This window comes from Gadus morhua, chromosome 9 (genome assembly GCF_902167405.1).
Source record: "Gadus morhua chromosome 9, gadMor3.0, whole genome shotgun sequence".
Lineage (NCBI taxonomy): Eukaryota > Metazoa > Chordata > Actinopteri > Gadiformes > Gadidae > Gadus > Gadus morhua.
Genome location: NC_044056.1, coordinates 10838868 through 10948979, shown reverse-complemented (window position 1 = coordinate 10948979; position 110112 = coordinate 10838868). Strand labels below are relative to the sequence as shown.

The 110112-nt window shown below is 45.5% G+C and overlaps 7 protein-coding genes and 2 long non-coding RNA genes across 11 annotated transcripts; 2 read left to right on the top strand and 7 right to left on the bottom strand.

Moving 5' to 3' along the window:
- Positions 1 to 10343: 10343 nt before the first annotated feature.
- LOC115550769 (protein TASOR) lies at positions 10344 to 15984 on the bottom strand. The gene is made up of 6 exons (XM_030366056.1): positions 14664 to 15984; positions 14364 to 14509; positions 13859 to 13954; positions 13683 to 13755; positions 13086 to 13182; positions 10344 to 10404 (listed from the first exon to the last, which is right to left on the bottom strand). The coding sequence occupies exons 1-6, from the start codon at positions 14728 to 14730 to the stop codon at positions 10344 to 10346; spliced, it is 540 nt and encodes a 179-aa protein (XP_030221916.1). The 5' UTR covers positions 14731 to 15984.
- Positions 15985 to 27064: 11080 nt separating this feature from the next.
- Positions 27065 to 27434, bottom strand: LOC115551163 (uncharacterized). Its single transcript, XR_003977985.1, has 2 exons — positions 27278 to 27434; positions 27065 to 27172 (listed from the first exon to the last, which is right to left on the bottom strand). It is a non-coding gene; the product is annotated as an uncharacterized LOC115551163 (long non-coding RNA).
- A 13070-nt stretch (positions 27435 to 40504) lies between these two features.
- LOC115551133 (uncharacterized) lies at positions 40505 to 49667 on the bottom strand. Of its 2 annotated transcripts, none has more exons than XR_003977980.1 (3): positions 49466 to 49667; positions 40931 to 41017; positions 40505 to 40674 (listed from the first exon to the last, which is right to left on the bottom strand). It is a non-coding gene; the product is annotated as an uncharacterized LOC115551133 (long non-coding RNA). The 2 variants fall into 2 exon arrangements; XR_003977979.1 differs by lacking the exon at positions 49466 to 49667 and adding an exon at positions 43272 to 43484.
- On the top strand, positions 49568 to 54691 carry asb13b (ankyrin repeat and SOCS box containing 13b). Its single transcript, XM_030366687.1, has 6 exons — positions 49568 to 49762; positions 50510 to 50709; positions 51431 to 51581; positions 52463 to 52597; positions 53093 to 53284; positions 53611 to 54691. Exons 1-6 carry the CDS (start codon positions 49717 to 49719, stop codon positions 53766 to 53768), a joined length of 882 nt encoding a protein of 293 aa, XP_030222547.1. The 5' UTR covers positions 49568 to 49716; the 3' UTR covers positions 53769 to 54691.
- On the bottom strand, positions 54309 to 61509 carry LOC115551128 (neuroepithelial cell-transforming gene 1 protein). Its single transcript, XM_030366682.1, has 12 exons — positions 61241 to 61509; positions 60243 to 60309; positions 60027 to 60086; positions 59659 to 59766; positions 58948 to 59103; positions 58758 to 58820; positions 58307 to 58403; positions 58139 to 58218; positions 57188 to 57445; positions 56734 to 56904; positions 55988 to 56174; positions 54309 to 55506 (listed from the first exon to the last, which is right to left on the bottom strand). The coding sequence occupies exons 1-12, from the start codon at positions 61375 to 61377 to the stop codon at positions 55184 to 55186; spliced, it is 1707 nt and encodes a 568-aa protein (XP_030222542.1). The 5' UTR covers positions 61378 to 61509; the 3' UTR covers positions 54309 to 55183.
- Positions 61510 to 62651: 1142 nt separating this feature from the next.
- Positions 62652 to 66166, bottom strand: LOC115551129 (ubiquitin-associated protein 1-like). Its single transcript, XM_030366683.1, has 6 exons — positions 65435 to 66166; positions 65146 to 65315; positions 64204 to 64887; positions 63803 to 63973; positions 63190 to 63291; positions 62652 to 63096 (listed from the first exon to the last, which is right to left on the bottom strand). The coding sequence occupies exons 2-6, from the start codon at positions 65275 to 65277 to the stop codon at positions 62962 to 62964; spliced, it is 1224 nt and encodes a 407-aa protein (XP_030222543.1). The 5' UTR covers positions 65278 to 65315; positions 65435 to 66166; the 3' UTR covers positions 62652 to 62961.
- Positions 66167 to 66279: 113 nt separating this feature from the next.
- Positions 66280 to 76962, bottom strand: LOC115551127 (caseinolytic mitochondrial matrix peptidase chaperone subunit X). Of its 2 annotated transcripts, XM_030366680.1 has the most exons (15): positions 76661 to 76962; positions 75982 to 76058; positions 75324 to 75484; positions 74896 to 75010; positions 74386 to 74540; positions 73787 to 73946; positions 73093 to 73134; positions 72292 to 72468; positions 71784 to 71948; positions 70770 to 70858; positions 70033 to 70197; positions 69163 to 69462; positions 68618 to 68710; positions 67905 to 68011; positions 66280 to 67546 (listed from the first exon to the last, which is right to left on the bottom strand). In XM_030366680.1, the coding sequence occupies exons 2-15, from the start codon at positions 76034 to 76036 to the stop codon at positions 67456 to 67458; spliced, it is 1875 nt and encodes a 624-aa protein (XP_030222540.1). In that variant the 5' UTR covers positions 76037 to 76058; positions 76661 to 76962; the 3' UTR covers positions 66280 to 67455. The 2 variants fall into 2 exon arrangements, with proteins under 2 accessions (XP_030222540.1, XP_030222541.1); XM_030366681.1 differs by lacking the exon at positions 73093 to 73134 and having other exon boundaries at positions 67294 to 67546.
- Positions 76963 to 79027: 2065 nt separating this feature from the next.
- tsg101a (tumor susceptibility 101a) lies at positions 79028 to 88926 on the top strand. The gene is made up of 10 exons (XM_030366685.1): positions 79028 to 79511; positions 80615 to 80702; positions 81238 to 81303; positions 81583 to 81746; positions 82196 to 82322; positions 83168 to 83225; positions 84033 to 84127; positions 86097 to 86299; positions 86548 to 86787; positions 87430 to 88926. Exons 1-10 carry the CDS (start codon positions 79470 to 79472, stop codon positions 87517 to 87519), a joined length of 1173 nt encoding a protein of 390 aa, XP_030222545.1. The 5' UTR covers positions 79028 to 79469; the 3' UTR covers positions 87520 to 88926.
- A 403-nt stretch (positions 88927 to 89329) lies between these two features.
- On the bottom strand, positions 89330 to 96794 carry ldha (lactate dehydrogenase A4). The gene is made up of 8 exons (XM_030366686.1): positions 96578 to 96794; positions 95046 to 95171; positions 94095 to 94212; positions 93355 to 93528; positions 92413 to 92586; positions 91934 to 92051; positions 91187 to 91310; positions 89330 to 90582 (listed from the first exon to the last, which is right to left on the bottom strand). The coding sequence occupies exons 2-8, from the start codon at positions 95169 to 95171 to the stop codon at positions 90418 to 90420; spliced, it is 999 nt and encodes a 332-aa protein (XP_030222546.1). The 5' UTR covers positions 96578 to 96794; the 3' UTR covers positions 89330 to 90417.
- Positions 96795 to 110112: the final 13318 nt, after the last annotated feature.

The following is a 110112-nucleotide window of genomic DNA, read 5'->3' as shown; positions in this document are numbered from 1 at the left end:
CACTACTTGTTCCAAAAAGTAACAGTTAGTAACTGAATTAGTCTATAATAAAAGTAACTAGTTACCAGGGAAACTAACTATTTGCGTTATTGTAAAAAAAGAAAGTTGCTATATGTCAAAGAATTTAGATTTTTCTGAGCAGTTTTTACTTGGCCTCGATGTGTTAAATGGTTGAATTGCCCATTCAAGGCCTTGAATTGCCCATTCAAGGAATTTTTTATTTGCTTGGTTGCAAAGGCTGTGGAACATCTGCCGAATACTACAGAAAATGTCAACTTTTCATCGGATTGCTCCGGACTCGCCATTTCTGCTGCTTCATTGAATCTGGTTGGTGTGTGCGTGTGCATGTGTGTGGCGTACGTGTCCTGGCTTGTGTGTAAAAACACTGGCTCCGACTGGCTAGCATGAAACATGACTCTGCCTTAGCCAATCATAATAGCTTATCTCGTTGTTAACCCATCCGGTCTCCTCACTAGCAGTTTGTGTTTGGAGCCAGAGGTGCGTTCGTATTACGCAGTTTATTCAATCAATTCATGGTAACGCACCGCATTTAACGTACAGTAACGGTAACAGTGTTGTAACGACTGAAACAGTAATTAGTTCGGTTACCCCGTTACTGAAAAAATAACGCCGTTACCGTTATTACAAACGCTGATTATGAATCATAAAGACTGTCTGACGTCTCTGGTACTTCCACAACAAGTAAAGACTCGTAGTGGGGAATATCTCGGCCATGGTTGAGAAGAACTGGGGGAGAAGGAACTTTGGTCTTGACTCTCTGAAGTCCATGAAACGCGACAAGGAGGAGAAAGGGATTGTTCTCCGGGAGCTGAGCTACCGGACTTGCCGCCGTGCTCCCTGTGCCGGAGCTGCCGCCGAGACCTACCCCCACCGGACCTGCCAGCTTCGGCGGCCGCCGATGTGTCGGCGGCAGTCCGGCAGCTCCGGCGGGGGGAGCTCGGTGGCAGTCCGGCAGAGAAAGGGATTGTATTCCCGGAGCTGAGCTGCCGCCGAGTTCCCCCCGCCGGAGCTGCTCGTCCGCTGGTCCACAAAATCTTAGCAATGCTCTGATTGGAGGGGAGTGGGGAAATGGGAGGTAATATTCAAGTGTGCCCCCTTCCTACGTAGGAGGGTCGCCGAAACTGACCAACATGTACAGACTTTTTTCAAAGTTTGACACCATAGTGTTTGTGATGTTCTTGACTTGTGTAGTTAATTGGCTAGTCATGTGATTGTATCGGATCGGCGCATTTACTTGCGTACTTGCGATACCATTTTGAGCAGTACTTGAGGAATTTCCGATAGTGGTAACGTATCGGAAAAATTCTACTACAATCTGACATGTTCTGTAATCTTGATTTCTTACAACAGAATTTACACACTGAGTAGAATCACTACTTGCTCAACAGTACCAACCTTTGATTAACAATAAATGATGAGGAATTTACCATATCGAAGAAAATAAACAAAAACTGTGTGCCAAATAGGGCAACAGAATAAATGAAGACAGAAGAATGTTTTAAAGTGTACTTTCACAGCCTACCTTGAATTCTCTTTTAGCCTGCGAATGTCTCTGTAATGCAGTATCCATTTCCACTTCCCGTTTCTGCTCAGCTCTTGCAAAAAGTCCAACAATGCCTTCATTTGGCCTTCAGACAGAAAGTCAGGATTGTAATTGATATTCATAACAGGACCAATGGTAGAAGGCAGTATTTAGAGAAGCGGTCTTACCAAAGCTGAGGGAATCCAGTGAGGCTCCTTCCAACATGATGAACCCTCCCTTCTTGAAGATGTCTTGATGGGTCAGGTTTCCAATGTCCTTTGGATGGTCGATCCCAGCAAACAGCACATTTGCGGATTTCTTCAGTTGCAGCAGATGGGGGACCTATGAAAACAATATATACACATGATACTTGAATTGACATTAGGTTAATAAAATATTGACCATTAATGTAGCGATGCCCTCTTGTTTTACAAGCAGATTGCTTACCTTAATTATGTGCTCTGCGATGTCTTCGTTCTTTAGAATGATGAGGAGCAACGATGAGGAGGAACTTTGCTTACTCAGGAGGAAGTGGTATGGTTGTTCCTCAGTATGGCCAGCACCTTCCAATTGTGCCTTTAAAAAACACAATTGTCATGTATATCTAGACATTTACTTCGTAAGGTAATACATCGCACTAAAACACCTTTACAGGGAACTGGCTTGAGTGTTGGTATTTACACTGTGGAAACACAAGTAAAAAGTACAGAAGAGTATCATGGGCCACAATTTTTATTGAGCCCTATATATTATATATTTTCACCATAAAGCAGGAAGCAACAGTTGCTTGTTTTTGGGTGGTTTACCAAAGTTTCAAATAAATCGTTGTTAACCATTGGGCATTTACTGTCAGATCTTTTACTGCATTGATAATTACATGTTAACAGGCAAATTGGAAGATGTTCCTTTTTTCATTTCAGAAATCGTAACATCAGATTTTGTTGATATATATGGGTCAATCATAGTATTTTTAGTAAAGGACTCACCTTGGTGTCCTTAAAGAAGGCATCCTCTGACGTCGTCAATATGAAGAACTTGAACTTTATTTTAGAAGACTTCCTCACAACCATATTCAGACCTTGGTTCATGCCGCCAAACATCTCGCTTCTCATTTTCTTGATCGGGCCGGAACACTCTCTCAATGCTCCGTCCGTTTCTGTCAGGTAACTCTTCCCTGCACAGACATTGTCCATCATGGTGCGGTACGACCTGGCGGATACTGCCTCAATGTCGCACAGCGCACCGTTAGCCTCTGTGCTGCCTCTTCTAGAAGAGGGATCTTTTCTCTTTTTTCCCATGGGTTCCTCCAGACCACTCTCTGGCATGTCCTCGTCCATGGACCGGTCAATGATGGATGGCGATCGGTCAGAACTAGGGTAAGAATTCATGGACCTGTGGTTTGGATTCTTGCCCGGTCCTCTCTTATTGCCATTAAGAAGCTTTTTCATTTCCTCTGAGAAGATCAGAAAGTCCTGTTCTATTGAAAATTGCGTGAGGTCAGAATTCATGCATTTTTCAGTGATATTCCCAAAAGAGTTTGACACAGTCTTTGTAAACCTATAATTAGTATATTTGAAGGAGCTTGATGAGGGATCTGTGTAATTGGAGGATGATGGACCAAGTCCTTTCTCAACTGGACAGTCTTGGAATGGATCTTGGCAGCTGGAGGAACTGAGATTTTCACCTTCACCGGACTGCATGGAAACGCTGGATGGGACAGTTCTGCTTGGTTTCAAATGGCCCGGTTCTTCCACATGATGAAAGGCATCAATATCATTAGTCTGTTTCGGGACACATTCACCAACACCAAGTACTGAAACCCTATCAGCCCTTGAGCAAATCTCTTGCTCGTTCTCATGTTGGTCGCCCTTAGATGTGTGATTTGAAATGTCTCTTCGGTTGTCCGATAGTTTGTCAATCAGTGGGGTGGGTAGGACAGGGATTAGAGACTGATTATCATCAGAAGTTTTGGAAAGAGATTGGTTATCCATGTCTTTTACTCTGTAGATGTGTGCAGGTCGAACCTCAGTCCTTTCAAGTCCAGTCAGGACTCGTACTGGAGCTTCACAAATCTCCTGAATGATGTTCATTTTCTTCGGGGGACAAGGAACAATATCAGAAAACCTGCTCCTTTTCCTTTTTACAAGCGATTTTTTGGCAGGTGTTATACCTACATTAACAAGTCTTGTTCCATCATTTAGATTGTCCATATCCATTGATTCGCTACAGAGAGCTGGGCCTTGATGTAGAGAGGGAGGGAGTTCAATGGTTTCAAGCAGTCTGTAACTCGGAGTCTGGTTGTCTTCAAGGAGATCTCTTCCAGGGTTTTGATCTCGACCCGCTTTCAATACAGGCCCAGCATCCACTTCTTTTCCCGACAAATGTGAAAGTGCAGAGCTTTTTCCGCATTCTTCCTCAGGTACGATTTTGCAGACTTTGTAAGAAATCCGAGAAGGAAACTCCTCGTATGGGTCTTCATCTACGGTTGGTGTAGGGCATCTCTCGTCAAATTCACTCGTCTCTGAGCCCAATTTGTTCTCATAATTACATTCCTTAAAAGCGGATGGTACATTTTCATCTTTCTGGACCTTTTCACTGTTTTCTAGCAACATATGAAACACATTTGTGTTCATTCCCATTTCATTAGGTTCAATCGCCGTTTCCAAATGTAGGACCTGTGGGCCAGCTTCCACTTCTTGTTTTGAATCTACCCCATACTGGGGGTAATGGGATGGCTGAGGAGAAGCAGCTTTTTGAGCTGAAATGAAAGCAGTTTCTGCATCTTTTGTTCCAATCCCCTCATATGGTTCTCCAACAATGGATAGTGTGAAATAACCCACTGGACCATCCCCCATATTTGGTGGGAGGCATCGCTCGTCCTCTTCACTATCCTCTGAGCCCGATTTATGTGTAGAATCTCTGTCCTCAAAAACTGAAATTAGATTGTTCGCTATTTGGACTTTGTCCCCGTTTTCTAGCGGCGTACGGTACACATCTATGTTCAATGCCATTTCTTTGGGTTCATGAGCTAATTCCACAGGACTGTCTTGCAAAGGTAGGACCTGTGGGCCAGTGTCCACTTCTTGTTTTGAAACGTGTTTACCAATTAACGGCATTTCACTTGAATCCTGGAGCAATTTTGAAACTCCATCTTGAGGGGAATTGGATGGTTGAGGAGAAGCTGCTTTTTGAGATAAAATGGAAGCAGCTTCAACTTCCTTTCCTACCAATTCATCACCCGGTTCTTGATGATTACAAATAACTACACTCACATCTGGCTCCACCTTAGCTTGGCGCTCAACTCCAAAACCATTCTTTATAGGTGTAGAATCGTTATTAGACATGTCCTGTGGAATCACAATTTTAACGTTTGTTTCATCCTTGGAGTCATTGTTATCATGCTCGTCAGGTAATGTTTTATCCAATTCAAGGCTCAGATTTTCTTCTGAAATGGTATCATATCCATTGGTATCATCTTGATCGTCGTCTTTAACATCACCACTTCCACCACCAGCCATTAAGATTTTCGAATTTTCACATTGCATCTGTAGCATGTCATCGCTGGCTGCATCCTTTTTACCATCCCTTTCACAGGATTGTTGAACAAGTGTTGCTTGGCAGTAAACCACTGGACCATCCCACTTGGTGGGTGTCAGGCATCTCTCTTCCAGTTTACCGTCCTCTGTGCTTAATTCATGTTTAGAATCCCTGTCCTGAAAAACTGAAAGTATATTTTGCGCTGGTTGGACTTTTTCCCCGTTTTCAAGCAGCATATGGAACACATCTATGCTCATTGGCATTTCTTTGGGTTTATGAACTAATTCCACAGGACTATCTTGTAAAGGTAGGACCCTTGGGCCAGCTTCAACTGCTTGTTTTGAATCGTCTTTACCATCTAAGGGCCTTTCATTTGAATCCTGGAGCAATTTTGAAACTCCATCTTGGAGGGAATGAGATGGGTGATGAGAAGCTGCTTTTTTAGCTAAAATATAGGCAGATTCTACTTCATTTTCAACCAAGTCTTCATATGAATGAGTGCAACTAACTGCACTCATATCTGTCTCTACTTTAGCTTGGCTCTTGCCTTCAATACCCTCCTGTAACGGAGTAGAATGGTTATCAGAGTTGCTCTGTTGACTCTCAATTTCACTGTCCACGTCATCCATGGAGTCATCATCATGCTCCTCAGGTATCGACTCATCCAAAGTAAGGTTAAAGTTTCCTTCTGAAATGGCATCATCCCCATCATCATAATCACCACTGCCGCCATCAGCCATGAAGGAGTCTGTATTTGCATATTGCATCCATAACATCTCATCACTGGATATCTCTTTTGTTCCATCCCCCTCATAGGGTTCTCCAACAAGGGATAGTGTGAAATAACCTGGACCATCTACCTTAGTTGGTGGGGGGCATCTCTTGTCCAATTCACGATCCTCTGAGCCCAATTTATGTGTAGAATCAAGGAGACATTCAGAAACTGAATGTACATTTTCCTCTATTGGGACTTTCTCCCCATTTTCTAGCAGTTTACGGTACATATATATGCTCAATGGCATTTCTTTGGGTTCATCAGCTAATTCCACAGGACTGTCTTCTGAAGGTAGGACCTGTGGGCCAGCTTCCACTTCTTGTTTTGAATCGTCTTTACCAACTAAGGGCATTTCACTTGGATCTAGGACCAATTTTGAAACCCCATTTAGTGGGGAATGGGCACGCTGATGAGAAGCTGCATTTTGAGCTAAAATGGAAGCAGTTTCAACTTCCTTTCCTACTAATTTATCATCCTGTTTTTGTGGATCACAACTAACTACGCTCACATCGGAACCCCCTGGATCATCCTTGCGATCACTGACGGATTTTGGTTCCAAATTATTGTCTTCCTTTGCAAAGTGAACTTGATCCCTTGCTGATTGACCGTCTTCGTTCTCGTTCCAGTTTTCATTAGAGCCATGTGGGAGTGGGATGGATCTAACTGCGGACTGTGTCTCATCATCTGGTAAACTTACATAAGGCACTGGTGATTTATGCCCATTTGTAGGATCTTCATAATCCATCAATGGTAAACTGTAGTCTGCATTGTTTAGATGATCTTCACCTTTTGAAACAGCCCGGTAATTTTCTTTAATACCATCCTCAACTATGCCCTTCATGAAGTCACATGCAGAGTCAATTTCTATTGGTGGATCACCAGCCACTTCTGCATTTTCTAGATTTTCCTTTCTTTCTTCCATTTCAGAAGTTACTGGATCTATGCTTGCCTGAGCCTCTACAATAAGCTGTGGCTGAATAATTATGTTTGCTATAACTTTGCCTGAGGAGTCACACGTTTTATCCTCACTGAGAGAGTTTACAGCAGAATGTTCCAAGTTTGTGGCAATTTGCTTACTTGTGTCCGACCTCTTACTGTTGCTTTTGATAATGTTAACATCGTTGCCATCATTGTTTTCAAGCTCATTTCCCAGACACTTGTAAACCTTTGGAAAAAATAAAAGTTACATTTTAGATACACCTCTAAAGCATTTGAAGCATTTTGAATTGTTCAAAATGTCTACATAATATATTCATAAATAAAGTTGCTTACCTGATCAACACGCGCAACATCAACATTTTTAGCAGCCATTGGTTGCACTTTGTCATTAGATAGGTTTGGTGCCCATGGTAATTTGGATGGCCTATAAAAAGGTTGAACCTCCAAGGCCCTATGTATGGCTAGACATTGAGCTGGGCCTTCATCTGGTCTTCCAGCATCTCTGGTAATCGCTTCCGAGGCCTCCTTGCCCTTCATCTCGTGATGAGAGACAGAGACGTCACTGCCGTCATTGACATCTAGCTTTTTAATTGACAGGTCTAAGATCTCTTCTCCTTGGTTAAGGAAGTGTTGATCTTCTTGAAAGGGCTCCAAATCTTGTCCGTCTAAATGTCCAGGGGCCGTCTCGGGTATGGTTGGCGCAGACACAATTCCATCAGACTTCTCCGGGCAATCCACCAAGTCTAGAGGACTTGAATGGATGAACCTTGGCGTCGAGCGGCTGTAGAAGAGGCCTATCCACATGTGGATAAGGAGTTGAGCTTCTTCACCACCGTCCTTTCCAGCAGAATTCCAGGCTCTGTTTAAAGTGTAAAAATGAATGAGGAAAAACATTTTTGTTGCATAAATTTCAACAAGTATATACAAACACATACAAGTTGCTCAAATATACAACATACTTGCTTATAAAAGGTGATACACATACCCATGCAAGCCCCTGCAAACCGTTTTCTCCACAGGGTGATTCGTAAACTTGCTGTCCAGATCAAAGTCATAACTTCCTTTCCACTTCCTAGTGACTTGGAGAACTCCCTTCCTTTCAACAAAGGTGCGGGAACGCCTGAAACGTCTACTTCCAATTGCATCCCTGGTCATGTGTCCCACAGCAGCTCTGTGTTCACTTGAGCCTTCTAGAGGCCCTTTCTGGGAATGCTCTGGTATTCCAGCTGGAGAACTTGTATTAGGAATATGCGAGGCAGAGGACCACGAGTAATCATGTTCTTGAGCTATCAAACCAATAACATCCTTGCTCCCCAAAATACCCTCTGGTGAGGGACAATTCGGAGGAAGTAAAGGACTGGACTCAGCAGGATGCTGTAGCGTTGAAGGAAGAACCGACCGGTTATCTGGTTTGGTGCCATCATTAAGACAATTATCTACATCTGACCTTGGGTCTGGCTTTTTCATGGACAAAGGGTCGAGTTGTGGCTGTGCCTGGTTATTGCCATCGCCCAGTGCCAAATCAGCAAGTAAACTTAGAGCGTTGGATTGGCCATTGGCACTCAACAGTTCCTTGAGATTCGTCTCAACCGAGTTGCTCTTTGTAAACTCTTCGTTTTCGGGCGTTTCAGCGTCGGAAGAAGAGGGTGTAGTTAAATCCTTCCCCCCTGCAAGGTCAATGCAAAGTAATACAGTCAGCAATATCAAAGATGAATGGTCAGTGTGCAGAATTTAGTAGCCACTAGCGGCGAAGTAGATTGCAACCAAATACCCTCCTTAACCCCTCTCCCTCCAACTACTACGTTGGCCTGTAATGGACCAGTGTCAGACGGTCTTTCCGTATTGTGAAATATCAACCCTTAATTTTAATCGCACAAGCTATGCTACAGCAGTAGCATGGATATAATTCAGTTTAGCAAATTGCAATCGGTTATCTTCGTCATATCACCATGGTCACTGAACATGATGCACAGTATTCTCATTTTCATGGGATCATACACAATTAAACAAACACTTCTGAAGACTACATTCCATTTCCGCCAAGTCCGTTCCACTGGATGCCACCAAATTCTACACATTTGACCTCCTTGTATTGAATTAGTGCTTTGAACTATACTTTGATATTTGAAACAGATGCTTAATCTATTAAAATTAAAAACAAACTCACATTTTCTTCTCCTTTTTTTCAGCGGTCGTTCCACCTTAGGCTTTTCTTGGATTGGTAATGGGCCCCCGTGTAGGACCTGAGCCGATTCAACCTCTAGAGGTATGAGTTGGGCCTCGGGGCTGAAGGAGACCCCCGGCTGCAAGGAAACCATGGGTCGGATTTCCTCCATCCTACCTGGCACTAACCCTGGCACTATAGGCGTTAGGCCTAATGCCTGTGCAAAAGCTATCAAAACGTCCTTGTTTCTTCCTCTGGAATCCTGGCACTCTGTATTTGACTCAGTGCTCAACGGCTCTCCGTCCATATCAGATTTGCTTTTCTTGAGTGACGGTTCAGTGCTTAGCGTTGCGTCGACTGGCAATACTGAATCGTCCAAACCCAGTTGTGTGTTTTTTTTCCTCAAAAATAATTTCTTCAACTTGAAGAGCAAGCGTTCACTGTTGTTCCTGTACTGCAGAGGTAAGGAATCATCAGCTGCACTGGATTGCACGCCGCCAGTGCTATCAGCTTCTGCAATGAGTACCATGGGCTGGACTCTCGATTCCGCTTGAGAACTGGAGGTCTCACACCGAGGAGAGCCCAACTCTGTATTGGGACACGTGTCTACCGAGTTTACAATGTTCGCGGCCAATCCTCCAGCGACAGGGTCCGTTTTTTCCAGTTGACTAGCTTCCTCAGAGGTTTCGCTCCCCGTCTCCTTAAATTGCTGTTCGAGATCTGTGGACTCACACTCATTCTTCTGAAGCAAGCTATTCAGGGACCCATGTGGGACAAGAGTTCTTCCACATGCAGTGAGGATCGGCCTCAAGTCCCAACGATCCGTTTTCCTTAAAAGAGAACAGGGATCATATCTTGTTGATCTTGTCGATCTCCTCGGTTTTGTTTGCTGTTTTTCATCCTCTTGCAGCTGCAAAGACCTTGGGACCTTCTTGTATTTGTAGGTCAGTTTTCCAGCCTTGCACTGAGACGTTGATAATATAGTCCACTCGGTTTCTGGAGAATCATTGTCCAATCTGCTTTGTGCCAGGTTTGTCTTCTCATCCGGACTCTCAGCTGTAGAGTTCAGAGGTTCATCTGCTGGTGGACTAGACCCTTGGAAACGTTTTCTTTTACCTTTAGGGCGACCCCTGGGTCTTCCCAAAGGTTTCCGCTGGGTCACCCCTGGAGTTGTATTCTCCAATGGGTTCTTATCAACTGAATTTGTTGTGGCCATTGGTGTATTGGAAAGTTGCTTGGTTGCCACCACTGCGTCGCTCCCACGAAGACCTTCGTCCACGACTTTTGAGGTCCCCTCTGCAGAGGTAATGCTGACAACCAACTCCGCTGTGGGGTTACGTAATAACGGATCATTCAAAATGCTATTAGTCTCAGAGTCTTTCTTGTCAAGATCCTTCTGCCAGCTGCTTGAAACATCCAATGCTGTGGATCTTGTCAACAGCTCCTCTGGAACAACACAACAAATGGTCCCTGGAGCTTGTTCTAGAGATGGAAGATCTTCATTGAAGACCTCTTTTTGAAGTTTGTTTCCAGCGGCCAAAAGTTCGGTCACACTGTACACAGGAAGCTGAAAAGAGTGTGGGTGGCTGAGATAGGACCTTAGCCATTGCCATAACCGGTTAGTCCATTTTGGGTTGGAGAAAAGGGAAGTGACAGACTCATCATAATCCTGTGAAAGCGGGCTGATGTCCTTCGACGAGTTTTCTGCAAGGCCAGTTTGTACTAGTGCTGCATAGTTTTTAATTTGTTGCTCAAATTGTCCACGTATGTCCCCACTTGGGCCTATGGGGATTTTCTGCATTTCAGTTTCTGCGTAGTCCAATGCCGGTAGAATCTGAAGAATGTCAGAGGAAATCTGGAAATGTTCCAATTCTCCTCTGGTGTCTGTCATAAAACAGGTAATAAAGCTTTGTCAGTTAGCAATTATACATCCAGAAAATGCAGTTTGTTTATAATCTGTAGCTCTTGCTAATGTTGCTGATGGGGTGGTACAAAGCATGCATGAATCAGTTAATTGACCGGTGACTTCGGAAGCCCTTGTTTCTGTATTCATATACCAATGTTCTGCCTACCCCTCTGTATGGTTCTTGATCCTGGAAACAGAAACATGGCTTGCAGGGCCTCAGTTACGCGGGACTGGTTACCTGGAAGAAAAGGTATTTAAGTGGGACTTTGAAATGGCAATAGAGTATTAAAAGCTGTAAGTCAGTCTGAACTTACCTGTACATGTAGCAAAGTTGGACGAATGTAGCAGTATCAGAAACCCACTTTCATTAAGGTGAACCGTAAGGCCCTGTCAAAAGTATTAAGGGTGTAAGTTAGGTTGTTTCGGGGGTGGGGGTATGGACTCCTAAAAGCTGTCCAAAAAAAAGCTTGTATATGTTGCACACGGACACTGAGACTCACAAGATCTTTGTCCTTGAGTTCTCGGATAAGCAGGGAAAGGGAGGGGTCTTCCAGTTCTTCAGGAATAAACTCATGAACACTGCAGCAGATGCCATCCAGGCACACTAAAAGTTAGAGGAAAACAAAGTTCTGTCATTGGAATTGAAAAAAAGAATTGAGGCTAAAAAAACATAACAGCAAAATACGAAAAATAGAAGGAACACTTTTTAAAAAAAACACACCTTCCCCAGAGAAACGAGTTTCAAAGACAGCCTTTGGGGCAAACTGTCTCAAGGTAACCATGGAAACTGCTTGGTCTACTTTGACTACTGGAGGCCTTGAATTATGACACGGGGGGAAAAGACAAACAGAGAAAAATCCTTGTTACAACATTGTGAGGATTGCCCGTTTGGATGAAAAATGTTGAATGTTTTAGTTACCCTTACAGTTTTACAGGGACCAAGGTCCCCGACCTGGACTTCAGCCGCACATGGAAGATCTGGGAGCTGATATGAAGCTGGCCGCTCCACATAAAGTCATTCAATACTGCAATGACAAAAGGTCACGAGTACTGACCAACTGAGTCCCTTGTGTAGAAGGCCCCAGGTATGGCTGGATGTAGAATACATTTCTAATGACTTTCTTTTGAAACTAGCCAATTTCAACTTACCCTTTCCTTCTGTCTCCCTGAAAGGGTAAATTGGAAAGACATAACCAATGTTACAAACTTGAAATAACAAAACGTTCATGCGTACAGGATGACTATGTATGTATAGTGCTACAATACCTCTGTTCCTGAGAACTTGATATCGTTGCCTTGGTATTTGCATCGTCATATGAGAATGGCACAATGGCAAATGGACAGACGTGGCTTGGAGCTGGGTTTGTATTGCTACATTCACTGGGCAGCGCTTCGTAGAGGTAGTACTGCAAGATGAACAAAACACTCTGAACATCTACTTGACACGGCTATATACCTACACTTGGATATATAGATTTTATGTTTTTTGGTTTGATTGCGTTGTTCTGTCAACACCATCATTTCCCTCCTGGATTAATCGTGTTATTTTACCTGTAAAACGTAGTTTACCCTTCTAGATCTCAACCCTTTCTTGTATTATTTGACATCATGGGGGTCAGACACAGACTACACGTAAACCTAAGAGTGTCAGACCGTACCTGTGTTCTCTCATATGCGAGGAACGAGCTGGTGTTGGCCGATACCATGGGCAGCTCTATGGACTCATGACAGTCAAACCCAACAGACGGTGAAATACAGTTCTGAGTGTAGTTCTCTTTAACCTTGTTGCTTCTTCCCTGTGGACAAATGAAACGGAGATAAGCATTCACCTTTTCAATTGGCTTCACACTCAAATCTACACTACAACTCCCGCATCAGACTTTTAGCTTAAATGGGATGTTTAGAGGGCGCCTGCCATTGTATATGGTATGCATATTTAGATTTTAGGCCTTTTCTGACCAATCATGCAATCTCTCCCCCGATTGGAGAATCCATATTGCCTATCAATCAGAGGTGCCTGAAGTGCAACAATTATTTTATTTCAAAATCTTGTTCCCTTTTTGGGCTCTGGATTCAAGTCTTTTCAATCTTACCCACAGAACCTTTGTGTATACCATAGGAATTGACTTGTTACTGCTACTATATTAATATAGCAAACAGCAATAGGGGATTCTTGCAATGTTGATCTCATGACAATAAATGAACCACATTTCCACATGACCTTACCTTTGTCAGCTTTATGATAACGATAAAACCAGATTTCCCACTATACCAGTGATCAGGAGCCAGGCAGTCGGAGTACCTTGCTATATAAACTCCTAAAAGAGAACCAAGACAATATAATTAAAAAAATATCTGGAGCTATAGTGAGGCAATAATGAAGTTTATTACTTCCCATTTGATTGAATAGAACATTACACCAAACAATTAAGGGATTTTTCATATTACGCAATTATTGCGTAACATGATGAGTCACTTCGTATGTTGCTTCGCTTAACGTGTCTTTCAAGTTGTCCTTTTGAACAGTAGTGTAAACTCTAACTGTCATCCCAATTCTTTGTTGCACACAGAGAAGACACACCTTGCAGTGTGTCATAAAATGTGATTGGGCCACTCCTTTGAGAATAACTATGGATAACCTTGTGGAAACTAACAAACTAATTCAAAGTGGCCTACAACAAGAAAACCTGCAGTAGGAATCTGTTGGATGCTAGTTCGAGGGTGTACAGGGTTCTGAGAGCATTGCGTTCAAATTGAATAGATACATTTTGTTATCCCTGTATAATAATTCAACCTCATCATAAAAAATGATGATTACCCTTCGAAGGATCTCCAAGTGTTTTGCATGTGCTGTTCCCAGTGAGCACACCAGTTTCCCCCAGTTTGGCAGCCTTTAGAAATAAACAGACACACACAGCATAAAAAATGATTAATAATTGTACCCAGGGGTATTTTCTGCTTTAATGATCGACCAACTCGACTAGTTCCTCATACCTTGTCTATGTCATCAAATAACAAGAATCCGTATCCTTCTCTCAACTCCTCCTCAGAGTAGCCAGCCTGTCGTCGGTTGGCCCGAAACGCTTTGTACTGTCAGGGAGGAAACAATGGTGGATTAGCTCACTTATTCCATCGTTTTTTAGGTCAACAAGCACCAAGATGGACCAGGGTGTTTTTGTTCCTTTCTCAAATGTGTTGGTATGAGTTTTTTTGAGCCTAAAGATAATAATCTGCGCCATTCATTTGTTGGGTAGAAAACAGGAAAACCAGGAAAAGCCGTTGGTAGTGGACTTTCCACCCTATCTTGCGACATGAACCGCTCTTGTCTGACTTCCTGCTTGGTTTAACTGACTAGATCGCTACGCAGATACATTTATTAAAAGACAATAAATGGTTTAGCTTGTGTAACAATAAAATTATAATTTTAATCCACCATCACATGAAATCCATGGCCATTTTCGAAGTGTAAAAAAAACAAACAACCATAACAGCCACTGACCTTTTCCTGCAGTATGGAGTTATTGAACAGAAAGGCAGAGGGGTATCTGAAGGCCTCCTTGGACGCTCCATAAAGAAACGACTCCTGAAGAGGAGCCAGAACTTTCTCAAACACGACGGAACTCTTGGACACGGGGATCAACACAGCTTAAGAGAGACAGGAAATAAATCTGAGTCAACACATGAAGTCATCAAAAAGGAAGGACATATTAAAAACACACAATTTCGCCTATAAATTCAAAACTCAACTCTAGAGCCTAAAAATTGAATACAAAAAAGAACTGTCGGCTACATAGCATACATGTTGTTGTGCCGTTTCCTATGGCGTCTGAGGCTCCCCCGTACATGAGGTACACTGATAATGTCATAAGCACAAGATGTACAGTAATAATGTCGGAGAATAAGGACGATCCGACGCGTTCAGTTGGTCGCTGAAAGTGAAACGTTTTTCAACGAACCGCTTAAAGCGAAACTGGTTCTAACATTGACTACCACGTCACCCAAAGTGAAACTTATTCTGACACACGGAGAACCAGCTCACCACATTTGCTCGATAATCCACCATATGTCCGGTCCATGGCTAGAAGGAGCTTTGGAAATCCACCATCAGACCTGTGATGTCGGCCTGAACCATTTCAGCTGGACCCACCCTGGATCCCAGACCGTATATGTGGAGCCCGGACCCGTTTGCGCTGTGTGACCGAGCAGGACTCTACTGTTAACAAGATCGGGAAAACCAGGAAGTTAGAGCCTCGCTGTACAACATTATCCGGTCAGGTCTGAAACGTGACCCTAACCGCTCGGTGTGTCACCTCGTATCGATTAAACTGATCGGAACTGAACGCTGTTTAGTGTTTAGATGAAGCGGCCCGGGACAGGGGGTCCATCGAGATCGAAAAAGAAACAGAAACCTATCTAGGCGAGCGCATCCATCTTGAAAGTGTAACACGGAGGTTGACGAGGAGAGAAACGAAAGCGGTTCACATCCTGGTTCTCAAGAGCGGAACCCTTGAGTCGGTGGAAAGTAAAGACACGTAGTCGCACTTTATTAAGTGTGATAGAATAAAACCATCACGTTAAAACACGTCACTGAAACATGTGCTGGACTAGGTGTGTTTGTCACGTATGTAGATTGTGAAAAGGTTCCCCCGAGGATTGGATGCGGGTAGAATGACTTGACGTTTCGTAACCGCCGCTTTAAACGTGATATTCGGACGAACTGCGACCATCTGACCGCAGTTTGGCAACGCGTATGTGCAGCGGAAAAGGGATCGTGTGTCATTGGGGTTTTTATGGTTTGATCCATATGCCTCGGGACACCAGCCTTCCGAGTTTCACGTCATTTCCGGTCTCGGAGCACTTATAGCGTCCCCTTTCGACTTTGTGACTAGCTGTGTTCGAAATCGTTCCCTATTCATACGGTTCATCTACGTCACGTTTTCTTGAACGCCGCCATTTGCAAGACCGATCTCGGCAAGTATGGCCGCCCACCGTGTTGCCAGATTTGGTTGAGCTAAATCCGCCCAATCACGTTCCAAAACCCGCCCACTTCAGCAAAAAACCGCCCAATGGCGTTTTTCACAGGATTTTTTTTTTTTTTTTGAATAAACATTAAACGCATGTTGTGGTTCTAGTGTTATATCAGGCCCCCAGGATAGGCATATACTTCCGCAATCCACCCGTGCTCAGAGGCCAAACCTGGTATTGCAGCTGTTTTAGCTGGGAGTGGACGGGGGTCCGTCATTTCATGTGGCCCAGAAGTAGATATCGCCGTCCACTCCAATACAAGTGGGGAACATGATTGTGTCTCCGCAAAAAATGTCTGGATATCAATCAAAGGCTCATAATTATCTTTCTACCCTGTTCTAAAAAACTGTAAGTTTTTTCTTTTCAAAACGCCTCCTCAAGCGTTTTATTAGCAGTTGATGTTGGGTGGGCAGCTGAAAGGAGCCGTACTGAAACAAACGGCTCCTTGCTATGGACCTATTTTGAAGTGCACGGCTCCATTAACTTCCGAATTAAATTAAATTCCGAATTAACTTCCATTAACTCAATGTGACAATGTGGTATTGGCATATATATTCCAGAATTTGAAAAAGGATATGGATATAGAGTGGGTGACTTTATCAGTATACTCAATCGAGATGGCCACAATAATAACCGCTCTTAGATGGGTTGTAGATACTAAGTTTTATAACAAATAATTCAATACGTGAAGATTTGGTGATAGAGGTAAAGCATCTTCTTTTAAATATTATAAGCCTTGGTTTAGTTATTCAGTTCTGTTGGATTCCAGCCCACCATGGAATATATGGCAATGAAATTGCTGATAAATTAGCTAAAAGATACTAACCTAATTAGAAGAATTTAACCTTAAGTATATATATTTTTTATTTTTATTTATTCATTTCTTTTGTTAGTTTGTTTTATTTTGTTTATTTTGTTTCGTTAGTTTGGTTTTTTCTTTGAATTTATTTGTATGATTTAAAGTATGATTTGCCAACGTCCTTGTCCTTGTCAACGTCCTTGTCACAAACTCCTGTGTAGTAGTCCAGTAGGTCGCGGTATATGGGGAAAAACTATGATCCGCCACTAAACTAGAAGAAGAAGAAGATCTCTGCATCCGGTACGTCACGGAATAGGTCACGTGTCTTGGCCACATAACGCGGAAGCAAATCGCTCCTGTATGTTGCCATGCGCCACTGAGCAGGTTTGCATAGGAATGAATGGGCGGCCATTTTCCAGTCCGTGGTCCATCCTTTATTATGTCCATGTGTTATATGCGCCAAGAGTTACTTCTAATGGCTGCAATGTTTTAGGCTCCGTCCGGTTGAGGAGTAATAATAAACATCCCTGGGGATTTTACCATATCGACTCGTCCTTCTGATTACGCGGTAACGCTACGGTATTAAACAATTAAGCCCAAATGGCAAGTTCTATTTTATACTAATGTAGCCCTGTGCTATATTTTCCTTTAATTTTCTTTAAGTTAAAAGGTGTTAATAAATGTTTAATGATTTTGCTTGCATTATGCAGAATGTTTTATTTTCCTATGGCCTGTATTTTATTTTCATTTGAGTATGTACGTTTTGGTTGTTTTCTTAATGTGACCTTTGAACCGGAGGGTTAAAAGGTTGGAAGCTCGGCAGCTAAAGGAAGTGTGAACCAGGAAGAGTACGGACGGCTAGTGCGAGCTCGTGAACTATTTATACCGGCTTAGATCTATGCATGCAATAATACTCTGTCTAGGATATAGACTAGAGGTATACTGTTTAGGTTGTCGGATAGATAACCACCAGATCAGGGATCGTGTGTATTGATGTTCTTCTGAGGTATACAGGAGATGCTGAACCTGCATCCAGACGTGGACGCGGCGAAGCCTGAGTGCGGTTAAGTGGGATGTGTGCCCAAATAAGGATCTTGCCGGTCGTTTGGATAAGACGCCAGCATAAGGATCTTGCCGGTCGTTTTGGATAAAACGCCAGCGTGGACCAATCGGCACGAGGACCGCGACTTTCCGCTCGCTTCCACACGCACGCACACACACTCCGCCAAGTGAGGTGAAAGGTACATTTGATTGTTTGTTGTTTGCTCCTGTGAGTGAAGCGGCCGTTCTGTTTTTGGCCTCCACGTACCCAAGCGACGACACAGGCCTGCAACGTGGGGATAAATAGTTCGTGCCGGCATAGGACTGCATTTTGCTTTCAATATTTCCAAAATGCATGTGATTTCATGTGTCAATTGATTTACCTGTCTTCTTGTGTGAATTGATTTACCTGTGGGTCGATGCACTGAATGCTTCTTGTTAACGTGTTAATTCAATGAAACCATCTTTCATAGTAACTTATGTGTGTTTTTATTGTCATTACCATGCAGTGATTCCTATACATTAGGGGTTTAGTTCTACAAGACACTACAACACAACTAAACATAAAATCGGGTAGATTACCACATATAGCGTGTGGTCAGTTTAGTGTGGACTTGGGAGCGTCCCAATTAACTTTTGGGTTAATTAGAATATCATGTTCATAGCCATGGCATCGGGGCGCTACACTAAGAAAACCAAAAAGTTCTCCGAACCCCAGAAGCCCACAGAACAGAGACATAGGTCTGAGACAAGTGACTCTGAAGAGGAGCAGTGTGATACTTCACACAAATGCAGAGGAGCTTCTTCACTGATACATCAGTGCTCTCATCCAGGTAAAGAGAATATGGAGACTCACCAATATCCTCTCTTAACTCCTCTCTGAAGTGCGGTGCCAGAACAGATGTTATAACGGCGGTACACTTTGTCCTGTGCATCTTGAATGCGCCCATCTCATCTTGCAGTATATCAGACAAATCATCCACAGCGTTTATGGAGGTGTGACAGGCGACGTAGGTTGCAACCCTAAGTTCACGTCGTTTTTTGTCATCTTTGATTGTTGCTCCTGCACCAGATCCCGTTGGGACAGCAAAGGATTTGACACTGCGCTGACAGCGGGCCTTGTGTTTTTTCGTGGCACCATGTTCTCTCAAGTCGTTGAGGTGGGCTCTTAATTCAACGTTACAATACCTGCAACGAGCTTTGCTGTCATCTGCTGGGGCAGGCGCGATCCACGATTTTAATTCAGGGTCGGTCTCCCATTCCTTTCTATAAAGTTTTTTATATTTCCCCCACTTCGGCATGATGCTTATTTCGCTAACAGAGTTGAGAGAGAGCGGGCTTTTGCCTCAGACTTCTGCGTCGGCGCACAACGGTTTGTTGATGTGACATCACGACGTGAAGTATATTGAAGTATAGGCCTACTGAGTTTTGTATTTGTACTGTTTTTAAACCATAAAATAACAGTTTGGTGTGCTGTTTTCACATTATTAAAAAACCGCCAGATATTGGCAAAAGCAGCCCAAAATGTATATACCCGCCGAATGCATTTTTTCCCCGCGAGATGAAATCAAAAGTAGCCCAATTGGGCGGGAACCCGCCCAATCTGGCAACACTGCACACCGCTCATCTGAATGTAAGAGAGAGACAGAGATATTATCGAGTTTAGGCTCCGATCCAATCCGTGTATGGTTCGTTCTATGAATATTCCGATTTAAAACAAAATCAGAAAAACCAAATAACAGAGTCTTTCTTCGGTTTTTCTGATTTGGTTTTGAAACGGAAAAAGGGCAAAAGGAATAAACAAATAAACGGCATTTCATTTGTGTTTGTGTTTGTTTGTTGGTTTTTTAAACCCGAAACAGAAAAACAAAAATAGATACATTTGTAGGCTACACCAGAAGGCAGAACGCAGCGAGCGAAGAAAAAAGAGCCTACCACCTAAACCAGCAATAGACTGTCCAATTATATTTAGCCTTAGTTATGGCCGCACTTGAACCATATGGGGATTTTATTCGTGAACTATTTGACAATGGAAAGACACGACGAGATCAGTGCCGCTCTAAAGCAATCTGGTGCACCGAAGTGCTCCGTTATGAGGAGGTTCTGTGTGGAGCACAACCTTCGAAGAAGGAATCTAGTTTCTTTCTTCTTCTATGTAGCCTATTGTACAATATGTAGGCTACTTGTCATTTAGATGTATTTTAATGTTTTATGACCAGCTAGGTTTCTTAGTAAACAGCCACCTGGAATATCATGGCGATCTTCTCCGCGGTCATATCGTCCACTCGCAGACTAAGTCGCCGGCTCCCACGGAAAACAATAAAGCTGGCCATTGTAGAATGCGAGACTCAATGGAAAGTTTGAAACGTCATTATATGTATTTTTTTTAAAACCACGTGCCCTTTTCCCGGCATTCATTGTGGTTTTATCTAAATATCAAACAAACAAAACAATCAACTGGATTATTCAGTATTCCTGTTTTGATTTAAAAAAAAAGAAAAATGCAGTTTATTTGTTTATTCCTTTTGCCTTTTTTCCGTTTCAAAACCAAATCAGAAAAACCAAAAAACTGCTCTGTTATTTGGTTTTTCTGATTTTGTTTTAAATCGGAATATTCAAAGAACGAACCATACACGGATTCGATCCTTATTTGTTATCCCTAGTTTTTTTTTAGTCCATTAGTATGCTTGCCTCAAATCAATCTTCATGACATATATATTTATTTAGTCCACAACCCCTCCCCATACAGTGGAGATATCTTGAAAGCGTTCAAGAGCACTGATGCCTACCCAGTGGCGCAAAAAGTGGGTATGCACTATATGCGGCGCATAGGGGCGCCGCACCAGAGGGGGCGCCAAAGCGATGGAAGTAAAAAAATTTGAGAGGGACGTCACTGATAAGGCGCCCCCCTGCTCCTTCGCCTCCCTCCCCCCTCCTCCCCACACGGCGCTCCAGTGGGCGCCCCCTCAACCACGCCCTGGAGGCGAGCGCCAGAATGTCTTCATTTGAACCGTATTGTCATCTGATGACACGTACCTCAATTTGGAGAGGCAGAGAAGAAAGCCCTCAGGGTCACAACATAGAAAAATAAAGATTGGGATGGAGAAAGGGTGCGCAGGGATGAAAGAAAGCTTTTCAAAGTGGTTGAAAGACAGTCGTTTTTATGTCAGTGTATCAAGAGGAGGCTTGTAAATATTCAGGTTAGCTAAATCTACTACTAGTAAAACAACAGGTTACTGTTGTCTTGCAACTGTGTGCTGATCAGAATGGAGCCTACAATATAACGGATCATAACAAGAAAAATAAAGGAACTTGTTTGTGGTTATTTTGTTTTACTTCAATCTCTATGTAAGTCTTTGTTTTATGTCAATAGACCCAGTAAAAACGGAGTTATAAAGTTGATACTTTATAACTGTTAATAATCCAAAAGTTAATAAATTAATAATCGCAAAAAAAAAAAAAGATTATCGTATCTGAATCGAGACTGAATCGTTCTACACAGTGTTGCGATGCATCGAAGAATCGATTATTTTCCCACCCTTATTGGTTATTGTACATTGTACTCCAACAGTTCTAACAGAGTTTATTGTTTTGCATGTAAGCTTTTTGGTGAAGCTAGAGTTGCTGACACGCGCCTTGTGGTGGGGTATAATAACTCACAGTGTCATTCAAAGATACTGAAGTATGGCGACTCATTAGTGCCATAATTCACTAATGTGATAAAAGACGCATTCGGGCGTATTATATTATTCCACACGCGTAGATATTGACTGCGAGCGCGCAAATTAAGGCCCAATCCCGTTTCTTTGCTCACTGTCTCAACCCTACATCTCAACCCTAACCCTAACCCTTACCCTCATAGCTCATGCTCATTGCTACCCCTAACCGATCCCCTACCAAATGGGACAACCCTACCCTGTGACGTCATCATGGCCTCCCCGTGCCCCCTAGCAGATAACCAGACCCCTGGTAACGTTACAAGAGACAGACTGGCTGCCATTTTCTCAGGCAACGAGCAAGACCCATTGTAAAGATGTTTAACCTGAAATGGTATTTATATTTTGTAATTGGCATGTTTAAATAAAGGATATTTTTAATACTATTTGTCCCTCGTAATATACCTTTATTTTGAATGTCACTTAGCTACATGCTAAAGGTGGTATTAGGGTGCACTCACACTAGGCCATCTGGCCGTGGCCGTTGGCCGTCGCAGCTGTAGCCTGGCCACGGAAGGCTCTTGTACATACGTCATCACGTCGTAACACGTCATCACCAAGCGTCCGCTGCATGGACCATAATAAAGTCTGCCGCCAGTCAGAGTTTTAACAACAATGGACAACAACACAGAGAACACACCAACAGTTAAACCGCTTGAAGCAATGTTTACCGTTTAATGGGAAAGAAGGCTCGTCGCCTTTATTATGTCCGTGGTCGTCGCATTGACTATACGTCATCCAGCTCAGGTTGCGTAGCCGTGCGTGTGCGCGTGTCGGCTCATTAGCATCTGTACCGTAGCGGCCCGTGCCGTAGCAGCACACCTCTCCCAAGTGGCCAAATTGGCCCGGCCTGGCCAGACTGGCCACACTCACACGGGCAGATTTGAGCACGGTTAGGTGCTAAAACGGCCACGGCCACGGCCAGATGGCCTAGTGTGAGTGCACCCTTAGATAATAATCGGTTAAGAACAAGAAACACTTTATTTAAATAAGAAACACTGAACCACACATCTAAAAATACTAGGGCTGTAACGATTCATGCGATGCATCGATGAATCGATTGTCAGTCCTACCGATTCAACTAAATCGATCTGCTAAAATAAATAAATAGAATGAATCACTTTGGCTTCACCAATAATCGATATAAATGCTTTAAATAATATGAATCGATTATGATTAATGTTTTAAGACTTAGTTTACACGTTTATTTTGTGAAGTGCAGCTCGGTAATCCGTAACTCTGTCATCAGCTAGTCAGCTTGCAAGGAAGTCCCACGAGAGTTTTTTTTCTCCCTCACCCTCTACTGGTGCATTTCAAACATGGCAGAGAGCGGCAGCGAGATTGTTAATGCACCAGCAAACTTGAAATCCAAAGTGTGGAAGCATTTTGGCTTCACAAAGAATAATGGTAAAATTGACAGGGGGTGTGTGACGGGGCGCATAGCTTCCGTCAATGTTGCCTGTGTGTGTTTGTCTTGTTTGACTATGTATTCCGTTACCTTCATACTGTTTTAAAATCATTTATCAACCATGTCATTTATCATGCGCGCTACGGCAGTTTAATACAATCTTGCAAGTACCATCATTACAACGTTCTGTTTAATACCATTTACCATTAACGTCACCTGTTCTGTTGCAATAACCATTCAAACAAGTATGTCGTTGTCAAATTCCAGGTTTGTTTATTTAGTTTAAAAGTTACATGTTAAAGGCCCACTATGCAACTTTTTTAGCCAAAATTACATTAAGTATGCAGGTTGAGAGTTATGCTGATGGTTCTGCATCCATTTCTGGGTCGATTGGTGGGTGTGTCATTTACCCATGTCGCCTCTCCAGTGAAAAAGCGCATATGCAACTTGATCTGCTCGGACCGGGACAATCCGGATGTGACGCAACGGAAGTATCCTCGAAAATGTAGTCAGATTGTAGTTTCGAAAATGCTTTACGGCACAGAAACACACCCAAACATGGCACCGGCTAGATTTAAACCGCCGGTTGCGAGGCAATTGTTGCATTCATCATGGATCAATCGACTAATGGTACGGCCACACCAACCGCGTTACTCGCGTTGGATAACGCGAGTAACGAGCCTAACCTGACGCTTGATCATTGTGTGTCACAAAAATGGTTCAACGCGCCCAACGCGCCTGTGGCTGCGCTAGAGTCCGAAGTAGGAAACCCAAACGCTGCCGTGTTTGGGTGCATGATAGAGTTTAGATCGGGTTAGATTAAATAATCTCGGATATAAATAACGATCTCATCTCATCGTCATCCGTTTATCCGGGGTCGGGTCGCGGGGGGAGTGGCTCAAGCAGGGGGCTCCAGACTTCCCTTTCCCGGGCCACATTGACCAGCTCTGACGGGGGGATCCCGAGGCATTCCCAGGCCAGTGTTGAGATATAATCTCTCCACCTAGTCCTGGGTCTTCCCCGAGGTCTCCTCCCCACTGGACGTGCCTGAAACACCTCCCAAGGGAGGCGCCCAGTGGGCATCCTTGCCAGATGCCCGAACCACCTCAGCTGACTCCTTTCTAAGTAAAGGAGCAGCGGCTCTAATCCGAGTTCCTCACGGATGACTGAGCTTCTCACCCTATCCCGAGACGCCAGCCACCCTTCTGAGAAAACTCATCTCGGCCGCTTGTACCCGCGATCTCGTCCTTTCGGCCATCACCCAACCCTCATGACCATAGGTGAGGATAGGAACGAAGATCGACCGGTAGATCGAGAGCTTTGCCTTGCGGCTCAGCTCTCTTTTCGTAACAACGGTGCGGTAAAGCGAACGCAATACCGCCCCGCTGCTCCGATTCTCCGGCCAATCTCACGCTCCATAGTCTCCTCACTCGCGAACAAGACCCCGAGGTACTTGAACTCCTTCACTTGGGCTAAGGACTCATAAATAACGATAATCGGGTTAAATAACTTCACATGGTGTGTCTGGTGTGTTTCCAGCATTCATAGTGTTGATCAGCAGAGAAATAGTCCGCCAAGACGTTGAGGTTGCTTAGCAACCAGAGACTCTGTCCATGCAAGTGAACGGAGCGTTCCCTCTTCGTCATAACTATCAAACCAAACATCCTTCACATTCACCGACCGAACATTATGAAAGTAAAATGCACATTTCTCGCTAATTTTTTTTTCCATAAACGCATTTAATGGCGTAACTATGTTACTATTTCCACCCAGAATAAAGAAAGATGTCGGCCGTATGCTTCTGTGCAAGGGTCACTACTCTCTGCCAGTGACGTCAGGTCAAGCTCCACGCTGATTGGCTATCGTGGTTAAGCGTCACGCGTTGGAGCGTTGAAAGTTCAATTTTCTGAACTCCGGGCGTTGGTGCTTTACGGCACAGACCCCTAAACACGGAACCGGCTCGATATAAACACAAGTAACTAAGGGATCGTTATATTCATCATAGATCAGCCAACTAAAAAGAGACAGAGAAACCCAATGTCGGAGGAACAGAAGAAGAGAAAAGGATACTCGACCGTTTTGTTGTGAGCCCTGTATGTTTCTAGCTTGCTTGGTTGCAACCATATAAACACCTTTGTTTCCATGGGTGTTTTGCTGTTCGTCCGTCTCGTCCCCCAGATACAGACTGAATCCCCGAATCCATGTTCTTGTTTATTTAGATTATTATGTTGGCCAAACCTCTTACTCTGATTGTTCTGTTCAACCTAAGATATAACAATTATAATCTGGGATATAAATTCTCCCCGTCAATTATAAAAAAGGATGAATTTATGTTTGTTGCAATACAAATACACCATTTAAAAAATGTATAACCTTGCCTACACTTTATGAACATCTACTTCGGACATGGCTCCACGCATTCGCCCGCTTCTTTGAAAACAAATGCACATGGCTCGCGTAGAAGTGCATGGGGAAGGGTCGTCAACGAGTTGTTACGACAGTGTTGTGAAATATCTACTACGAAGCTGTAGGGGGCGCTGTGTAGAGAAATGTGCGTGCCAAAACCAAGAAAACAGCCAAGGAATGCCCGAAGTTGCATAGTGGGCCTTTAACACAGCGTAAATGTTCGTCTTACCAGCGCCTCTAGACTGTATTAGGGAATGTGTGCGGCGTCAACGGGGTTTAAATTAACGTCATAACTTCCGGGTAAACCGGAAGTGACCCCGAGTGTTTGTAATTATGTTTATTGCAGTTTTTGTATATTTTGGCTACGCCAAAATCTAGCAATAATATAAAGGTCCAGTATGCTTAAGTTCGAATTGATGTTTTTGTGACTCTCAAGCCCATTCAGTTTGTTTCGTGAAAAGTATTTTTCTTTTTGTTGATTTTCGTTTTATTTTTATTGCCTTATGGGCCTTAAATTGGGAAAATAAAAGATCCCATCTTTTTCCAAACTTCTCGTCGGCTCCTGAGTGATTTTCCACCTAGTTCAATCCGCTCCAACACATCTACCCATGACAGGGTGTCACATTATTGCATGTTTATTTCACAGATATAGAATTTTGGTTCAAAGTTACTGAATCGTTTACATGATGACGGTCTGAACAGAAGACGCAAAAGTGACGTTACGTCTTCACTTTTTATTCCGCGTTTAGATTAGCGTTTTCGGGAGGAAATCTGCGTGCATACGGTGACGCAAAAGTGTGTGGATTTTAATTGGGTATGCATGTCAGGCGGCTAGGTGGTGCTGTGATACACCACCACACAACACCTCAGAATGTCTGAGCGCATGCGTAGAATCTTCCTTCTTCTCTTATCTGCGCTGCAAACACCAAAACAGAATTACGGATCCTTCTCTGTTCAGTAATACTATCTGTGTGTATCCTGTTCATTTCGTGGAAAAACTCCGGTAAGTTTATTAGAGCTGCCAGAGCAGCTTGGCGGTCCGACGCATGGAAATAATCCAACATTTTTGTTTATTTCCCTGTACTGGCGCTGTATGTGACGAAAACGCGTACGCGATGTGAGCAGATCTGAGCAGAGTTTTGCGTCTTGGTAGTGTAGACGGAAACGCTACGGCGGAGCGTATTCAAGTTTTCCACTCCGGAGGGTGGTTTCAGATTTTTGCGTTTTAAAGCCCCGAAAAAGCTGTCACCGTCTAAACGAAAGGCACTTCCGATAAAATATTTGGTTGTTTTTACCCGCAAGAGTCCTGTAAACGGGGCCTTACTGTGCGTTCACACCAAAAGCGAATTGCACTGCAAAGACCCTTTGGTCGCTCATAAAGTATCGCTGCGAATATTTCTGTTCGCTTTTGTCTCTCAAATCGCTCATGACGTTCAATTCAATTTTGCATACGCATTTAAAGGAGCCGTATGCTTTTAGTACAGACAGCCATATCAAAGAGTGAACTCCCATACACTTTGGCCATATTGCAGAGATGGTTTTGCTTGTTGGATAAAGTGTTTCGACAGCAAGTAGGACAGTGATTCCCCTCCAATATATATATATATATATATATTAAAAAAATCCTAAAATGTAATTACAACCGAGAACAAAAAAACGTTGCGTGCTGTAGTAGGCTAGTTAAAATATGTTTCACTGATCTGCATCTGCAAATCATGATCTGCACTCATTCGTCAAACAAATTGACATTGGCGCACATTGTTATGGTTAAACGATGCTGAACCCAAGAGCAGACGGAGACGAAGTTGAGTTGAAGGAAAAAGGGTTTATTGAACGAGGCGAGGAGGCGGGTATTGGATGAGGTTGCCGGGGAAGGAGCGAAGCAGGCGAACTGGATTGAGGGATCCGGATAACTGCAGGCAGAGGAAAACAGAGTTGAGTCGAGGACAAAAAACTACAAAAGACGAGAGAGTGAGAGCGAGGTAACACAAATACTAGAGCCAGGCGTGTATCATTACCACAGTAGTGCCTAGTACGATCTGGCACCGACAGCAGGGAATCCAAGGGTTTATGAAGGGGAGTTGATTGGAGATGAAGACCAGGTGAGCATGATTGCAGAATAGGTCCAGGTGTGAAGTGAGACAGACAGGAGGAGTGGCAGACCCAGGAGGTGGAAAAAACACAGCAAACTGCTGTGAACACAACACACATGGCTAATTTGCATAGGTGGACAGGACTGGCTGGCTCCGCAAGGCAAATAATGGAACATATTTATCTATCTATCTAGGCCTATCTGTCTATCTATCCATCTATCAACGTGTGTAGTTTTAATGTGATGTATTTTGTGTATGTCCAGTCAGACTTGTCTCCCTTGTTCTGTGTGGTCTTGTAGGCTACAGTCCTGTGTGAGCCGAATCACCTGAATGAATTCCCGACGATTTGTGTTGTTTGGTATTAATAAAGACTTGACAAGGCTATCTATCTATCTAGACTATTTAATTAAAAATGATTCACCCCAGGCTCCGTGAATAGTGGGGAATAGCGGGAATAGAGGGATTAAAGACAAGAGGTATATCCCTTGTCATTTATCCCTCGTCTTGTCGATTAGTTTGTGTATGTGACGATTTCAAAATTGTGTTTTGTTTAAAGAGGACCTATTATACTACTTTTCTGGTCTTCATTTCTTATTAATGACTCCTATAGCGCAACCTGACACGAATCACAGCACAAAAAACGATGTCGATTTTCGGGAAACTCTTCCTCTCATCTGGGCGCTTTCAGCATTCTCTGTCAACGCTCGGTTTCGTCCTTCTCCTCGCCCCCCTCCTGCCAACCCCACTCCGTTGTGTTTGGTTACCTTCCTTGAAGCGCGCGCGCAGGCAGATTTGACCAGGCAATTGGGGGTGTGGCAGGAGTGCCTCTACGTAGATGATTTCCCGGAAATGTGAACAAGTGAACCGCAAACGTTGTCCCGACTGTTTAGCTCTCTGCACAGCCACCCCAGACTGTCAGCAGGGAATACGTCGAAATGCATGTACGTCATTATTTGACACTTTAGTATGGTTAAACATGACTATCAATCATTATAACAACGTTTATAGGTCATAAAAGTCGAAAAAGCATAATAGGTCCCCTTTAAAGCATGACTACACGCGATTGGTTTGTTAGATTGGTGGTATGGAGAGCAAATGAAAATGATTCCCGCTTAAATACGAACGTTCTAGATCGCATATATTTGCTATAAATACTCCTGCTTATCATCACTTTGTATCAAAATCACTATGGATGTTGCACTCATTAACTAATGAACACAAAACAGAAAACACAGTTGTCATTATCACTGTCACTGACAACGATATATCGTTTCACTTCTTATGACAAATGTACTTATTGCAAGTCGCTTTTGATAAAGGCATCTGCTAAATGGTCATTTGTTCAGCTATCTATCCTCTATTAAACTGCATTGAAGTGACACGTTTGTTCCGTGCATTATTCATTTGCATTATTATTTCATTATTCCTTTCCACAATGTATTATTCCTTTGCACAACGTATGTATTTTCGATATTAGAAAACGATATCGTCCCATTCAGAGCAAGGAAGATTAGTATGATAGGATCTTGGTTAGCAGGCATGTATCGCGCTTATTTTACAATAATCTCAAACGTTTCATTAACTCACATACAGACCAACCAACCACACGTGACGCCCAGGCCAGACCCTTTTTGTTGCGATCTCTGAAATGAAAAAGGCTCGGATCGTACAACACCCGGTGCCCAGTTACAGCCACGATTAATTTTTCCGTCGACATTTTGTACAGTCAGTAGGAACCAAAACAGTAGATAGGAACCAAAGTGCCGGTGTTCGGTGTTCCCTGGGATCCACACAAGCGAAGAGCGTCTACATTACGATTCGCTGTCAGTGTCTGGCCGCTGAAACGCGTCATAGTAATTTGCATAAAGTTCAGCCGTCTTCAACTTTTTTTGGTCGCACTGGTCGCTCACCTTTTGCCGCTGGTAGCGTTGGACGCTTGTGTCGCTTTGGTCGCTCTTGCCCATAGAAAGTGAATGACTTCCGGTGATTTGGTAGCTCAATTCGCTTTTGGTGTGAACGCACAGTTAGTATGATTCCACGCAGAGGGAAACTCGTTTAGCCAAGGCAGCCATGTGGCAGTTGTATCCAGTTGAGGGATTTGCATACCTTATTTTGCATGGCCTCAAGTTACCAGGTCAACAAAGCGATTTATCAAGAATGGACAGCCATGCAAAATCCAACCACAATATTGGACGAGTACCAAGGTCAATTGGAAAGATATCAGAGTGCTCTGTAAAGCGGGGAGCGAAAGGCCCATTTCAAAATACAGGTTTGAGTTGGCCGTGATTTAGAACTCGATAAGATCGATACTTAATGGATCGACAATTCTTGCCTTATTATTTGGTTGTATGATGTAAGAGGTACGACTTCAGTTCGTTCCACAAGGTATAACACATGAGAAGGGACTGCAGTGCCGGACACCGCTCACTCGCGCCCCTCAGAGGGTGGCCAGGGACTAGGGATGGGCATAATTAATCGATGCTCGATAATTGATCGTTAAGAAATGCGTCGATCAATTTATATTGTTATCGATCAAAAGGACGTTGTGTTGCATACTGTGAGTCTTGAAGCATTTAATTGAATATCACGATGTGGGAGAAATACCACCCTGCCGACTGGTGGAAAGTGAATTGAAGATGGTTCCCCAGGCTGTCAAAGTTAGCGCGACAATACCTCTGCATCCCCGCAACTTCGGTCCCGTCAGAGCGGGTGTTTTCTGCTGCTGGACTGACAGTTACAAGGCTGCGTTCGCGTCTGACCCCCGAGCATGTTAACATGCTTATATTCCTAAACAAAAATATGTAGGCTGGAGTTACTGTATGCTATGAGACAGTAGGGACAGTCACCACCGTATGTGAGTCGCTCTTTTTTTTCTAAATGTGTTGTCTCTCGCTCCGCTATTCTTTCGGCTTGGTGCCTCTTGGAGTCGTTACATTTTGCCAAAACTGTGATATTTTAGCAACAAGTTCAGCCTTGTATATGTTCAATAAGGTATTGCTTTTAGATAGACTAGTTCATGCAATTGTTGGTAAATGGGTGGCTCATCTGTTTGTTGCGAGCCTTTTCCGCGCGCCGGCTGCAGCCTATAGGCATTATATGTCGGCCTTTTCCCCCCCTTTTTTTCAAAACAGTTATACAGTTTAATGCCCACGTTTAGCCTACTGCCTTTGTTTGATTATTGTTGTCCGATAAGTTGGCTACTTATTGTAATTGGAATAGGCTACAGATTTAGTCTTGTTGAATCGTATCCAAACCTTTAAGAGCGACTGTAGGCGCATTGTTCGGACTTTACGAGCGCCGCATAGGCCTATAACCTATAATGCCTGTATTTATTATTTCAAAACTGTTAAACAGTTGTAGGTCTTCAAGTTAACTGTATTGTATTAATGTTGGCCCATACATTATTGTTGGAATAAAGATTTCATTGATAAAAACATGCTGCATTTTGTATTTTCTACCAACGGGAATTTCAATAGAAAAAAGTTAATGATTAATCGATAATTGATCGATAACTCTAGCGATGCTCGATCAAGGAAATTTCTTCAAATGCCCATCCCTACCAGGGACGCACGCCAGCTACAGTGGAGCTGTCACACCAAATTTGTACCGGGTGCCAAATTTGTACCGCCTACGTAATCAGTTGTCCGTTGCCAGACAACGTACAACAGATTACGTAAGGGGTTGTCCGTTGCCAGGCAGGTTTCAAAAAACAATCGCGATCATGTTGTCAAAGACAAAATAATAACACAGATAACGGATCGCTAGATAACACTTGTTTTTACTTCATATTTGTATTGTTATTTAATTGTTTAATCGAATTTAGCTGGCGAACTGAGTGTTTAAAGCAGGTTTCAAAAACATTCACGCTCATGTTGCCAAAGACGAAATAACATAATACAGATAACGGATCGCTAGATAACACTTGTTTTTACTTTATATTTGTATTCTATTTATTTTTTAATCAAATTTAGCTGGTAAACTGAGTGTTCAAAGCAGGTTTCAAAAAACATTCGCGCTCATGTTGCCAAAGACGAAAAATAACATAATACAGATAACGGATCGCTAGATAACACTTGTTTTTACTTTATATTTGTATTCTATTTATTTTTTAATCAAATTTAGCTGGTAAACTGAGTGTTCAAAGCAGGTTTCAAAAAACATTCGCGCTCATGTTGCCAAAGACGAAAAATAACATAATACAGATAACGGATCGCTAGATAACACTTGTTTTTACTTTATATTTGTATTGCATTTAATTGTTTAATCAAATTTAGCTAGTAAACTGAGTGTTTAAAGTGTATCATAGTCTAGCTAGCTTGTATTAATTTAATTTCCTTAATTTAATTTAGATAATAGATTATAGGTAATAGATAGATAGATAGATAATAGATAGATAGATGGGTAGATAGGTGAGAAGGCATTTACTAACTAGTAAATGTTTTTATTATTATTCACATTATCCCCATAACATTTAGCTATTACTGTTTAGGGAAATAGATAAATACAATACAATACAATGCAAATATAAAGTTAGGAACGCTAATAAATGTAATTACTAAAATAAGTTATCTGTCTTGTCACGCTCAATGAACGAGTTCGCAAATGTTCTTGAACCTTCCGACGTCATTCGACGTGATCGTCCGTTGCCAGTAGAGATGTCCGATATTATCGGCCCACCGATATTATCGGCCCGATATTAGCATAAAAATGTAATATCGGTCAATATCGGTATCGGATTTTTTTTGCATTAAAACCGATTTTTTTTTTTTTTTTTTTTTTTTATAGCTCAAATAAATGTTTTCAAAATTGTGCAGTACAGTGCACATTGTAATTGACTCATATTTGTGCATTTATTCAATTAAGGTTATTGAGTTTTAGTTAAAGAAACATACTGCTATGTTGCACATAGTTGTTCAGGTACAATGTTTTATCATTTGTGAAGTCAAGTTTGCCCTATTTGTTGTGGGCATTGTCAAGATTATCTCAGGGAGAGTGTAATCCAAACTGTTGTCTGAGACCATTAAAAAAATAAAAATAAACATGGCACTTTTCCCTTAAATTAAGTTGAAGTATTTTTCTTATTTTGCACAGACAATGTTAACATTTGGAAAGCCTTGTTGCATTCAAGAATGCATCCAGTGGGGCATCACAATAACATTAAGCATGTTGGGTTAATTCCACAACAGGAGATATGTAATGTTACCTAAATTAGGTTTGAGGAAAAATAACCCAAATATCGACATCGGTATCGGCTGATATCGGAATCGAAAATTTAGAGTTGGACAATATCGCATATCGGATATCGGCAAAAAAGCCAATATCGGACATCCCTAGTTGCCAGGCAACGTTCGACTCAATCGTCTGTTGCCAGGCAGGTTTGGAATGGATTACGTATGGATTACGTAGGAGGTACGAATTTGGCACCCGGTACAAATTTGGTGTGACAGAGCCAGTGGACTGATATGTACAGCAGCGTGACATGATGTGCTTGCACAGGCTGGCTGAATACCAGGCGTGTGACTGCATTATGAATCCCATTCACCAGGGACAGCAGGGCCCGTTGGTAGCCCAACCAGAGGAGCGATGTAGTGGTTGAGCAGTGAGAGGGCCAGAGACGGGTCAGGAGCCATCTGATCCTCCAGATGTTGCCCAGAGTGAATCTGAAGGAGCGGGATACCGCTTCGACATGCTCAGCCAAAGTGGCTGATCGTCAGTCGCAATGGAACCATTGGCAGAATTGGTAGGTAGGTACTAAATGATGACGAGAAGCTAATTCTTAAGACAGCTTCGGCTGAAGGTTGGTGTGCCTTCAGTCTGACACCGATGTCTGAGACGCATCTCGAAAAAGTACAGAGACTGTGGTTTTGTCTAGGGGGGAAATACGACATCCATCGGCATAGCAATGGAGAAGCTGGGGGACCCAATTATAGATCAAAATGAGGATGTGGACAGCGATAAGAGGAACAAGGAATAAAACCAGAGGCACGGTGGTTCCCCTCTGATGTGAGTTGGACCACTCCCCCCCGCCATGACACCTCCAATAGTCATATTAATATTCACGTAATATTAATTAGGGCTGCAACTAATTAATATGTTTTTAACTGAAACATGGCTGGAACAAAATAACAGTGCAGCCATTCTGATAGAGACAGCTCCTCCCAACTATTACTTTTTTGATGCATGCATTTTTATTTTATTTTTTTTCGGCATGCGCCGAAATTTCCTTCAACTAAATGAGGACAAAACAGAGATAATTGTATTTGGTTCTAAAACGGAAAGGCTTAAAGTAACCCAACACCTTCACTCTCTGTCCCTGAAAACCTCAATCAAAGCCAGAAATCTAGGGGTTCTCATGGATTCAGATTTACATTTCGACAGTCACATCAAATCAGTTACAAAATCTGCATATTATCACCTTAAACTTGTAGCAAGACTTAGAGGGCTCATGTCCACCGAAGACTTACAAAAACTTGTACATGCCTTTATCACTAGTAAGCTTGATTACTGCAATGGTCTCGTTACAGGTCTCCCAAAACAAACTCTGAGGAAGCTTCAGCTTGTTCAAAATGCTGTTGCTAGAGTTCTAACAAAGACCAAAAAATGTAAACATATTACACCAATTCTGAAATCGTTACATTGGCTTCCTGTAGGTCAAAGAATTGATTTTAAAATCCTGTTGCTAACCTATAAATCCCTACATCAGGGGTTTTTAAAGTGTGAGAGAGTGAGGCCCCCCTCAGAGAAAAAAATGCAGCTGAGCCCCCCCCCCCCCCAATTTTTTTTTTTCTAAATACCTGTGTTTTGAAAGCTATTTTAATTATTTTACACATTTTAAACATCACTGATCAAAATTTTAAAACATTTGAAACATATTTTTGAAACATTTGAAACATATTTTTTAAACCCTTTAAACATTTTTCTGAAACATTACAACATCTTTGTGCGTTTTTAAACACATTTCTTAACACAATTTAACAACTTTATCTAAGAATGTTTTAGCTTAACCTTTTTTAAATACATTTGAACATCTTAATCTGTGTAAACTGCCAGTCGAATCAGATCTGCCTTTTTAGTCCATAGATTCGACTATTCTATTCTGGGCGTAGCTTTAGTGTCACTGTTAACCAAATAAGGTCTGAGTCAGCAGATCTGTTGTGTGGAGTCCCCCAAGGCTCAGTTTTGGGCCCTGTGTTATTTTTGCTGTATTTGATCCCCTTGGGAAAAATCATCCAGGGATTTCCTGATGTTTCTTACCACATGTTTGCTGATGATATCCAGCTTTACTGTTCCTTCAAGCCAACTGAGCTCCAGAGGCTAAGTTCCTTAGTTCAGTGCTTGGTGGAGATAAAGCATTGGCTGAGTGATAACACCCTGCAGCTTAATGAGGACAAAACAGAAACACTGGTTATTGCCCCTGATGATTCCATTCCAGGGATTAACCAGTACCTGGGTGACTTGGGCCAGTCTGTCAAACCGAGCCTAAGAAACCTGGGTGTTGTGTTTGACAAAGACATGTCATTAGTGCAGCACTGTAAACAGCTGACCAAAAATTGCTTTTTTCAACTGAGGAACATTTCGAAACTCAGGAAAATGGTTTCACAAAATGACTTGGAGCTGATCACTCATGCATTTGTGTCTTCGCGTTTAGACTATTGTAATAGTTGGTTTTCTTGTCTAAACAAAAAGGAGCTGTCTCGCCTGCAGTTAGTGCAAAACTCTGCAGCGAGAGTTCTGACTCGCACCAATAGGAGGACTCATATAACCCCTATTCTTAAAGCTCTTCATTGGCTGCCAGTTTCGTCCAGGATCAATTTTAAAATTTTGGTTTTAACGTTCAGAGCTTTGCATGGCCAGGCTCCGCCTTACATCAGTGATCTGATCCAGCCTTACACCCCAACTCGGGCTCTGAGGTCTGTGGATCAGAATCTGTTGACGTTGCCACACACTCGTTTCCGGACCAGAGGAGACAGATCATTCCAGGCTGTTGCTCCCAGGCTCTGGAACGATCTTCCGCTCTCTCTGCGTTCGATGGAGTCTGTTGACTCCTTCAAAAAGCAACTAAAGACCTATTTGTTTGCTCATGCTTTTGCTTAGCTGTCTTGGGGCTGCTATGTTTGTCACCTAGTTGTCTTGGCCTTTTAAACTTAAATTTGTATGTACTTCTTAACTGTGTATTGTTATTGTTTTTGTTTTAACTGTGAAGCGCTTTGTGACCCTGGTCTGTGAAAGGCGCTGTACAAATAAAGCTTACTTACTTACTTACTTACTATTCGGCGGGGTTTGTTTACCGGCGTTGCTATGGTGACCTAAATTATAATAAGCAACTGAAAACGATGCCGGTTTGAAACTAAAACTGTGATTCTGAAAAAAGTATAAATGCTATCAAAATTCCGTTTTGATACAAGTGTGTAGATTTGTTTAATGGTTTGAACGATGGTAAACGGTTGAAAAAGAAATGAGTTACGATGTCTAGAAGTAGGTGTATCAGAATGGGCTGACGTCTTCAATGAAAACAGCTGAAAACGAAGCGGTATGAAACTAAAATTGTGATTCTGAAGAAATTTTAAATAACATCGAAATGTGTGTAGATTTGTTAAATGGTTTGCACGAAGATAAACGGTTGAAAATTGATTTAGTTCTGTTTCTTCTACAGTTCAAGTACGACTGATGATTTGAATCATCGACTTTCAGGTTTTTTTTCGTTTTGTTTTTTTCTCAAGTCGCGCCCCCCTTCAATCAATCAATCAATCAATCCTCGGTATTTATATACCGCTTTTTTTCACATATGGCTTCCATCCCGAAGGGATAAAAACCGAGCTCAAAGCGGTCTGTACCTGAAAGTGTTATTTTTTTTTTTGTCGCGTGTCATCGGTTGCTGGGGTCAAAAAATATAACCAGGTCAAGATCTGCTTTTTTTTCTTTATTTATTTTTTCTTTTCTTATCTGTCACGTGTCATCGGTTGTCATCGTTTTTTTTTTTTTTTTTTTCTGGGTAAAAAATATATAAGAAATAAATATAAAGAAGTTAATAGTTCGAGTTAAATATTAGAAAAAGCTCTCTCGAAAAGATGTCCTTTCTCGAAAAGATGCTCGAAAAGATGCTCTCTCGAAAAGAAGTCTACTTTTAAAAATGTCAGAATTTACAGAGTTTCTTACATTTATAGGTAGATCGTTCCATTTAGAAGTCATTGCGTTAAAGATATCTTTACATTTCTTTTTTTCGTAAACAATATTAAGATCATCCCTTCCAACTCTTAGTTCTCTAGTAGGGCTATGCATAGAAAAGCTTTCCGCAATATAACATGGACTTTTTCCAGAGACAACATTGAACATTAGCAAACTGAGTTTAAAATCTATCCGATCTTCGATGGGGAGAAAGTGGGCTTTCTTGAGAAACTTGGAGGTGGAGCACTTCTTAGGAACGTCATAGATGAGGCGAACAGCTGCAGTTTCAACCTTTTGCAGTTTCTTTAGATGAGATTTAGGAGTCAGTGCAAGGAGACTGTTGCAGTAATCAAGTTTCGACAGTATCATGTTGTGTACAAGCTTGATTCTCATGTCAATACTCAGTGAGCGCTTAATCCTTCCTAGATTACGGAGATGGAAGTAACTAGCTCTGCACTTCTCTTGGATGAACTTGATCATGCTGAGTTTTGAGTCCAGTGAGACGCCAAGGGTCTTAGCAACGTCGCAACTGTCGACATCGGAGTTATCAAAGAGTACAGTGAAGCTTAGGTCTTCTGAGTTCCGCTTGGACTTAACAAGGATCATTTTTGTCTTATCGGTGTTGTTCTTGAGGTAATTTTGTACCATCCACTGTCGTATCTCAAGGAGGCATGCTTCAATATTTTCTTTTGTTTGCTGGCTGCTCTGCATATCAACACTGACATACAGTTGGGTATCGTCTGCGTAGATTTGTATGGAGATGCCATGCTTTTTTGCCAACCTTTCATGTTCCTTGACATAGAGTATGAATAGTAGGGGACCTAGCAGTGACCCTTGGGGGACTCCAAAGATCAGGTTAAAGATAATACTTGATGCATTCTTTATCTTGACTCTATAGGTTCGCTTCGTCAGGTAGGATACAATCCACTTGATAACATCACCTTTGATGCCGAACTCAGACTTTAGCTTGTCAATCAGGATGTTGTGATCAATGGTGTCGAATGCGGCTGACAGGTCGAGGAGTATGAGGACCGCTGCACCCTTCGCCTGAACCATTCCCATCAGGTCATTTACTACTTTAAAGACTGCAGTTTCGCATGAGTGGTTCTTCAGATATCCAGATTGATAATATACATGGAGGCTGTTGTCTTCAATGTGGATGTTAATTTGGCTGAGGGCTGCCTTCTCCAGGACTTTGACAGGAAAGATGTGTTACTTATAGGCCTGTAGTTCTTGAAGGCATCATGGTCGCCGGCTTTTTCCTTGATGACTGGCTTGACAGAAGCTTGTTTTAGATTTTCTGGAAACAGGCTGCTACCGAGAGATTTGTTGATCATCACTCGTAAAATAGGACATAGTTCTGTGTTGCATTTCTTGACAAGCCATGTAGGTATGGGATCCAAGTCACAGCATTTATCGTTCATATCTTTGATGAGTTGACAAACTTGGTCAGAACTGAGACTGTCAAAGGAGTGAAGAGGGTTAGCAACAGGTGCTGGTGGAAGTATAATGTTGTCCTGTACAACATAAGGGCGCTCTAGTTCAATGATATCTCTGATGCTACGTGTTTTGTTGTAGAAGAAATCACCGAAACCGTTTGCCGCTTCAAGGTCGTCTTCGATGTTTGGGAGTACAGCCAGACAATCTGTTAACTATTTTATAGATAGCCAGTGATGTTGATAGGTTTTCAATGTAGTGAGTCCCCGGGACCCACAGGTGGCGAGTTGGGTGGGTCCCTGAGAAATTCAATGGGTCCCGACTCCCCAGTTTAAAAAATGTGTTTCTTTTTTATTATTATTCTATTTCTTAAATTAAATGAATTAAACTATGAAGTTCGTATTTTTAATTGTTGAAATGAAATCAGCGGTGACGAGCTAGTTGTTTTGGTAGCGGCTAAATTAGCATGTCGCGATACTTTGTACAGGGGATCACGTCTGCGCCGAGTAGATGCGCAGAGGGTTGAAACCGCGCTTGTCCGGTCTGCTCACAAGAAGGTTTCTTTGGCCAGTTACTGTGATTAAACACGAGTTGTTTAATGTTCACAATGTATCGTTTTTCATGGGGAAAATGAGATGCGTCCCCGGGACGCATGGATAGTGAGTTTAGTGCGTCCTTTCAGATTTTAATGCGTCAGGGACGCAGGACGCGTACCTAGCAACATCACTGGATAGCCTTGTAGTCATTGCCACAGTTTTCTATTTCTCCTTTATAGTAGTCGCTCCTTGTTATTTTCTGCATCCAGTTGTAGCCATTTTTCTCCCTCTTGTAGTTGGCTAAATCTTCTAGAGACCCACTCTTGTTTTTCTTTCTTTCTGCTGCACGTGTCTTCCTCTTCTTATTCTGAAGCTTCTCGTTGTACCATCTTGAATAAGGGCGTTGATGAAAGGATTTGGTGGCAGGAGGGCAGTGCTTGTCAATGAACAGCTTAAGATTATCATTGTAACACTCAACAAGATCCTTAAGATCCATTCTTGACAGCAAATCTTCATTACAGAGACAGGAGTCAGTAACATCATTCTTGAAGGCATCAAGATCTAATTCCTTATAGTTTCGAGCAGAAATTACCATCTTTGACACTTTGGACGCTGCACTTGTTGCAATCTGGAAGAAGACTGGTTTGTGATCAGAACCAAGTTGATCATGATACACTCCCACGTTGCGAGGTAGATCTTTGTCTGTAGTGATGAGTAGATCGATGAGTCCTCCTTCTTGATGGGTGGCTTCAGTGACATGCTGAAGAACTCTGGCGCCCCCCACAGTTTGAAAACCACTGCCCCACATGGTTTAGGCCCAAAATATTTAACTGATATGCTTCCACTACATAAGCCTTCTAGACCACTAAGATCCTCTGAGACCAATCTGTTAATTATCCCCAGAGTAAACACGAAACATGGGAAAGCAGGATTTAGTTAATATGCAACAAATAGCTGGAATAAACTCCCAGAGGATTTAAGACTTGCCCCAACTTTGAGCACCTTTAAAACAAGACTGAAGACTTTTATGTTTGCTTTAGCTTTCTGCTAAATCTTAAATACATTGCACTTTCTAAAAAGCTTTTTTAACTTTGCCTTTATTTTCTATTTCTATTTTCTGCTATAGTGACGTCAAGTGGCGCTGTCACACCAAAATTGTACCGTGGGCGAAAATTGTACCGTCTACGTACGTTCGACGCAATTGTCCGTTGCCAGGCAGGTTTCAAAAAACATTCGCCCTCATGTTGCCAAAGACGAAATAACATAATACAGATAACAGGACAGACAGGAAGAGACTGCAGAGGGTGGCAAACGTTGCACAAAAAATCATTGGCTGCCCTCTGCCTTCCTTGAGCACCATCTACGGCTCCCGCTGTCTCAGCAGGGCCAGAGGCATCCTGAAGGACATTTATATATTTATATTATACATTGCTTTTGTAATTATTATATATTTATCTTCGATAACATGTGTGCATGTATGGAGCTGCTCATTGCATTTTGTTGTACTTGTACAATGACAATAAAGCTTTCTATTCTATTCTATTCTATAAGACTATAAGACATTCTATAAGCTAGTCGTGTCCTATGAAGATGAGACCAGAGTGCTAGCTCGAGTGCTTCCTAGCGTTCAGACTTCGGAACGACTTGCTAGTGTGGAAGCGCTTCCGCTTTTTAATACAGCGTTTGCGCTTGTAAACACATGTGCGCTTATGAATAAAACATGGCAGCAATCAAGCTGATTGATATTTATTTGACTTTTGTCTGTTATGAATGCGGTCATGTCTCCTTCTCATGGAGCCTCTTTGAGGAAGTCACAAAAGCTTTGTTGCGGTTGATTGAATCCTCTTTATTAAAAAAAAAATCCATTCAATTTTTATAAAACTAAGTGATTGTCTGAGAACTTAATTCATGCATCACATTTACAGTATGGTTGATTACTATTATGCAGGGGAAAAAAGACAAAGAAAATGATGAGAAACATGTATTTATTTGGATATATTATTTAACTGATCTGATTCATTCATTCTACCAGTGCTTTGAACACATAAGTATATTATATAAAATACAATTATATACGTTCATTACAAATTACAAACATTGCAAATGATCGGTGGTGCATTTATTTGACAACATGTTTGTGGGTCACCCTTAGGTGCACAAAATCCTCCGTTTGCTGGGCTGACCCTAAAAAAAACACACAAACATAAATAGGTATACATAAATAACGTAATCTTGTGAGCGAGTAAATTTACATTGTTGACAGTGGTGTTTAACACAATAGCTACGTCCATGCAAAATATAGCAACGTATCATTAAGTTGCAAAAACGTTTGAAAAGTGGCACAAGTCTTTAAGCCTGATTATTAGCATTAACAAGTATGAATCTATAAAAACCAATACGGCACAAATATTTCTGAAAACTTTAATATAACTTCACTTACATTTGAACGTGTACTGCTTTCCCTCTGCCATTTTTTATATCCCGTGCAGCGTGTGAACGCAGTGGATTGTGGGTAGTTTTGGCTCGCCTAGGATGCAGAGATGTATCCTTGAAAAATCTCGGAATTCTCAAAAACAAAGGACGCGAAAATGGCGCAGCTTTCGAGTGTCCTCAACATTGGAACAGTGCTTGTCGGCGTTCTATGACATAGCGTCCTTAAAAGGGCGGCCGTTGAGCATGACATTGAGCATTGACGTTGGGAAACACCCATAGTCTAGCTAGCTAGCTTGTGTTAATACTCAGTTTACTAGCTAAATGCGATTAAACAATTAAATACAATATATAAAGTTAGCAACGCTAATAAATGTCATTTGTAAAACAGGTGTTATTTGTTTAATGTTATTTCGTCTTGTGACGCTCAATGAATGAGCGCGAACGTTCGCGAATGTTCATGAACCTTCCTCCGTCAGCGTTCGACCGTTGCCAGGCAACGTTCGACTCGATCGTCCGTTGCCCGGTAGGTTTGGAATTTCGGTGCAATTTTGGTGTGACTAGCCACGCTTGGCGCCATCTTGTGAGACCAGATTTACAGGAGTAGTGGGAGGATGCAGCAGTTACAGTTACATTAGCATTTTTTGTGGATTAAACCTTTAAACAAACGAATAAGTGCCCCCTAAAACGATAACTTACGTACCTGTACAGAAAGTAGTATTTAAGTCGATAAGAAAAGCTAGGGTCCTATAAATGCCGTCCTGAAACCGCACCCTCCTCTGTCCACTGATGACGCTGTTCTGCCAATTTCTGCTACCCATCAAATTCTGCTTCCTAGTGGTTCTGCGCACGCGCATCTCGAAACTGCGATCCTGCGTGCGCACCCATCAGTTTCCGCTACCTTTTAGGCTGATGGTATTTTCTTTAAAACATGTTTTTAACTGCGCAATTATCTTACAAATATGTTTAACAATGCGCCTTTTGACCTGTAAGCACGTAAATATGTGCACACTTCTGATGAATGTAGAAATAATATGATATATGTTTTGTTATAACAAGATATTTATCGTTTTACATAAATTCTAAATACTTGTGTTTGTAAAGCTATGGAGGAAAGATGTAAGAAATCGTTTGACCTCCTGTCTCTGGGAACAGTCCCGGATGGCTTTGATAAGTCCCAGAAATTAAACCTTAGGAGGTACGCTTCAAAATTCAAGTTAAAGGGTGAGTATCCGAAATACTTGCTTGTTTATAACGTCTTTATTTAAGATAGCAGGGGTAAACTATGTGGATAGACCAATTGCCTCCATCAAATAAGGCTCCCACTGTATAATCACATTATTTTAAACCACAACTCACCCTATGTACACTGTAAGAATATGGGGAGCATATTTGGATGCTTGTTTATAACATCCTCATTGAAGATTTCAGGGGTACAGTATTAGATTAGCGAAAAGACTACTGCCGTGTTCCAATACCCGTACTGTCCGTACTTACTAGCCAAATTTTGAGTACGCAGTACGTTCCAATTCAGATCCGGCGAAAAGAAGTATACTTCAAGGACCCGGATGTCGTACTCTAAACGGGCTAATCGTGAAGTGTGGATCGAAGGGGCGAAGGACACTTTCCGTACTCAACGGCAGCCATCTTAGCTACGTAGCGGAAGAGGCGGAGCCAGGCTGAGCCAAAATCGGCGCATTTTCCACAGAGCCTGCATTAAAAGAGTCATTTTGTAGTTTTCATAGCTGCTAGGCGTAAAGAGTTCACCGTTCAAGCGGGATGTTTATTGCGGGGGAGGAGCCGCGGCGGCAGTCGTGATCGTAATTTCCGGTTAGTGCACCACGGAGTACTCGATTTGGAACAGCACTCACATCTCAAAAATAACGTACTCAAGTGAGTACGGATAGTGCAGATAGTGTACTTCCTTTAAGTATACTCATGGAAGTACGGGTATTGGAACGATTGGAACACGGCATTGGGACAGCACTTGGCGCGTCGCTGTGACGCAATCGGCGTCGACGCATCCTTCGAAGGATGCGTCCTAGGAATTGGGACACAGCCTATATGCGTATAAGTGAAAATATTCTGCATATTGTCTGTAAAATAACTATGCCAAATGCAGAATTGTTCGCCATTAATCCAACTAGAATGATGATGATTTAAAAATGCATAAGCAACGTCCATCCTGCCTTATTCTATAATTTAGGGAATTCACTTTAAAACACCCTATGTAAGAAATCTATCGCATGTTTTCAACCGCTAAGAGGTAGCGGCTGTAGCGTAGTGGATCAGTAGACCCGAACGCCAGCGACCACGGTTCAAATTCGCCGTTCTATCATCATGCATTTTACCTCCATAGATGTGGTGCCAGCACCGCCTTGAAAATATGGGTTCAAGTTCGAAATAAGCACAAAAATATAATTCCATAAGCTTTTGTGAATTTGTATTCCATATGCATAAGAATTGGGACTTTTTAAGCTTCACGTAAATTCGCGTCCCTTGGGAGTCGAACCCCCCGCTCTGTCACGGAGACAAAATGCGCAACAGTAAACATTGTCTACATAAGGTCCAAAAGGACGATCAAATAACAATCATCCTCTGATGAGAATCTGTATCTCTCATGAAGAACCCCAATTTCGTTGTTTGCACAATGACTAAAGTCTGAAATCTGAATATCGTCAGATATTCAGATTTCAGCGCAACCAAGGGATCGGTTCTGTCCCGTAAAACCCTCTGTCTCCGGAGAGACGCCTGTACGAGAAGTGCGCCGAGGTCCACGGGAACACCCGCAAATGGTGACGCCATTGTCAGAGGAGGGGCTAGGAAGCTGCGCACGCCGATTTAAGTAGCCGATCTACGGCTAGACTGCAGAAAAACTGCTCCCGACCAGAGCCCTGTTTCAGGTAGCTGGTTTTGAGGCAACCCCGAGTTTGTTCGCTCTGAGTTAGTGGAAACTCTGGGTTTTCCGTTTCAGGTAGCAGGTTCAGCGCAACCGAGAGTTAGTTGCTGCGGCAACATACGCCGTGGACCTAACCTGCTCGGGAGGTGGTTAGACCTACTATGGGTTTGTTGTCTAGGCTGAAGGCAGCTCTCCGACAGAAGGAAGTGTCAGAAATGGCATGTCCTTTTCTACGAGAGCCTGTGGACGTAGAGGCTGCGATCCTCAGAAGGAATCTCCGTGAGGAACGATTATTAAGACCCCGGTTGGATATACTTTATTTTCCTGATAATTTTCTTCACGAGCGCTATCGTTTTTCAGCGCAATCTATCATTTATTTAGACCACCTTCTCAGCCCCCATGTTAACTGTCAAACACACCGGGGGCATGCTTTAAGTTTATTTTTTTATTTTTTATCGCAATTAACGCGTGTGCAGAATGATCCGCCCCGTGCATCCCACCCGCTCTACAGTCACTTCAACGTTGTGGCTTTCCCATGATCAGAGTAGCTGACTAACCACGGACCTATAACTGCTGCAAGTCAAGAAACTCATTTTAAGAATGCAAGGCAGAAAAGACCCTGGTACTGCTTTTAACCAGATGCTGTTCTTCTCTACATGCACATGCTCAGCATAATCGTCTGCATTGTTCACTGAAGTAAAACCCTTTGAGTAAACTGTTCAACAAAATAACTTGTCCCACCACAGCCCGTGTTCTAATAAAGACAATCTACTTATTATGAGGATTTTTTTATTTCCTGAAAGCACAAAAAAAAAAAAGTCATTTATATTGGGTATGTTTTTAGAGCAGGGAACAGTAGCCTATCCCAGTTTGCACCCCTCACCCACCTATAACTTATGTTCCAAAATGTGGATCTCCAAAGCATCCTTTTGCATCTTTTGAATTGTTACAATTGCATGGAGGTTGGTGAAGGCATCTGGTTCAAGTAGGGCGATGACGCCATCAGTAACTGGAAGAAGATGATTAGACAGTGCAATTATTACTTGAGCCAGAATATTGCCCCATCTAATTTGCAACGCGCTGGGTTGCGTGTACATATTTAATTATTTTGAATAACCAACCTCTTATACTGTAAAGGCACTTCTATCCTGGGGGGTGGGGGGGATCAGAGGAGCTCCCCCCAGGGATGCCCTCAGCCACAGGACGCATACTCTGTTGGCTGAGGGCCATCTCCTCAGCCTCTGTGAGGGCTGCAGGTGGTGGACCCCCTCCAGTCTGCCGGGCCTCTGCATTTTTTCGATTTGCTAACATGGAGGAAAATGTTACCCTAATATTCAGTAAGCGCTATTTTGAAGACACATATATATTTATAATGCATTTTGCCTAGGTGTAGCCTTCTAATATATCTAAATCCTATTAAATATTGGCAGTGTTGGGGTGGCTGGGAAATGTAGGCCTACTAATTACATTTACTGCTTAAATATAGTATACAATATATAATACATGTTGAACATAGCTGTTAAATTAGGTAGAGCAGGCAAAACAGCACAAATGATTTGATTTCAATTAAACATTAGTTTACCTGTTTAAACTATATTTTTGTACTTCATTTGCTGCCAAGTCCTCGTGGGGCAACTCGGGGTTGCGTAAATTGACACACACACACACACACACACACACACACACACACACACACACAATTTACATATTGAATAAGTGGAAGATATTAAACTTTCCTCTTATTTTATTTTATTTTACTAATTTATTTGACTCACGCATTGACTTGTTCAGCTATTTCCTGCCAAGCTCTCTCTTGCGCTCTCGCTGCCGCGGCGGTATTGCTTTTTTTTGTTAAAATGGGTAATTGCTCGGCATACACGTTCATTAGAATTTCCAATTCCGTGGGGGAAAAGTAAGTGGATCTACGCTTTTGGTCCATGTTTGATCATGTTATCAGAGATCCATTGATGATGGCTCTTCATAGTCAACAGGCACGCCCTCAACCCAGAGTGAACATACTCAGAGTTGATTAACCCAAAGCTGATCACCTGTTCTGAAACCGAAAACCCAGAGTTGCTTTTCAACCCTGAACTCTGAGTCAACCAACTCAGAGCGCAGGATTAAACTCAGAGTATGTTAAACCAGCTACCTGAAACAGGCCTCAGGGGGGTATACCACGAACCTCGCTGAACATACCCAGGCTTTCTTGGGGAAACCTGGCTCGACAGAGCGGCAACTCGCAATCAGAGTTAAATGGTACCACGAAGCTCACTTTAGATTCAATTAGTTGAACCAGGTTTTCCGCTTTAGGTTCAGTGCGCGTTCATGTGAAAGGGGCGTTTTTTGCGTCATTTTTCTCACCTTTACGATAGATCAAGCAGTCTATATGCGTATAAGTGAAAAGATTCTGCATATTGTCTATAAAATAACTATGCCAAATGCAGAATTGTTTGGCATTAATCCTAATAGAATGATGATGATTTAAAAATGCATAAGCACCGTCCATCCTGCCTTATTCTATCATTTAGGGAATTCACTTTAAAAACACCCTATGTTAGAAATGTATGGCATGTTATCAACCGCTGAGAGGTAGCGGCTGTAGCGTAGTGGATTAGTATAGGACCCGAACGCCATCGACCGGGGTTCAGATTCGCCGGTCTATCATCATGCATTTTACCCCCATAGATGTGGTGCCAGCACGGCCTTGAAGATATGGGTTCAAGTTCGAAATAAGCACAAAAATATAATTCCATAAGCTTTAGTGAATAAGTATTCCATATGCAAGAGATTTGGGACTTTTTAAGCTTCACATAAATTCGCGTCACTTGGGAGTCAAACCCCCCGCGCAGAAATTCAAGACTGACGCGCTACCTCCACTCTAGCACTCTGTCACGGAGACACAACGCGCAACAGTAAGCATTGTCTACATAAGGTCCAAAGGACGATCAAATAACGAACACCCTCTGATGAGAATCTGTATCTCTCATGAAGAACCCCAATTTCGTTGTTTGCACAATGAAAATAAAGTCTGAAATCTGAATATCGTCAGACAATGCCAAGGGATCGGTTCTCTCCCGTAAAACCCTCTGTCTCCGGAGAGACGCCTGTACGAGAAGTGCGCCGGGGTCCACGGGAACTCCCACAAATGGTGACGCCATTGTCAGAGGAGGGGCTAGGAAGCTGCGCACGCCGATCTCCGGCTAGACTAAGCCGAAAAACTGCTCCCGACCAGGTTTGTTTGCGAGCATAAGTCACCATGGTGATACAGCGACGCTAAAAGAGATCGACTTTCGTGGTACAACTAACCCAGGCTTGGAGCTCAACTTACCTCGCTAACCCTCTAAGCGAGCTTCGTGGTACAGGGCCCAGGTTTGGTTGCGAGCATAAGTCACCATGGTGATACAGCGACGCTAAAAGAGATCGACTTTCGTGGTACAACTAACCCAGGCTTTGAGCTCAACATACCTCGCTAACCCTCTAAGCGAGCTTCGTGGTACAGGCCCCTGGCCTCAGTTCACCCCAGACTATTTGCGTAGCCCTCCGTTTTTTGCAAATGGTAGTTTTATCTATAATGTTGAAGATGCTGAGCACATCTCAGTCTTTTCAGATGACCCATCCACGCCCGGACCAAGATTTTCATCGGCCTCCTATCATACAAAGAGCAATAGGCCTATTGGCTGAGTACTGTGCCGAGAGGCGCTTACAACAGAAAGTATAAAATAATCCGAATGGATTTACATCAACTGGAGAATGTTCGATCGTAGCCGGCGGCTCCATTACAAGCACTAATCCATCTTGATCTGTGAAGTTGATGAATTGTCACTTTTAGGTTTTCTACCCAGTTACCAAAAAAACAACATTTGGAACTTTTGCGCTTAGGCACGCGCACGGTTTGCATGTGTTACTTCGTAGACAAACAAAATCTAAAAAACAAGAAAAACAGAAAGACCTACATTCAACCAGTGGGGTACCCTCACATGACCCCTGACTCTCTGAGGAGGTACCTCCAGGTCCAGGTACCCCCTCCATGCCAGGGCGCCCTGAATTTATGTGTATTGCCACACAGGAAATTGACCACCTTAGGCAAAAGATGCAAAAGGATGCTTTGGAGATCCAAATGTTGGAGCATAAGTTAAAGGTGGGTGAGGTGCAAACTGGGATACTGTTCCCTGCTCTAAAAACATACCCAATATGAATGACTTTCTTTTTTGTGCTTTCAGGAAATAAAGAAATCCTCATAAAAAGTAGATTGTCTTTATTAGAACACGGGCGATGGTGGGACAAGTTATTTTGTTTAACAGTTTACTCAAAGGGTTTTACCTGAGTGAACAATGCAGACGATTATGCTGAGCATGTGCATGTAGAGAAGAACAGCATCTGGTTAAAAGCAGTACCAGGGTCTTTTCTGCCTTGCATTCTTAAAATTAGTTTCTTGACTTGCAGCAGTTATAGGTCCGTGGTTAGTCAGCTACTCTGATCATGGGAAAGCCACAACGTTAAAGTGACTGTAGTACAGAGCGGGTGGGATGCACGGGGCGGATCATTCTGCACATGCGTTAATTGCGTTAAAAATAAAAAACTTAAACTTAAAGCATGCCCCCGGTGCGTTTGACAGTTAACATGGGGGCTGAGAAGGTGGTCTAAATAAATGATAGATTGCGCTGAAAAACGATAGCGCTCGTGAAGAAAATTATCAGGAAAATAAAGTATATCCAACCGGGGTCTTAATAATCGTGCCTCACGGAGATTCCTTCGGAGGATCGCAGCCTCTACGTCCACAGGCTCTCGTAGAAAAGGACATGCCATTTCTAACCCTTCCTTCTGTGGGAGAGCTGCCTTCAGTCTTATAGACAACAAACTCAGAGTAGGTCTAGGTTCTCTTGGAGAGCTATGACGAGGAGAAGGACATTATCACAAGGAAAGGAAACGCTAAAGCCTCTGCAACCCAGAGAACCAAAGCCTGGCAGCGGATCGCTGACCGCGTAAATGCGCTAGTTGCATTTCAAAAGCATGATCGTTAATATTTGGACGATGAATCTGTTAATATCCCAGTAAAGCATTCTTAACGTTCCTTCAAAATAACCATTTTCTTCTAAAAAATATGTAGCCTAGGCCTACTCCGATGGCTCCCAAGCAGTCAGCTGATCAAGTCAAAATGAAGTATGAAAACATACAAACTGGTATTTTCCCAGCATCGTATTGGTATATTTTGTCAGTCCAGCATTTAAATTGTCATACCATATTTGTCACTTCTGCATTTAAATTATGAAATTATTTATAATATGTCCATGGTTTTCATAGGAATGAATGGGCGCCATTTTGGTCCATGCATTTAGCAGACGCATTTATCGAAGGCGACTTACAAAAATAATATTTGAGGAAAGGTTGTTCATATAAACAAGTGCTAAGCACTATAATTTGCTAGTTTAACCCAGTCCCAAATATATATACGGTAACAATAAAGATAGTAAGAATAAGAAACTACACAATGCTAATTTATATTCTTACGTGCCAGGACGTACAAACACACAATAACTGCGTACATTGGGTGTCAGGACGTACACACATACAACATCAACGACAACAACAACAAAAACAACGACGACAACAAGTGCGCAATAATCGCCATGTTGATGTAATTCTCACCGTCACCATGCCGCGGTTCGGAACCATGTGATCCTTCTGGTGACGTAGTTAAACGACTGCCCCGGCAGCCAATGGGCGGCCCAGATACTCTGACGCGCTCTACTCGGTCACAGGTGAAACCTGCTGCCCGTTCACGGGCCACGGCTGGGACAGGGTCTACAGTGGTCCTCCGGGGTCCACTCAGCACACCGCGGGGGTCCTGCCTCGGGGTTGGGGTTCTGTCTCCTGCGAAAGACTAGAGTTATCATGAAATGGATATTAATACGCGTTCCAGACCCTCCTTGTTTGGAGACATAGGTAATCTTATTATGTTTCTATCTCTTAATATGAAATATAACCTGTGTCTCACCATGGTATAGCGGTATAGTAATAGAGTGTGCAGCGGGATGGTGGGGTAGCCTCGAACAGAAGGCGTTGCAGGAGAACCCGGCGGTATTTTAAGTGCATGTTGGATAAGCTCGTTAGTGTGGCTGACATATTAGGAGTTGAACCTGTTCTGTCAAGTGCGTCTCTTGACTCGGTTCTGGCCAGTGCCTTTAAAACCCGAGTTACCTGAATGGTTAATATAACGTTCTGTATTTCTATGAATTAGCGTCTCTGGCGTTATTACCATCTCGTCCCTGCGTGATTGCCACGGGTCTAGATGTGTGGGCCCTCCTGCTCTTGAGGTCATTATGGGGTTAAGAGATGATGTTTGATAGGAGGGTCGGAGGACAGATTAATAGGCTACACACCTACTTTTTGTTAGATCAACACGTAATACATATTTATACTATGTATTATATTCATTCATATACATATTTATTTATATATATAATACATTAAAATGAAAGCATAAGTGACTTCTCGAACACACCTACTATGCACCTACTTATGTTAGATAAACAATGATAATACATGTTTATACTATGTATTGGATGAATATGTATCTAATACATTGAAATTAAAGCCCCGTCTTTCTTGAACTTCAACTTGTTACATCATGTTGATTGATTTCAATGATTCAAACCCGGCGGCCATGTTGGTTGATCCCCCGTTCCTTAGCTCACGGTCTGGGATTCTGGACGGACCGCTCGGCCGTGCACGAGGCCGCGGCCCAGGGCAGGAGCCTCGACCTGCAGCGGCTCATCCAGGGAGGGGCGCCGGTCAACATCGTGGCGGTGGACTCCATAACGCCGCTGCATGAGGCTTGTATCCAGGGACAGACGCAGTGCGTCAGGCTGCTTCTGATCGCCGGCGCACAGGTGAGGCGTCCCACATCCGTCCCCTCATCCCGGTGAAAGGGTCAGAAGCCTCACAGCCCCATGTTGTTTACCTCCTCCCCTCGCTCTAAGCCTTCTCGAGGCTAAGGAGTGGACCCCGAATCCAAAAGGAAGACACCTTGAGAAGGAGCACAGACGAGGGATCCCTCCTTCTAGGGATGGTTGGGAGGGAAATCCCTGAAGAAGACACCTGACATGACACTGTTGAGACACACACACACGATGCTGGGATGACTCCCAGAAGATAGGTACTGGCTACTGATCTCATCACTGAATGCATCCTTTAGCAAGAGGCCTCATCCCAACTGCTCCTTCAAAAATCTTAATCTGAATTGGATGTAGGTTGCTTTTATAAAGGCATTGGCTAAATAACAAAACAAAAAGTATATCAGCAATGGTAAACAGACTGCATTCATGCAGCGCTTTTCTATCCAGTGGCCACTCAAAGTGCACACTCCGACGGCGGTGGCAGCCACGGAAGGCCACAGCCAGCTCGTCAGGAGAAGTCAGGGTGGGGTGTCTTGCTCACGGACACCTCGAGAGTCCGCTAGGAGGAGCCGGGGATTGAACTAGCAACCTTCCGGTTACCAGCCAACCGCTCTACCTCCTGAGCCACATGCCGCTCCTATATTAAAGGAGCGGCATAGAAGGCTCTGTGACGCCGGTGACGGTGAACCTGTTTCTCCCCTGTCTGCACTCCCAGGTGGACGCGAGGAACATCGACAGCAGCACCCCGCTGTGTGACGCGTGTGCTGCCGGGAGCCTGGAGTGTGTGAGGCTGCTGCTGCAGTACGGAGCTACGGTCAACCCGCCGCTGTTCAGCTTCTCCCCGCTCCACGAGGCCTGCATGGGAGGTGGGGTCACCTGACTGGGAGCCCACCTGATGGATATGACCTTGTTCTAAACACACACCAACGCATTAGTATGTGTTTGTAGCGCACTTATTGTATGTTGCAGATCCTGGCACTTAATGTACAGACTTATTGTATGTTTTACGTCCTTGCACCTAACAATAGCACTTAGCATCGTGTAGCATCTTATCGTAGCTATCTTTGTTGTGTACGGGAAATGGGTTAACCTTACAGCTGTTAGTGCTTGGTACTTGCTTCAATTAAAATCCTTACTGTACCGACAGCGATATATAGCTTTTCTTCCTTCTGACGGATGTACGTCGCTTTGGTTAAAAGCATCTTCTAAATACCTTAAATATAAATGTTGTGGCTGTCGAGTGTTTCCAGGATGCTGACAGGCAGACTGCTACCTGTAAGGCAGACATACCATCAGGTAGACTGCTACCTTTAAGACAGACATACTATCAGGTAGACTGCTACCTGTAAGGCAGACATACTATCAGGTAGACTGCTACCTGTAAGACAGACATACTATCAGGTAGACTGCTACCTGTAAGACAGACATACTATCAGGTAGACTGCTACCTGTAAGGCAGACATACTATCAGGTAGACTCCTACCTGTAAGACAGACATACTATCAGGTAGACTGCTACCTGTAAGACAGACATACTATCAGGTAGACTCCTACCTGTAAGGCAGACATACTATCAGGTAGACTGCTACCTGTAAGGCAGACATACTATCAGGTAGACTGCTACATGTAAGGCTGACATACTATCCTGCCCGGCATACTATCCTGCCCCCATTGTGTCCAGAAATCCCAAGACAAACATTGCTGCAGGACATTTTCACCCAGGAGCTCATTGAAGTCCTGTTTGACAGGGAACGCTGACTGCGTTCAGCTCATGATCGATGAAGGGGCCCTCATGGAAGCCCACGACTGCCACTTCGGGACTCCACTGCATGTGGCCTGCGCCAGGCAGCATTATGACTGCGCAGAGGTGCTCCTCAAAGCAGGTGAGTCCGTGCCTTACAGAAAGAAACGATGGTTCAAAGACCGCATTCTAACCATTATTGGGGACCATTAAATCATGTTTCGTTGTAATAAGCAGTGATGCAATATTTCACGTTCAGAAGCATTTGTTTTTTGAATGACGCCACTTCCACAGAGAAAAACCTTTTCTGTTACTTAAAAGGGGTTATATTATGCCACCAGCTGTGAGTGTGATCATACACTACAAGCCGTTTGAAAATCTGCCGTTTCCTGTGTTTTAGTGGGAGAGTCCACCTCGATGTATGATGGATAGATATGCAACATTTGCTACAGTCCACTGGGTAGGCTGGTATCTCGGTGGACTACAGTGGACTACAGACCACTGGGGAGGCACCCACAAGGGATGTCCCTAAGGCACATAGAAAGCCTGATTTCAATAGGCTTGTAATGGCTGATCACAATCACACCTGGTGGCATGATATCAACCCTTTAAGAGTGCTCTGTTGTCGTCCCTCCAGGGGCGAACGTGAACGCGGCCAAGCTGCACGAGACAGCGCTACACCACGCAGCCAAGGTGAAGCACCTGGGCCTCATCGACCTCCTGGTGGAGTTCGGGGGCAACGTTTACGCCACGGACAACCTGGGCAAGAAGCCCATTTATTACGCCGGCACAGGCTCTCCTGCTTACCTCTGCCTCGAGTTCTTTGAAAGTAAGCTGAGTATACACTTAGATAGATATCACACACAGAGATGTCATTTACATCTACATTTAGAGCTTTTAGCAGAGGCTTTTATCCAAAGCGACTTCCAACGGTTCATATACACACATTCACACAGCGACGGCGGTGTCAGCCATGCAAGGTGACAGCTAGCTCGTAGGGAGCAGTGAGGGTGAGATGCACCTCGACGCTCCCGCTAACCCGCTCTACCTCCTGAGCTCCAGAACTGTGTCCCAATCTTAAAGCATACTTTATTTGAAATGTCGTCTCGTAATTTAGTTGAATTCCCTCCTCCCCCCCCCCCCCCCCCTGCTCAGGTACGCCCCTCAGCCTCCAGCAGATAAGTAGGCTGGCGTTCAGGAGAAAGTACGGCTCCAACACTCTGAAGGTGGTCTCCCAGCTGAACCTCCCCGACCGCATCCGGGGGTTCCTCTGTTACGAAGCCCCACCCGAGTCCCAGGTTCCTGCGCTCTAGATTAGGGGTCCCCTGCTTTCATACGGGGGCACAGGGGATTGTTGACTTGTAAGCTATATGAGCAGCTATTTGATGATCCGTTTTTTATAAAAATGTATTTTCGATAAAGGGCCCTTTTATATCAAGTGATTTACACCAACTCATGATTCAAAGCCATAAGCAGACTGCTACTTACTGCACCACTGGGTATGGTCGTATGACGGGGAGATGTTGATAGAGTTAAGAGGCTGGTGGGAAAGCAGGTGCAAAACATGTGTCGAGCTTGGGTTGCAAGAATCTTCAGACTGCAAAATGTGTCATGGGTGCAAAACGTCGTGAACCACAGATCTAGATACAGATTCTGCACAAAGTTTCTGAAATAATATTAGTGGATACATGGCTAACTTCAACAGACTTGAATCTTCTTCTGTTCCAGGTCAATCTGGAAATTGGCTTATTTTATGAAGTTAAAGTGAATGTTGTATATTTTAGGCATTATCTTGGAAATGGTTTGTTTCATCAAACATGAAAGCTCAGAAATGATGGACAGTAATAACGTTATAATTTGTACATATTTAATACCACTTAATGTGAATGTGAATATGTAAATACAATCATCTAAGTTAATGTCATTTGGGTAAACAGACAAATACAGGATATTTTAAGCACTTTTTTTTCCCTGTTCTCATTCTCAGTATGTAACAAGATTCACATTACACAACAACAGATTCCAACAATGTTATGCACAAATTACAACACGGCATCACTACACAAATTTCTATGAAATGTTTCGTTAATGATAAAAAATGAATCCAAGTTCTCAAAAGACCTCAAATCTCTTGGACCACAACATTCGTCTTCCCCGAAACACATCGATTTACATATCAATATTTGAATAGTGGACGTTTTTGTTCTTGCCTTCACAAAGACACTTTTAAAAAAAATAACAAAGAAATCAGTTAGAATTTAGAATAATCAAATTCTTAAGAGCTACAACAGTGGTATGAATGTCAAACGATGTGAAACAAATTCCACAACTATTTAACTGCTGCACGTAAACAAACATCAGAAACATATTTTGTAAACTAAATACACACTTATTTTTTCACCCCTCTAAATCGGAAAAAAGAAAAGTTAAACATAATTTTTGGACGGAAGTGATTGGAGGGGATTTCCCCCTCCCCGTTACCTATATAAAGTCAGCAAGGCCAAGGTAAACAGCCACTGGACTCACACTTACAACACAATGGTTTATCACCTGAAATCATCGTTACGTTCAAAACGCACGGCCGCATTCCAACAGCAACACACACACACACACACACACACACACACACACACACACACACACACACACACACACACACACACACACACACACACACACACACACACACACACACACACAGGAGCGTCTCCAACACTCCCCGGGCCTCCTAGACCCCCGTCTCCTTTCTCCTCAGTGACCCGCGGAACCTCTTCTCCAGCCTCGTTTTGGACTGCGACGGGGCGACGGCGTCGGGGCAGTGGTTCTCGTCCGCCTCCTCGTTGTCCAGGGAGACGGTGGAGGAGCGGCGCCGGGAGGAGACCGGGCCAGCGGTGGTCTCCGTCCGGACCCTGGGGGGCCCGGCGGGCTGCAGGGCCATGGCCCCACGCAGGCAGTTGAGCCACTGCTGCTTGTGGTAGACGTCGTTGACCTGCAGCGTGTGGGACTGGCCGTGGGACGGGTCCAGGGAGCTGACGCGGAACACGTTCTTGGCTGGAGGGACGAGAGAGAGAGAGTGGCGACAAGCGTGAACACGTTGTCATAGGAGGTGGACTACAGGCCACGCATTTTTTTTTTCCACTTATGTTTGATCTTTATAAGCCCACACTAGTGGGATCCTGGTGACATGGAAGACCGGCAAAAGTGTGATCATCTCCCCGGTACCCAGTATGTTTTAACTGACTACCAGCTGCAACTAGTTACTGAGTATAAACTGAACCCCACCAGTGAGTTAGATGATAATGAAAGTCCGCTACTAGTGTGATCATCTGCCCCGGCATCCATTAAGTTTTAACTGACTACCACCAACTTAGAGTAGTTACTATATTACCCGATATTAACTGAACCCCACACCAATGAGTTACCGATAGTGAAAGACTGCTCCCAGTGCGATCATCCGCATGCATTAGGTTGCGACAGACCGCTCACAAGTATCTTCCTATCACACCCAAATAAACACCAAGACTCCGCCCACCTTTCTCCCCATTGGTGAAGGCCCCCCTGAAGGACCCTCCCATGCGGGCATCGCCGTCCTGCAGGTCCTCCAGGGCCAGGTCCCGGACGGGGATGGGCTGCCGGTACACCTGGAAGCAGCTCCTCTCGTTGCGGGTCACGGGCCGCGTCAGCACCAGCAGCTCGGAGAACAGGAACACGTGCAGCTTCTGCAGGGAGACAGCGTCACCATGGTTACTACCACTACCGGAGTCAAGGGTCGCATTGAGACTACATAATGGAGGATGAGGATGATGATAATGAGGGTTTCCGATACCCTTTCCTAATCCTAATACCGATTCCTGAACTTGAATATCAGCCGATATCGATTATATACCGATAGAACATCTATTATTGTAGTACTTGTTCTTATTGAAGGGTTCTCTTACGATGACAGCAATGTACAGTCGGTTCATTAACTGTTTACTCATTCGTTTTTTTCAGCGTAGTGTTTGTGATGTTCTCTGCCTGTATAGTAAATGAGCTAGTCATGTGATGGTATAGACTTGCGCACTCGCCGATACCAGATACTGCACTCAAAGGCAGTAAAGGAGGAATTTCCGATACTGGTATCGGAACAACTCTATTTGAGACAACAGAATGGATGATGAAGATGAAGAGGATGATGCGTGACAGTGATGTCACGGTGAAATACAGCATCCCAGAGTTCATCCCCAGAGTTCCTCCCAGAGTTCAGCCTTCTGAACATCGCTCCGTCTGGATGCTCACCGAGCCGCTCTTGTTCCTCAGCTCGCCGTGGCACGATAAGCTCTTGCAGCTGTCAATCAGCGGGTCTCTCTGCCGGTCGTCCAGGTACTCCAGCTTGTCGATGTAGTATTGGCACTCCGACTCTCCTTTCTGAACGTTGATGTCGGACAGGATCCCCTGGATGATGGCGATCTGGGAAGGGACAGCGTCGTTAGGCTCACTATGCTGGTTGGATCCCCAACGACCCGAGCCTACTCGGAGGCACTCCAGAGCAACATGCCGTACGTCTAGCTGCTGCTGAATGAGTTGTGTCTGCCTGATGAATGGCTCATCATGGTATCCCATGAGGACTCAATACAGCGTGACCAGCGGCCTCAGGGCATCGCTGGTCATCAGCTACTAGAGTACAGATGGGAGGCCAGACGGGGGGGACAGACGGTGGGACAGAAGCAGCATAACGAGGTGATCAACGTACGGCCTTTTCCAGGCTGGCGATGTCCGGGTGCTCGGCGGGCGTGTGGCGGAGGATCTCCCGGAACAGGAGTGGGTACTTGACCAGGCGCGAGCGCGGGATGTCCAGGAAGCTCCAGAGGTCCAGCTTCCTGCTGAAGGGCGACTCCAGGCAGCGTTGCAGGAAGTCCTGCACACGCTTGTCCTGCTTCTTCTGGTCCAGCAGGGCCTTGGCGGCCAGCTGGTGGCTGCAGTACACCTTGTAGGAGTTCAGGCCCGGGAGCTGGGGAGGGGGGGGGGGTGGACAGGGCAGCGGGCTGGTTACCTTCACAGTGTTTAATGGTAAACGGACTGCATTCATACCTCGCTTCTCTGACCTTCACTTTACAATATCGCCTCACATTGACACGTTCGTGCACACATTCACACACCGACGGCGGTGTTAACCACGCAAGGCGACAGCCAGCTCGTCAGGAGCGGTCGGGGTGAGGTGTCTCGCTCAGGGGCACCTCGACACTCTAGGAGGAGGTAGGGGATCGAACTAGAAACCTTCCGGTTACTAGCCAACCCGCTCTACCCCCTGGGCCACATGTCACCCTGCTGACTGGAAACTAGGTCCTGTGTCAATGTTGGCCCCTGAGTGGTATGAAGGGTTGTGTGTGTGCTGTGTCAACAGTGTTTCCATCTGCTTCCATATCATGAGCAAACAATGACCAGCAATGAATGCAACGACCGTTTGAAAAGGAAGGGATATTTGAATGTCAGGTAAGGGACAGTAACTGCAGCTGAAAGATATCATATACCATTTAAAAATATATATTATCCATATACAATATAGGCAAGCCGTAACAAAAGATGACAAAAATGACCAACTATAATATGTATAATAGTCTTGTTACTTTAAAATAAACATGAACCCTCAGTGCAGAGGCAAACACGATGATATCCATGACCTTGCCTCAGTTTAAATACATACCCAATCTATAATGATCTGTCCAATCTGGCCGACGATGCCGCTGGGACCGGCAGCACTCTCTGTGAGCTTTGCGTACAGATCTGCAGACACAGGAAAGGCACAGGCACGGTTTATACACCTGAAATGGGAGGGCGAGGGCATGGGTTGGGAGACTTCACTGAGCCCTACCCTCGTGAAGGGGAATGTAGGTGTCCAGCTCCCCGAAGATGTGGGCCAGCTCCTCCTCGGTCATGATGGACAGCTTCAGCATTGGGTCGTGGTACGCCTGGAGGCATAGAAGCAGGAGGACCAGGGTGAGCAAGCAGCCGCAGGTGTCTTAGTACTCACAGTGTTTATTACAGAGTCTCTGAGCAGGAGCTTTCTTTCAGAGCAGCCTACTACAACCTACAACTTTATATATACATTATAGATCATATTTATTGGTCATTATTGATCATATAAATACATTACTCCAGGATGAATAAAGGTAGACTGCGGACATCAGGGTTTCGAACCTAGAACCTCTGGCCCGGGACATCCAAACTACTATGGACTCTGTGAGGTTCTGCTAGGACTAGGTCCTAGCAGAACCTAGCCAGACCAGGTCCTAGGTCTTAGCTAGGCCCTGAGGTTGCCTGACCTTTCGTGCCATCTGGAGGTCTTCGATGAGATCCTGCTCGCCTCTGTAGAGTTCATGGATGGCCTGAGGAGACAGAGAGCACGTACCAAATAAGACCACAACAAACCGAGCAATATGAACGCATGATCCAAGCAGAAAGTTGTACTCCTTGGTTGTGTCCCGAAGGGGAATTCCCGGCCCGCCGCTCTACCTCTTGTCTCTTGATCTCCTTGGTGGAGAAGGTGCTCTTCTGGTGGACGTCCAGGCTCTCGGACCACAGGGTGCTGTTCCTGCGCTTGGTGGGGGTGGGGCCGGCCCCCTTGCTGCTGGCTCTCAGGGACATCCCTGGAGACTTGCTGGACATGGACTGAAGAGGAAAACGTGAATTGAATACAAGTATACACAGCCGGAAACGGTTAAAGGGTTAAATGATACCACCAAGGGGTGATGTGATCGGCCATTACTTTTAACCTTTAAACTGTTGTTTTGTTTTAGCTTTTTTTTGTTTCTTATGATTTAGCTTATGAAGCGATTGTGAAGCGTCTTTGAGCACTGGGAAAAGCACTACATAAATTTGATCTATTATTACAAGCCATTTTAAAATCAACCCTCTAGTGACATCACACGTGGGGGTGTCCACCCTGATGGAGTATGGGTAAATCAAGCTACCAGAACTCCCAGTCGACTGTACCAAATGGAACGCTGATCCATCCAGCATTCACACATCTGGGTGGGTATTACCACTATAGAGTAGATTATGCAATAACATCTAATGGTCTGCATTTATCTAGCACTCTTCCAACAAGTGACCACTCAAAGCGCTTTACAATATTGCCTCAAGGGTAACGAGCCAACCCGCTTTACCTCCTGAGCTGCATGCCACCCTTACTAATGGCTGTTCAGACTCGTTTTACTCGTTTACCTGGAGGGTTTGTCCAAAGCGCCGGACGGCTCCATTCTTGGACGGTGACATGAGGTTGGCCAAGGAGGTCACCTTGACCAGCGGCCTCACCCGCTTGTTGCTAGGCTCCTGGAGATCAAGGAACACAACGTGTGTGGTCAGAATAGAGGTGTAATGGATCCATTTAACTGTAATTGATGAATCACCATTTAAGAGTAAGAGTAAGAGTGCTTTCTCTCTCCTCTTTTTTTCTGGAATCATTAACGGATAACACTTGAACTCATGGTTACTAGGGGTTGGGTCCTATTCACTTCTGTTGTGATTCATGCATGTTTATTAATCAGTGAAAATAATCAAAGTGCAAAATGGTACAAAATCAAAGCTCTCACCTTGAGATCGAAGCTGGAGAGACTGACTGTGTCGTCGTCCTTTTCTTTGCGTTTTCTTTTCTGTGGACGTAAACGATGAACAGTGAGGGGAAAAAAATGATACACTGGTTGGTCATATCAGTTTTCAATAAATCTAAATATGCCCCCGCACACTAAAATATAGAATGAATGAATTGTTGTCCAACACAGTGCCCTTTATGGTCAGCGGGGGCTTACCAGGCTGAAGTCCCATGGCGTCCCTGGAGTCAGGAAGGTGAAGGAGCTTCCTCTCTGCAGCGGGGGTCTGCGGACAAGCAGGGGAAAGTAGTTACTCAGCTTGACCTAGATCTGATGGCAGATGATTACAGCGACATACACAGTCCTATTCAACATTATGTGGATCATGGGTTGTATCATAGCCGCAATGTAAATCTAAAACCACTTTCTGAAATCTGCCTTAGTGTTTCGGGTAATAATCCACTATGTGGACACACTGAGGATCCATGTTGAATAGAAAGCAGTAGTAGCAGGGAATTACCTTCTTAAAATCAGACCCGTAAACATGGTTACACTGTTATTACTCTTTGGTTATACTTATATTATGACCCTGATGTAACATAGGTGGAATAGAAGTACATAAGTAAAGTAAGATAAAGTTATTCTGATACCACCAGTAGGAAACCCAAGCCACCATGACTGAACCTGTCAGGTCAAAGGTTAATGGTGGGCCAGGCCGGGCTGAAACCACCACACAACACATAGACATTCAACACACACCATACAACACATACCCAAAACACATGTCAACACGCACCGTACAACACATTAATATAACACGTTCACGCACAACACACATCATAAACCCAAGCATAAGTGTGTAATTTCTTTATATGCCAGTCCTGTGACAATATCTGGAGACATCTCCTTCCTATCATTACATATGACTGGGGAGCTACACTTTGTTATACCGTGGCCATGACTAGACCCCCCATAAACATAATTTGAGCTTGCTGTAATGATTCTAAATATTCTGATATTGACCCATTACAGGGTGGTCCTGACATTTGTGTCTCGTTTAGATACACACAACACAACACAACACATCATGATAACAAAAGGAAAACGGGCCCAGGTTTCTAAAACCCGCGCAGCCCTCCGGTCCATGCATGATGAATATAGGACCAATATATAGGAATGTAGGACCATATATAGGACCATAGGTGGAGCGTCCTTACTTCTTCCTATTGTGGCCCTGGGCCTCGGGGGACGCCGAGGGGTCCGCGGGTCCGATGCTGGACGTCCTGGAGGCCATCCTGCGGAGCTGCTTCTTACTCTTCATCCCGGTACGCGTCGCGTCCTCGCTCTCCTCCATGTACGGTGAGGTTCGTCCTATTATAAGGTATTTTTTTATTGATTATCGAACATACAAATGTAAACAAACGAGGACGGAAAATGACGCTCGGTTAAACGAGCCAACGGAGGTTTGAATATGGCGGATCCTCGGGGTCAGCCAATCACAGAGCGGATACGTTGCATGGGCGGGATCAGCCAATCGAGAGCGGCTCGGCTGCGGGAGGGGCGGAGCGGTTTACGACAATAGAGGTAGGATGACGTCTATATGCTCTTATATTTATTATAATGACCAACAAGTTTTGTCGAATGGTTTTAATATTGTTATATCATAACATTGTAACATTGTAATATCATATTCTGCAGAGGAGTCAACAAGTTGGCCATTTACTGACTGCGTGTGTTCACGCATGCGCACACCGTCTACTGCTGCTTGTTCTATGGTGTGATCCAGATACCTCGGTCACAGGCTTCCGATTCGGAAGTCGGGATATCTCCGAACTCTCTTCCGGCATTTCTCTGAGGCACGCCCCCTTTTTGTCTTCATTTCTCGGAATTCTGAGGGTAGTGGTGAGTTCACATCGCTAGAAATTATGTCGGAAGGTTCGCGTGAACGACGCCTCATGACGCTCTTGATTCTACTTCCGTTCGGCAACTCGGGACGTTTGTGGTGCGTTCATATCGCTGAAAATTATGGGGAAAACATTTTCGCGATAATGTATGTTTGTGCTTATCATAAATAAAAGCCAAAGGATGGTAGGTGATAGGCATCAAGGAAACAAAGGCATGCAAACTTGAAACTGATCCTACTAAGTTTTGTTTAGTAGCTGTTTTCTAAGTGCACATGAAACGTCGCTGTCGTGAACACGCGTCGTGAGCGTCATCACTGGCGAGCCGTCTCTTTATAACCAGGAGACTGAACGCGCCTTTAATCACACCATTATAACTTAGATTATAAGCAAAGTCAGACCTTTATTTATCTCCCAGTCATTTTACAATATTTGAATATATCTAATTTCTATCGATTTATATGGCTGGGAAGCTACACTTCTGTAATACTAGACCCCCCATAAACGTATTGTGTGGTTGCTGTTCCCATCCTAAATATTCTGATACTGACCCCATTACAGGGTGGTCCTGACCTATATGTCTGGTAAAGATGTCCTGCAACGTAGAGGGGACCCAGTCAGTGTCTAGTGTTCAGCACAATACACACAATAACATCCCTACACAAAGACATTGTGGTTTATAAAGTGTAAAGTGTGCACGTCAACTGGACATCCATGAAGAATTAAAGCAGGTGTTCATCATTCCCTTTATTTCAAGATGAAACAAAAAGTTTATCGCGATTATCACAAGCTTGGTACACATCAACACCTCTAAAATTTGACTATTAGTCAGGAACAATCAAAATCCCTATTTCTAGTCAAAATGTCTAAACAGTAAGCATTTAACATTCATTAAGAGTTTTACATTTAAATTTACTCACATTCACATTTACATTTAGAGCATTTAGCAACTCGGTATACTCTCAGAATTCCGAGTGGGACCGACCAAAAGGGGTCATTCCTCCGTGAAATGCTGCAAGAAAGCAGGGAGATTTGTGTTAGGCTGTGTGAGTCATGAGCTCCTCCAGAGCCCTCTCACGGTTGTTCTCGTGGACCAGGAGAACCGCTTTGATAGCGCTCTGCTGGAAGCCCATCTCCTGGAACTGGGTCAGGACTCTTAGGAACTCGGAAGCCTGAGGAGCAGAAGCAGAAGTTAAAACTTGGGTTGGGTCAAAACTTGTGCTGGAAGGACATGTTGTCTTTGGCGTGTAGGACCCTGTCCTCACCTTGCTCTCAGAGTTCTGGAACATCTCAAGGGCCTCCTCTACCTGGGACTCCTCGTATCCCAACTCACACAGATGACTGGTGGCCCCCAGGTAACTCAGGATCTGCAGAAGTACAGCAGGAACATAGAATATATGCTGGTAAATGGACTGCATTTATGCAGCGCTTTTCTAACCCGTGACCCGTGGCGCGGCAATTCACCAATTCATGCACAAATTCACAAACCAACGGCGGTGTCAACCATGCAGGGCGACAGCCAGCTTGTCGGGAGCAGTCAGGGTGAGGTGTCTCGCTCAGGGACACCTCGACACTCAGCTAGGAGGAGCCGGTCAACCTGCTCTACCTCCTGTGCCACATGCCGCCCATGTGGCAGATGGAATACATATTCTATATATATATATATATATATATATATATATATATATATATATATATATATATATATATATAGAATATTCTTATATAACCTTTATAAGAATGTAGTATTCTTATATAACCTTTATAAGAATGTAGGGACATGAGGAACATATAAGTTTGAAGTAACGTGAACGATGTAAACATTAGTTTAATGAGTTTAGTTTAGAAGAGAACCAGACCACCGGAGGTGTAGCCTACCTGCTCGGGGTTCCGGTAGGCCGTCTTCTGCAGGGCCAGGATGGCCTTGCGTAGCGGGAAGCCTTTCCTCGTGACGGCCCCCAGCAGCTCTCGCTCGTCCTCGCTGAGGGCCGACAGCAGCTCCTCGGAATGGTCGAAGGAAACCCCGCGAGGTCCCACCACTCTCAGGGTCTGGAGAAGGACAAGGCATCGGGTTGATCAGTAAGATGACGTGAAAGAGAGGGATGATACAACGGAAGGGACATGAGAGGCAGCTGAGCTCATCTTCTGCTTGCGCGCGCGCGTGCGTGTCTCGCTGCGTATGTGTCTGTCTTTGTCTCTGCGTGTGTGTCTTTCTCTGCGTGTGTGTGTGTGTGTGTCCCTGCGCGTGTGTCTCTGCGTGTGTGTGTGTGTGTACTGACCTTCTGCCTGTGGCTCTTGACTGTCGATCCCGCGGAGGACGGCCTCGGCTGCTGGGGCCTGACCTGAGAGCCGCAGACGGACAGCGCTCCGCCGCCGGCTGCGTACTTCTTGTTCACGGAGCCCAGGGAGGCCTGCTTCTTCCTGCAGTGCTTCCCCCCTGGACAGGGGGGGCTGCCGTGCAGGCTCTGCTCCAGCGCCGGCTGTCTGCGGCCGCTGGAGGCAGACAGCGGCCGGGCCTGGCCCTGGTGCTTACAGTGCGGCGCAGAGGAGCCGGCGTGGAGCTCCCTGAATCTGGGGGGCGTGTCCTTTGGGGAACAGCTGCTGGAGCGCTCTCTGACCACAAAGCGGCGGACCCCGTCGTCGGTGGAGGAGCCCTCGTCGTCCTCCGAGTATCCGGCCTCGTCGTCGGGGTTGAGGATGCGGAAGCGGGCCGTGCGGGGGTGCAGGCGCCGGATGTCTGCGGCGTTCAGGCTGTGGCTCCGGGGCCGAGGGCCTTGGTCCCGCTGGTCGCTCCTCCTCGGACCGGCCCAGGAGCCCTCCTGAAGGCCGCTGAACATCATGGAGAACGGAGGGCAGGACGGAGGCTTGGGGAGCCTCTGCACCAGGGAGGCGGGCCATGCTTCTCTTCTTTGATAGCCAGGCTCGTAGCCAATCAGCACCCGGCGTTCAAGGGCAAAGTCGTACTGGGAACAAATCAACCAGCGAGTGAATAGTGGGTTAGTTAATTGACAGTCTAGTCCCTCAAAATCATCACCTTATGAGGTATTGAACTGACAAACATGACCTAAATGCGAAGGCTGTGGGATGAATCCTAAATAAAAGGTCACCCTAGTTAACCCACAGATGAACAAACACTGGTAGACCGTTATCAGACTCCCTTTCTAATGGAAGCGGAGATGAAATGAGGCTAAGCCGGCAGAACCAGTGGGGTCATGTCTGACCTTGGTGTCTCGCAGTATCTGACGGCAATCGGGGACTGGGAAGTCTGGCTTCCCTGCCGGTGCAAGCTGGCCCCGGGTCTCCCCTAGTGAGCCGGCGGGCGTCTGAAACGAAACGCCTTCCAGACTGTTCATCGTTAGGAATACGCTGCCTTAACGAACCGGTCCTCAGTCTGCATGAGAGGAGCAGGACAGCCAAGCTAAAATCACCTCAGCACATCACAGCAAAAGGTCTCATTTTAGCCAGCAACACCAAGCAGCATTTGTGATTATGTGTTGAATGAGCACGCACCTTTGAGTGAGTCCTGAAGTTGTCGTCCGCAGCATGACATGTGGAGACCGAGTAATGCGTAGACATTATCTCATGGGATTAATCTCTCCAATCGCTAAGCCCCTAACCCCTCATGAGCACTTGTTTACCACACCAAGTGTGTTCCTATTCACACCAAAATCAGTGTTGAGCAGCCTTCATATTTACTTTGATATAAAGGGGAATCATAAAAACATTGATTTATTAATTAGAAATGTAAACTTCTTTGGGAATTCTCATGAGTTAATCATCAGCAGGCTCTCTAACATTGGATGCAAGGGAATGCAGAGGGACTCATTGAAACAGACAGCATCCCTGAGATTGTGAAGCTGCAATGGATGCACACCTCCAGGACCATTAACCGAGCACTGGAGATTGCGGCTGACCCCTCCCATCCTGCCAATAGTCTGTTTAATCTTCTCCCCTCTGGAAAGCGGTACAGGGCTATTATGTCCAAAACATCACCTCCACAGTTTTCTCCCCCAAGCAATGGCCCTCCTAAATAACTCTTAAAACTTGGACACCATTGCACTTTAAATTTATTCTCCATCTTCATTCCTATTAATTGATTGCTCATAACGGTACTGTTCGTCCTTGTGTTGTGTTTTTGTCTTTCTGTTTTACTGTGTGTTGCCTGCATGGAGAAGACCAAATCAAATTCCTAGTATCTGTATACATGGCGAATTAAGTTGAATTGAATGACGGCTCTGGAGCAGAACAGCGCCTTTGGTGTCTAATGTTCGACACTATACTCTTGTCTTGAGTGTGTTATTGGGTTTGCACACGAACATATCACTTTGCTTCAACAGAAGGAAACCAGCGTGCTGTACATAGATATACATTTTATTTATATATTTAAACAATCACATCAATTTAGGAGTCACAACCTTGTGTCGTACAGCTTCCGTTGACGACTCTTTAAATGAAATGAGTGAAAGTAACATCGCTAAATCAAACAGGCAAACCTAATTCATCTTACTGTATAGTATGATCGCGGTGCGCTTCGAGGGCATCCCGGTAGAGTGGTGGTGGAGGGGTACTTTTGATTAAAGGCTTTATCACAGGACAGGTAGAAGCACAATTTATAGCATGGCATTACATCGTTAAGATTAGCTGAAATTACTGGAGGGACAAAAATATAACTGCTCCGATTCCGCGACGGTCCGCTCCTCACACAGCCCAGAGAGACTGGAGGGGTATTCTACCAACTAAAAATATCACAGGTGGTCGTTTAAAAAGGGCACCTCGAAATCCACCTGGACTGCTGCTGTGTGCCCGTGAGGACCTGGGAGTGACTGAGTCCTTATGTTCCACAGCTGCTAATCTAAAGTGTGTGCTGCGTCAACACTTTCAGCCAAACATTCTTATAAATTATGTTATTATGAGACACCTTTGAAACGGCGGACGTGAAGAATCATCTACAGTATCATTGTGCTTGTGGAATATGATGACGCGCTTATGAATGATGCGAGCATCACCTGTATTCTGTAACATGACGACAACATGAGCGCTCACAAAGGCCCTGTTCTGAAGAGCACAGTATGACCCAGTGATGTCTGTGTGTTTGATCCCCTTGCCATAACACCAGGATAGTCCTCTAGCTACTAAATCCGTCTCAATAATAATAAAATGTTGTTATCCCCTGGAAAGATAAAAATGTTAAACAACCTGGCAAAGATTGAAAGTGTACTACGAGGGCCACCTCAGCAGTCAAACCTCTTTACCAAAAGAAAAATATAATTAACGTTTAAACGCACAGGACCTGAAAGGGTTGTTACGTTCTCAAGACCATGTTCAATGTGACACTCGGCTCCTCTTCCATGAGTCAGCAGCTTTCCTTTTCAATTCAGTTTCTCCCCACACACACCCACACACACACACACACAAACGCACACGCAGCCCAGCCATTGAAACATGGGGGCCGGCCGGAGATGGTTTCCTTCCATGGGGGGTGGAGGGGGGGGGGCGGGGGCTGGAGGGCGATCAGGTCAGGGGGGAGGGGCTCAGTTGTTAGCCGCGTCGGCCTGCCGGGGCCAGTTCTCCTCCTCAATGCCCGAGTCGTACTCCTCCTCTGTGGACTCCTTCACCGGCGCTCTAATACACACACACAAACACACACGTCAGGCTAGGCACGCGTGTTCACAAAGAGTGTTGTGTGTGTTTGTGATTGTCTCTCTCAGTGTTTGTGTGTGTGAGTATATGTGTGTGTGTGTTTGTCTCTCTCAGTGCGTGTGTGTGTGTGTATGTGTGTGTTTGTCTCTCTCAGTGTGTGTGTGTGTGCGTGTGTGTGTGTGTGTTTGTCTCTCTCAGTGTGTGTGTGTGTGTGTGTGCGTGTGTGCGTGCGTGTGTATCTCAGTCTGTCTGTCTGTGTGTCTCTCTCTCTCAGTCGTCTGTCTGTCTGCCTCTTAGCGTCTGTCTGTCTGCCTCTTAGCGTCTGTCTGTCTGTACTGACCTGGTGTATCTGGGCTCTGTCTTGCCTTGGACCACGTCTCTGCTCAGTTCCACAGCCATGATGTCTGAGCAGGGTACCTCGAACATGGGCTCTAGCAGCAGCTTCTCCTGCAGAACCAGAGGAAACATGTCATGGCGGAGTCAGCCCACTGCCCCCTGAACTAATACAAACCGTGTCTGATGCCTTCTTGGAAAGTCACATCAGATGCTTGATGATAATAAAAAGACAATAGACGGATTTGCCTAGCCAGCTGGCCATACCAACTGGTTGGCTTGTATAGCCATGTTCCCCTCATCCCAATTGAAGCCGTTCTGCCATCAGGTCTAAGAGCAGTGTTGCCAGATTGGGCCAGATTTCACACCCAATCAGGCAACACTGACTTCAGCCAGTGTTGCCAGATTGGGTGGAAAATCTGGCCAAATCTGGCAACACAAATCGCTCTAGGGCAAAACGGAGGCACTTTTTGCATTTCATTCACACACTTTAATATCCTGTTAAGTACTGGCACAGGGCCACTTTATAATTGATCCTGTATACACTGTTACTCCTGTTTGTCCTTACTTTAGCATCTCTTTTTGTTTTCCTTTTTGTTATTTACTGTTTTTATTGCATTGTCTTATATCCTGTGTCTTCCACTGCTGCTGTAACACTTACTCCGACACTGGTGGGATTAATAAAGTTTCATTGTGATGGATCGTTACAGTTCAGCTCACCATGATGGACCTCAGGCCGCGGGCGCCCGTTTTCCTCTCCAGGGCCAGCCGCGCGATGGCCTGCAGAGCGCCTGTGGTCACGTTGAGTTCACACTGCAACACAACAGACACCAACGTCACCCACGGGCCACCAGAGGGCTCACGTCTCGGGATCACACACCGAGCAAAGAGTGTGTGTGTGTGTGTGTGTGTGTGTGTGTGTGTGTGTGTGTGTGTGTGTGTGTGTGTGTGTGTGTGTGTGTGTGTGTGTGTGTGTGTGTGTGTGTGTGTGTGTGTGTGTGTGTGTGTGTGTGTGTGTGTGTGTGACCCCCAATGCACTCCTGATCATCCCTGGAAGGTGGGATTCCCCGCCCTGTGTTTTCTTCCTCGCTAATAAAGGGGGTTTTCTTTAGAGCACGCTCGTCTTGAGTAGTCAGGGTGAAGTGTCTCGCTCAGGGACACCTCGACCCTCAGCTAGGAGGAGCCGGGGATCGAACTAGCAACCTTCCTCCCGATACAAAGGCCCGGTAGGCTCTTGGCTTGGTGGGAGCTGCGGCGGGGCTGACCTTGTCCATGCTGAACAGCGCCTGGTACTGCGGCACCACGGCGTTGCGCGGCTCCGTCAGGATGCGGACCAGCGTCTCCTCGTCCAGGCTGTGCAGCGGCACCACCACGGGCAGCCGGCCCACGAACTCGGGGATCATCCCGAACTCGATGAGGTCGCGGGCCTCCACGATCTTCAGCAGGCGGTCCTTCTCCTCGATCTCCGCCACGGCGTCCGTGTCCCCGCTGGTGTTGGCCAGGTCGGCCGCCGCCGCTGCCCGCCGCCCCTGGGCCATGTTGGAGGGCGTGCCGAAGCCAAGGTACTGTCAAGTTTGGAGGGGTTTAAACTACGTTAGTCTTCAAAACAGGGTTACTCTTTTGATTCAAAGCTTTATAACCGGAGTAGTTAAGGGTATAATAATGGTATCAATACCGTTATCGGTATTATACTGACTAAAATGCAGTATCGGGTATAGGCGATCTGATACCATCACATGACATAGCTCCTTGACATCACAGGCAGCAAACTTCATAAACACTACGGTGTTATGCTGCATTCGTTAACGGTCCGAGGTGGAAAGTCGGAATGGGAAACGCGTCATCAGACTCGGACCTACTTGTGATCGAGCTACCAAGTCGGAGAAACATGGATGCTCAAGCTTATCTACAATAATACACATTTATTAAAAAAAAATTGGATTATAAATGTCAATTAATGATGAGAACCGTTCAATTAGAACAAGTGCTGTTATTAGTTATAATGCTAAATGCTTTATCGATATATTTCCGGTATCGGGCGATACACAAGTTCAGATATCGGAAATGAAAAATGGTATGGGAACATCTCTGAAAGACACCGGGTGGGTCAGCGGCGCCGGTGAGGCGACCCTCACCTTCTCGTTCTTCCTCCTGCTGATGATCCGGTCCAGACCGTTGAAGGCTCCTGAGGCAACAAAGAGGATGTTGGTGGTGTCCACCTGCACCGTCTCGCCCCTCAGCTTCCTGGAGTTCTTCTCCGGCACGTTGACGATGGTCCCTTCCAGCAGTTTCAGCAGGCCCTGGAATGGAGCACAAGACACCAAATTAGTTGAACGTGTAACCTCGACACGGAGCGTTTAAAACGGTTACTAGACTCACGTTCCCAATGTTGGATATCCATTTAAATTTAGCAGACGTGTTTATCCAAAGCAACTTGCGATAAGTACTTTTTGTCAGAAGAAAGAGCAACAATAATATATGGCTGACAGTAAAGTAAGGATGTTCATAGAACCAAGTGCCACGCTCTAACAATCACTGTGTGAGAGTGAGCGGTAGGGCTGCTCGATTATGGAAAAAATCATAATCAGGATTATTTTGGTCAATATTGAAATCACGATTATTCAAACGATTATTTTTGAGTTTGAAAACATAATGTATTTATTCAGCATTGCTCTCCCAAAAACACTTAGTAACTGAAATTTTGCCTTAAAAAAATACACAATGGTCAAAAAGAAAAGGTTCAAATCTAAAATAATGTACAGATATGTATCCAGCTGTTCTGGAATACTTTTGACGCTAAAATCGAAATCGAGATCGAAATTCGATCAATCGCCCAGCCCTAGTGAGGGGTGGTCAAACGTTAAATGCTGACCTGCTGGACCCCCTCTCCGCCCACGTCTCGGAGCTGATGGATCCCGGGAACACTGCCGATCTTATCCACCTCGTCCAGGAACACGATACCTGTCAACAGACCGGTCACAGCAGCCATCGTTAAACATGGTTCGGCCTTCAGTTAAAGGGACGGTAGAATCTTGTCCTGTCCCCAAACTGGTCACACATTTACATTTGGCGGACGCTTTTGTCCAAAGCGACTTACATCGATTAAATACACACATTCACACACCGATGGCGGAGTCAACCATGGAAGGCGACAGCCAGCTCGTTGGGAGCAGTTAGGGTGAGGTGTCTTGCTCAGGGACACCTCGACACACAGCATGGAGGAGCCAGGGATCGAACTAGCAACCTTCCTGAGTTAAGCTGACCCCAGCCTGGGACGGAGTCGTGACTGTGGCCACTTTACATGTTTAATCAGGCGTTCCAAAAAACAACCTGGGCACTGCAGCATTTGTCGGGTTACTCTGTTGAGTTGCTTTGGACTGCCAAAGAGACATACATCTTTATGCACTTGCAACCATTTCTTTCAGCACCTCTCTCAAACCCTAACCCACTTTTATTAATTGGGTTGGATCATGTTAAGCCTGAATCCTCATTTAATCTCACTGCGTCACCATTCACAACCGTTAAGTAGTTTAGCCAAAGTGGGCTACTCATTATATTTGGCATCTTGCCTTTAGGTAGACTGTTAATGTGGTTTGAAATGGGGGCGTGAACCCAGAACACTGGCATGGGAGACTAAATGTTCCCTTCCCTCATCGCCATACCATCCTCATCGCCGTGTGTGTGTGTGTGTGTGTGTGTGTGTGTGTGTGTGTGTGTGTGTGTGTGTGTGTGTGTGTGTGTGTGTGTGTGTGTGTGTGTGTGTGTGTGTGTGTGTGTGTGTGTGTGTGTGTGTGTGTGTGTGTGTGTGTGTGTGTGTGTGTGTGTGTGTGTGTGTGCGCGCAGCTGAGTGATGCGACAAGTGAACCACCCCAGAGTCCAGACCCACCTTGCTGAGCCTTCTCCACAGAATAGTTGGCGTCTTGGAGCAGCTTAGCGATGACGGACTCGATGTCTTCCCCCACATAGCCGGCCTGGGTCAGGGTGGTGCAGTCACAGATTGCAAAGGGGACGTCCAGGCACTTCGCCAGGGTCTGGGCCAGCAATGTTTTCCCTTCAGAAATAATAAAATAGGAAACAACAGGCCAGAGTGTCAATATAAATACATGGTTCATGATAAATGGTAAACGGACTGCATTTTTGTCTTGCTTTTCTAACCAGTGTCCAGTCAAAGTGCTTTACAAATCTGATTCACATTCACACACCGACGGCGTAGTCAACCAGGCAGGGCGACAGCTAGCTCATCGGGAGCAGTCAAGATGAGTCATTGGGAGCATGTCGCTGTAAGGACTTGTTCAAGGAGCTGGCTAAAGAGTGAATACCCACAATCCTCTTTTCAAAGAAAGGGTTCATTGTGCAAGGACCCACGTGTGGCGCAATGTTGACACAACACTGACCTGACCCAGTTGGGCCCAGCAGCACGATGTTGCTCTTCTCCAGTCTGATCTCGGCGTTGGTGGAGTCCAGCACGTCTCCGCCCCTCCTCTCCTGCTGGGTCTGCTGGCTCCCCGGCTGCTGCATGGACGCTCCCAGGGCGTTGCCATGGGGACTGATCCCGGCGATCTGCAGCAGTTCTGAATCCAGAAAATCGTTTTTAGGTTTTCTATGACTGCAAAACAACTTGGGTATTATATTGAATCATTTATACACATCGATCTGAAAGTAAACAGTGACGGAATTAACAGAATATCCGTCATCACATTCTGATTGTTATGTGTTCAAATGCGAACCAAACAAGAAGTGAGTCCCATCTATAAATACACCGTCCCCTTCTCAGAAAAGGGTGGAGTTACTGCGTGAAGTGGGCTGGAGTGGGACCACCGAGGGAAAGAGGGCAATCTAGGTCACCAGGCCAACCTATCTCATTGTCTGGTTTCACGATGAACACACTTTTACCGCATACATGCGGATCGAGCTTTTGTTAATATTGAGGAATTGTTTCCGGGCTGTGAAGGACCAGGCGATAAGAAAATGTCTTCAATTTTGTCTCCGAATAATTTTCGGGAAATAAACGAGAACCGATGGGAGAAAGCGACACAAAAGACGAACTGGAGATATCCACAGCTGGACTCATGTTTGGTTTGATTTGGCATTTGTGCGGCAGGGGATGGGGGAGTCGGGGGGAACATCAACAACACTGACTGTTGCTCTAACAGCTAACAATACCAAGAGAACGGTGAGAAAGACCATGGACTTACTTGTGAATCTGTACTCATCCTCTCGTCTTCTCATCTCTAGCTCTAAGGGGAGACGATGAAAGCTCTCAAAAATCAATATTATCATTACATTTATATCTTATCATATAGTCCCGTGAAAGACTTCAACTCAAATGTATAGGAAATGTCACATGTCCATTGCACAAATGCCAAATCATTGATGCAGTTTTGCAAATATGCAATATTGCATCACTTTTTGCAAGTAATTAAAAGTTCTCACTTATTAAAACATGCTAAATGAATCATCCATCGTTAGGACGGGTGTCCTGTCCTCCCTCATCTTGACTGCTGAGGTGACCCTTAACAACCAAAAAAAACCACCAAGCTAACTTTTTTAAATAGCTCTTGGCATTTGTGTAGCAGAGCGTGGGAGCGAGATTGAACACATATTCACCAGAGTTCCTAACTCTAGAGATGTTCTGATACCTTTTTCCTTCCCGATATCGATTCCGAATGTGTGATGTTCTTTGCCTCTTTAGTAAAGGAGCTAGTCATGTGATGGTATCGGATCTGAGCGAGACGCGTATTCGCCAATACTGCATATTAGGCTGTATCAGAGGAATCCCTGATACTGGTATCGGTATTGGTACATCTCTACCTAACTCCATACAGTGGAAAGCACAAACAGCCACCCAACAAGGTGTACATGTGGACAAAAGTATACAGTGTTACTAACCCCTGGGCGTCAGGGAGGCCTGCTTCTCGACCTCGGCCGGCTGGCGGCTCCCGGCTGGGATGTTGTTGTAGATGCGTTTGTAGTGGTTGTACACAGCCACCGCCAGCACCTTCTTAGCGTAGGACTGGCCCACCACGTATTTGTCCAGGTAGGCATAAATCTGAGGGGAAGACAATGCGATAAAACATTTTTACTTACATCCGCTATATTCAACCTGAGAGGTTGAGTATATATTTACATTTAGGGCATTTAGCAAAGCTTTTATCCAAAGCAAATTACAATAAGTACATTTGTCAGAAGAAAGAGAAACGACAATATATGGCTGTCGGTACGGTATGGATGCTCATAGAACCAAGTGCCAAGCACTAACAATCACTAGGTTAACCCATTCCCTGTATACACCAAAGATATCTAGGATAAGATTCTTAACGATGCTAAGTACTATTTTTAAGGGCAAGGACGACAACATACGATAAGTGCGTACATTAAGGACCAGGATGTACAACATATGATAAGTGTTTATGAGTATTGTGGGGGGATAAGGGAGGATATGCAGAATATAGTGGATGGGTGGTGGCTTTCTGCTGGTCTCCCCGTACCTTCTTAGGGGGAGGGGGTGGTTTCTGGGAGAAGGCCAGTTTGACGGCTTCAGCAGCAGACTCGGGCTCCTTGTTCAGACCCTTCTTGGAGTCCGTCTCAGAGAGAACCACGAAGAAGTGGTGGCATTTCTCACACTTGACGAACCGTGTTGATGCTGTGAACCCAAGGAGAACCACATGATGTCACTCAAATGAGTGGATGGAATCATTCCCCGGTCAAGACATGGAAATGGATCAACCGATTATGTCAGCCTTTCATTTTTATGTGTGTTAAAGTTGGCAGCACGTACCTTAGTCATTGTATTATAAACATTGTCGGTCTGTATCAACGCTATTTTGCACCGAACAAATCATGAAAAAAACTAAATGATTGAATACCATTCACTTAGGCTGGGCCACACGGTCAAATCATACAAAACTATTGTTATTTTTTTTGGTGTCACGGCATGATTTTATCCAATTATTTTCCAATCCAATCACACACACGTACACACACACACAAATACTTACAAACAAAGGTCTCTACATGAGTGCAGGGGTCTCCACACTTGGGGCAACGCAGTTGGCTACCTCCTTTACCGGAGCCTCCAGACCCGGACAGGCGTTTCCCCTCACCGACACTTTTCTGTTTAACCATAGAAAAACACGTATAACAATGCACCTGTAAGTCTGCAAGTGGAAACAGAAGAGTTGTTTCGATACCGATACCAGTGTCGGAAAAGTGCTATCAGTGGTCACAATGCTAGATGCTGTATCGGTAGCTACTTGTTATTGGCCGATATTCAAGTTCAGGAGTCGGTATCGGGAAGATTTTTATTTATTTTTATCTGACATTTCTAGGAAACGGCACCCTGGGCGTGGAAACAGAACCCTGGGTGTGGAATACCGTGGCTGTATACAAACGCCTTCAGCAGGCGCTTTAAGGGTTCTGAATGTACCTTTCCCCCGTCACCGGCTCCATCCTTGCTGGTACCGTCTTTAGCAGCATAGCAGACGGCGGCCTCGGAGAATGACCTCACCAGGACGTTAGGGGCCAGGTGAGTTTCACGGGGGCTGTGTTTACTCAGAGAGAACAGCTGAATGCGGGAACATGACAAACCTGAAACAGAGGCAGTTTGGTCGTCCTTTTAGTTCAAGAAGGGCTGACAGCCATGTTTAATGATTGTATGTCACTGCATATTTTGTTTTCTGGGGGAAGACACTGATTAACAGGTCATAGCTAAAGTTTGTTTGTTTGTTTGTTTACTTGATATGTTATGGCCATGTCTCATTTGTTTGTTTTAAATATAATTAACACAATCATCACAAATGAATCCCCACGTTAAACACACTAAAACCTCGACTGAGTATCTCAGGTGATTTGTTTACATTAATAACATGTTACAGATGGTTACAGAAAACATCCCGTTAACAATGCTAGGCTACAACAACTTTTATCTGATAACCTTCAACTTGTAGTAAATTGGTGCAGCTGATTCCTTTCCCATACGCAATACAAACCACATAATCGCACACTAAACCATCCCATAGAGCTCCAACCCTCTGTCCTGCTGATAGCACAGGACACATAACGTTGTAAACACACACGTCTCTCACCCCGATGCGCAGAATTCAGGAACAGCCTCGCCGCCGAAGCACACGGGCAGGACATCACGCCGCTGGAGACTTTGTACCTGCACCAAAACGCATCACCATTATAAAAAACCTATCATCGTCATGAGGATGATGACATCCAGACAATAGGATCCGTAGGGGCCGATGGGCTGAGGTTGGCCACCAATCAACAGCCTACCGTCTATGTCAACACTGAGGAAATGTGCATTTCCAAACCAACAGAAAGTCTTTTCAGTTTCGGATTAAAATATAAGTGTCCATAGGTCCAGCTTTCTCTTTCATAAAAACAGAGAGAGAGAGAGAGAGAGAGAGAGAGAGAGAGAGAGAGAGAGAGAGAGAGTTTGTGTTCGTGTGTGTGTGTGTGTGTGTGTGTGTGTGTGTGTGTGTGTGTGTGTGTGTGTGTGTGTGTGTGTGTGTGTGTGTGTGTGTGTGTGTGTCAACGAATGGGTATAGGTGTTTGGGGTGGCGCAAGGCCGAGACCAGGGCCAGCAGCTCGGGTACTGGGGGACCCAGTCCCAGTGGACCAGTCCAAGTCCCAGTGGACCCAGCATCCAGCTGTCATTGACCCGTAGAGGACACTACGTTCAGTTGCGGATACGTACGTTATGAAACACGGTTCCATATGCACATCAAAGCCCACAGACCACCCGGCCATACTCACAGGGACGACGAATCCGCACACCTTGACACCGTTCGCCCGATTCCGCAAAGTCACTTTTATCTGTTATTCAACTTGTGCCCGACGCATTAAAAGATCGACATATCACACGAAATGGGGGTACTTCGAGCCTCTCGAGTGGACCAACACACGCTGCCCCCCTCCGGACGACAGTTACAGAGGTGATATAACGAGCTGTTATGAAGTAGGTCAGCTAACGTTACACAAACTAGCGTTATCTGCTGGGCCGTGGGTACGTAGGGAGCCTTGCCTAGCTTAGCCTAGCATCTCAGGGGCCGTACGTTGCGTCATGACGTTGCGTCATGACGCAATGTTGATCTGCTGAGCTAGTGTAGTACGTAGTGAAACTTAGCTAGCTAGCTTTGGCAGCTGGGACATGGATGGGTAGCGAAACATAGCTATATAGCTAGCATTGGCTTCTGGGCTGTGAATACTTGGTGAAACTTCGCTAGCCAGTCTAGCAACCCTGCTAGCTAGATTAGCATCCCGGGGCCGTACGTCATGACGTAGAGAGGGACGTGACCCCCTGCCTCTGTTGTGTGTTCCTGCAATACCGGAGGCTGCAGTTCCAGGATCGGCTTTGGTTTAGACAAGTTTTTTATTTATTTATATATAGAGTTAAGATTTAAGTACTAGTTTAGGTACTTTTTATTTTTTATTAATTATCATTAATTCACCATCTTAGGAAAAATCGCTTCCCGAAAAACAAGGGTCCTAGAACGACGGTCCTGGAACGGCAGCCTACGGGGTTGAAGGGACATGTGAAGAGCTTATGAACAACTGTGTTTTATAGCGTATGCATAGCATCAAAAGCAGGAAGGGCGATGTTCTGCGTGCGTATGCACGCAAAGGAGGTCAGGATCTGGAACCCAACCAACCTGTTGTACCACCCCTGAACACACTGTGCTGAGATTCAGTATCTCAGGCACCAATGGTACTTGAGATATTGAATCTTGGGTAGTAGGTAGCCATCCTGGGTAGTGTTCCTACAAAGCTCTTGCCTTTGGTCATATGCACAGAGATGAAATCAATTTACATTTTTGGTGTGCCAATTTGTTTGAAATGACATGACATTTATTTTGTTGCATGTATGATTAATGAACAATACACACAATGAAGAAATGCTTACACACAATGAAGAAATGCACAATGAAGAAAGAGTACACCTTTCTCTCTCTCATTCACTCACTCCCACACACACACGTTGTCTTTTTCACTGATCCAGGCAGTAATACAAAAATGTGAAGTAACTTGTAATTTGAGTAAATTTGTAACAAAGTACTTTTTTACTCTTACTCAAATAGGTTTTCCAATTGGAATACTGCCCTGCTCAGGACTTGCGGATGGACACACCCCTAGTGGCCTCTGGATCACCAACTAATGTCACAGGTCGGCCACAGTGTGTGAGGCTGCAGAGCGACGTGTCGGACATAATAGTGTGCAGCACCTCTGTCTAACACTAAACCCCGCAGTCTGATACTGCTTAATAGTGCTGCCCCCTGCAGGACAGTTTTCGGATGACTCTACGATTGATGATGCTGAGTACAGAGTGTGATGGACAGTTTTGTGTAGTGGTTTGAACCAAATCATCTGTAACTCAACCTCACATAGACTAAGTAGTCTTTGGTGGATTGTATGAAGCAATGGACCTGTCTGAACCCAGTCAGCATCCGAGGTGGACATTGTTGAGGTATACAAATTCCTGGGCGGCCATATAGACAGAAACGGTGCATGATTGAATATCATGCTGCCAACGACTCACACCCATTCTGCATCAAGCCCATGGTCAAACTACACAACCAAGCCTGTCCACTACACTCCATGACTGCCGAACAAAGTGCTTCTTCCTCAATACTAGGGAACCCCAGAATGTGCTCTACAAAATAATGAGAGTTTGCAGACCGGGCTCCACAGTTTTGGAACAAGCTCAAATCACTGTGTACAGAAATGGGAAACTGTCATATAGCCAACCAGCTTCAAAGACACGAAAAGAAGATCTATTTTATTTGATGTGTTTTACTAAATTTAACCTACTTTATTAAGTATCTACTGGTGTTATAATGTTTCTTTATTAACGTTGTGTATATTGCTCTGTTGCTTTTATTCAAATTTTGTTGGCACTTTAATTTTCTTCGGGATTTACAAAGTTCTGTCTTATCTTTATGATAAATTTGTAATGACACCAATTAATTCAGTTCGGTTTTTATCACCAATATCTCCAAATTAATCCAAAAAAATCAATTTAGTCATAATGACAAAAGCTAAACATCAAGATCACTCGATAATACGATTAAACATGAATATTTAAAGTAAACAATAAGGCTGAGACGTCAGTCATAAACAGGAAGTAGTCAGGTAAAATACCGGAAGTTGCTTTTGTTGACGGGCTGCTAGCCGCATAGCTGCTGTGATCTGGGGTTGTTATTACGTTCTCTCTACAGTTCCAAAACTTGTCATTGAATCTAAGGTCCGTTCACACGGACACAAGGCTCGTCTCGTTTCACCATAAGAGTGTCGTGAGAGTTAAACAGTTTGTATATTCCGGTAAACTAGACCAACGAGCGGTTTGTGATAGCTTAGCTCTGCGGCTAACCCTTAGCCCATCTCGCGATAGCTTAACTTGGATATTGGCTAACCGCTAGCCCCTCTCGCGATAGCTTAGCTTTGCGGCTAACCCTTAGCCCCTCTCGCTGTTGGCTCTAAAGTCAGATCTCATATCGATACTGTCATCGTATATCGACCCTGTCTGATCAGTTTAGTGAGTTAAGATCACCCCAGCCAAGTGTCCGTCATGGCAGTGGTCAACGATGGCGCCCTGAAGAAAATGCTGAAGGTAAGCAGGCCTGTGTGTGTGGGGGGGTGCATTTATTAATTATTATTTATTATAAGGTCTGTTCATGACTTTTATCCACCCCGCCAACCATGAGTATTAGTGCTGCCCTTGCTGTCTTAAGTAGCTGGATAAGAGCCAGGGTGTTTGCACGAACCACATGAAAGTCGTCGGGAAAATAGGTTGGATAGGGGGCGGGCACTTTGAAACAATACCAGCCAGGTTATTTGAAGAACCGTCTGTCTGTCACCCCCTGACGTAGATGAATAGGTCGAAGCATGATGGATGCAGTGTGGGCTCTCAAAAGGCAACCTTAGTGGTTACTCTGACAATACAGTAATTGCACTGCTGAAGATGAGACAAATTATGAATACAGTAAAGAATCGAAAGTTTGAAACAGTAAGGTCAGTTATATAAACAAAACACATAAATACATGATGCCAAGTGGAATACTTAATGTATACATGCACACTGTGTACTATTTACATTGCTATTATTATGTCATTAGAATAACATTATGCATCCTACTTCATAACTGTCTGAGAGGTCCTACAGTTATCTATTTAGCTCTGCTTTCAAACTGCTAAATCATTTCAGCCTCATAGCATCATTGCCTTAATTGTCAAAATTGCCAAATTGTCATATCCAATAACTCTCCTCTCCTCACGCTGCTGATTCCCCGTGCCTCGTTGGCTATATCCACAGCCAATCAGAGTACTTTTTACATTCCTTAATTACTATCTGCCTAAGTCATATTTGACTAAGGTATCTTTTATGCTAAATACAAGATGAACCTTAAAATATGACCCATGCAATTCTGCTGTGAGATTAAGGATAATTTAGTTAAGGCTGTCATTGCATTATGTTGTTTCAATGTCTTGGTTACCTAAGAAACTAAATGGTATTCACAGTATTTCAACTGTAGATTACTTTGTCATTTTGAATACAAATTAATTTACCTCGATGCTACCCAGACTACTGCGACATAAGTCAATGTTATTCAACTTTGTTTTAGTGATGGATCGTTTTAACTGCTGTTCTGCATAATCAGTCCCATTCCGAAGTCACTGTCCTCTCTAACCATGTGTTTGGATGTGTTTTGACAGCAATACCGATACAAGGAGATGACAGTCCGAGAGATCACCAACGTCATCTCCCAGTACAAGGACCTCAAGCCTGTCATGGACTCTTATGGTAAGGTCGTTCCAATTAGATGTTTGTTAGTTAGTTTGTGGAGTGTTGATTTCTTATTTATCTTGTGGAATGAATATTAACGTTTGCTGGAGGCTTCAATGTCGTGGTCTGTGTAGAAAGAAACTCCAAAAAGCTTTGTTGTTCAAGTGATAGAATGATTTGACTGTTTTGGTTCTGAAATGTTACGTAACCTTTTGTTGGGTAATATAGCATGGCGTTATATTGATGTGTATATCGGGTAGTCCATACAATTCTTCTTAATATGGGTTAGGTGATCATGAATGATCTGTGATCAATTCCTTTTTCTTTTCTTGTGAATCAGTGGGATTGGTTTTAAATTGGCTCATTTGGCTTCTTCTACCACACCTTCGCATGCATCTTTTATGTTTAAATACTATCAGTTTGTATTTTAGTTGCGTAAATATAAAAATGATAATAAGATTTAGTACGTCGTCATTCATTGGTTCATAGTATGTTCCTTCATGCAGCAGCACTGTTGCCTTGTCACTTATGGTGTATATCTCCCATCTGCCAGTGTTCAACGATGGCTCCACCAGAGAGCTGATGAGCTTGACGGGGACGGTTCCCGTTAGCTACAGAGGTACTGAGCGGTGATTTGTTCAGCATAAAACAACAGCACACTGTTACAAAGATATTCAGGCACATAGAAATGTGTACTTTCACATTTAATATTATGGATGTTTTTTCATTTTATACCATGAGGTATCATTAAATATGTTATCTTTAATGTAAACGATATGAATTTATATTATTTCTAGTTGAACTCTGACCCGTGTTAATACACGTTGAACAGGTTAAACATGATTTTTGGATACCCATGTGGTTGTTAAATCATCATCCCCCCCTCCCCCCCTCGTAGGAAACGTGTACAACATCCCTGTGTGTCTGTGGCTGTTGGACACCTACCCCTACAACCCCCCCATCTGCTTCGTCAAGCCCACCAGCGCCATGATGATCAAAACGGGTAAACATATCGACGCCAACGGCAAGATCTACCTGCCGTACCTCCACGAGTGGAAACACGTAGGTCTAAGATTTTGTACGCGTTAGAAAAATGCAATGTCTGTGGTATTGCCTTGTTATCTATTTATGCTCATTGTTTTGTTATTGCAAACATTTTTGCATTGACTAATGTTTATATTTATTTTTTGTGTAGTTTGATTTTGACCAGCATTTTCTTTTAGGAATTAAAGTTATATCATCCTATAGACTGACTACAACTATTCCCCTTTGAACCAGGTTATTAAATGTATTCGTATTGAATTGTAATTTCATTTTATTAGTGTAGCCCTTAATAACAGGTGCAGTCTCAAAGGGCTAAGCAGGCTGTGTTTTTATGACAGCCCCCTGACTCTAGCCCCCTAGGGGGAAAGAAAAATAAATAAAAAATACAATAATAAACCCTTCTTGGACTATTGGAACGGTTAGATGTGTAACTGTGGTCCATCCTCACGTCTCCCCGTGTGTTCCAGCCCCAGTCGGACCTGTACGGCCTCATCCAGGTGATGATCGTGGTGTTCGGGGACGAGCCCCCGGTCTTCTCCCGGCCCACCACGCAGGCCCCCCATCAGGCCTTCCAGGCCGCCGGCCCCCCTAACCGTGAGTGCTGCCGTCTGGCCTCTTAAGGTCACACCTGCTGCCCACGGTGGTTGAAGTTTGAGTGTGTAAAAACATGCCTCTTCAGCACGCCGGCGTCTGTGCAAACTGTGCCGGCTGCCTGTTCAGGCGTGTTTGAACGTGAGGTGCGGTCTGACAACGTGCGCCGTGCACGCAGTTGTTTGAGTCGTGACGTGACGTTCGACCAATATTTTTGCAGTACAGTTGAAAAGACAGGGTGTTTGGAGCTGATTTTGTTCCTGGAGAAGAATGCGCCCCAGTGAAGGCCCCTTTAGTAGTCTAACCTGAAAGAGAGGCGCACAGTGGTCTGGCCCTTCGGCGCACATGCTCACACAAACACTAAAGCTCAGTAATGCAAATGGCGGGGATTGCACCGTAGGAAACACACTTACAGAACCTCCTTGAAGCAACAATACACGTTTAAACTTAAAGGCTTACAGTGTTGAATCCCAGTATCTGGGAAGGGGCTCGAACCTTCTCACCTTTCGGGGTACTATTCTGTGATTGATCTAACTGAAGTCTGCGATCAATAAGTCTGGGGTTTTACCCCATACCTACAGGGTTTACACTACAGGAAGAATACATGTTTTATACGGACTACAAGAGATTACAATATAACTACATTTGAGAATTTCTCATATTTTCATATTGACTCGACCACAAGCTATTACCTCCCCAACACATTGTTATTTTTTAGTAATTCACCCTTAAATAAATGTTACATGCTATAATAATAATGCATCGTCTGCAGGTGGTGCTGTTGTATCAGTTTTGTAGAAAAGGTCAGACCCTTAACTGTAATCTATCACTGTTTCTGTGTCCTTCAGCCTCTTACATGCCTGGCCTGCCTGCCGTTTCCCCCTATGGACCGAATGCCAACCCTGGGTAAGCCATGTTCCTCCCCTGTCCTCCCCCACACCCAACCACCCACTCCAAGAGCCTCCGCACTCTGCCCAACCAACCTGTTTGGACACGCTTCACTCGCTCACAAAGAGTCAGTCTTTTGAATGGCCTCACTTGTGCCCTCATTCCCTAAGGCCTATATATTACAATGTTTGGGGACGAGCCAAGAGTGTAGATGGACACAGATTATGCACCGTACATAATATACCGGTGTGATGTGTGGTGGGCGCGTAAACAAGCCCACATATATTTAATGTCAGCTTGGGACAGCTCAGATGCACAGGGTGACCACTTATGTGCAGGAATGCTATTGGACGAATCTGATGACATGAAAAACACTATGAATGAGATCTAGCACAGACGGATAAGTGTGCGTCACTTTTACGCTTGTTAAACGGTGCACTATGGGTTTCATTGACTATTCAACTCTATGCTGATTCACATTTGTCTAAATACCGGATAAAGCATTAGGTGACTAAATAGTGCACTTTAAATCCCTTAAAATGTTGTTCTATTCTCTTGGATTTAACTCCATATAAGTTGTATTATTGTCTAGCTTTTCTGCTTTTAATTGTTTTAATTGTATTTGTTTGTTTTATTACTAGATAGGTGAATCGTACAGCACTTTGGTCAACTGTTGTTGTTTTTAAAGGACTCTTGAATAAACTTGAGCGTGAACTTTAGGACCAACTAGATCGTGGCCCTGCATGCATAGCTATCAGTATCTGCAGGCCCGGCCGCTGCCTCCAGTCTAACCCCGTAACCAGATCTCCCTGTGGTCCTTTGCAGCGGTTACCCTGGTTACCCGTACCCAGGGGGGAGCGCGTACCCGGCGGCGGCGGTACAGGGCCACTACCCGTCTCAGACCCCGGGCTCCGCTGTCGGTATGTTCTGCCCGTGGAGCTATGGGTCGCGTTCTGCAGCGTTCATCGTTCCCTTGGGAACCCATCTCTGTTAACGGACCCTCTTCCTCCCAGCGGCCTTGGTGGTGGGGACTCTTTGGGGACGCAATGACCACCCGATGCATTCTGTTGGTTTCATTTTACATTTACATATAGGGCATTGAGCAGACGCTTTTCCCAAAAAGTGACTTAAAACGGTTAATACACATATTGACACACCGACGGCGGTGTCGGCCATGCAAGGCGACAGCCGGCTCGTCGGTAGCAGTTAGGGAGAGGCGTCTTGCTCAGGGACACCTCGACACTCGGCTAGGAGCAGCCGGGGATCGAACTAGCAACCTTCCGGTGGCCAGTCAACCTGCTCTACCTCCTGAGCTAAGCCGACCCATTTCCTCTGTATGCCGTTCCCTCACCCAGGTGTCATCCAGAATTGAGAGTTGTCATGGTTCCCACGACGATTCTAGAAGGTTTTCCCGACATCCGATTATACCACGTAGCGGTTGGAGGAAACTGTGTATTGTTGGTAGTTCTCCTTTCTGCAGAATGATTAACTGAATGGCATTCACAGGCCTTGGCGGTTTCACAACGGGGAGTCAACACCACCCTTGTGGACCACCACCTTATCCTTTCCCTTAGTGCTGCTTGAATCTGTATCTGAGGTACCACTCAGTCTGCCAGTGTTGCGTTATCGCAGAATTCTCCCGAACAATGTCGTTTTTTCATTTCCTCATGTGAGGTTTACACAGGAAACCGGTTTGGCAATATTTGGCCGGATCTTTCTGCCATTATCATTCTTGCTATTGTGAATGTTTTTATTAACTAAACCAGCTGTCATATTTTGAACGGTGACCTTTAGACAACCTCCGTGACCTTTGAACTTCTGGAAGGGGAACTGAAAGGTCGTCGGTGAAACCAGAGTGGGGCGCATTAAAGGGCAGGGGGGTTGAGACCGGAGTGGGATGGAGCCCCCCCTGTACAGGGCTATATTTAAGACCGGGGAACAGTGGCTCACACCAGCCTGGCCTGCCTCCTATCTGACCGGCCGTCTGGGCTGATGCACAGCTGGTTCTAGACCAGTGTGGGAGGTAGCTTTGATCCAACTATATATAGTGAAGAAGATGGGCGGGGACGAGATGAGCCCTGACTGTAGGAGTTCTCACGGTGTGAGTTTAGAGTCCTCACTGTTAGTGTTTACAGTCCTCCTCTTGTTTAGAGTCCTCTTGTTCGAGTCCTCACTGATCGAGTCCTACAGTCCAATCAGCGCTCCACCGAGCTGACCCGCCTATGGTCAGAACCATGACCCTTTTGTTCCCGCTTAGTTTGGACCAGTCTGTTGCAAGCCTTTGACACCTTATTCCTAAAATGCCACATCGCTCGGGGAAGAATTAGCTCAATGGTGTTGCAATGTTATGCTCAAACACAACCAGACTGTAGATGTGGTGTTAAGGGTTGGAAGATCTAAAATATATATAGAAAATAACTTATTCAACTCGTTTTTTTATGTTGAGCTTATGGAAGTGGTCAACTGTTGACTCTGCCTTTTTTAAGCTTCTCTGTGTTTACACAAGCTGCTTCTTTCAACGGCAGTTGCATCCGATTTATTACACAAAGCAAAGAAAAGGTTATTCAAAGGAAAGCCTTTACTCTGCTTCACCATATTTACAATGTCAAGCGCTTTGCTGGTCTTGTAAAGCACCATTTATATTAAATAACCGGTAGTTATATTATAGATATTATTATGATATATATATAGTTATATTAGTAATGCATCTTGACGCTTTTGCAAAAGGCACTGGGCCCCCTGGGATTGAAACAGTCGTACAGGGTAGTGGACGGTCAAGGTTGTATGCTCTCTGGTCTTGGTTCTTGGTTCCTCTCTCTCCGTGTTCTTCTCTGCGTCCCTCACCTGGTCCCTCACCTGGTTCCTCACCTGGTGCTCCTCCCGCTCCAGGCCCCAGCCGGGACGGCACCATTGGGGAGGACACCATCCGCGCCTCGCTCATCTCGGCGGTCAGCGACAAGCTGCGCTGGAGGATGAAGGAGGAGATGGACCGCGCCCAGGCCGAGCTGGACGCCCTGAAGAGGACCGAGGAGGACCTGAAGAAGGGCCACCAGAAGCTGGAGGAGATGGTCACGCGCCTGGACCAGGAAGTGGTCAGTCAAGTTTTTCTCATCATTTTGTTGTTGTTGTTTTTTTGTCGTTGTTGTTATTGTTGTTTTCGTTGACATCGTTTTGTTGTCGTCGCATCGCCGTCGTTGTTGTTTTTCTTGTCGTGGTTGTTGCCTTCGTCTGCGCTGTCCCCATCGTTTGTCATCATTGTTGTTTTTGTTGTTGTTGTTGTTGTTGTTATTGTCACGTGTCTGACCCCCACGTTTCCCCCCCCCCCCCCCCCGGCCTGCAGAGCGAGGTTGACCGCAACATGGAGCTGCTGAAGAAGAAGGACGAGGAGCTGAGCGAGGCGCTGGAGAAGATGGAGAACCAGTCGGAGAACAACGACATCGACGACGTCATCGTGCCCACGGCGCCGCTCTACAAGCAGATCCTCAACCTGTACGCCGAGGAGAACGCCATCGAGGACACCATCTTTTACCTGGGCGAGGCCCTGCGCCGCGGCACCATCGACCTGGAGGTCTTCCTCAAGGTGAGTCTGGGGTTGGACTCCCAAACGACCTCATTTACATTTATAATTATAATAATAAACTTGTATTTTAGTTCAGCATCTATGCATCCATGTTTTTCCGAACCTGGTACCTCTTAGTTTGGATCATAACACCGCAGTGTTTGTGATGTTCTCTGCCTGTGTAGTAAATGAGTCATGTGATGGTATTGGAGCAGAGCAGAGACTTGCGTACTCGCCGATACCCGATACTGCCTTTTAGCCAGAATCTGAGGAAATTTCTGACGTTCGTTGAATTGGATTCCATCGACGTGCAACGTGTTAGGATGTTAGGCTGCATTGTTCACATTTTCAATGTAGTTATTTAATCATTCATTTCATTCATTTATTATACATTTTAAGTCGTTAAAGTGATCGGCAAAGTCGATTGGAATTCTTACTTACTGATTTATGATGATGATTATTAACACAACATTATTATGAACACTCACGCTCACGAACATACACACTCACACACACTCACACACACACACACACACACTCACACTCACACTCACACTCACACTCTCAAACTCTTGAGCAAGCAACACACGCACTCTTGAGCAATAAAGGATGCGTGTTGTATTTCTGTGCGCCTCTCTGACTCCTCCCCTTCCTGTCCGGCAGCACGTGCGTCTGCTGTCCCGGAAGCAGTTCCAGCTGCGAGCGCTGATGCAGAAGGCCCGCAAGACGGCTGGCCTGAGCGAGCTCTACTGACCGGGACCCCCCCCCCACGAGCTCTACTGACCCCCCAGGGCCGCGTCTCTCCCTCTCTGCGCCTCCTACTCTCAATCAGTTCTCTTCTTGTCTTCTCTGCTCCCTCCTCCATTCGAAGCATCAAACCTGTGTTTGAAGAGCGGCCAATTAATCCCCCGTCTTCAGCGCACTCAACCAGCTCGGTGTCTCTCTTGAAGTCTATGTCGAGCACTGTCCCCCCCTCGAAGCCAAAGGGTTGATAATAGCGGGCGTACTTTTCTACATATCCGGGTCACATTGATACAAATATCCAGCGCTGGTTCTAAACAGGAAGTCAGGATCCGGGCCGTGAGACACGATGAGGCCCCCCCCCCCCCCCCCCCACGCCGGAACCCTGAGGAGTGTGGGAAGAAGTTTACCATTTTTTATAAAAATATAAAGAGACACTCAATCACCGCTCTGCCCCCCCCCCCCCCCCCAACCCCGCCGGCCAAGGCCAACGCTGAACCGCGGGACGTCCAGGGACACGCCGCTTTGCTCCTACATTGTGCTGCAGCAGGGGGTCCTGGGGGGGGGGGGGGGGGGGCATCGCCCAGCAGGGGGTTCTGGGAGGGAGGCGGGCGTGACAGAGCAGGGGCGACATGGCGTCACGGGCGACACGGCCAGCCCGTGGGGAGGTGTGTTCGTGTGGAGTAAGCACAAATAGCTGCGATGTAAGTTAGAGCGGCCCCTGCCCTCCTGACGAGAAGGTTACCCCGTGGTCTGGGGTGTCGATGTCCGGGGCGACCTTTCATGGAAGGGCAGCGGGCAGAAGGGCGGAGCTATAAGTGGGAAAGCCTCCAGTAGGCAGGAAGTGGCTGGAAGCTCCTCGGCCTTGAGTTTGGGTTTTGTACTTCTTTGTGTCCATGCTTTTGTTTCTTGTGATGTTGGTCAGTCCCCCCCCCCCCTTCCCTCCATAACGACTCTCTCCTGTCCTTCCTTCCTCCTTTGCTCTTGTCTGTGTTAAGGATCGTACCAGTGGGTTTTCCATTGGGCTGCTATGGTTTGTTTCCCTGTTGATTCCTTCTTCATTTCAGGTCGTCTCGACACTCTCAAGCCAACGGCTAACTTTAGCTTTTTACTCCATTTACTTATCCTCTTTTTTCGCTTTCCACTCCGAATCGTCGATGTTATTGTTGTGGAGATTCTCTCCGTGAGTTTAGGGAGAACTATACAAAGAATTGTTGTACTAATTAAGTTAACTTATCTATAGTTTCCGGTCCTCTTTAAAATTACTTTTTACTAAATGCACTTTGAATTGTACGATGGTTATTCTAGGTTTGGGTTTCATCTCGTTGGGTTCCAGCCGTAGACGACGTGTCAATTTTTGTTTTATATATATCTGTAGATTTTATGTAACTCAGTTCAATTAAAACAATTCTGACTGGATCTCCATGTGTCCTTTTATTTTACCTGCTGGATAACGATGGACTTCATAACGCACACCCTTTAACGACAACCCATGAACTGCATGGGTTGTCCGACAATACTGCATTGTCGGTCATTGTTGTTTTCTTCTACTGAAACAATCCAAAGTATTCAATGTATTTTTAAAAGCACACACACCACTTTGAACGAGAATAACAAACCAGGCTAATCTGCCTGTTGGGTCAAACCATGGCCTGGCTTTACAGAACAGCTGACTGAGTGGGCTTTATTGAAAACACAGGAAAAACGACATACCCATAATGCTACACTCTGTACACAAATAGATTGCCCATAATGCTACAGTCGGTACACAAACAGAATGGAGCTAATTCAACAATGGGCATGAAAACAAGACAAAAGACCGTCACGTGATTTCTTTGATTTATTTGGTGGGAAAATCTAAACATGTGTGTCCAGCTGTGGGTCCACTGGTGGTGACGGACAGGAGGACTAGAATTTTTAGGAATACATGAATCTTCTGCTGCCTCTGCAGGCATTGAACCTTATGTGTAGAGACATCTGAAATAATATAAATACATTGTAAGGTGCACACTCAAAAAGAACAGTTGTTTTTTGACTCATTAGTTACTCTATTATACTAGGGTTCATTCACTGAAACTTTTGAGTACCACTGTTGTGTTTGTTTTTTTTATATATAAACTTCCTGGTTCTAGTAAATTCTCTTAAAATAAAATAAATATTTATCTTATTCTATATCAGTGCATTTGCAGTCAAATGTTGGTGATACGTTTTTCAGTCGCTGTTGGGGTTGAGTGATGTGAGTTCAGCACTGGTGTGAAGTTTAAGGTGTTTTGGTTTCACAGCAGGGACTGCACGCCGTTATCGTTGTCCTCGGTTTCAAGAAAGGAATGGAAGTCAAGACCAAAACAACAACTTGGATGGAAATACCTGACTGGCAAAAACAGACATATCTGAGCAGTACATCGACAGACGACACGGATGAGTGACGACCAGGAGCCAAGCACACAAACAGACAAACAATAGTGTAATTTGCATTGATTTGCAAAGGTGTTTCCACCGGTGACACCGACTGCACGGTAAAGGCTGAGGTTATGAGGTTCTTCTCAAAGGCTTCAGTCATAGATAGAAGGGGGACATCTAAACCAAACTACTTCCAGTGCGCTACACACTCCCGTGCAAAGCCTTCCTGACGTGGGTCAGTCAGGGTTAAGACTAGCATATGAAGGTCACACGAGAAAGTAACGTGTAATCAGCCATGTAACAATGTAAACGCTACACTGTAAGGTCAGGGATAGGGTCACGGTTAGTTTACACCATGCCATCACGTTAATACAATTGAAGCACTCGCTGCAACACGTAGTTACAATGCTACACTGATGAAAGTGTGACTGGTTTTTGGGGGAGGAGGTGGGGGAGAGACGGAGTAAGGGGGGGAGGTAGGGGTGGGGTATGGGCTCAGAGCAAGGATCTTCACAGGGACAGCTCCTTCTGGACCTCCCACAGTGTCTCGGCGCTCTTCACCAGCTGCTTCTCCTCGTCGGGCTTCAGGGTCATGTGGATGACGTCTGTCAGGCCGCTGTTCCCCAGGACACACGGAACGCTGAGGAACACCTCGTCCTTCACCCCGTGCATGCCCTGCTCGGTGGGGAGGGAGGAAGGAGACAGTCAGAGGTTTGATGGGAACACCAGCCGGGATCACCTGGTCCGGGGGCTGGAGTGGTTGTGTTGGCGTGGGACTTAATGTACTCACTTATTGTACGTTGTACGTCCTGGCACTTAGTACTAAACATAGAGTAGCGTCTTATCCTAGCTGTCTTTGTTGTATAGGGGGGAGGGGTTAACCTAGTGATTGTTAGGGCTTGGCACTTGGTTCTATGAACATCCTTACTGTGCCGACAGCGATATATCGTTCCCTTTCTTCTGACAAATGGATTTATTGTAAGTCGCTTTGGATAAAAGCGTCTGATAAACGCCCTGAATGTGAAAGGACCAGCGCCACACAAACAGGCCCTGTTCGTTTGTTGTTACTTTGGAATAGTATTGATTATTTAAATAATCTTTTTATTATTTACTTTTTTATTATATTATTCATTTGTAAAAAACTATCAATAGATAGCTGGATACTTACTTAGATCTAATGTAGGTTAATAAAGACTTTTTAGTTAACCTTTTAGTATAAAACCTTATTCCCCTCCCAGCAGGGGTCTACCAGGTGGTTGGGTAAAGTGGGGCTGGTTACCTGGACCAGGGTGGACACCGGGTGCACCTTGTGCATGTTCTTCTGGATGCTCTCCACCAGGTCAGCAACGGACATACCGATGGCCCAGGAGGTGTAGCCCTTCAGCTTGATCACCTCGTAGGCACTGAGGGGACACACACACACACACACACACACACACACACACACACACACACACACACACACACACACACACACACACACACACACACACACACACACACACACACACACACACACACGTTTAAGATGATATGTTGAACTGCCCTGCCTTGGTTTAATATATGATCGTACTGCTATGTAGGGCCGAGTTGAGCCAACCTGCCATACACAGGGCTATCATCCGTACCCTGGTAGAAAACGGTACATAGACTCCATGAAATGTGCTCCTCCTGCACAGTATTTCAGTTCAGTCGTAGCACCGAGCTCACTTGACCTCAGTCAGAGGAAGCATTCTCACCACAGAGCTCACTCAAACTCAGTCACATATTTTCACTTTCCGTTTCTTTTACTTCCTGCATTCCCTTGTGACCCTGGTGTGTGTAAAACCCTTTTGTGTCTTATCGCTGATGTTGACACACTGCACTGTGGCTTTGCGTTGTACCGCAGATCAATGTGGCGCGTTTCCTTGCGTCAATGCGTGCATCGGACTGTAACTTTAGTTTCTGCCAGCTGTGAGATAGCAGGCCGGTACGGTGCCTGCTGTGAGATAGCAGACCGGTACGGTGGACCATGCCAGAAACTCACCCCTCCACCACCTCCTTGTGGACCTTCTTCCAGTTCTCAGAGTCGGCCTCTGTGCCCATCTGGGGGTTCAGCCCCTGGAGAGAGACCCCAGCCACGTTCACACCACTCCACACGGGCACTGTGGGGGAGGGGGGGCACACACACACACACACACACACACACTTTTAATACAACAGATTTTACATTTGAAACACACAAGTTGTAGGAAACGTAGACGACCGGAAGGCAATGCTAAATAATTGTGTGATAATGATTGAAACTAGCTTGATTTAACATGACATCTAGATTTAAATGCGATATAGTGCGCTATATTATCATCAGAATCAGACAAACATAACACAGGAGTGTTTTGTGATGTTCTCTGCCTGTGTAGTAAATGAGTCATGTGATCGTTTTGTTCTCGCCGATACCCGATACTGCTTTTTTTTTTGCAGTATCTGCAGTATTTCTCCAGTCAGAACGGGGTGCGGCCCACCCACCACTAGAGTCGCCGTGCTCCCCCACGATCCAGCCGTGGCAGCTGGACGGGTGCAGGTGCAGCTTCTCGCCCATCAGGTGGCGGAAGCGGGCGGAGTCCAGGTTGGTGCCGGAGCCAATCACGCGGTTGCGAGGGAAACCGCTCAGCTTCCACGCCACGTAGGTCAGGATGTCCACTGGGAGGTCGGGACATGAACCACGGTTACCATGGAGATCCCTTCCAGTCCACAGGGAGTGTAGCCTAGAGCCATGGCTGTACAACAAGATATCTGGAGACCACCAGCTGACTAGTCTCTCCCCCTCCATCCTCTCCCCCCCTCCCCTCGCTCTCTCACCACCACCAGAATACAGTCCCTCCCCCCTCACCTGGGTTGGAGACCACCAGCAGGATGCAGTGTCACCCTCCCTCCCCTCACCTGGGTTGGAGACCACCAGCAGGATGCAGTGTCCCCCTCCCTCCCCTCACCTGGGTTGGAGACCACCAGCAGGATGCAGTCTCATCCTCCACCTCCCTCCCCCCTTCTTCTCTTCCTCTTCCCCTCCCCCTCTCACCTTGGTTGGAGACCACCCCTCCCTCCCCCCCCCCCCCCCCCCACCTTGGTTGGAGACCACCCCTCCTCTCCCCCCCCCCTCACCTTGGTCTGAGACCACCCCTCCCTCCCCCCCCCCCTACTCTCCCCCCCCTCACCTGGGTTGGAGACCACCCCTCCCTCCACCCCACTCAAATGGGTTGGAGACCACCCCTCCCTCCCTCCCTCCCCCCCCCTCACCTGGGTTGGAGACCACCCCTCCTCTCCCCCCCCCCCCTCACCTTGGTCTGAGACCACCCCTCCCCCCCCCCCCCCCCCCCTCCTCACCCCCCCCCCTCACCTGGGTTGGAGACCACCCCTCCCTCCACCCCCCTCCCCTGGGTTGGAGACCACCCCTCCCTCCCCCCCCCTCACCTGGGTTGGAGACCACCAACAGGATGCAGTTGGGGCTGTACTTGACGATGTTGGGGATGATGAACTTGAAGATGTTGACGTTGCGCTGCACCAGGTTCAGCCGGCTCTCCCCCTCGTTCTGGCGGGCCCCCGCCGTCACCACGACGATCTTGGAGTTGGCCGTCACGGCGTAGTCTGTGGGGGGAAGACACCGGGTCAGCCACGGCGGGACGAACCGCAGGACAACATCCACAGCTCAAGTGCCCTAGTTACAGTTACAAATATGTTCATTGAGGTCTTTCTGTCTGTCCGTCTGGCCGTTGCGTTTATTGGAAGGACGCGTGGTGGTGGTGTTGAAGCTTTGCTGATAATGATACACAGCCTGGTGCCTCCATGCTGCCATGCAGGAGCTCTCTCACTGAGTGTGTGTGGGGGTGGCTGAGTACTCAATGCACAACAGGTGTGCAGCCTCACCCAGCCCCAGAGTCCAGTCAATCAGACTCGGGCCAGGTGAGGCTGCTTCAACCAGCCGTCATCCACACACCTTGCTCCAGGTGTCCCTGAGCAAGACACCTCATCCTAACTGCTCCCGACAGGCTGGCTGTCGCCTTGGGATTATTTGCATGAATGGGTGAATGTTTGGCAATATTGTAAAGCACTTTGAGTGGCTGTTGGTAAGAAAAGCGCGATATAAATGCAGTCCCTTTTACATAGCACCTGAGCAGTAAGGGAGAGAGAGCGTCTTTGTGGCCTGGACTGACCTTTGTCCGCGACGATCTTGTGCGTCTTGAGGAACAGAGACCCGTGCTGCAGGTCCATGACCTCGCCCTTCAGCTTGTCCTCCATCACGTCCACCAGGGCCAGCTCGTCACACAGGTCCTGCACACACACACACACACACACACACACACACACACACACACACACACACACACACACACACACACACACACACACACACACACACACACACACACACACACACACACACACAGTTTCCCATTGATCAGCATTGAACAGCTCACTTCTGTTATGCGTCGATTTTTGTAGTCCTTTTACGTGCTCTGCCTATCAACCCCCTAGTCGGAGTCACAGGACCCCTCAGAGCTGTTTGCAGTTGTAACGACCTCAGGGTCCTTATGTCTCGACTCTCAGGGTCGTCTGCTGGTCGGTCTGACGGCTAGTTCTCTCTACATCGCCGCGGAGCAACATTCTTCCCGCAGACAGGTCTCCACTTTGAGAAATCAGAGCGGGTCTCTCAGGCGGGCTCGGTTGCCTAGTAACCGGACTTGTGTTTCCTTGGGTTCAGGGGTTCATCTGATTCATGGTGTTTGGCTTTGTGCTTCATTCATGCGGCGCTACCCCTCCCGTTCTGCCCGCGGTTCTGCAGGACTCATCTTGCCTTGCCTGTACGCGGGTACACGACCGGAGCCCCAGACAGACGCCCTCACTCTCCCCCGGGACTTGAGACTGTACTGGCTCGGATCCACATGAACGGACAAACTACACTTCAGTTTGATGTATAACCGATGAGGATAACATAACCAACCATGAAGGTTAATGGCGGACTGACTGACTCAGTCAGTCCGTACAAAACAAATTGAAATGTTAACCTTAGCGTGTTCCTTATCCAAACAAACTGCAGCATCTATGTTTATAGCTCTATGATAACGGGGGTTCAGTGAATCGTTGATCGTCTGCTTCGGTCTTACCTTGAGCAGGATGCTGACGGCTGACGCCATGCCAACCATGCCGACCCCCACCACTGTCACCTTGTTCGTGGAGCCAATTGGCTCCTCCTTCATCACATGACTGATGAGTTTATCCTTGGTGGACATCTGAGGGGGAGGGAGGGGGGGGGAAGGAGGAGAGGGAGACACAACAACAAAGGTGAAGTCGAGACAAGATCGTACAGATAAATATTAAGCTGTGTGTGTTTATTGGCTCACATTCTTATGCATCAATTCCTCTTTTTAAATAGAAACCCCAAACCACAACGATTGGCACCCATTGCATTAGCAAGATGCTAAGCATTCAGATTGGCCACTTCCCTGGTATCCTAGTGTCTGTATATCCAGTCAATATATACATTAAGTTTCGCCAATCGCCATCTCAGCACAAGGCAACCCGGCACTACTCTTACATGACGACGCAACTGTGGTTACATCACCCCCCCCCCCCCCCCCCCCCCCCCCCCCGCCTCTCTCTCTCTGACTCAGAAGCACGTAGCACAGATGAGGGGCGTGGTGGTGTGTTCAGACGCACGTAGCGCAGAGACTAGCGTGGTCTGGACAGAAGCACGTAGCGAAGAGACTAGCTTGGTGTGGACAGACGCACGTAGCGCCGCACAGAGACTAGCATGGTCTGGACAGACGCACGTATCGCAGAGACTAGCGTGGCGTGGACAGACGCACGTAGCGCAGAGAGAGACTAGCATGGTCTGGACAGACGCACGTGGGGCAGAGACTAGCCTGGTCTGGACAGACGCACGAAGTGGGTGTGATGATGATGATTCATGGGACAAAGTGTACCCTCTGTGTAGGCCCATCGCACATCAGTCAACCTGACCCCTAGTGGAGCCTACCGGCTGGTTCATGAGGGTGACGCGCTTTCGTTGCGTAAAACCAATTTTGGTGCCAAGTCATCAGTGTGCCAAGACGCGTTTTTCCGGAGTAAAACCGGACACCAGCACATTGTTTCCTGCTGTGGGCACCGCCCCCCCAAGCAGTCCACCTCTCCAGAGTTATTATTTAAGGATATGGCTTCAAGGGAATTATATACAGCCTTATCCAACCACCCGAGCACACCGAACACAGGCAACCCGTCTGTTCATGTAACCTCATAATAGACACACATGTTGAGTCTTAATACAAACAACGTGTTTATTTATTATTCATTAGGTTAGTTAAAATAAGCCAGAAACGCCTCCCCCCCCTGCATCTCCCAGACACCTATAGTAGGCTCTATCCCACACACTACATAATGTCTGTGTCGCCATCATCAGGGCTATATCACTATCTTTAGGTCTAGCCTATATAACAATCATTGGGTCTATATCACTATAATCAGGTAAATATCAATACATCCGGTCTATATCCCTATAATTAGGTATATTGCACTTGAATTAGTTCTATATCACTATATAATTAGGTCTATATCAGTTTAATTAGTTATATATCCTCATTCACTCGCTGGCCAGAGCTACTCCAAGCTAAAAGGAAAATGACGTCAGAAGGTGTCCTACCTTGAGGCTATAGTGAGGCGATGTAGAAGAAGACTCTGAACTCCTGACTGCTACCGGACGGCTGGTTGCGGCTCTCAGCAGTGGCGGCGCCGGTGGCTGTATTTAAAGAAGCGGACATGCGCAGTAGCGGAGGCGATGGGCGGGTCTCGGCGTATCGTGTTGAGCGGCACGTAACCGAGAGGATGTGGGGAGTCTGTGGAGCGCCTGCGCAGTGCAAGATGTATATCCTTATCATATGAAATGTGTCGTCATATTGGATTTTATTGTATTTTTGTGGTTTCAGATATTGAATTCATGTAACATGACGTTATTATTAGTGTTATTGGTATTAATAGGTATTCACAGAGTATCTGTGGATACCTATGGTTATTCTAGGGATTCTTATTCTTATTATTGTGGGCGTCTAATTTTCCCTTAAACGAAAAGAGACGCTAGTGAAGCAATGAAGAAATGTCTCTTTATAAAGTCCTATGTGCTGAATACATTCCTTTTAATTGTATTACAAGGAAACGGCCACAAAGGAAGAGGATGAATCGCTTGTGTAAAGGCCAGTGTTGTGAGAAGCCAGCGTTGCTGTACTCGCGGCCCGTGGCGCCCCCTGGTATTTAAATCTTGCCACTGCACCTCCGCCTGCAGCTCCAAAACTGTTGCAAAGAAGTTGCGCAGTAGGCCTACTTATATTTTAATCCAGTCAGTGGCGATTTCAAACTATTTTCAGCGGTGCACACCAACGAATTGTATCAGCACACCTACAGAAATATAATAATTATTATTATTTTCCAAAATTTAGGAGGTTAAGATCTAGGTAGTTATTCCCTGGATCCGTTTCAGCAGTCTCAGCAAAGACTTGTCATGGCATTCTAACCAGGGGCCTCTACGAATTCTCTTTTTTGCATAGAAAATTTCCTTTCCTATGGAGATGACCCGGAAGTGCTTGGAGGAAAGGTGGTTCGAATTCTAAAAATGCTTAAGAAAGGAGCCTTTATGCTTCCTTTAACCCTCCTTAAGCATATGTTACTCTTCCTGAGCTTACTTTGCAAAGGAAAGGAGATAGTGGTATCCCATAATCCTTAATGGCGCAATATTTAAAGCAACATGCCACCGACGAAGTTTACCGACTCTACGCGAAGACGCGTGAGAGATAGCAGAGAGACGCGGTAAAGCAGAAGAATATAAGGGAAGAAAATACAATTGATAATAATGGATACCAATTCCAGAAACATAATTATTTGAATACAAATGAATTCATTTATTGCTGGTTAGTAAGCACATACAATACACCATAAGAAAAGAAAATCCCAACTTCGCATTTAAGAAAGACTACTGGGGGCAGTTAATTTCAACATCAACATAAGTTTAGCCTCTTTTTTTTCACATGTGAATTCAAGTGGCCTAAAATATTCCCGTTGGCCAAGTCCAACCTAAGTGATTCTCACTGTTGGCGATAACCTGATTGAAATCAATACGACAAGAAGAACGCATGGATCAAAGAGCACTTGTTTCGTCTATCTTCGGAAAATTGTAGTTTCACACTAAAGACGCTAGAGGTCAGCAATACCCGCCGTCACGCAATGACGTCGGCTAGGAAGAGTGGAGTCGAATTCATTTTAAACAGTGCTGTCTTTTCCTATGTTCGAAAGGGAGCATCTTTTCATCTCTCCTTGACCCGATGACGTTTTCCCACAAAGGTTAAGGAAAGGAGGCATAAAGGTTAGGAGATTTGACTTGGTTGAGGCCCCAGGGCTTCAACCAATGTTGCCAGATTGGGCCTGATTTAAACATGATCACACTGATAGCTACTCGTAGATGGAGAGAGAGGAGCCTCGATGGGTTGCCCTCACCTGTTTTGGAAAAAGTAATTGCTTCCTCTTTCCCTAATGACATAGAGTACTTGGCTTTGTGCAGCATCTCACCCCAGCTATCTTTGTATACGGGGAATGGGTTAACCTAGCGATTGTTAGGGCTTGGCCCTTGGTGATATGAACATCCTTGTACCGACAGCGATATATTGTTGTTTCTTCGGACAAATGCACTTATTGTAATTCACTCTGGATAAAAGCGTCTGCTAAATGTCCTCAATGCAAATGTAAATGTAGGCCTTTTAGAACCTGTAACTCGTGTATTCTTTTTTTTTATAGCTTCCACCGAACTGGTTTTCAGTCTGAGATCGTTGTCTCTTATCTCTGGCTTGTTCCTTATTGCCCAGGTGAACACACTGGAGGGAGGACCTGTTGGACAACCTCTGTATTAAAGGTCCCATGACATGCTATTTTATGTATTCTTTAATATAGGTATTAGTGGGCAACTAACACAGTATTCAAAGACGTTCCTGAAATTCAGCCGTGGCGCAGAGTTACAGCCACTCCGAGCCAGTCGCACATTGAGCTTCCCCCAAATGCGCTGTTTCGGTGGGCGTGTCAAGGAGGAGGGTGGGGGTGTGGCCCTGAGCAGCTTGCAGCCAGGGACGGTACCATGCGCTCTGTTTACAGTGGATGTATCGCAATGGCGAGGCGCACACAGCCTTTAGCCGTGTTCTGTAAATATTCTAGAACACACGGGAGTCCTGGAGCTCTATATCTAAATATTATCATATAGCCTACACAGATATCTATATCATATAATGCATATTATCACGGCCAAAAGCTGTGTGAGCCGATATTCCGACGTTCCTGGTTCTTCAACGTCCACATCAATGTGAATACACACACTGTAACGCAAGTGTTTCTTGTCGGTTCTTTGACGTGTCTTGTATTTCCACAACGAGACTGTCGTGGGGGTTATCTGAGCCATGGTTGAGAAGGAATTGGGGGAAAGGAACTTTGGTTTGACTCGCTGAAGTAGGCTACATGAACTGCGACATGCCGCGAGGCACCATCGCCCGGCAGCGGGCAGCGGGCAGCCGGCAGCAGGCAGCGCGCAGTTCAGTCGATTTCAGGTTGATGTGAAAGTGGAAGAACCAGAGACGTCGCAGAACCCGTCAAAGTCGTTTGTGATTCATAATATCGTCTGGAGGCGCACACAATATGTTATATGATATAGATATCTATGTATTATATGATATTATTTAGATATAGAGCTCCAGGACTGTAACGCAAGTGTTGTACACTTCCTTGTTATTTGGATAACCGTTAGTTGATGTGATGGCGCATAACGCGTCGGACTCTCGTCTCTGGTATTTCTACAACGAGACTCGTATTGGGGGTTATCTCAGCCAAAGTTGAGAATGAATTGGGGGGAAGGAACTTTGGCTTTGACTCCCTCAAGAACATGAACCACGACATGGAGGAGAAAGGGATTGTTGGCGGCGAATGTCTCCAACTTGAGCCCCGCTGAGGGACCACCGCCGGAGGCGGAGGTGCCTAAGCGCTGCCCGGCAAAGATCCCTTTCTCCTCCTTGTCGTGGTTCATGTTCTTGACTTGAGGGAGTCGAAGCCAAAGTTCTTTCCCCCCCAATTCATTCTCAACCTTGGCTGAGATAACCCCCAATACGAGTCTCGTTGTAGAAATACCAGAGACGAGAGTCCGACGCGTTATGCGCCAAATAACAAGGAAGTGTACAACACTTGCGTTACAGTCCTGGAGCTCTATATCTAAATAATATCATAATACATAGATATCTATATCATATAATATATTGTGTGCGCCTCCAGACGATATTATGAATCACAAACGACTTTGTCGGGTTCTGCGACGTCTCTGGTTCTTCCACTTTCACATCAACCTGAAGTCGACTGAACCGCGCGCTGCCTGCTGCCAGCTGCCCGCTGCCGGGCGATGGTGCCTCGCGGCAACCGGCGGCATGTCGCAGTTCATGTACTTCAGCGAGTCAAACCAAAGTTCCTTTCCCCCAATTCCTTCTCAAACATGGCTCAGATAACCCCCACGACAGTCTCGTTGTGGAAATACAAGACACGTCAAAGAACCGACAAGAAACACTTGCGTTACAGTGTGTGTATTCACACACACACACATGTGGCGCTCGCACGGTCGAGTCTCATTGGCGGGCCAACGTCTCTGGGCGGGCCAGGCAGAGTAAGGGGAGGAGCCGAGATTCCTCATGACGTCATGAGCACAGACATTCCAAATCAGCGCGCTTGAGCCTCCGTTTTTTCAAAGGCGAGCAGAACAGCTAGTGCTCGTTTTACACCAAACGCAAGTTTTAGCCACTGGGGGACCATAGGCAGGCTAGGGGAACTCATATTTATGTTAGAAAACCTCACAAAGTGAGATTTTCATGTCATGGGACCTTTAAACGATTCCTCTCTTCTTCCTCGAGGATATGGTGACTGTACCAAGGGGGTTCAGAGATCTAAACAAACGTGTGTGTGTGTGTGTGTGTGTGTGTGTGTGTGTGTGTGTGTGTGTGTGTGTGTGTGTGTGTGTGTGTGTGTGTGTGTGTGTGTGTGTGTGTGTGTGTGTGTGTGTGTGTGTGTGTAAAAATACCACTTTATAAGATCCCTAATTTGTAGATATGTGATGAAGCTAAATTAAGTTTCCTTTTCTTTCTGTTTCGTATTCCCTTCATAAGAGAAAAAAGTTAATTCATAACAATTTAATGTAAAACAAAGCAACTCAAGTATTCTTTGTAATCCAAATGGAATCTGAATCACCTGTATCATAATCATGACTACCGATAGTCATAATATGACTATAGAATATGACATATATTTTCCAAAGCACCGAATCTTTCTATTATTTAACATCTTTCTTGGTTGTATGCAATTGTTGTAAAATTAACTTTGCCGGGTTCCTTCCAGCCCCGAATCCTCGCCCAATTCTTAAGAAATGTTCTGCGATTAGTTAAATTATCAAGTGGAACAAACTAGAAATGCAGGACGATTATCATATATTCAGAATAGATTATCAGGCCAATGTAAAATCGTCCCTGAGAAATTAGCATTACTGTCATCACACGGTGCTGCATTTTCCCTGATACCTCACCTGGTTCATGTGGTCAAATATCCTCCCCAATAAGATGATGAAAGATCCGCTCTATTCCGATCTCGAAGTCCATCACGGACGCGCTTCATCATTTTGACCAGCAGGTGGCGGCATAACACAAGTAATAATAGCGACGTATTACCAAAGGTAATGCACTGTTACTTAGGTCACAAACCTAAGTAGATCAGGATGGTCTCCCAGGTCTATAAAAACACAGCGATACAGATATTATATCGTAGTTTAAAGCAGACGCAAACTAAAAGCGAGTTCAGACGCCGCAGTGTTCCATCCCTCGAGACTACATTTCCCACGGTGCCCTTGGCCAGAATCCTTGAATAAAACCAACTCGATCCGGCTCTACTTGAAGTGGGGGGAAACGCTGTGTATACCAGATCTCTCTCTCGTTAGCGTGTAGCTCTGCGCTCAGGGACCGGAGACAACACTGTGTTATTGCGCTGGGCTTCGGGGCCGCTGTGTGACAGAGGGCTGTCAGGGTTATTCTGCTCTCCTCACCATCTAATCTCCTCTCACTACTCTGTCCAGAAGGGTAAACGACAGAAGAACCTTACTTCACATCAATCATAGCTTAGGGCCCCACAGGCCCCCAGACTGGGAGGTTACGATGCTGGACTTCAGGCCCCTGAGCCGTCCCAATCTATTTTCTTACTTGCATTTCTTGTATTTTGACCATTCCCCTCTCATCCCTTCTCCTACCCCTCTTCGCTTGTTCTCTCTCCCCTCCCCTCCACTCCCCTCTCCCCTCCATCTTCTCTTCTCGTCTCTCCTCCTCTTTCCTTTCCTCTTCTCTCCTCTTTCCCTAACTCTCAGAATTTCCTCTTGTCCTCCTCGCTTCTCTTTCTTTTCCTTTCCTCTTCTCTCCTCTCTTACCTTAATTCTCTTCCTTTCCTCTTGTCCTCTTCTACTCTCCCCTCTTCTCTTGTCCCCTCTCCTCTTTCCTCTCTCCTCTCCTCTCTTGTCCTCTTTCTGCTCCCCTCTCTCCTCTCCTCTCTTGTCCTCTCACCTCTCTCCTCTTCTCTTATCCTCTCTTTCCTCTCCTCTCATCCTCTCCTCTCTTCCCTCTGCTATCGTCTCATCTGAGGAACATCTTGCCATTGTGACGGGGCGGTGTCACTGCGCGGTCACAATGTGATGCTGCTTCTCAGTGTTGACTTTACCGCGTTGGCCCTCAGTGAAGATGGATGTGTCCTTCTGTCCTTCTGACACGTCTCTCCCCGACCCAGGGTGCTGCCGGTCGGCTCACATCAGAAACAGAGGGTAAGAGGAGCACATCTGAACAACCAGCGTGTCTCTGCTCACCCTGGGCACCGCTACAGCGACTGAAGACCTCGTTTGTTTCTCCACCCTCCCACCTCCGTGATCATTAAGGCGCATTACGCCGGCCGAGAACCAGCCTGACCTGGCTGCCTCCGCCGCTGGAGCTGTCTGGCGTTGGGCTAAATGATGATGGGATCCAGGTGGAGGGGTCTGGATACAAGAGGGGTTATCTTCTCCAAACCTCCCACTGAGTCCAACCCCGAGAACAGCTGTGTAAATCTGACCCCTGACGAGCCATCACTACACACGCGCACACGCACGCACACACAGCACACACAGCACACAGGCCTGCACTGATGCTAGTGTATGTTCATGTCCTCACCCAAGCGTCTGTGGTTGAAGACATGCACGGACGCGTGGGTGAAGACATGAACGTACACCAGTATCGGTACAGGAATGGTAAATGGACGGCATTAATACAGCGCTTTACTAACCGGTGGCCACTCAAAGCGCTTTACAATGTTGCCTCGCATTCACCCATTCATGCACACATTCACCAATCGACGCTCAGCCATTCAGGGCGACAACCAGCACGTCGGGAGCGGTCAGGGTGAGGTGTCTTGCTCAGGGACGCCTCGACGCTCGGCTAGGAGCCGGGGATTGAACTAGCAGCCTTCCAGTTACCAGCCGACCCGCCCTACCTCCTGAGCCGCATGCCGCCAGTGGAGTTTCTGTTGTGTTGTTCTTATTGGAGGCCGGAGCCCCACGGCGGGCTCGGCGCCTCATGAACGAGGCCCTGTGTGTGGTCGCCGTGCGTCATGGCGGTGAGACGGGCCACCTGTCCTGACGACGGAGTGTGCTCACCTGCGCTTCGTGTTGATTCAGCCCCCTCCTCCTCCTGCTGCTGCCTCCCTGTGTCTGTGTGTGTTTCCGCGGTCGCCCTCTTCTACCTGAGTTTTTTTGCAGTGAATTTTGGGGTCCGCCCCTTCCACCTGCCCGGCCTGGTGGGATACGCCCCCACAGCACTCGCTATACGCCACGTTGACGGACGGGGACGGACGGGGACGGACGGGCTGTTTAAGAGGGGAGCCAGCGCTGGTCGACGGATGCCAGACCTTTCATCATGCATCGCCGGACCGCAGACTGCGGCTCTGCCCCCCCTCACCCCCCGGTTCCCGCGGCGATGGTGACCCTCCCTCCTGTGAAGGAAGAGAGGTGTGTGCATGCTGATCGTGGGTTATCTGGTGGGAATGCCCACACCCGCATGTGTGTGTGTGTGTGTGTGTGCGTGCGTGCGTGTGTGTGTGTGCATACGCATCATGAGGTATGGTCAATTTAAGTTGTTAGACTGAAGATGAGTCACTGGGTAGTGTTGGGTGGTCAAAGGACATTGATTTATAGAGCAGGAGGAGGAGGGGCTGAAGGGGGAACATGGATAGATGGGTCTGAAAGGGTCTCCCATAACCCAGCCCACCCCTGCTGTCGGACCCCCAGTGTACTGAAAGGTAGTAGTAGTAGTAGTAGTAGTAGTAGTAGTAGTACATGTGAACAGAGGGGAGATGCTCCTCTAAAGGTCAGGGATGTCCGATGTTGCCTTCATCCTCCTCCTCCTCCTCCACCTGCTGCTTTCTGTCCTCTTCATCTCCCTCCTCCTCCTCCTCCTCCTCCTCTGCCTGCTGCGTTCTCTCCTCTTCGTCTTCCGACCTTTTCAGTTGAGCTTAATCACAGCTGAACCTCTTTGTAAGAGGAGACAGAATCCGGCTTTATCAGCCTTGGCTGACGCTGGCACACGCTCGGAATACGACTCCTGTTTCCAACGCAGACGCACGGAATGAACAACAGAAGATTAGAAGGGAAATTCAAAACCAAACACAAGAGAAGTCCATTTCTAGAAACGATATCCACATAAACAGTGAGGCTGTTGAATAAACAACGACGAACGATAGAAGTCATGAACAATGTTTACAATGTGTACGGGCAAGAGTCATTGGTGGTTTCTTCCCAATGCTAAACTCCTTTCAGCTGTTATTAGAACGTTATGTCATCAGCGCACACATAGCCGACACAAGACTGCCCGCGGTGTCGGGGCTGTGGGAAGGTTATACTTTCTGCTGTCATGATTGATATTGATTCACAATATTCTGAGCAAAAGATGAGAAGCACCAGGGGCCTCATGTACTAAGACTTGCGTGGATTTCATACTGAAACTTGGCGTACGCCAAAACCCAGAAACTGTCTTACGCACAAATAAATTCAGATGTATCAAAGTGTGCGAACGCATGGATCCAAGCACGTTTCTTTTGTACATCTCGATCAACGTGGAATTGAGCGCACATGCTGAGGTGCCAAACTCCTCCCTGTCCACGCCCTCATTTAAATATGCAATTTCATTTAAATAGGCCTCTGGACCTGAGATTCACCTCTTAATCCGATCACCTGGCACCATGAACAGAGGCAAAAAACGAAACTTCACGGAGTCCGAGCTCGAGATTTTGCTCCACGAGGTAGAAATGCGCAAGCATATGCTATTTGGAACCCTGTCAACAGGGATAAATGCAAAACAAAAGAGTGGGAGCGTGTTTGCGAGGCCGTCAATGCAGTGGGGTCTCAGCAGCGCACACACTCTGAAATTAAAAAAAAGTGGTCAGACCTCAAGGTGGAGGTGAAGCGGAGGGTTTCTGCCCACCGCCGAAGCGTGACCGCAACAGGAGGGGGGACGGGAGTGGGGGAACTCTCCCCCTTCGATTTGAGAGTGGCTGCTTTGATCGGTGACACAGCTCTCACCGGAGTGGTGGGAGCCCATGAAGAGGACGCCGATCATCCCCAAGGTAAATATGCTGAAGTCATAAATGCTGTAATTATACTGGTCATACAATTGGCTGCTTGCAATACATATAAGTCGTGCGTAAAGATGCCAGGATATCAAAGACTTTGACTCGTGTTTATTAACTTAAATTTTTTATTTTTGAATAGACAAGCAAGGAGAGGGCACAGATTGCTCCGTCGGCCCCGGCGTCTCCACCGTCGGCCCCGGCGTCTCCTCCGTCGGCCCCGGCGTCTCCAGCGCCCTTCGGATTTGACCATTTGCGATGTCCTCTAACAACGCTAACGCAGCCATTTTTAAAACAATTTTCTTCATCCGTTGCGCATGCTTTTATAGCCACCCATATGATTGCAAGGTGTGTTAATTGTTCATTAGTGTGTCTCTGATGTGCAAATCACTCTGATGAGTCATTGTTTTCACCTTTTTTCCCAGTTTCCCAGCGTCACCTCCAAGTGTCGCCAAAGGAACAATAGCTGTAGAAACGTGCGTACGACAGCTCTGGAGCTGGCGTGGGGACCGCACATTTTTACGGTCATTTCACGTTTTGTACATCTGAACGTGAGCGTGGAAAAGGACGTACGCCACGTTTTTGTGCGTACGCAACCTTAGTACATGAGGCCCCAGGGGCCACTTTGCAACACTTGGAGGTGACGCTGGGAAACTGGGAAAAAAGGTGAAAACCATGACTCATCAGAGTGATTTGCACATCAGAGACACACTAATGAACGATTAACACACCTTGCAATTATATGGGTGGCTATAAAAGCATGCGCAATGGATGAAGAAAATTGTTTTAAAAATGGCTGCGTTAGCGTTGTTAGAGGACATCGCAAATGGTCAAATCCGAAGGGAACGTATATTTAGGGAACGCGAGGACTTACTCGCAAATGATGATGATTGGCTCATGAGCCGATTTCGTTTCCCCAGGCCAGTATTACTGGAGCTGTGCGCAGAGCTGCGGCCGGCCCTAGAGCGCCACACAGCCAGGAGCCAGGGGTTGTCCGTGCCCACACAGGTGCTGACCACGCTGGGGTTTCTGGCAACAGGGGCCTTCCAGCGGGAGCTGGCCGATCGGTCAGGAGTGTGCCAGTCCACCCTGAGCCGAGCCTTGCCAGCTGTGTGGGACGGAATCATAATATGAGATTAATATGAGTCCAGACCGGCCTCATATGCATTAATGCATTAATATGAGATAATTAATGCATTCAAAGCCGAGCCACGCCGCCTTGCCCTGTGAATTCAGTTGCAGCGCAAATATAGCAGCAAATACGTTACATTCTTAACCCAGCAGCGGTGTTGTTCAGATACTGATTAAATGGGTTTGTTAACCATGCGTAATAGTATGGCTCCATGAGTATGCGCACACGTTCTATGTGTTCTTCATCTCTGGGCACTGCGTCCCTTTATGTTTTGCAGCGGTTGCATTTGTTCTCTGTTAAAATACATGGTTAATGTATTATTTTGGAGTTAATAAATTTGAAAAAAAAAACAGGAACACCACTAGTTTCTGGCTACGCCACTGGTGTCACCGATCAAAGCGGCCACTCTCAAATCGAAGGGGGAGAGTTCCCCCACTCCCGTCCCCCCACCTGTTGCGGTCACGCTTCGGCGGTGGGCAGAAACCCTCCGCTTCACCTCCACCTTGAGGTCTGACCACTTTTTTTTAATTTCAGAGTGTGTGCGCTGCTGAGACCCCACTGCATTGACGGCCTCGCAAACACGCTCCCACTCACTTCTCTTTTGTTTTGCATTTATCCCTGTTGACAGGGTTCCAAATAGCATATGCTTGCGCATTTCTACCTCGTGGAGCAAAATCTCGAGCTCGGACTCCGTGAATTTTCTTTTTTTGCCTCTGTTCATGGTGTCAGGTGATCGGATTAAGAGGTGAATCTCAGGTCCAGAGGCCTATTTAAATGAAATTGCATATTTAAATGAGGGCGTGGACAGGGAGGAGTTTGGCACCTCGGCATGTGCGCTCAATTCCACGTTGATTGAGATGTACAAAAGAAACGTGCTTGGATCCATGCGTTCGCACACTTTGATACATCTGAATTTATTTGTGCGTAAGACAGTTTCTGGGTTTTGGCGTACGCCAAGTTTCAGTATGAAATCCACGCAAGTCTTAGTACATGAGGCCCCAGGTGTGTATGGTCCATGTTATTCCTTTCATTCTGGTGATGATCATTGCAAAAAAAAAATTGACAGTTTGAACTAAATCATTGTATAAATTGCACCTTTGAAGACTTCTCTGTAGGATCACATACGACCAGACCGACCCAGTCTGACCTGAATATCTATTAGATCCATTGAGGATCCCACCAGTCTGACCTGAATATCTATTAGATCTACTGAGGATCCACTGAGCTCCACCTAAGAAACACCATCCATGAATACCTGGTCCAATCACGTCGACCGGCCTTGGCCTGCCACACCTGAGGAATAAACTACAATACCCATCCTCTTTCGCACGCACGCACGCACGCACGCACGCACGCACGCACGCACGCACTCACGCACACACACACTCAATTGCATAAAAAATGCATATTCACACAAAAAGTATACAAACAACATATGCAAAACAAAAACGTGTGTGTGTGTCTGTGTGTGTGTGTGTGTGCGCGTGCATGCATGCATGGGGCAGAGGACATTGCCAGAAGCTGACGTCCAATTGGCCGGAGAGAAGACTTGATTTAGAGTGTATGTGAGTCACTTTCAAGGACAAGCGCTTTGTCCCGGCCCAGCGGGAAGTGAGTCAGAACCCCCTCTGTCTCACATCCCCTCACTGCTGAACCCCCTCCGTCTCTCTTCCCCTCACAGCTGAACCCCCTCCGACTCACATCCCCTCACCACCGAACCCCCGTCTCACATCCCCTCACCACCGAACCCCCTCTCACATCCCCTCACCACTAAACCCCCTCTCACATCCCCTCACCACTAAACCCCCTCTCACATCCCCTCACCGCTAAACCCCCGTCTCACATCCACTCACCACCGAACCCCCCATCTCACATCCCCTCAAGGCTGAAACCCCTCTGTCACACATCCCCTCACCACTCCCCTCCCCGGTGAACCCCCGTCTCACATCCCCTCCCCACCGAACCCCCTCCGTCTCACATCCCCTCATCGCTGAACCCCACCGCCTCACATCCCCTGACGGCTGAAACCCTGTCTCACATCCCCTCACAGCTGAATCCGCTCCGTCTCACATCCCCTCACCGCTGAACCCCACCGTCTCACATCCCCTCACCGCTGAACCCCCTCCGTCTCACATCCCCTCACCGCTGAACCCCACCGTCTCACATCCCCTCACCGCTGAACCCCCTCCGTCTCACATCCCCTCACCGCTGAACCCCCTCCGTCTCACATCCCCTCACCGCTGAGCAACCGACCGGGTAGAGTGAGCCACGGCTGGAACCATTTCCTAGTTTGTTTTTCACTCATCATACTCAGAATTGTGTATGATCTTATTCTAGCTATCTTTATTGTACACAGAGAATGGGTTACTCTGTGAATGGGTTAACCTAGCGATTGTTAGTGCTTGGCATTTGGTTCTATGAATATCCTTACTGTACCGACAGCGATATGTTGTTATTTTGCCTTCTTCTGACAAATGCCCTTATTGTAACTTGCCTTGGATAAAAGCATCTGCTAAACTGCCTTGAATGTAAATATGAATGAGTAGTGCATGTATCAGTAATGTTTGGTTAAATAAGCGCTTGCTTCCTTTTCAGAACCGGAGTGTGTTTGTCTGTCTGGCCTCGTGTTCCTGCAGCCTCCTCTCCATCACACGTCCCTCGCTCCGTCCTCCACTCAAGGATTTCTCCCGCCTCGTGACTCCCTGTCACCACCGCAGTCGTCTCACAAATCACCCCGTTTGAAAAGAATAAATACATCCTGGGTGCAGAGATTAACCCTGACAGCAGACGGGTAACTCACATATTGTTCTACGCAAACCCTGCCTCACATTCACGCCGGGAGATTGTGTCAGGGCGAGTCTGTTGTGTTAGTCGTGTTCTTGATCAGTTACATCTACATTTACATGTATGGCATGTAAAGACATTTTTCAGAAGGAAGAGAACTAATATATCTCTGACATTACAGTAAGGATGTTCATAGAACCAAGCACTAACAATCGCTAGGTTGACCCATTGCCTGTGTGCAACGAAGATAGCTAGGATAAGATTATACACGATTCTAAGTATTATTTTTGTGCAATGACGTACAATATGTACGTCATTGCACAAAAATAATACTTAGAAGAACACCCATCTTTCGCACTTATTGTATTTTGTACGGTACAAAATACAATATGTGCGTAAGAGGGGTGTGCTAAGTGCCCTAAAAATAGCCTGTTAGCCAGCCACATAAAAGAATCATTAACGAGCAAAAACAAAGGATCAGTGAGAGTAAGTTGTTACGGGTTTGAGATCGATGGTGGAAGTGAGCGATGAACAGTTTATCTGGCAAACTGAAAGAGTCATCAGAAAGTAAT

Excerpts from the sequence above, each read along its gene's own strand:
- LOC115550769 (XM_030366056.1), bottom strand. The coding sequence starts at position 14,730 with ATGACATTATCAGTGTACCTCATGTACGGGGGAGCCTCAGACGCCATA. Across the intron at positions 14,510-14,663 it reads AGGAAACGGCACAACAACAT|CTGTGTTGATCCCCGTGTCC; the intron begins GTATGCTATGTA and ends GTCTCTCTTAAG. Across the intron at positions 13,183-13,682 it reads ACTTGGAGATCCTTCGAAGG|GAGTTTATATAGCAAGGTAC; the intron begins GTAATCATCATT and ends GTTCTCTTTTAG.
- LOC115551129 (XM_030366683.1), bottom strand. The coding sequence starts at position 65,277 with ATGAACAGTCTGGAAGGCGTTTCGTTTCAGACGCCCGCCGGCTCACTA. Across the intron at positions 64,888-65,145 it reads AGATACTGCGAGACACCAAG|TACGACTTTGCCCTTGAACG; the intron begins GTCAGACATGAC and ends ATTTGTTCCCAG. Across the intron at positions 63,097-63,189 it reads TCCAGAACTCTGAGAGCAAG|GCTTCCGAGTTCCTAAGAGT; the intron begins GTGAGGACAGGG and ends TCTGCTCCTCAG.
- asb13b (XM_030366687.1), top strand. The coding sequence starts at position 49,717 with ATGGATATTAATACGCGTTCCAGACCCTCCTTGTTTGGAGACATAG. Across the intron at positions 50,710-51,430 it reads TTCTGATCGCCGGCGCACAG|GTGGACGCGAGGAACATCGA; the intron begins GTGAGGCGTCCC and ends CTGCACTCCCAG. Across the intron at positions 53,285-53,610 it reads CTGCCTCGAGTTCTTTGAAA|GTACGCCCCTCAGCCTCCAG; the intron begins GTAAGCTGAGTA and ends CCCCCTGCTCAG.
- tsg101a (XM_030366685.1), top strand. The coding sequence starts at position 79,470 with ATGGCAGTGGTCAACGATGGCGCCCTGAAGAAAATGCTGAAG. Across the intron at positions 81,304-81,582 it reads GGTTCCCGTTAGCTACAGAG|GAAACGTGTACAACATCCCT; the intron begins GTACTGAGCGGT and ends CCCCCCTCGTAG. Across the intron at positions 84,128-86,096 it reads GACCCCGGGCTCCGCTGTCG|GCCCCAGCCGGGACGGCACC; the intron begins GTATGTTCTGCC and ends CTCCCGCTCCAG.
- LOC115551127 (XM_030366680.1), bottom strand. The coding sequence starts at position 76,036 with ATGTCCTGCCCGTGTGCTTCGGCGGCGAGGCTGTTCCTGAATTCTGCG. Across the intron at positions 69,463-70,032 it reads GCAGGAGGAAGAACGAGAAG|TACCTTGGCTTCGGCACGCC; the intron begins GTGAGGGTCGCC and ends CAAACTTGACAG. Across the intron at positions 67,547-67,904 it reads ACAGAGCCCAGATACACCAG|AGCGCCGGTGAAGGAGTCCA; the intron begins GTCAGTACAGAC and ends TGTGTGTATTAG.
- LOC115551128 (XM_030366682.1), bottom strand. The coding sequence starts at position 61,377 with ATGGAGGAGAGCGAGGACGCGACGCGTACCGGGATGAAGAGTAAGAAG. Across the intron at positions 60,310-61,240 it reads CAGGGCCACAATAGGAAGAA|ACCCCCGCTGCAGAGAGGAA; the intron begins GTAAGGACGCTC and ends GCTTGTCCGCAG. Across the intron at positions 58,404-58,757 it reads ACCTCCAGATGGCACGAAAG|GCGTACCACGACCCAATGCT; the intron begins GTCAGGCAACCT and ends CTATGCCTCCAG.
- ldha (XM_030366686.1), bottom strand. The coding sequence starts at position 95,171 with ATGTCCACCAAGGATAAACTCATCAGTCATGTGATGAAGGAGGAGCCA. Across the intron at positions 93,529-94,094 it reads CAAGATCGTCGCGGACAAAG|ACTACGCCGTGACGGCCAAC; the intron begins GTCAGTCCAGGC and ends TTCCCCCCACAG. Across the intron at positions 90,583-91,186 it reads CGGTGTCCACCCTGGTCCAG|GGCATGCACGGGGTGAAGGA; the intron begins GTAACCAGCCCC and ends CCCACCGAGCAG.